Source organism: Echiichthys vipera, assembly GCF_963691815.1.
Source record: "Echiichthys vipera genome assembly, chromosome: 9".
Lineage (NCBI taxonomy): Eukaryota > Metazoa > Chordata > Actinopteri > Perciformes > Trachinidae > Echiichthys > Echiichthys vipera.
This window is the reverse complement of record NC_139834.1, coordinates 18,837,631-18,981,809: the sequence shown is the minus strand read 5'-3', so window position 1 is coordinate 18,981,809 and position 144,179 is coordinate 18,837,631. Positions and strand designations below refer to the sequence as shown.

Sequence of the window (144,179 nt, the reverse complement as noted above, 5' to 3'; positions counted from 1 at the left end):
GCAGCATTTTTATTGAAGCTAAGATATCTTTACACCATTGTGACCGCTGATGTTCAGCAAATATGTGAGACATATTAAAGTAAATCTGTACTGTCTGAGTGCACTTGTATGAGCCACCATGAAGAGCTGTATAGAGCCAGCAGGTGATGGATCTCGCAGCTCAAAAAAACCGATGATGTGTCCCTGTCGACAGCCTGTAATCACTCTGCGTTGCGATGGATGTACTGTTGTATGCCGGCTTTACTTTGGCAGAAGGCCCAATTTGTGTCAGTGCAGTTAGAGCCTGGATATGTGCTGCACAGCTCTGCATACGCTGCAGTTTAGCTCATGGCGGTTTGGTAGACTAAGCTGGGCATTCTGCAAACCACTGTGGGCTACCAGACCCACTTGCTGCGTCCATTTCCGACCAACTTTCTACCACAGCAGGGCATGAGATGAGCAACTTAGGCACTTTAGTTGTCAAGGGATGTTAAAGATTAGGGATGTACTAAGTAAGGGCTAACAGTGCAATTAACAACATTTCTTCCTTGGTTATAAAATGCCATACAGTAATTGATTATCCGTTTATCATTAAGAGTCAGCTAATAAACTAACTTTGAGACTTTCTTTAAAATAAGAAATTGTTAATGTCATACAAATAAAAAAGTACTTCTTCCTTCACTGTTATAGCAATCACTACACATGAATGCTTTAAAAAAGGGTTATAGGTATGAATTTTTTGGTCTTTATGTCTCTTTCACATACCTCCGTTTTCATCAAACACTTCAGCCAGTAATTGTAATGACTATATTAAATTAAGTAATTTTGTGATTATATCCCGAATAACATTTGTAATACAATTGTATGGGTGAATACTTGCTTGTTGAGGCTGCAGTGTGTCTATTCAGTAGGTCAATACCGGACCAGGTGTCCACTATCAAGAATTAATTTACATTTGATGATTCTAGCCTCCTTCCTCGTCCATTAATTCCTGACAATGGACACCTTATCAAGTACGCATTAGCCTACTTATATTCACCATTGATTCAAATTGAGATTTGGATTAGTCAAACATCAATATCCCAGAGCTAAGGCATTCAGAAAGATATATATTTTCCTCATGGTCAGATACATAACCTCCTCCCTCCTGTTTGTGCTGTGGACAGACTAGAAAATGTCACGGACAGAAAGATCACAAACTTAAAGTAATAATCCATAAGAGTTAAAAAAATGGTGATTGATCATTTGACCCACTAATAAAAGCACGTGTATTTGCATCTTTGCCCAGAAATGCATTTGAGTGTCTATGGCGTCATTCTCGCGCAAAATTCAAATGCGGCGCTCTATATTAGTGGCGCTTTTGCGCCTCAGTCGGCAGCGGGTGCTCTGCCCAGGGGGAGCTAGTCACTGAAGCTTGCGCTGTGTTTCATTGTAATCGGAAATTGTGAACTTCCAACTACTAAGTCAGGCTCGCTCTAATGTGCCTTTCATTACTGCTGACTCACTATAGAGGATCAACAGACAGAGAAAGAAGACTGTTCAACTTCCAGTCCAAAGAAAGAAAACAAAAAACGAATCCAAGTGAACAAGGGGCAAATAATCAAGAAGCATAGTGACCGCTAACATGACAAGTTGGAGTGAACAAAAGAGGCTGAGGAAAGTCCCAGAGGCTGGTCCGCAATTACATCTTACCACCAAAGAGGCCGCTAGAAACAGCGTATCTCAATTCTTACGGATTTCTTTAATGTGTTAAATCATGTCAGTATAAACAAAACTTTGTCTTAAAAAGATATTTTCATATGAATCAAAATAAATGAGACAAACAACATGGCCTGTTTAATAAAAGTGGTTATTTTAATTTCCTGCTCCATCATGTTTGTACAGTTCATCACTCTTCAACCAAAGAGCTTCAGTTTCCGTTTCATTGTTATAGTCGGACATTTCCTTCTGATTTTGTTGTCAGTTTTGTGCTGGAAGCTGCTGCAGTTCCAGTGAGAAAACACAGAGGAGAGATTGGTTTAATTAGTGGTCCCAGTTCTCTGTAACGGGATTTATCTACTGGAGTAGTTCAGCAGCACACAACACTGAGAGAGGAGAAAAAAACACACATTTAAACACCAAAACCTACATATAATCTTACTTTACACACACACACACGCACACACACACACACGCACGCACGCACGCACACACACACACACACACACACACACACACACGCACACACACACACACACACACACACACACAATCGCTCTGCAATTTCAATTGAGAACTATCACACACTAACACCAGAAACCAACGGACACTAAAGTAACATTACCTACAGTACAAAAATCAAAAAATATCTCAAAAATATACAATTATTATTTACAGCTCAAGTATACACCCTGTCACTCTTACTATAGATACTCAGTGTGGATTTATCAGAATGTACACCACAGATTAAATACATTGTCTTAAATACTATAAATATAACCTATGGGTTTGGTCACATAAAGATGATTTGCACAGTTAAATAAATACACTATTACTCTATGTTTGTTAATCACAGTCATTCAACTGAGTTAACCTCTAGAAGTTGCTTTGTAGTACCTAATGCAACACAGCCGACACATGGACAAGACGACACCCTGGAGTCTTTGTTTTCCATAATACATATCAAATATCAATTAAAAGCCATTATTTTATTACTGAGCAAAACTGAACCGATATGATGTGCAGAGAGCTTTAAATGTTAGAGGCCAGACCTGCTGTGCCCGGTGTGGAGAAGTGGGGTTTAAACATGACAATGCTGTTTCCAAAAGACTAGATAAACTCATGTGTTTTAACTGTGCTATCTCCTCCACACCAGTATTAGCTCAGGTTTGTCACCTCCTGTGTATTCATTGTGAGGATGGCAGTGCATTTCAGTGTGCAGACTTGTCCTTCAGCAGAGGGTGCAGGAATCAGACCATAACTCACATAATCTACAGGTTTTCTCATCCAGTTCACAGTTAACCTCCTTTGTGCTCACGTTCCTGTGCTTCGATAAATGTGCTTTACGCCAAAGCTGCAGGTGAGTACAGACGAGTGTTGTCACCTGACGTTATGTGCCATTTATATCACAAGCCAACTGACCAAAAACAGCTGCTTTCTCGAATGTTATTGCGGTATTCAGCGACTGAACGGGGTCATAATGTGGCATCTCAAGACTTCAAAAGCATGTTTCCAAGTTCGTTTGTAAGATCTCAACACATTCAGTATTCATTATGATTTTCCTGTGATTTAGGAGGAGACTAGTGTGGAAACATCCCTCCATTTTTCTATTATTCTGTTTTCCCTTTACTCCCTGTGGACGTCATCTACTTTTTCTCTTATTATTACTAAAAAACATGTGACAAGAGAATCTTAACGAACGTACTGATCGATGAAAGGCAGGAGGGAAATCGATGACATAAAGGTGTTTCATGGTGGATTAGTAGAGAATTTTAATACTCTTGTGACTTCTACTAGGCGCTGTAGCCTGAAACAAGAGCAGAGCCATGGACATTAAGAGGTCACATGACTACATATGACATCACCACCAACATCATAGGCATTGGCCAGCACTTACATTAAGTGAAAAAAACGGTGGACCTAGCAGTGCCAGACAATAGCACGAGAGCATCAATCAACACTGGTGTGTTAACAGGGCAAAATCCATCGCACTTTTAATGTCATAGAATCAGATTTAACATTAGAACTTTGCTGAAATGCTCAAATTTAAAGACGTAAAGATCGGCCGCACTAACACGCAAGAAACACGTTTTTGACCAAATGGCTTGTGATGCATTTTGGGTTTTGTGCCTTTCATGGACATACAGCCCTTAATCTCTCTTTATATAAATATTGTCAACCAATACATATTCTGTGACAGCATTCTTGTGATCAATGACAAAGATTTTGCCCAATAACAAACAACTCCAGGGTCTCTACCTAATTAAAGTGCTCAAGTGAATGAGACAAGACATTGGTCCAAACTCTACACCAACGCACTACATAATTGAGAAAACAATCTGACAAAAGCATAAGGCGAACAGACAACAGAGATGCTGTTCAGGCACCAAACATTGAGACTGACTGTGCTTCACACTACATCTGTTCAGTCTCAAGTGTTTGGTGTTGTCTCAGGTACAAGGGCCACAAGACGGAAAGTCATTGGCTCCTCTGCTAGGCGGCAGAGACACCCAGTGGTGAAATCTGTGTATTACCACTTATTCCAAACATTTACATCACTGCACAATTACCACATTATACCCCTAAACATACATTGTCATACAAGATTATACATAAAAAATAGGCTTTAAGTTTTCACATCTCAGTTCACAAAAATACATCAAAGTGTAAATTGTAGTGCTCATGAAAATGATGTCCGCAGTGGTCACAATTTGAGGAATGTACGACAACTAAACCCAAACATCATCTTCTTTGAGGTGGTATATGATTAATCCACATGGTAGTAAACCTCTTACTCAATGCACTGTAACAACATTAGAGATATATTCGTGACAGGACCTCGGCGGTAAAATGTCTCATCTGTGTATTGCTGAACAAACAACCGTGCAGGTGGAGCAGACAAAGCAAGGTGTCCTGCTCTCTTCCTCCTCCACATCAGAAGAGGATCTGTATCCATGGTGCGTTGCCACGGCTTCCCCTGGGCTGGGTAACACGGCTCTATTTTTAAAGAGGCAGGTTCACCAGGAGCTCTCATTCAGCAGCAGATGACACACATGCACGTTTGCACGTACACAAGGAGAAAACTCACATTTCCCAATTACGGCTGCCTCTCTAACACACAGACGAGCATGCTGCTTATCTCTACTTGTGCACTGCCACCTCTGCCCTTGTAAGGCGCTGATTATAATGGAAATGCTTGATTCAAGTGGGAAAGCTTTGTCTCGACGAGCTGCAACTGGAACATCACAGAGATGGCGTGTGCGGTGCAGTTAGAGACGGCTCTGGAGCCTTGTTTGCCGAGGAGAAAGGTTGTTCAAAAGAAATGTGCAGCTCTGTATTAAGGCTCAGAGATGCTCTAAAAATTATAGCAGGCGCCTGTGCTTCGATGCTTATGGAGAAGAAATGAAGAGGCGAACAGTTTCCCCTCTTTTGCACTACTGTGGTGTATATACACAATTTACGGTGACATCTCAGACTATTGCACATCACATTTGTACAGTATTCTACAACAGTGGGGAAAGGAGGGTAAGAAGGAGATCCACAGTTTCATGAGGGCCCTACTTAGACTGGTTATTATTGCTGATGCATGATAGGCACAATAAAGATGTAATGTGTTTTGTAACACTATCAGAATCACTTATTACATACTGTTATGGATGCTTTTGTAATTATTTTATTTTCTAGATGAGGAATCTTCTCATACGGTGATGCAAATCATGACTGAGAGGGTTTTTTCTGAGTCTCCTTCCATCCTAACCCCACAAATAACAATCTTTCTATCACTCTACAATTGAACCAGAATCGGATGACTCCTAGATCTAGGAACATCCAACTGTTGTCAAAAATAACCAATAACCATTCTCCAAACTGGTGAACACTCAGTACAACCTAAACCATATTAGCGCTGCACACACCTTAACCTCGACCAGAGATTATTACACAAACACAAAGCCTGTATCTTAGCTCTTGGTGGACCTTTCTAAGCTTCATTCCTCCCTATTTTCCTGTCTCTGTCCCTCTCTCTCTTCCCCTGTAATACGTTGACAGATGGAAAAGGTTGTCATATCTGGTGGGACTCACTTCCCATGATCTCTTCATTACAGCTGGAATTGACAGGTTGGCAGTACGGATCCTAACGCGGGAAAGAGGAGCGTAGGGGTAGAAAAGGGGAGATAGAGGGACTCTGCTCTGGGGGTTAAGGTGTGATGAACGCTGCAATAACCTGCAGTAGATTTTCTCTGCCTCTTGACATCCTCTGTTCCTCCCTTTCTTACGCTGTCTCCCTCTCTCCGAGCAGGGCTGGTGTTTAATGGATGGGAGGATCTATGAGCTCAGTGGATCATAGCTCAGACTCAGGTGAGCCGATGTTCTGGTAGCCTGTCTTGGTGCTGGTGCCGTAGTTGGTGTTGGTCATCTCCTGGGTGCCGCCGGGGCCCAGATAAGCACGTTGGGGGGGCATTGGGGAAGGAGTTTCACTGGGGTTCTTGTTGAGTATGAAGCGCTGCTCGTCCTGCTCTTCAAGGTTGGAGATGTCCTTCATCATGCCTTTACGGTAGGACACGGACAGTTTGTTGGAGCCGTCTGAGATCAGGTTGAAGTGGCGGACGATGAAGACGAGGGGCAAAGGCAGCATGGCCACCACGATGAGGGAGTAGGCCATGGCTAAAGCCCAGGGAGGGTAGCTGTGGAAACTCTCTGCGCCCTGACAAACAAAAAAATTAGTATGAAGTAAAAAAAGACAAACAGGGGAAAGGGGAGGAGGAAATGTATTGAATAATCGTGCAAGTCCTGTTGTGCTTTCAATCTTTTTTCACCCTTTGCCACTCTCTTTCTTTCTTTGTATAAACACTCATAAACAAGAACAACTGACCTCAGCCTCCACCCAGGCGTTGTATCCTGCAGGACTGACGGACATCTCAATGACTGTTGCGACGATGAGCACCACTAGGATAGCTGGCGACACGTACCTCCACATGTAGTAATAGAAGGAGTACGGCCTGAAACCAAGCATGTCCTCCAGGTCCTGCATGAACCTGCGAGGAAGTCGGGGAAAGAAAGAAAGCGAGGGGAGAATTCTCACTTAAGTGTCCCAGTTGGCCATGCCAATGAGCAAACATGCTCACAATACTAGAGTCCATTAATGGATGGATCTACTGTATATCCGGCTGTTAAGACGTGACATAACACCCTTTCATAATATGATTTCCAGGTCCAATCTGAGTTGTTAAAAAACAACGTAATTGTCATTTTACCTCTTTCTTATTGACAACATCTCCTGGGTTGTTGTCTGTTTTGTTTCAACGGAGCATTTGGACCCGGAAATCGTATTTTGAAAGGGTGGTACGTCAAACTTAACAGCTGGATAGTCAATAGGGAGTGATTCCAGACACAGACTTAGTGTTCATTTAGCTTGCACAGCAGCTGAATTCTTGCACTGAAAGTGAAACAAGGGTGACAACGACACAAGAGGCGACTGCTTGTTCAAATCAACAACGGTGGCTCCTAAAGAGGTCAGCTTAGATGCTGCAATGGAGCACTGAAGGCTTTTCTCGATGGAAAAGGTGTTTTCTCTTTTCTCCTGATTTACTTCGGCTAGTGTTTGATAGACGGATGGTTTATCCAATCACCTGCCAGGTATGTTTGGGAAGCGCAGACCCTTTCCAAAACAGAGTCAAAGCATCTGTAGCCATGCTAACAAATAAAATACTAAAATACTCACAATGACAATGTTGACATTTAGCAGGAAATGTTCACAATCGTTATCATTTTAGTGTAGCGTGTTTGCATGCTAACATTTTCTAATAGCACTAAACACAAAGTGCGGCTGATGCTAATGAGAATGACATTTCGCAGGTGTTATCCCTTGAGCTGCTACCGTGGCCAAAATAATTCAGATTTTGGTGAACTTTCCCTTTGAATGAAGGAGATAAAGGTGATACATACATGGCTAGTTTTGAGACAGCTTAGAGCTTTCTTTTCACAAATTGACACTGCAAATGTCTACGTGCTGCCTTAAAATTAAGTTTATCCAAATATGGCTTGAGTCTTAATCGAGTTACCTCTTTGTGCCGTAGATCCAGGCCACAGAGATGTTCTCCAGGATCACCACCACTGTGAGAGGCAAACCAGCTGAGTAGTCGTCAAACATGGCGACAAAGTAGTTCCCTGAACGCTGCACAAACAGCAGGCCTAACAGAAAAGCTATGACACAGCAAGCCACTGAGGAAGAGAAGAAGAAACATCCAGTAAGAATCACAAACAACGAGTAAGTACAAGTGATCTGAGTTTGATGTAAGTGAGCTCACCACACAGGATCTCTTTGCGGATCTTGAAAGCATCCAGTATAGGTGTGGTGATGCCGGTCATTGTGCCGATCATGCTTCCCAGACCCAAGTTAATCAGCATGAAGAAGAACATGACAGACCAGAAGGGACTGGCTGGGAAATGTGTCATGGCCTCTGTGAAGGCGATGAACGCAAGACCAGTGCCCTGAACCGCCTGGAGGACGGAGAGAAGAAGCTGGAGGTCAATGGGGGCTAATGATGGCTACCGATGGCTAATGATGGTTAATGATGGCTAATGCATTGAATGGAACCGAGTGATCCTATGTGGACAATCACCCACCTAACTTCCTTTTTTCGGTTCATTCATTATAGTGCAGCCATTTATGGTGATGTGCTCATCCAGAGATACATCATGTTAAAAACAAGAAAAGTATGAAAGACGGTGCCTTGACAATACACCTGTGACCTTTACATCTCTGAGAAGTGAATGGATGATGATCAGAGTTTGTGTTCAAGATTACAAAAAACATTGCATATGTGTTAAGTCATCGTCCGTGCAAAAACACTGAATGTGCTGCTAAGGAAAATAACAAACTCGGTAGAGGAAACTTTTCTTAATTTATAAGTTGCTTATTATATAAAATGAATATAGAAAGAGAAATGTGAAACACCGTGGTCCTTATGATTTCTCAGAGTCCAAAGTGATTGTTGCTTGTTTTATTTGACCAAAGACATTTCAACAACAACAACATATGTCCAGTGGTGTTGATGCAGTTCATGAGGTGGGTGTACTCTTAAGTAGATGGGTGGGTATACTCTCCTATATATTCCAATGGCTTTTTGGCTGATAGGTGGTCATACTGTAAACTGCAAGAAAAGTGATGTTTATAGCATCCACTACACCACTATATGTCAAAGAAAAGCATTTTTTGCTTGAAAAATGACCGAAAAAAATTAAATGATTGTTAAATGTATTGATTGATTGGCTAATTGTTGCAGCTCTGGAGGAAACATTACTTTGCTTAGCATCATGGTATTTTTTAACCCCCCCTTTCTCTGGTATTTCTATATATTAGTACAACTTGTCATGTATCAACATTTAAACATGAACTACATAAAACACACTTCTGATTATTTAGAAATACTCAACATTCAAGTTGAGCTTGTGAATTCTCCCCCTCTGACCTTGTTAAGTTCGTCCTCCAGCAAACAGGCGTCCAGGCCCATCTGGTCAAAGGCGTCCTCCTTCACCGTCTTAATGACGCTGTACATCTCTGCGTAGTCCTGGGAGGACAGGTGGGAGAAGTTGATGTGAGGTGGGATTAGCTCTCCGCTCAGCACACCTGTGTTTAGGAAGCCCAGAATCTTCTCTGCATTACTGCACATGGCAAATAGATGTGGAGAAGAAGAAGCGTGTGTTAGTGACTGAAGGTAATAGAGAGGTTGGTCAGGTAGCATTTGTTAAGAGAATGGCACACTCACTCGACAACACACTTCTCGTTCATCACATTCGCCTTGAACCCCAGAACGGCAAACACAACTAAAGTGGCCAGGATGGAGGTGACAAAGTTGATGACGGAGACCAGCGCTGCATCAAAGTGGCAGTTGTTGTCTCGCTTGTTGTAGCTGGAGAAAGCGATGACGCCTCCGAAGCCCAGGCCGAGAGCAAAGAAGACCTGCGTGGCTGCTTCTCTCCACACCTGTGGCTCCAACATCTTTTCCAGCTTGAGAGAAGAATGGGAGGAAAATGTCAGATTAGCAGATTAGTTAGAAATACCCTAACTGATGACTCCATCTATCCACAGCTGGCCCAGTACCGGCTAAATTTAAAAGCTGTTTTGTACATTGATTTATATTTCAACCCCCTGTAATTCATCTTATTTTCTATCCCACCGTAGGCCAAAAGTTAATCTCACAGTTGATTGTAAAAGCACTAAATCCATGGAGCGTCTTTTTGGTGTTTACTACTACACTATATGATCTCATAGCAAAAAAATGTAATTTCAATGTTTTTATGTAATGATTCTATTACTTTTTTTCTATGTAATTGTACATATTCACCACTAGATGGAAGCATCACCCCAACACATGAAACATTGTGGATATTGATGACATTTCTGCATCAGTTTATGTGAATGGCCTTGATGATAAAGCAGCTTCAACCATCAACCACGGCTGAACAGCTTGCAAGCTTCACTTATGTTATATATCTGTTTGGCTAACAGTCAGTGAATGAGAGATCAGGACTGAGACAGCAGCTTGAGACTACATTTCCCCTCCAGCACACCACAATTACACTGTGGACAACCACATTGCTATGTTCCTTGTTTTTTAGTTTTGATTTTCTCTAACCTTAGGGGTGAACATGTGAGCGATGCCATCCACCGCTCCCTTCAGCATCAAACCTCGCACCAGGAAACAGAAAAGCACCACGTATGGGAAGAGAGAGCTGAAGTACATCACCTGAGAGAGAGAGAGAGAGAGAGAGAGAGAGAGAGAGAGAGAGTCTAGTACACAGTGTTGCCATGGACACGCTTTTCTCACACATGGAGGACCACACACACACACACACACACACACACACACACACACACACACACACACACACACACACACACACACACACACACACACACACACACACACACACACACACACACACACACACACACACACACACACACTCACACACTGAATAAATCCCAAACTGCTTTGTCTTTGCTTGCCACTGAATCTGTAAAGTCTTAGCAAATGTGGAGAGGACTCCTTGAGGTTTTGGAGAGATGGGTAAAAAAAATCCTTCCTAGAGCATTTCGGGGAATCGTTGCAGTACTGACAATGATAATTGGATTACTACAATTAGTGTTTAAAACAGCGTGTCGGACCTTGGCGATTGAAAATGTGGGCTGGATGTTGTGCTCTGGCTTATGACTAACCCTTTGGATCGAGATTACAGGATGTTGTTGCAGTTGTTGCCAAATGAAGCATTTTCCATCTGCATCCTGAATGGGTCTTTGCTCGGTTCACTTTAAGCTTATTAATGTTGCATGTGTTTCTCTTCCATAATAAAGATGAAATCCAAAAATAGACTAGTGCTGACGAGAGGCTTTACCTTTGACGGAAAAACATTAACCAAAGTGAATAAAACACTCACTGATAGGGAGGAATCATAGATTAAACATCTTCTCTCGTCTTTATATAGAGTCTGCGGTGTGGTAATCTCTACAGTTTGCATGCTCTGCCCCTGCTGTGAAGCCATGGAGACCCTGTACCTTCCCAGAGGACTGGATGCCCTTGATGACAGCCAGGCAGACCAAGATCCAAGCCACCAGCAGGGACAGGGTCATCTTCCAGTTCAGGCCGCCCGTGTCGTCGATGGTGCTGGTGATGTTGAGAGTCTGGCGGTACCAGAAGTAAGTGGTGGCCGAGCTCTTCTCGCATTCCGGCACCACGACTACAACAACAGCAACAAGGAAGGTGAGAGAAATGAACAGTGGAGTCTACACACACACACACACACACACACACACACACACTACATAATGGAAATCCAGTTACAAGCTTTACAGGAAGTTTGAGATCATTCTTTAATTCTGTCAGATAAATGTTTTTGTTAATCACCAGTGGGGAAAGAGGAATTGTGTATATTTTCCTTAAATAAAAGTAGGAAAACCACAATGTCCTACTTGAAAAGTAAGGTACACATCATGCAGAAAGGTTCCTTTTAAAGTGTATTCATTGGTGTATTGATGCATTCATGTGTAAGCATTATCTTAGGTTTAGCTAATTAAACTATGTGCCCTGTTGTGTGTGCTCAAATTATAATAATGACTCAAACTGCAAACACCTCTGATCTATTATTGAGTCAGGAAAGCCTTACTTTCATTTTTAAATTCAAGAAAAACTTTTCTTGATTCAAAGCAGCATTATTCCTTCTTATCTCAAGATGCCGACACTGATTTATAGAAGAAATTAGTTATATTTGTATTGGAGAAGAGTTGAAATTCTCAGATTTGTTTAACCACTTTTCAGACTTAATAATTGACAAAAATGACTGAATATTTTCTTAAAATAAAAGGGCTCGCAGTCGTCTTCCTCTTCCCTGCCTGTGCCGATTAATTGTTGTGTTTCTTGGCACATTACTGCCACCTACAATTGTTCAGTGGTACAGTTTATTGCTTAGTTGCTGTATTTTCCACCTCTGCACAGCTTATCTGAATCCTGTTGGACGCTCCGCATAATCCCAGCTGCATTCATAATCATAAGCAGAGTCGACATCCTGCCCTCTAATGTTAATGTAAGCTGATGCCTTTTACTCTGCCAGAATCTGCATGTGCTGAAAACTGCACGTTCTGCAGCTTTAAGCACCGCCCTGCATGTCACTGGGCAGTCTGTGTGCATCTGCTATGATACGTTGCTGAATATAGAATTGTCTCGTAAGACTCTGCAGTGTTCATATTTCCTATATGTGGTGTCGAGGACTTTGCCATGAATAGCTCTTATGTATGGGCACTTGTCTTTTGCTGCACTCCTCTGTTATAGTTTCAGCTGAGTTGTGCACTCACTGGCTTGAGTTCCATTTATCTGGATGGGGCATTCAGCCCAAGGCAGTGGATACTGGAAAGACTGGACGAAATAGAAGATGCTCCAACCGATAATCACATTATAGTAGAGGCCCACGAAACCGCAAACCTGATGGGAAATGAGAGAAAACAGCAACACTTGTCACACCTAAAAAGACAAGCACTATCTCAAACATACAAACAAACAATACAGGGAGGGCATGCAGTTTTTTCGAGGTGAACGCCTCTGCTTGAGTCAGGCCACAGACGGTAAGCACACAGCTTAAGTTGGACTGCGGATGAATTATTGAGCTGTTTGCTCTCAGCATCCAAGGCTGGGGTCCTCTATGAGAAGGTATTTATAGCTGCTGAATCTCCCTGTGCCACATCCGGGCTGCCTTACGCCTCACTGCTCCAGGCCAGGCCTCTCCCTCCCCTCTTCGGCACTATATTGATTAAATCACTATCAGAAGGACTGACAAACACAAAGACAGACGTAGTACATCACTGAGTGACGGTTTTAGGCTGATGACACTGATGAGATGGGTCCATTGTAACTCCTGCAGATGATGGGGACAGATTATGACAGTGATCATTGCTGGTCTTTGCATGCCACTTGCCGCTTGCCTTATAAAATCAAGAGGAAATAATACAAGCCGGCATAGGGGAGATCAACAGCACGCTTGTTGCCTCTGCACATCACATGTCCGACTCTGAGTCAAAAAGCTAAAAGTAAAAGCAATACCATTTTAGATACACCAATCCAGTAACATGGATCTTAAATACGTATTACATTTCTTCAAAGCCTGCTGTAATCATGTAATTATAGCGTAACGTAACCATTTTTGGCATCTAACTATAAAGCAAGGACTCTCTGTGTGTGTGTTTGTCTGTCTTTATGCGTGTCCTTTACACATCTCAAGAACCGTTCATCCAATCTACTTCACACTTGGCAGGTGTATTGCTGAGGACCCAAGGGAGTGCAGTGTCCAGTCTGAAGTCGATTGGATGAGCAGTTCACAAGAACTCTGTAAGCAGCACTACCGGGGACCAAGCAATCGCCGGGTCCAGACGGGCACTAGTTTTCTAAAAGGGATCATAAATTCTCATCAGTAGGTTTATTAATGGTTGACCAATCATTTCAAGGCTAATAAAGAAGACAATTTAGGTTGTCATTTGTGAGTCCACAAAAGCCTCTTTGGTTGGCTTGTATCTTCTGAAATTGTAGCTTTATTTATTGTTTTACAGTCTCAATGGCTGACTGGGAAAAACATGTTGTGGGTTTTTCCACTAATAATAACACATCAAATATTAGTAGGGCATTAATAAATCAGAAGGTAGGCACTCACAGTTTAATGGGACAGGTTACTTTAAAGAGGGCAGCTGTGGTCAACTTGAATTCATGTCACTTGTAATATGTTTACATTTTATTACTGACCTGTACAACATAAATACATTATAATTAGCACTTTTACTATAGAGGGCATAACAACGGGACAAACATGTTTTCCAGAAGATTAAGAGAATTAAACAACTTCGGTGAACCTTTAAGTTTTCATGAGTCATGATCAGGTAAAAAAAAATCACTTTTTCCAATACTTTGGTTGATAACCAAATACATCCAAAATGAATGACCTCATCCTCTTCAGCTGAATTTCTTGTGTAATGCTGATTAACAAATGTTGACGTGTTGTTCTATGTTAAGCAACTATGTGGATATTGAAAGAAACCATTTAAATACAAATAAATAATGAAGAAACAGAAACACCATTGTGCAATGTTGTAAAGTGTGACCAGTGTGATGAGTTAATAGGTTAATAGGCTCATGTCTGCACTTACCATCAGACTGGAAACCCCGATTCCCCCCAGTTGTGGGTAGACGTAGTTCCACACCCCGATGCTGCCACGCCTAATCCGCTGTCCCACTGCCAGCTCCAGGAAGAACAGGGGGATGCCGATGAGGAGGAGGAGAATAAAGTAGGGGACAAGGTATGCACCTGAGACAGAGGGGGGGCAGAGGAAGGAGGCATTACTGCAGAGAGTACAGCTAATTTGGCCATTTGAATACTTGAAATCTATGTATCGTGAAGGACTAAAGCTAATGGTAAGCAGGGATCAGGATATATAAACTGCCAGGACCATCCACTGCTGGAGAAGCTTTAGCTGTTTCAGGGCACCCGTTAGGAGAACCAAGAGGTCCATGTCTCCTTCATTCCTTATGCCATTGATTTACTGAATAGCAAATAGCACTTTGTCTGCATTTCTTTAACTTCCCATGTTGACTCTCACATCTGCACATTTTGCACTCTTGTATATTTTTATCAAATATTCTGGATTTCCATTTCCCTGCCCGAGCTCTGTGGTTTAATGTGTTTTTGTGATTTCTGATGTTGTCTTTGACTTTTGCATATATGTGAATTGTGGCTGTGAAACAAATTTCCCCCAGTGGGACAAGAAGACAACCTTGAACCTTGAACCTTGAGCCTTGAACCTTGAACCTTGAAACAGCCGACAGGACCAATTCTCTTTGTCAGGTTCTATTTTTGGAGTATATTCTCTTTGTTGTCCTTCACCACTCTAACTTATGAGCATCTTTGTTTAACAAAAGGGACATTGGAGACAGCAGTGGGCACTCAGAGACAACAAGTCACGTCTGTCCGTCCTGCTTACGTCAGGACACGAAGCGGCACCCTGGTGACTAACCCATCCACAGTCACAGAGGACATGCTCATACTGATGGACAGCCGGGAGGTGCACCCTGTTTCCAGGCTGAAAACAAATGATGTTTGACTTGATCAGAAATACTGATCACGTCGTGAGTGGCTATTAGAGCTGGCAGCAGACAAAGGAAACAAAGACATGGACAGAGTGTTGTGTCACACAGTGGTATTATTATCTGGACCGTTAGAAGTGCCTTCTGTGTTGCTGCCTACCTACGATCTTTGATGTCTATTCTGAGCAACAGACACTCAGAACAGAGGAAATCAAAACGTGCTGGCGAGGAGATCAGGACTAGCTCAGTATGGGATGATTCATGTTCATTTCAACTACCTTGATCTTTCTTCTGGCTCCCTGGATTTCTAAGGTTAAAAACAGATGCCTAATGAAAGTATTTATGACACGTCATGGAGATATCAATACAGAATATATGCGGTTCGTCTCAGACTCAAGGAGATAGATCTTCATCATTGTCACAATGAGGTATATAAATAAAAATGTCTGTGACTACGTCGTAAGATTGTGAACTTTAGAAAATCAAGAAGATAAATATCATTATTAGTTTCTTGTAGCTTTGGTGATAAGAACAACACAGTTAAAGGATACTAACAGATTAATACAAGCCTTGGCAAAACATACACTCTATACCAGAGTATGATTTACATATTGTTTTTTTCTTTATTGTATTATATTTGCCTGTTACTGAGCACACCATGCCGGTGCCCACTTACTGTGTTTCTGTTTCATTGTTTTTTAAGCATAACTGTGTGCTACTTGAGAGGGTCATCATGGAAATAAAAAAAGGATACAATATGGTCAGATTTCAGTGAAAGTATTCATGCTCCTCTGAGGCTGAATCCTTATGTTTTTGGTGATTTCTTGACCTTTTCTGAGCGCATTCAGGACCCTCATAGGAGAGACCCTTTCCTCTTGTGCCTCCTGTTGTAATTCCTTCATCACTTTGCCTTCACAGCTTCATAACTTCTACCACACTGCAGTTTTACTCTGTAATGTTTGTAACAGTGCTGACTCTTTGTTTTGACCTGCCAAGGGACTGCAGATGTGAATTACAATCTGGTAGGGCATTTTATTTTCCTGAAAAAAATTTTTTACTTGATACTTTTTGTCTGTGCTCTGCAGTGAAGACAAATGTTAACGTACAAATACCGCCAGGAGACACAAGTGAGATAGTACAAATTAACGACTTAACTCCTTCACTTAACATTGTCACGTCGCGGTGAGGTTTGTCCTGTCTTTGGGTTTTTGTCTTGTGAATTTCCTGTTTTTATTTTGAAAGATAACTTTCCTCTCGTTTCAGGTCACTTGCCTTTCCTCTTGTGTCACCGGCTTGACTTCATTCCCTGATTCCTGATTGTTTCCACCTGTGGCTCCCCTTCCCTCATGTGTATAAAGTCTGTGTCTTCCCCCTTGTCCTGTGCCAGATTATTTCGTACCTTGTGTCGAATGTATCCAGCGTTTTGTCCCACAGCCTTGTTCATGCTTTTGAGTTCTTTGTTTCCACGTTCAGGTTTTTGTATTCCTTGTTTTGTCGGAGTAACTTTTCCGTTTTTGAATTCTCTTGAGACTTTTGTTTTTTCCTCCTGGTTGGGGCGTCTTTGTTTGATTAATTATTTTGTTCACTTTGTTTTTGGTTATTCCTCGTGGACGGAGCGTTTTTATTTTGTACTTTGTTTTATTACTGGCATCTTTTGTTTTGTTTCTCCTGTGCGGAGTGATTTTTTTGTTTGTGGCTTTTGTTCTGTTCCACGTTTTTGGTCGTCAAGTTATTAAATCCGTGAACCTTCGCATCTGAGTCCTCATTCCTGCCTGGGTCTGACAAACATAAACTTTTGTTAACCATTTGTGTTTCCATGGACTTTTCATTAAGCTTCATGTATAAAACATCATTTTGTTTTGTGATTTATTGTTGTTAGTTTTATTTACGATGATCTTTGTTATGAAAGAAGAAAATAGAAAACCTTCAGGATGTAAAGATGTAATGAACAAGGATGGACAAGACACAGAAACAGTCAGTCCTCCATCTCTGGAACAAGCCCAGGCAATACAATACAGCACCTCCCACTGAGTCCACACTCATTACTGCACACTGATTAAAATGATAAAGCTCTGTTATATCATGCATTTCAAATACCCTCTTTACACACGCACACATCTCCCACACAAGGTTGAACCAACAATGTCTGAAAGCCCAGGATATCAGTATTACTCTTCCACTTCCTCCATCTTAGTCATCGCCACCCTCTCATCGCACCATAAAACCAGTAAATCATAATACTAAAGAGATAAGAATTAGAAACCTGCAAGAACAGTAAATAAAGACTAAACAGGAGGGTCCCACAGCGTTACTGTATACAAGACCCCCGGGGGGGGGGGTCTCCTCTTGCAGCTGCTGACGGCACAAGTCTGAGAGACTGCTCCTCTGACTTAGACAATTATTAGTTGGCTTACTGGTTGACAGGATGCAATTCATCAAAGAGGAGGAGGTGTTGAGATACTGTGGCAGTTTGGACAAGTGCAACATTTTAGTCAGCTGACACTGTCACTACACTGCTTTGTCCTGGGATGAATTGTTTAGATGCTTGCTTGTACGAGTAACAGGGTTAGTGGGTTAGTCAGTAAATAGTGGCCAGGCACCGAACAGTAACCTGGACAAGATTGTGGATGGGGAAAGTACAAATCTCGCACTGAATTATAAGGATAAAATCAAAATTGTGATATGCTATTAAGTTCCAGTTTTGTTAAATTAATTTGTTAATTTGCACTAAGCCTTAAAACTTGGCTAAAACATAACTAGACCTGCCAACATACCTAGTAAATGTCTGCTTGCCCTGTCTGCTCTCATTTGGCTCTTCTGTGATATAATGTGTTTTTCTCATCTCTGTCACACCGTGGTGAGAGGTGTCCTGTCTTGGGTTTTTTGCCTTGTAAAATTAAAATGTATTTTGAAAGATTAATCTTCCTCTCCTTTCAGGTCACTTGCCCTTCCTCCTGTATCACCGGTCTGCTGTGGTCCCTGATTACCTGATTGTGTCCACCTGTGTCACCCTCCCTCATGTGTATATAGTCCCCGTCTTCCCCTGTCTTGTTGCCAGAGTATATCATATGTTTGTGTACGTCCAGCTATTACCACAGCCTTGTCAAGGAATACAGCATGCATTTATGGTATCCTGACTGCATTTGAGTCCTCCTTTGCCCAGGCCTAACAATCTCATTTTTAACTGCCTGTGATGATTGTGCTGATTGTCTCTGCTTAACATTGTTTTGTAATAATTGCATGCCTTTTGCAAGTACTACTTTACACGATGCCTTACTCCTTTAAGCATTTTATCCTTTTCAGAGATCCATGTTTCTTTTAAATGTTTTGTATTTTATTTGTTGCTTTATTTGGCCAATTTCACAACCAGCCCGAGGGACAACAGTTGAAAATTTGCCTGTTTGCTAACACCGGCACGATTGCAGTAATATGTAATTTAATAAAATAGTAATGTGTACTGTCCCTGACACATAAATTCATAAAGAATAACTACATCCATCCGGCCACTTATTTCAATGAGGATTTTACTAAAAAATAGTATTAACATTAAAACACAACATTTCTTTGATAACAATTAATTAGCACCCTGGAGGTATAAATGTTCACCCAATTAGACTTCCAATCCTGTGAAGTGTTTCTAAACTTAAAAATGTTTCTGTGATTCAGACAGACATCGAAGTGTCAACATGCGCCAAAATCATGTCCAGACATCCATCTACCTACCTCCACCATTCTTCTGGCACAGGTAGGGGAACCTCCAAACGTTACCCAGGCCTACAGAGAAGCCCACCTGGGCCAGGATGTACTCCAGCTTGTTGTTCCAGGCGGGTCTGCCGTCTTCTGCGTCTGGATCAGGGGAAGGTATCAGAGCCTTGACTGGAGCAGTAGAGCCGGGACTCAGACCCATACTCATCTGACTGCTCTTATAGTCCATGGGGTGCTCCAGGGACAGCAGGTCAGCCACCGACTCGGTGACTGGCTCATTGCTGTGCTCCCTCTGGGTCACTTTGGTGTTCTTTGGCATGGCAGCAACACCAGAGCTCCTTCAGCTTGAGGTTGATGGAGGCAAGGAGAGCCTGAGGTGACTGACTGGAGGGAGGTCAGGAGGCAGCAGGGAAATAAAGTTTTTTCTTCAATCTGTGAAGAGGAATAGTTGGAGAGTATATGTAAGTGCTAAATTACTATATATTATATTAATATTTTTAACAAGCTTAAGACAACAAAATACATTTGTGACATTCTCTGACATGTGACTTCTTGAAGGTCAGGAATTGATTAACATTTCTCCTTGTTATTGAGGGGTCAGGAGTCTCTGGTGTTTTCTGGACAACTGCTGTCATACGATGAGATAATTGATTTTAGTATGAAGCATTCCTGCTCAACTGAAAATAAAAATAAAACACTAAACACAGCAGGTCGGGCCGAGCTTGGCAACGTCACAGGAAAACGGTTCAGGAGTCAGACATGTTACCACTGACTCACCATTTAGGTTCAGAATCATGTGCACTGCTTTTCTGTTTGCTAATCAGTACATGAGTATTTTAACAGTGTATTAAATCTGCAGCAATTTAGAGCCACAAGTGACGTATCTCAGTAATCCACTTTATTATGTTGAATGAGTCGCAAAGATTGAATTACAATCCATTTCACAGCAGAGCCCATTACACTAGAGTTATGTGAAAAGCATGAATAGCAGTGAATAGTCCCGCTGTCTGACCGCTGCTCTCTGGAGAACACAGTGCAGTAAAACTAAAGCCCCTGATCACAAGTTTCAACTCTTATTAACAGGATTTCTTTCTCATCACACAGCTTCAGTGTCTTGTCTGCGGGTTGTTTTAAGATTTCAGAAGCTGTGATGAAAGAGTCTAACACTTTTTTTCTCATGAAAAGAGAAAAGCTGTCTGGAAAGTTAGTCAGTCCAAGTTCTCTGGTATGTGTCGCCTTTTCAGCGGCCCTTTGCAAATCCAATCCACTAATAATCCTACAATCCTGCGTGGAGTGCCTCCCCAGAGGGAAACTGGTGTAGATAATAACACACTTTAAGAGCTACTGCGGTCTGAAGGTCATATTCTCATACACGAATAAAGATTTTACAGTTATTGTTTTAGCAGAGAAGGTAAGCCACCCAGATCCTGACACATTCGTCTTATTTCTACACCTTAGCTAGTAGATAACAGCCTAAACAACTGACACTCTGGGGTGATGTGCTCATTCTCAGGCTCACTACCATACCACATTAAAATATTGGATCTAATCATGAAAGACTTAAACTTTCCTGTTGTGCACTATGTCAGTAAAGGAATTGTATTATTCTTAAGGCATTTTTCTTTCAATTAGGTCTCTCCAGATTGAAATGCAATAGTGCTCTCTTAAACCTGTAAACACGCTTTGATTAGCAAAATGAGTAGAGGTTACCTTTAAATGTTTAGTATTTGCTGAGTGAAATAGCACCTCTGGTCTTTTACGCTGTTAGCAGCGATGGTCTTTATTGCAGGCCAGGGGGCCCACCTCTGCTATAAAACACTGTGGAAAACCCTGTAAACACTGAACACCTAATCCTGTTCAATTAAAATCTGAAAATTATAGCTGCAAGCATTAAACACTCAAAATGACATGACCATTGACCCTCAAAGAATGCTGTTTGAAAATATCAGGAATACATTTTAAGACATTTAGCATTTATTGCACGTTAACTTATTAACTAATCTTAAGAGATACAGTTTAGACAATTTTGGTTAAATTAAACCAAGATTAAAAAGTACAGGAGCAGAAAAAGACAGATTTCAGGTTCAGCTTAGACAAGGCCTCTAGTCTGAAAACAAATGCAGCCTGAAATCACTTTTATTCACAGTGACTTCTCAAAAACGGTTGCCAGACGGCTGGTCTCTCAGCCTACCCCCAGCCCACACCAGCAGCACGCACATCACATTCCTCAACAGTGGCGCTGAGCCCCTGCAGTCACGACACGCAGCAGCTCCGAGGCTGAGAGCCTGACACAGATCCCAGAACAGTAGTGACTTTATTCCACAGTATTGAGTCACCATCGAACACTCTCTCCAGGTCGAGGTGTGTGGCAACAATGTGCGTGTTTGCAAACATTTCTTTTGGGCCAAGCTGTAGAGCTTTTTTGATTTTAAGGTGTGTTGAGTTGATTTGTCCTACGTTTGAATGGAAGATGTTGGTATAGTTAGTAACAAACTGGCCCACTTACTACATATGGGTTCGGATGATGGTGGCGTCTTATACTCACTCTGATGTTCTAATCACCTGCAGTGAAAGTTTCGGATGTTGATGCAGAAATACATCAGCAACTTTCCGAGTTTCACAGTATGTGCTGACACAGATGGCATATTACTGAGACAGCAGGACTTCAGGCGCAGTGCAAGACAGTGTTACAGATTATGAATCAGATATCAATCTCCATCTGAGGAAACATGGTGGGTGGCGAGAAGTGTGTTTTATTTATTCAGGATCCTTTAGAGACAAAAATGCATGAAATTCAGAGTGTTGAATGCAAAGGACTGGGTGCTGCATAGCTTGGAGGATGAATTTACTTTACAAAGAAATGGGAGTGGTGATCTCAGACCCATGTGACCAACATGTGCAGAAGCCTCCAGGGAGGCAGATGTGAGTGGTAATAACTACATATTTTCTAATTCTCCATAGACAGTAGGGTGTTGATGATATAACAGCACAGGTCCTCTGCTTCTCCCACAAAGATCCGCTCCACTTTTATCTTGTCTGGTTGCTAAGCAATGGCTCTTCCTGTAAAAAAAATTGAAATCCCATCCCTGCAGCATCAGCGGTCGCCCATCTCTCCTCTCGCCATCTCAAAAGGACAGACATGATATCCCCTGTGGGTCGGCTGCAAATAACATGGAGCTGCTTTGAAGGTGAAGGTGATGGTGGTGTGTTTTGGGATCCATTGCAGGGTCAATCAAGCAGCAACCACACACAGAAAATGGTGTCATTGTAAAATAAAAAGGTTTGTACTGATCCCACTCGGAAATGAATATTTAGCCTACTTCTCCCTGATTTGATCCTTAGCAACATGGTGATTCTGACAGGTACAAAACAGCACCTGCATGGCCATGTCCGGACATCCTTCAGACACACAGACCCATAGCCCAGTTTAAGGACGGACTCTGTACGTGGATATAACCTCTGATGCGTTGTCAAGGTCAAATGAATCACATAATTAGCAACTCTAAGATGCAAACGACCCCAATACAAGTCAGCTAGTGACCAGCAGCTCCACTGAATGTGTCACATTCGAGGCAAATGTGATCACCCGCGGCGCGGCGTCGTCTAACACGGAGCGTTAATGAGCGACGCTCACCGTCAATGCTGCGGCGAAATCGCCATCTGTCAGGTGAGGAGGGGAAAGCTGACGTTCTCCTCCATTGAGTAATTTGAAGAGGGTCGCTGTTTAATCGAGCGATTCACGGCAATATTATTCGTCACATGGAAACGCACACGTTATCTAAATTGATCAAATTGACAAAACGGTAACAGGAACGCTATTCTTACCTTATGTGATGTGCAGAACGGCCAGTAACGTCCGAGTCAGCGTGACTGTATGAATCCAAAGTGAGTGCACGGTCTCATTCAGGCACCTTCTTCGTTCTTCATCTCAGCGCAATAGAGATGCGAAACAGTCACACAGGGGCGCGTGGTGCGTAAAGCCTGACGCAGGAGCTCAGCGGCCGTGCCACAAGTTTGGTTTCTATAATTACATTTACTTCAAGGTTCAGGTAAAAAAGCTTATTGCAACTTTCTGTCTCTTTAACGATGTTCTGCAGCTCTGCAAAAAATATACCTGCCCCCCCCACACACATCTGGTTTCCACGTGCTTGTGGCTGGGTTGTGGGATGAATGAGCCCCCCATAGTACAGAGAAATTACTAAGTCACGACGATGTCTGACGCAGGTTTGACTCACCCGCTCGTGCGCACGTCAGCAGTTGATCCACATCTGCAGTGGTCCCAGGATGATAACAAAAGTCAGGTATCAAACTTCAATTCGTTGTGCAAGTGGTGTTTGGTTTGGTCAAAATGCTCAGAAATCCTAATGATTAAATGACAATGTTGATGATGATAATGATGATGATGATGATGATGATGATGATGATGATGATTAGGCTATTGTTATTGTAATTACCCACAGAAGCAGTACAAGAACAGACCTCTCAGTTCATCTTTAAAGCTGCCCTGAGACAGTTTACCTCCATGACTGAGGCAGTGCTCAGTGTTAATAGTGCTCAGAGTGTAAAAAGATGAGCAGATAGAGCTTCCTAATGGACACCTCGCGTGTGTAGATAATATGTGGCACTGTCATTTTTCTCTCTGACACCAGTAATTTATCCTGCCTTTGGCTCAATCTGCCACTGCTCCACACTCCATATATCTTTTATCCCACCTCGCTGGGTGGGTTTTTATTTTAAATAGACAACAGAGAAGCTTGAATGTCCTTTTTGTAGCTATTTTTCAATATAATTGTTCGTTAAAGGTAAATGGCTTTGTCAATTATGTACCTTTCAATTTGAAGTGTCAGGAAGTTATAATCTAATATAAAGGAGTATAATCTTAGACTATTTGGGACATGAACAGTGGTGCAGCCTGGACAGAGGTGTTTCAGCTCATGAAAACATCCTCCTCTACGCCTGAACAAGATTAGAGCATGAAAATGTGTCTGTCAGAAGGTGTGAGTCAAACAAGGACACGGGTACAGTTTGAGGGATTAGAGCATTTAGACATGCAACGTGCTACTAGTGCGTCAGACGCAGAAGGATGTCCTGCAAGAGTGACAGTTTGTTTTCCCACTCTGATAACTTGACTTGACTATAATCCCAGGGAAAGAAAATGACGCGTCAGTGTCAGATTACAGTGAAGCTTTTCAGGGATTGCTTTCAAACGGGGTCCTGTTATTACGTTCTGCTCTGTGACTGTTTGAAAAACAAACACAGTGGACATCCTAACCCCTGCTGTACGTGCTAACCACGGGCTATGCTAGGCCTCCATCACAAGACACCCCTATTCACACACACACACACACACACACACACACACACACACACACACACACACACACACACACACACACACACACACACACACACACACACACACACACACACACACACACACACACACACACACACATACACACACACACACACACACACACACACACACACACACACACACACTAACTGCGTGTGTGTAACTGCATCAACTGACGACATGTATGCACAGTATGCTTCCTGTCTCCTTCAATTCATCCATGTGACTCACACTTTCCAAGGGGCTGACTGCTGGGATCAGTTGCCATGGCAACCACCGATCATATGAGGGTTATTCACCCTGTGAGCGTTTTTTTCTTTGATTCTTTTCTCTTTCCCTTCCTGCACCTACTAGTGTTCTGTAGCATGGCTGTGAATGAGCCACACACACACACACACACACACACACACACACACACACACACACACACACACACACACACACACACACACACACACACACACACAAACACAACATATTACGAGGTTGCTTCTGATGTGTGACTTGACTCAGACAGTTTATCACACCTTTAAGTTATGTGCTGTGCCTCCTGTCTGCTGCAGTATCGCTCACCTTAAAGCTCCATGGATAACCACAGGTTATAATTCTCAGAGCGGTGATGAGCCAGGCCGTGGGGATGAAGGGGAAAAAATCCATATCTGATAAATGCCACAGGAGAAATTTCACTCCCATTGCAACACCAACACAGCTCTCCAGCGTTACACATCTTGACCTTGAGCTGGATGATTTTTTATTTCTATTCATCTCACACGGTAGAGAGGGAGAAAGCGCAGTGAGGCCCTTGGATCCAGCACTAATACTTCACATGTTGTTAAACTGAAGAACAGAATGGAGGGGTAATGAGCCATCAGACTGGTGATTTACTGAGCCTGTTGAACTGCTAAAGACCCAAAAAAGAGGAAAAAAACGAGTGATTTTAATGGATTTTATTTTCAATGTGAAATCTGGCTTTGGAACAGGTGGGAGATAACATGTTTTCCCACCGTACCACTCGATTTATTCTGCAGTTTGAGATTAAATTATGAATGGTGATGGTGTTTGTTCGATAATATGAGAATCCCATTCACCATCAGTGGAGCACCAGGCCTTTTCTCCAACCTCAGCAGAGCCAGGTTGCCAGGTCACAAATTAAACATGCTGACGTACACCAGGCGGGCGAAACTAGATCCGTGTCTCGGGGGGTGTTTCTGTGCGGCTGAGCCTCATTGGCACTCACAATTCAACTTCCTCTCTCTGCTCTCCCTCTTTTCTTTGCTATTAATGGTGTCGGCCCAACTCCGTCAATGCACTAACACCTTTGCCTACTCCCCTCTGAGTGTGACTGGAAAGAGATAGACAAATGAGGATGGGATACATCAGCTAGTCCCCTGACTGACTACCTCGCTGCTTTTCTGCACGTGAGTAAGAAGAAAGAGAAAGTAACTTTGACGACGCTGGCTCAGGTGCAACACCAACAGAGCACGGTGACCTGACACTCTGTCTTCATCATGCAACAGCGCTGAATAGGTGGTGATCTTTTCACATTTGTTCACTCAAGCTTTAAAAATCAGCTCACTGGTGTAAGCAAACTATAATGTTCCAGGACAACGTTTCCTCCCCTGGCCTTTTCCTATTTCCCTTTCATCTCCCACCAAGTAACAAGCTGCCCTAAATAAAGAAACATACACGAAAGTCACGACTGCAAGAGGACAAGCAGGACTATCGACACCTGTGATGAATGCGCAGCGGTAAAATCAATGGAGATCAAACCTTGAGACTGTGTTATAAACACACAATTAAGCTGGTGATACATGATGGGCGTGATGGTTTGACATGAGATGCAATCATGTAGACAACAGTTGAGGTGGAGAATCTGTTGGATGAATAAGTCTGGCCTTCTCTCAGAAGAACAGACAATAAAACAGTTCTGCGGGGAGAGTGGATTTACTACAGTAGCAGCTTTTTATGAGCTCATGGAAGCGCCAGTTGGCCTGTTATCAGCAAAAAATATATAAAAATGAAATAGCCTACTATAAAGTACTGCCACCTGCAATTCATCACTGAAACATCTCAAAAGTCAGAGAATTCTTTCATTTGTATCATCAGTCATCCTAAAGCAATCAACAATGTAGAGATTGTTTCTTACTGGTTGAGTTCTTTAATAATGAATATCACATGATGAGCTTTTCTTCAAATGGAGATAAGCACTGCACTGCAAACCACTAATGGGAAATTTCTCCATTCATCGACGGATGATAAGACAATGGGCCCCTGGGCACAGGGATGCAACCATACACTAAACTTGGGAACGGTATTAAAAATATAGACTAAAATATTCCTCAACCACTTTGAAGACACTGTAGAGATGACGGGGGACTGTTGAGAGATGGAAACTCCTCCAGGAGCAAGACACAGACTTTTTTGTTGTTGTTTCGCTTTGTAGTCATCGTGCATCTTTTTGGTAGTTTTGTGTGTGGTCATTTTGTCTCTTTGTGGTTGTTTTGCCCCTTTTTGTGATTATTCTGTGTCTCTTTGCAGGTGCTTTGCGTCACTTTATAGTCTTTATAGTCTTTGTAATATTTTACGTCCCTTTGTTGTCTTTTTGTGTCTCTTGTGGTCTTTTTGTGTCTTTGCGGTCACTGTGTCTGTTTTTGGTCATTCTGTGTCTGTTTGTTGTATCTTTATGTTTTTTTGTGGTCATTAAGCATCTCTTTGGGGTTGGTATGTGTTTCTTTAGAGTGGCTTTTTGTAGGTGACAGCCAGCGGGCCCCTGGGCTTGGGCCTGGTGGTTCAGTATTTCATCCATGCTCTGTGGCTGTCTATACTGTAGCATGTGTGCGTGGGTGTGTGAGGAGAGGGGGCTGCTGCAAATAGATCAGTCAATTTACCATGTCGGCAGGATTAACACATCACCAATTGTTCTGTCCTCTAAAGAATATGTGATGCAAGTATCGTGCGGTGTATTTGAAAATAATTCTAATATAACATCCTGAAATGACTTTACCAAAAGGCTGAAACTAATCTGAATGTTCATTTCCAAAATCAGTGGGTTGTAAAATGAAACAAATGACACAATTCTTGATTTTAGTTCGCAGTGCTTCCTCCGGTTGCTCTAACATGACATTTAAAGGTTAGTGTAAAGTAAGGCGCAGATGGGGTTAAAATCCTCGCTGCAGATTTTGGTGATGTAGTGTGGACACTGGTCCTCCTGGTGCTGCCCTGCAGCAGATGACTGCTGTTTGAGGCTGCACAGTAAAAGGAATACACAAACAGTAAAGACTTAGCCACTCGACTATAGCTGTGCAGTCATCCTTATCGTGCATAATGAAAACTCACTGGGCCTTGTTGTTCATAATGGGCATGAGCCACTTTGCCCTATTGAAACAACAAAACAATTAAGTGGGAACTGTTGTTTCTCAGGTTTATGCAAATCCTGTAAACTGAGCAGTATGAGTAATTTAACTCACACCATTTAAAGTTATAACTTCAGTTTTTTTTCACAGTGACATGATATACTAAAACCCCAACAGACTCAGTGAGTGACCCGTGAAAAGTCCTCCTGCGACCGTGGGCGCTTCTCTATCTCCTGCCGATGACTAATACGCAGCAACTGATGCCAGGAGGGCACGACATCGCTTAAAGAAGCAGAAACATACATCGTCTTTTATGTAACAGAAATAAAAGACTGCGAACAAAATGCTTGCACCCTGGCTGTTGTTGTGACACTGTCAGCTGCATTCTCGTCAAAAAAAATCTGCACTCCCTCGGGGACCAGGATGTGTTCATGTGTATGTTACCGGTGTATGTGTGTCTGTGCATGAAAGATGCTTTGTACAGTTGTATTAACCAAACTCCCCCTTCTACCGTCGACTGTATATCTCTTAGTTAACCAACCTCGACCACAGCAGATGCTGCAGTGCAATTTAGGATGTAATGAGTCTTTCTTTGTCAGATTTCTGTTAAATCAATTTTACACTGAAAGCAGTTCCATTCATTGGAGTGCAGCCTTACCTGGCCCCACTCCCATACCTATAGAAAGCTTGTGCAGTGAAGCTTATTTATTCAGGGCCAAACACGTAATGGACCTATGAGATTTAAAGGCCACTGCTCACTAACAGTGTGACTCATGCTCCCCTACCTCTAATACATCAGCCAGCACTCTGTAGGGATGTCAGAGCTTTAATTAAGCTGCCCTGAATAATGAAAAGCCAGAACGTCATACTGCACAAAAGTAGATTTTGTCTTTTTTTTAATCCAACATTTTGAAGAGTCTTGTAATACATCAAGCATCACTTCTTCTTTTCAAGTGTTTGCAGTCTAATGGTTGGGAATTTAAAAGTCTCAGTTTCACACTCTCAGCTCCAAGTGTGTTTTTTGCTTTTGTTAGAGTGGTCTTTTCAGAAGTCCACTCATCACACTGCAAGCACATTTAAAACAGATGCAGTTTGTAAGTAACATGACAGAAATGTTATATAATAATCCCCAGATTGTTGCCTGTGCTATATACATATATTTGCACTGCATTGAATTTAATTGACATTTGTTTCTAATACTTTCCCCCTTGTAAATGGGTGTGAGCTAAACATCAAAACAAGCTCATTAACAAACATATAGTTAAATTAACAATCACTGTCAATCAAATCAAATTATTAAAGGTAGTTTATTTGGCCTGGTTGTACTGGATTGCATTACACAGTATTTTAAGAGTGTACCTAATAATGTGGTCACTGGGTGTAATCCTATGATGAAAGTTATGATTCCACAGTGACATTGTTGCTCCCTCTACTGGTTAGAATTGAAGCAACACTGTATAATGTAAATATAAAGCCCAACATGCATAAGAGATCTTTTAAATACAGGCATCTTTTCTGCTGCAGTGTGACAGGAGAAAAGGCGAATTGGTCAAAGAAAACCTGCACACATTAATGTCATGTTATAAAAAGGTGCTTTGTGATGTTGTACTGTTTGTTGTTTTACAAGATCAGTGAATGGCAAATTGTGGTTGATTTTCCAGATATGCACCATCAGTCTCACGTCTCAGAACTAGCACGGTAATCTCCTCTCCTCCCTCTCGCTCCTCTCCGGCTGTCGAGGCAGGCTGCTGAGACCTCTGCTGCGGAGGGAGGGCTTTCGCTGCCATCTGGGCTGCAGCAGGGAGTGGCAACCGAGACACATTATCCACCCTTTATCAGCAAGACACACGGAGGAATATGAGCCTCTTTGACGATGGAGACAAACAAAAATAAATCCATTGAAATAACAAAGATGTAAGTGTGGTCTTAATACAAATCAAAGGCTGTGATGCTTAATACTGTACCCTGTTCCAAACTGCCCAGCTTTGCAGAGTACCTATTTCAAGGTCTGTTGTGAATTATTCTGGGATGACAGCATGCTGCAGGCCAGTGTTTACTTTAGGAACCTCCAGAAGAAAAAAAAGCTTTTCTTCAGAGTGAGTCTGAAAAGCTAAGTAAGGTGGTATTCAGAAAAGCCCAATAAATAAACAGGAGCCAATTATTCTCTTCTCAAAGCGAATACAGTGGTTTGTCCTGTTAAAATCATGGGTTATGAGTCTAATAGCAGGGTGACAGGGAGCATAATGACTTTACATAAACGGGTAAAGTATATATAGAGTACAATGAGACTCAATAAATGTGGATTTTATAATTCTGTTGGTCACTGAATGCCAGGTCTGGGTGCATGCTCTCCATCCTTATTCCTTCTCTGCATTCAGGTTCACGTCTTTATCAGTAACAAGCCGGTGTGATAAATGATGTCGATCAGACACCCTCATACAGAGTCTGCCAGCTCCATCAGCAGACAGCTCTGTCTGTAGACCTCCTCTTCTCTCTCACTCTATCTCCCTCTCTCCCTCTCCTGGAGATAAACGACCTCATTGCTGCCATCGCTCTGTGGCCGCCATCAATTATCACTGCTCGCTGTCTCTTTCTCTCCTTGCCTCGCCCTGCCCTTCTTCCTCACTCTCATTTAATTCCTTGTTTTCTTCACACCCCATTTCATTATTGATTAAGATTTACGGTAACAAGAGCTTGATGTCTCTTTTGCAGTGTGCTCTTATATGGCAGTAAAATACAGCAGTAAAACAGCCTGCAGGCTAAAAGCAAAAACAATAAGCGCAGGACCCATCCACTGTATATTACCATGCTTTTCATAAGCTGTCCGTTTAACAGGAAGGTTCAAATGATTAAGTAATAGTGTCATTCTTGCTGTATAGATGCTTAACTGTGGGGTCAGCAGCATGTTGCCTGAGTTAAAATCAGCCACCGCAGCCATGAAAGCTGGCAACAGTCTGCCATTAAAACCATAAACAACAGAGTAAGGGGTGAAATGACCTGGTCATAAAATCTGGCTAGTCACCGGGTTTGATGTACAGTTCTGGGCTCTATAAAAAACTGCCTTTGCTCTGAGCTCCACGGCCATTAGTGGGAATGATTATTGCCATATATTTCAACCTGTAGTCGCCTACTGAAGTTTTAGGTAATAGCAACTCCAAGGTCTTGCTCGTGACAGTATGGAAAACAAATGATTATTATAAGAGGGTAAAGGTAATTGGCCATAATTCACAAGGCCCACAAAAGAGTTTCTGGCCATAATCAAAGCTGGTTTTCATACACTGAAGGTGCCTGTTTGACAGGCCGTTTGTCTGGCTGCACAACTCCCGGCTCTCCATCTACGTGCCAACTTTAAGAGGAAAATGATTTTGAGTTGCATTATTTTAATGACATCATTTCACCAGACCACAATATCTGAAAGCATATTCCGAATTCAGGACGGTTGACAATTACAAGACCTTGTTTTACACATTGACAGAATATAGAGGTGAAATGCAGGAGGAACACTGAAGTACAGCACAGATTAAATGTACTGGTGTTCAAAGCTGAAAGTCTGATTACATTTTCCATTGACAAATCAGTGCACCTACTGATAAAATACTGCTTTTTACCCATCATATATATGTATATATATACATATATATATACATAAATATGGCCTTAACCATATACTTTTAACGACACAGACCAATGTCAAACATCTGTATTCACTGTTCATAAATCAAAGACAGTGGATACAATTAAATTCTGGTTGATCACCACTAGATTGTATCATGTCACATCACAGGAAGTGACATATTGATGATAACTGGGCAGCTTGAGACTGTAGAAGTCTACATTACAAATGTCACTCTGCTACTCAGGACAAACTGTGAGCTGCATGTTGCACCCTGGGACGTGTTGTACTGGTTCAAGGATGTCATTCACATAATAAACGCGTCAACTTCCTGTAAACTTCAGTGTGAATCTTACTAGAGATGAATGCTCTGTCTTTCTGTGTTTCATTACGTGACAATACACAACTCTGAATACCCATACAAACTGATATCTGATATCAACCATAGTATTCCAGCAGTGAGGATTGAAAACAAACACTTGTTTCTGGCTGATAGCGTGAAATGAATTCAAACAATTGAAGTCATACTACTTGTGTGTGCAGGAGATATATTCTTGCTTCCTCATAAAAAAGGTCAAGAAACTGCTAAAAAAAGAGTAAGTCTTAAAAGTAAGGCAATACAAATGTATAGTGGCTTTAAAAGAAATAACACTTAGTTTGTCTAAACACATGGATACAAACAGACTTCAATAAGCACAGTTGCCTATTTGATACACAAAGGCCGCTGCTCTCTAGTCTTTTTACTCGGGGGTCAGAGGTAAAGCCCTGACCTGGTGAGGCCAACATGCTCTTGTTAATAAAACAATAAACAGCAGTCTTCTCTCATAACCCCCCAGTCAGCACTTTCGCCAGCAGGGTGAGCTTTCTGAAACCCGCACTTTCATCCCCTTACTCTTAACTCAAACTACAACTAGCATATAGTCACGCAAACAGGGGCGTGCACATACAAAAGCATCATTTTATACCTCATTTCAACCACAGAAATGAAAGGATTAAAACCATGATGTATGCCAAATCTTGTTGACACATGAGTGCTAAAGGGGAGTTTAATAAGACTTTATTTACTCTTTGACCATATGTGATGTTCCCAAGTGTTTGAAATCTAAGATCAGTCACAGGGGGAGGGGGTGGGGGGGCCATGGCTCCCAGGACACCTAATACTCTGCGTGCTCCAGGGCCGGTGAGAAGAAAAAGAGCACAATTGGATTAGATACCAAAATAGGGTCAGTGTTTGTTTTAATCAATCTGGTGACACAGGGAGCTCTTGAAAGCACCGGGTAAAGAGAGCCTGGAGAGAGAGAGAGAAGACGAGAGAAAGAGGAAGGGAGAGAGAGTAAAAGAGACAGTGAAAGAGAAGCAGAAAAGGGGAAAAGAGAGACAGAGAGGGCAGCCGGGGTGATTGGTCCCCAGGCTATGGCTGGATAATGGAGACTATAGGAGCTGGAGGGGAGGCTGTCTGGGGGGTGGCTGGCCTTTCAGAGTTCACTGTCAGGTCTCCAAACCGAGGGGACAGTGGTCACTTCCACTAACCCAGCCTCCGTCGAAATGAGCTTTGTCAAACATGCGGCATAGCCCGTTTGTTTTCCACACAACACCAACAAATCATCTGACAAAGAGGGCCTTTGAAGGAACGAGCATCCATGAAATTGATGATTTAGATCAACAACAACCAGTGCTTTGTTGGTTTTGCGTTGACAGAGATTCAAATGATGTTGTTGCAAAATACATTTGAAATCTGATGCTGGGAATGTCAACTGTCTCGTCTCAGCCTGGGGTATCTGATTACCAAACATTTTTTTTTGTAATCAGGCACATGGGATAGTAAGTTTAGAAATTGAGAGTGCTAAAGTTTACGACTGAGGAAGATAGCGTTCACTATCAGGCCCAAGAAAAATCTAGTGTACGTGAAAGGCTTTTGGCTTTTTTTCCACCTAGGTTGTTGGAAGATTACGCTCCCTCGTCAAGTCAGTAAGCTCTTGGGGGAGCGAATAGTGGTCGCAGCTGACTAGACTTTCCATGGCAGGGCTTAAAATCCTAACTGAGATACACCACTGAATTTCAGAAGTCAAAAATGATTTTCCTACATCCTGGGACAAATCGTTGGGGGAACATTTACTATTGTTTCCCGTGGACAGAAACAAAAAGAGCTGTCTTCTTCTTGCCCACAATCTGTGATGTCACATCTCAGCACCCTGAAGACTTAACAGGAAAAGACAGAAAAAGGTTGGTGGATTCTTGATCACATAGATGTATTTTTATGCTTCATTAACAACCTCAAAGTCAGCCTCCAATTTACGGTCAGTGGAGTAGCTCCAGACTGTGGATCTAAGTGGTATTACAGATGGATGTTTTAGCTGTCTGGCCTTGTGAGTTACTTGGTTATTTAATTCTAAAATACCCATTGAGCTCATGACATATATAAATACTTTAAATGAGTGCTATTTCCCTTTCATTACCACCCATGTATAGTCTACTGACCTCAAAGTTTAGTTACGCATACAGTAGGGAAAGTTCAAACACGAGCACCACAACAAAATAGTGGGGGGAAATAAAAACTTTCATCACATTATTCCTGTGCAAAGTTGAACAAAACGAGGGGATGTATTTTGGTATACAGCATGCAGGTTTTCTTAGTTATGAGCATATGTGTTTTTGTGTGCATGTCTCTATAAATATACAGTATATTTGTGTGTCTGAGAGAGGCAAGAGAGCAAGAGCGATGGTGTCCCAACTCCTGCATATCCATCAGCCTCTCCGTGGTGTTTGGTAATGGTATCCCCTGGTCGGAAGTGCAAATCCAGCTGCTGCGAAGTGGCCATAAATTAGATTTTCTGAAACTTGGTGCAGACGTAGTCTCCGGTGTGTCGTTTACTGGAGCGCTCAACCCCACTCGCCAACTGCAGCTTTCATTATCATTCCCTAAATCCCTTAAACTTGCTGATCGATTGTCACATACCTCAAATTATCTCAGTTGTGCATCATTTATCTGTCTCCTTCTGCAGAGCTTCTTCTCTTCAAGTCAACGCAAAAAAGTTAGTTTGAGTTTAACTTGAACCTCCAGCGGTTACGTTTATCTATTTTAAAAAGCGGAGACATGTTGAAAACATTACAACTCGTGCTTTTTGCTCTCTGAGCCGTGAGGTTAGTGTGATGTGCCTGCTGAAAGCTTTTCCAAATCATGCAGAAATCAACTGAGTAAGTTCAGATTTTTGCAGCTGCTTTCTATTCCTCAATGTGCAGAGTAATTCCAAACAGTTTATTTTCTATCCAGCCACTTCAGCCCCCAAGGTCATTTGCTTTTTCTCTTTCTAAACAGGCAGAAATCTCGCATGTCCTTTCTTGGTGGAACTCCACTCAGTCTAATTCGCTATGCTGGTCTGTTCTTCCCCAGCAGACTTTATGACAGCCTCATTCAGATGTGTCAGAGTTCGTTTCATTTACAGACCTCGTCTTTTTGCCTGAGATCTTCTGATAATGAAACTAAAAGGGCCAGTTTCAGCTGCATGAGGCCTTTAACACGTATGCACATTCATTGTATTGGAAAAAAATATGTCGTCAGTGTCTTTTATAATATATTGTATTGAGACTGCACAAACAGTCCTGCAAGATAAAAAGACATTTGAAAGTGGAGGATGAGTCACAGCAGAGACAAAACACTACCCACCATGCACGCTAGCTTCAGTGAGCTGAGGGTGAAGTGGTGCATTATGGACAGTGTCTGGGTGGCTGTTTTGGGGGTCGTGCCCTGTGCCCAGGCCCTCGGGGCACCAGTAGCAGGATGGGCCTGAGCATCCGCTGGGAGGATGACCCCAGCTATCCCTGTGGAGTTCGGCTTGTACAGCTGTATCTGATTGGACAGGAACAAAGAGCTGCGATGCACCAGGGGGTTTGGCATTCAGCAGACATAAGAACTGATCCTCTTAGAATTGAACCTCTCCTCTCTAGTCTCACTAATAGTTCAACGTTGTGTTGGGAATGATGATGGAAAATGTTTTAAGGAACATGGGTTTAAATATGCAAAATGCAAGAAGAATAATAACATTTGACATTTTACCAGCAATAATATCTATCTATCTATCTATCTATCTATCTATCTATCTATCTATCTATCTATCTATCTATCTATCTATCTATCTATCTATCTATCTATCTATCTATCTATCTATCTATCTATCTCTCTCTGTTATATTTATTGGGTTATAAATATGTCGGCCTATATCTTTCACACATTGACTCATTTGTAAAACCTATTAAATATCATAGTTAAACACATCCTTCTGACCGCTGATAGCAGGAGAAAAAAACATGTTAAATTGGTTATAATTTTGGCAACTGTCATCCCTTTCCTCATGAACTCGCAAAAAAACAGACAGATTTATTGTGAGGCGCTCCGGAAAAAAAAAGTCGCGTTGTTCTTTTAGCGGATTTTAGAAGTAACCTATTTATCCAGAATATAGCTGACAGGTTTCTTCCAAAAAATGTGAGAAAACTGGTACGTTGCCGGAGACCTCCTGTGCGTTAGGAGTTTTTTTTTATTTGATGCGCTGGAGACAGAGGCCGCTGCCAAAGCCACAGGTCCTGTCTGGAGCCTCAGGATTACAGACCCGTGTGTGCGTGTGTGTGCGTGTGTGTGTGTGTGTGTGTGCGTGTGTGTGTGTGTGCGTATGTGTGTGTGCGTGTGTGTGTGTGTGTGTGTGTGTGTGTGTGTGTGTGTGTGTGTGTGTGTGTGTGTGTGTGTGTGTCTTTATATAAGACAATTGATCACTAATATCTCAGAAAATATATCCTTCATTTGAAAAGTAGCACACGACTTCCCCACCGAAGATCATGTGTGTAGTTTTCACCCGTCAGCTGTAGCCTACATTTATATTTTTATTATTACAGTTATGGCCTTAAAAAATGTCTATGCCTGGTCTGTAAAATAAAAAAGTGAGGGCATAGGTCGGGCTCATCCTCACAGTTCTAGACAGAGAGTAAGCTGTTAGATGTTGTAGCTTAGGCCTCAAGCTTTTTGTAAAGATCACATAATTATTCGTGTTTTGTATTTCGATAGGGTGCATTTTAATACATTTTAATTCATCTCACTCTAGACAATAACTAGGCCTTTACATTTCGGAGTAAATATCTCCTCTAATCTCTTTGTCCTAAAATAATAAGTCAGCATTAATGGCTTAAAATTTTTTTCTGTGAAAATCACAATTCGGGGAAAATGATTTCTTAAAAAATAGCCCCCAAAATGTTCTTGTATCCTTATCGTTTTGCTCTAATTTATCATTAAGCCCACGACGTAGAAATATCGCTTATTTGGCAGAAAGATGGGAGATGATATGGAAATGTCCAGCTCTGCTGCCTTAAATCAGAAATTAAGCTTATTTCTTTCTTAGAGTATAAGAAAATAAAGCATGCAAAACATAGATCTATAAAGGCCTACTGGAGGAGATGCAGGCTTAGCCTAACAAAATGAAAATTTATACCCCTAAAAACATATGCTTCTAATCAATATTCTGCTTTTGTTATAGAAAGGATGGTAAAATGAATAGGCTGTCAAAGTTTTCTATTAGTGCCAAACTAAAAACAAAAAAACATTTTGGCTGAGTTGTATGCACAGTTTAAACATCCGTTCATTATTCAGTTCATAAGCATATTATATCGTGTTTATAAACCACATTTATAAGCATATTGGTATTTTCACTGCAGTGTCACATTGAACAGCAGGATGTAAGGTTACAACTTGAATGAGTGCAAAGAAAATTGATTGAATTGGTCGGCTGGTTAAATTCTGTTTGCATGACAAAAAGAACCATAAATAAAACGCCAGTTCATTTAAATGTCCCATCCTTATGATTAATTATTTCTTCTATTCTATGTTCGCAGTCATTTCCATTGAAATTAAAGTGGGCACCATTCTTGACTGACGGCTGGGCATCGGATTTTCTTTCAGGGTGAAAACAGATGCTTCAGGTCTTCATCCAGTGGACACTTTAATCTACTCACCGGAAACCCGCGGTGTCTGCAGGACATGAGGAGGAGGAGGACCTGAGGAGGTTTCCTGTCCTCCGGCTCTGAGATAATTCAAATCCCATGATCTGCAGTCCGCGCTGTTTATCACTGCCCGGTCACCTCTATGGGCTAATTCAATCCGATGCCCGGGTCACAGGCAGTGTTGGAGGTTGTTATAAAAACAAGAAAAACAACATCAATGCGATTACGGCTGTTACTTACAGCCCAAAGTGATCCAATAATTTGTCCTGACTTTAACTTGTCGTGTTAGCCCACTTTCCCTGCACTTTCTTCTAATAAAAGCCAGTCAGAAGTAGACTAATTCATTACTACCTGAACCTTAACCTTGGTCAAAAGCGGTAAGGCGCACAAATACAGCCAACTGCATGTCCTTACAGAAATGTGGGCTGTGCTTCCACCTCAGGGAAATACCCTTTATTGGTCATTTCTAATCAAATGTAATTTATTTTAACCTGCACCAATAACTACCATGATTAGCCTAAAGCTATTTGATAGGTTACAATAAACAGGTGAGCTGAAGTGGGATTTTGATAGCTCTCTAATATCAATTAATTTGAACAATAAAACAATTTAATTGAATTAAATTAAATATTTAGCCACATATGCAGACAACTAGGAAAAGCAAAGGCTTGACTACACATTTGTTTTAACGAAAGTTGCGGACTATTTTTCTTAAGTCTCCTCCAGTGCGTCACCGCCCAACAGGGCCTCTTCGCTCTTGGTGCGCAGCCGCTCCGAACACATTTAGGGCTTATTTATTTTTACCTCTGGCGTGTGTCTGCTGTATCGGGGCCTTATGGCGGATACTCCCAGATGTTTTTTGCTAAGGTGCATGTTTACGGATTCCTGCAGATTGTGAGTATGGAGCGAGGCTGTTACGGTACCGGGGCTGTGCTTCATTACGAGTCCAGTCCTGACAGAGAGGCATTTATCACGACAACAGACTTTATAGCCCGGTTTATAACACACACACACACACACACACACACACACACACACACACACACACACACACACACACACACACACACACACACACACACACACACACACACACACACACACACACACACGCACGCGCAGCATCTCTCTCGACTGTAGCTACTGTGCTCTCTGTAACCAATAAACAAAAGGTTAAAAGAAGTGCCCATATTAAAGTGCTAAAATATCAGAGCACCTGTAGGCTATCTGTCAGCGTGTTGCTATGACAACTCCAGTCAAAGCAATGTTGTAGAGTTGCTGTAGAAATTAGTATTTTTTATTTGTATGGTTAAGCATAAAATCTGTATATATGAGAGAATTCTTATGAATCAGCTTAGCTAATTGGGATAACAAACTGCTCAGACTGTCACAGTACAGATACAATAAAGATAGAATATTTGTATATATATATATATATATATATATATATATATATATATACTGTATATATGTAAGTGTGCAACATATATCATCTGTCATGGGCCTTGTTTTGAGCATTTATGGTAGTTCTGTCTTGATACAGTACAAGAAAGCAACACACAACATGTTTTGCATTAGACAGAAATCATTTGTGATAACTCAAACAATGACTTTGTCCAAACGTTAATTAAAGCCTGCAGCATTTGTCATTTCTAGTCTGTCTGCACTGTCAAACATAAAGCTTTTTTGGTTTGAGGATCACCAGGGGCTTAATTGAGTACAGTTTAATATATCACGATCTTTCGAGTAGTGAAGTGAATTGTCAAAGTTTTAATGCTCTGTCAGAAGCGTGTGGAAAATAATATTTTTCTTTTTCTAATTCCTAGCAAAACAAAACCATCTACCATCTATTGTCTTTTTCTCTGACAGCTCATCTCTCATGTGTGTGTGTGTGTGTGTGTGTGTGTGTGTGTGTGTGTGTGTGTGTGTGTGTGTGTGTCTGTGTGTCTGTGTGTGTCTGTGTGTGTCTGTTTGTGTGCCTGCGTGGCTGTGGATCCTGATGCCTTTCTGCTCACGTTCCCTTGGCTCCAGAGTGCTCAATGACGCCTCATACGAGGTCAGACAGAGGACATCAACCCCACTTCCCATTTCCCTTTTAGAAACCTCAACACCCCCATCACTACAGCAGACCATCTTAAGCTTCCCAGAATGCACCTCTCCAGCCTGCTGACCCTGGGTCGGCAGCTGTCAATCACATCCTCAGCTGGCTGTGCAGCTTCTGGACACAGACTGGAGGATGTGAGGGAGGCCTCTGAGAGGAGCCCTGGCTCTGCATATGGGATCATCTCTGTGCATTCATGGTGGGTAATTAAATTAGCTATCCTTCTCCTATTCTAATGCAAACCTCAGGTTGAATCGCCACCCTGTACGTGAGAGGAAAGGCCCCGGGCGCTGATAGCCAGACAAAGACAGCCAGCTTGTATCAAGTACAGAGTTGTACTTCATTCTAGCTGGCTGCTGTGTTGGTGTTCCTCTGGCAGGTCGATCTTAATAACTTCTCCATCTACATGCTGCTGGAGGATCATACAGATTGTCAGTGGAAAATGTCAGATCTTTTCTTACTCTCTACACACATCACTTCTTTCACAATTATTACCTCACTAAATTAAATATAAAACTAGGATTTCATGTGAAACGCTTAGTGCGCAACCACTAAATCTGCTTGCAGTTGTTTTCCAGTTGTGTCTGTGCAAACTGGTGTGTGTGCCGTTAAGTTGTGTGAGTACGAGAGAGGATGTAAGGTGTAACATGGTGTGACAAAGCCCTGCACAATGACAGCCAGGTTGAGAGGATGTAGTGGAGGGAAGGGGCGGTGGAAGGAGCTCTCTGGCCCGTAGGCCCGCAGGGTGCGCAGTGAGAGTGCAGGGTCACCTTTATCCACACTGTCTGTGCCCAGAGCCCGGAGGCAGCTGGGGGAGACCTGGGACTCCCAACAGGCTGAACTGATTTCCTGTGCAGGGTCATGCTCAGGACAGGCGTGGAGGACAAGGGTTTAGGACGATGGGGAGCAGTGAGTGGAGTTGGTCATGGTATGGACAGCGAGTTGATGCTATTTTCTGCCATTTTAAGAACTCTTAACTCGCTCCTTTCCGTTAGTAGGTGCAGTTAACATGCACGCAGATCTACCTGAGGTCACATAATGTGCTTATTTTATAAAGTGACAATGCTCTGCCAAAGTCAGACTTTCCAGTGCATGAATGGATGGACCCCAAGTATAATTAAACAAACCCACAGCACACAGAGGCTTTGATTCCTCAGCAAATGCAACATACCCACAATCCTCTCCATCTTCTGCTCTCTCGATGCAGTATTCATATAAACACTGTTACCTGCGGCTGCTCTGAGATCACAGCACAGACGTTCTTCCTCTTGCCCACATTTCTGGAATGCATTTACTCAGCTGGGTTCGTGCTCTGCTGCCTCGAGGCTACAGAGGACATGCTTGTCACGAGATTTGAGAAACATATCCGTGCCCCCCCCCCCCCCCCCCCCCGACCCCCCCTCTCTACCACCCCGTGTGTGGACATCTTAAAAACGTAAACTCCCCCTCTAACAGAATTATGAGGCTTTTTAATGGTGATCTGACAGACAGTTTGACAAATGCTGGCAACTACACGTAGGTTGAGGTTTAATGAGGATGGATACACTCAGAGTGTGGGAGGGGAAAAGGTGTCATTTTGTCTTTTGATTAACATGAGTGTGGTCTTTTTTTAGCCTCTATACGCTCCACTGACTTAAACATGTTAATCTAAGTCATGTTACCCCATAAATGTCATTAGGCCTTATATCTATGGTCACTAATCATTTTAAAGTGGAAGGAGCTCTTCCTTCCCCTGCAAGCAGCCATGTCTTTGCAATTTATGTCCACATGAAGACTGGAATTTTCATTTTGTTCACAACTACACTTTTACAGGTTTCTTGGTAAAGAGAAGAATGTAGTTTCTGCACTTTGGAATATGAATAAGACTTTGATTAGAACTCAAATTTGCTTTTGTGTTGGTTTTACTCTTTTTTTTATACAACAACAGTTGCTATGTTACTCTGCTTTTTTTCAATTTGTCGTTGAAATTCTGAAGTTAGAAAAATAACGATTGATGCGAGAATTTGAGCTCACTTGGAGCCATCATTCACATGCCATCTTAACTCCATATTTATCATTGCACGGCCTTTTTTTCCCTAAATTTGCATCTGTAACGAGTATACCGTGGACACTTTGATTTTTCAGAGCTCGAGATGGAATCAAATGGAGCTTATGAGGCCTCTCAGCCCAAATGGACTTCATGTTTACACACTTGTCCATCAGCTGAGCAGCATGCGGCCTCAGGTATCCAGAGAGATGGTGAGATGTCCCCAAAACCAACGGTACGGTGTCTGAACCTGGTAAGTGCACTGTGTTTATAAGGTTTGTCTAGATCGGAGATAACTTGTCAGTATCAAAAGCCTTTTATCTTACGGCCGAGTCCAACTCTTTCTGAGGATATTCAGTCAGGTTTGAGCTGTGGTTAAAATGAATAACACATCTTGTGCTCTGTGCCATGCAAAGTATATTTCTCTGCTTATGCTTAGATGTTATTATTTTTTGATATTGATTCTTATCAAAACAGTTGTCAAGAGAGTCAAGTAAAAACCCCACAATGGTTTAGGAATTGTGTTGAATTCATGAAAATTGTATTTCACTGCAAGAAGGGGAATATTATGACCTTCATAACTATTGTTTTACTGTTTCCATCATTTCTAAAAGACATTGAGTATTATTCAGTAAAACCACAAGACTTCAGCACCGTACTTAAGAGCTCACAGGAATGGGCAAAGGGAACTGTAAATGTAAATGCAGACACATCAGTGCGGTAGAAAAATGAGCATTTGTGTTTGATGACTGTAATGACAATATATTTCGGGTCTATACCATTGATTTTCTTTGATGTGTTTTTCTCAAGTTAGTCGATCGAATAATCGTTTTGTTGAACGTTAAATTGATTATTGTCGCTACAGTTTTAGAGGTCTTAGATTTTAATTAATTTTATTGAGATAAAAGCCAAGAAAATGCCTTAGCTTTGCATTTACCAGCATAAATACGGTAAATTCATCGTGTGATGAATAGACGCATTTTCAACGAAAATGACGGTAATTGGGCTTTATGTCTGTTCAAAAACAAAGACAGCGAAAAGAATAGTCCTGTACCCCAGTGAGTGGACAATTAAATACAATATCTCAATAAATATATTGTGTTTATATTTACAAATGTAATTCTTATGTTTGCGTGTGGATTCGTTTCTAAATCAGTTTGACCTTGGTTTGTATGTTTTGCAATAGCTTCTATACTTTTTTCCATTCTTTATTTTTTCCTTTATTCTTTTTTAATGGTCAGAAATGTGTCAGAGTTAGTTTTGTAATTTGTGGCATGTAGGCTGTCGATGTCTTGTCCTTTCTACTTTAGCGGCACAAGGACGCGCGTTTATGGGCGACAAAATAATGCGTCGGTATCTTATGGTATAAATGAATATATGAGATAGGCCTATATACAAGCGTGGGTGCTTAATTGTGCACGAAGAATTGAAATAAATAAATGAAAAGTGAAAAAGTCTGACAAATAATACGAAAAGAAAACATCTAGGCCGACTCGTTATGTCTCATTGTGTAAAAATAAGAATGAAATGCGTTAAAGTAAAATGAAATGAAGAATCTCCATGAAAAAAAGAAAAATAAATGAATAACAGACAGTGTGTGATCGTGGGCTTAAGATTTTATTCGCTCTGCTTTCCGTGCGTAAAATATAGTGTGTGTGTATGTGTGTGTGTGTGTGTGTATGTGTGTGTGTGTGTGTGTGTGTGTGTACGTGTGTGTGTGTGTGTGTGTGTGTGTGTGTGTGTGTGCGTGTGTGTGCGTGCGTGCATCTGCTGTCTGCTTATCCTGTCCTGCTTGATTTAGTGATTAGGCCCATAACAATATATGAAATAGGAATTAAATGGTTAATTGGTGGGACAGAAACCACACGTGATTGAATTTTTGGCGGATTATATCAGACTGCTGGATGCTGTAATAGACCCCCCTCCCCCCTCTCTCTCTCTCTCTCCCTCGCTCTCTCTCTCTTTTACGCACGCACGCACGCACACACTCCTACCCCGGTTTCACGGGTCTTTGTTTCTGATCTGTTAAATCCCACCCACTTGACATGAACACAGAAGAGAGAAAAAAAAAACTCTCTCACTCAGGCGCCCACACTATCAGCGCCCAGTCGCTGTTGTCTACCGTGCCTGCTGGACCTTTAAGATGGAGACAGAGAGATGTTTGCCTTTCTCTTCGCAGAGCAGCAGGAGGACGCCAGAAAACTCTCCGAGACTGGAGCACAGCGTCTCCGGCTCCTTTCTGCACTGCGATGAGCTGCAGAAACCCTCGCATCTTCCTCACCGCCTCAGCCTGCGCGGAGATCTGTACGCCGCCGCCATGGGGAGGTTCGGTGATGCTGCGGACTTTACGCACGGCGCTGCCTCCGCCAACCACCCGCCCGGCTCACCGTCCAAACACAGCAAGTTCTTGGAGAGTATAAGCCAGGATCAAAAGGGGACAGCGATAAGCGTCAAGCCAGTGTTTTATGAGAACAACTCGGAAGGTGAGTAAGAGAGAACTAAAAAGAAAAAGAATAAAACGAATGAGCGATGAGTAAAAGTAAAGGAGCAACACCAAGATCGTTTCAACTAATTACCAAACGATCATCTGTGCTTGTTTTTTACACGTTTGTCTGAACCATGAAAATACAGTAAAGGATATACTGTATAAGCCTAATGGCGTTTTTCTTTTTTCCAACTTTCACATTTCAAAAATTAAAAAATGCACAGCGGGATAGGCGGGTGTAAAAAAAGAAAAGGGAAAGGATAAATGGAGGAATAAAATAGGATAATAGTCTTAATGCTTTGCAGTGCCTTGTTACATTTTGTAAGAAAAGAAATGACACAACTACCACTAATACAGAAGTGCTGGTTGAGTTTTACTGGCTATGCAAATGAAAGCATGTTTGTGATAAAAATGTCAGCAAGTTTTCTTTCACTTGACAGTCATTGATGCAAAGTGAGAGAGGTTAAAGGTCAGCCTGGCAGCAAGTTGGTTGTATCATCAGGCCACATTCAGCTTAATATTTCTGTATTTTAGTCCTTACGCTCGCTTTTTTAATTGCTTCTTATTCTCTTAATATGCACATTTTCAGAATTTAATTTGTATTTTGCAAGCAGGCCGGTATTCAAAGTCTGTCAGACATAGTGTGTAAATGTCCATCTTGGGAAGAAAAGTAACAACTGTATATGCTGAACCAAAGCCTGAGGAAATGATGTGGTCTTTCACTTTATTTATTGGTGTTGATGATTCTGCAAAGCAACAGAGGATATGAGCGCTGATAAGGTCTTTGTGATATCTGTGTCCAGAATAATATACAACCGCTTGATTCATGTCGCTGCCAAAGAGCCAATAGACTTTTTTTTCACAATTAGTAATGACAACAATATCAACTGTCCTGTTTTAAAGTGGACTTTTATAACTTTTCTTTTAGATTGGGTTTAAATAAGAGAAGGAATTTATGGTTTACCCATTCCTCTGTTGCTCGCGCACACACACACACACACACACACACACACACACACACACACACACACACACACACACACACACACACACACACACACACACACACACACACACACACACACACACACACACACACACACACACACACACACACACACAAACACAAACTTGTGCACTGACAATTGTTCAGTGTTGGTTTAAATTTATTTTAAAATGACATATTTCTGTAAGTGAATAGGGCCTGCATGTATGTATGGGCAAAATAGATACCGTGTGTGTACGTGTGTGTGTGTGTGTGTGTGCGTGTGTGTGCGTGTGTGTGTGTGTGTGCGCGTGTCCACTCATACTACTCTTCATTTGCGTGTTTGGGTTCGTTCACCTTCAAAGGCAGACTTGTCTTCCTGTTTTGTCTACAGTGGGAGTAAAGTTTATTGAAGGAGGGACAGGCCAAAACCCTTCAACCATCTTCACGCTTTGAAGTTTTATTTAAGTTTGCAAAGTTATTGTTTGCAATCAGTTCTTGTAATTGTAATACATAATTAGCACATTTTTTTAACGGGTGAGTCAATTTTTCTTCTCTTCTTTTAATAGTGAAAACATTTATGTTTACAACAAAAAGCGCCAAAAAGCTTATTTGGGAGATTGAACGCTTGCATATTTTCAGTAAGATGTTCCATACTTTATTTGCTATGTTGTTAAATTCTGGTCCACATGCGGGGTGCAAACTCCAGGTAAACTCCCCTGAAAACATGATTATTGATAATAATGCTTTTTTTTGCCATGTATTTCTATTTTTTCTTCATCATTATGGATCATGTGTAAAATAATGCACGTATATGATTTTAATGTCGATATCGGCAGGATTACTATTGTCACCATCTCCACTGAAGCGTGTAATAAACCGTGGCTGTAGAATATCAAAAACTTTCACCATTATTCAAACTATCTGTCTTATTTATGCCAATAAACTATAAAATATAGCACAGCCCTCAGCAGAATGTTCTGTGCCCTGCTTTAGTTGGCCGTTTTGTATAAACCATAAAAACTCCACTTCGTACACTGTGTACATGTTTGTTCCCAGTCCGAAATTACTTTTTTGCCTCTATACAAAATACATCTTATTGTTCTATAAAATAGAATAAAATACTTCCTCACTATTTTTTTGTGTGTGAATGCAGCAGAATAAACTCAACCTGAATCCTTTGTTAGAGGCTGAGACTGCTTAATTTCTTTATTTTAATATTATTTTTTATATTCATCTGCTATAATAACATTAAAGTTAATTGCAGTTTATACATATATATATATATATATATATACTCACACACACACACACACATAAAAGAAACAGGATGAAACATGTTTAAAGACTGAAGCACCGTTTTGCACCAATTGTAAAACTTAATTTACAGAGCAAGAGGCCTGGGGAAAAAGCTGCTTAAATTTCTACCACTTCCATTTCAGTCTATTGGACTTGATCCTCATGCTCACAGCGTGATATTCTGACCAATGCATTTTGAATTTATCCTCTATTTGCGTTTTCCTACATTTCACATAGATCTCCTGTTACACTGGAGGCAGAGCGGATGTGGCTGTTTGACAGGGTAAAAGCTATACAACTTCCTGCGGCCCCAGTTAGAAACCTTAACAGAGTATATTTTCAGCATGAACTGCGTTGTGAGGTGGGATCTAATGGACACGAGGAAATTAATGTTGCAATGAAAAGTGCTCTCTGTTGGGTCCAATATTGAATTAGGAGAATAGCAGAGTAATGTCTCCGCTGCCCCCAGTGAGAGTGAGTGCCTGCAGATCGACAGAGAGTGATTTTGTTTTGGAGCTCAGGGTTAAACATAATGAACATGGACAACAACTTCTAAACACTGCAGGAGGGAGCAGCCCTTTCCATGCTCTGTTAACAGGAAGGGAAATAATGCTTTTACATTTCCCCTTACGGCTGAATGTATATTATTTATTCAAATAATCACATGCTTTATCAGATATAAATTTGTCATATAATCCTAGTTTGCTTACTCTTAATGTGAATATTTTGACATGGGCATTGCAATCAGTTTCCCATAGACTAAATTGATATGTCTGTTTGGAAGGTGAACCTATAAACATTTATTTTCTATATTTCTAAATGTAACAAATCAAATCTACTTATAGCCTAATGGGTTTATTTCAAACCAACTCACTGAGAGTTCACTATGAGTTGTCTGAGCTAATTAAATAAAAGCGCTGTTTGGCTGAATTAGTGTCAAGGTTCAGCGTCTTATGGTAGTTTGAATTTAGGAAACAAATTGAGAAGCATAAAAAAACACGCAGGTTACTGGATTTTCAGACAAAATGTTTGCGATGCCGTGTTTAATTTTCATTTAGTAACAATGTGCAGAATTACACGACATTGGTCTTCAAATGAAACCTTCCTGCAGTGAAAATGACAGAGGTTGATCCTTCAGTTGTTTGCACTGGTGCCTCACATGCAGAGAGATTAAACTTCCATCACTGGCCTTTTCTGTACAAACGTGCATTTTTCATGTTTTTCATTGTTTATCTGTGTAACCCTCTGAAAGGCTGCTGACATGTTAGTGATGTTTCTGACGAATTGTTCTGCAACCATACAAAACCCTCATATACGGTAGATATATATAATCTAACTTTTAATTAGCCACAAAATCTTAAGATAGAATTAAATATACTTTTCATATACATTTTTCCAGCTGTGTCCTGGCCAAGATGGGCAGCAACAACAACAGGTTCCAGACAGACAAAGACGCAAGATCAGACTTCAACAGTGCTAAAATCTTTAGTAAAATTTGCACAGTATAAATAACCGAAAGTGGTGCTTTAAAGATAACCTAACAGCAGTCTAAATCAAACTAAATTCTGATGAACTGACAATATAATCCTTTGCATTTAATTCATTTGAAATATTCTGTCTATCTTTCCCTGTGTACCCTCCATGTCTCAGTCAGAGAGAAGGGAGCTCCAAAGACCATGGGCTATCCTGGCATCGGCACAGACTGTTGCGGCAAGATGAAAGAGCCGGGCAGCGGTTTACAGGGGGACTCTATTGCCGACTCCATCGACTTATCGGGCAAGAACAAGAAGCGGCGCAATCGCACCACCTTCAGCACCTTTCAGCTGGAAGAGCTGGAGAAAGTGTTTCAGAAGACGCACTACCCTGACGTATACGCCCGTGAGCAGCTGGCCCTGAGGACTGAGCTCACCGAGGCTCGGGTTCAGGTGTGTGTTAGAGCAACTACCTCATTTGTTACACTTTTTCTTTCATAGCTATAGGCAGAATGACCTGAACAATACCTGTTGTCTTCTGAAATGTCCCCGTTGCACTTTATTCTTGCATTTAAAAGGTTTGGTTCCAGAATCGTCGAGCCAAGTGGAGGAAACGGGAACGCTATGGAAAGATCCAGGAAGTCCGCAATCACTTTGCTGCTACATATGATATCTCTCTTCTCCCTCGCCATGACACATACCAGGTAAAGGCTACCGCAGAGCTCACATGACACACATGTTGCAGTTGAAGCGGTATAAATTACTGATCCTGCTGTGAGAACTTGATTTATTTTTCAAGCTCTGTCTGACTTTTGCAGATATTGTGTTTTGATGTTCACAGCAAAGTATGAATCGTTTCCATGTTCATTTCATCGAAATTCCAAATGTGTCACATCCTAAATCTCTCCCCATGCAGATGCAGGGCAACCTGTGGCCCGGGGCGACTTCAGGAGGAGGCGGCGGTTCAGGAGCTGGCTGTGTCCTAGGAGCAGACTCCATCCCATCGTCCTGCATGAGCCCGTACCCTCACCCCCACAGCAATCTGCAAGGCTTCATGGGCATGCCTGCAAACTCCAGCCATCCCCACCACCACCACCACCCGTCTCACCATCCGGGCATCAACGGCCTCTATTCACTCCACAGCTTCCCAGGAGGCCTCGGGCCCCCTTCCATGGAGGGGCCCGAGACCGAGTACAAGCCGACGAGCCTCGTGGCACTGCGGATGAAAGCCAAAGAGCCAGGCAGCATCCTCTCCTGGCCGACATGACCACGACAGGGCCAGTTCCACATTATGCACTGACTGAGCCAAAGCATATTACATCCCTGACCCATACACAGTCCCTGATGTACACACCCAGCTCAGCATACGACTCAAATACTTAACATTTATGTAATCCAACTTGGAGACTTTTCACAACTCAGAAGATCTTGGAATATGAATTTCATGAACACTGAGGGCAACTTGAAAATATAGCATGAAACCCCCAGTGTATTAATATGAACTTTATTGTTTCCAGTTTTAGTTTGATATCACAATGCTGAGACCAAAGATGAAAAATTATTTAAGCATGTATAAATTGTAATTATCATATTAATCATTGTTTTTTTTGTTGTCTCTTGTGCTTTATAGTGTGACCAGTAATAAAGGCCTCCATCTAAATTTTCTGTCTAAATCACTATTTGGGGAAAAGACATCAAGAAAACAGAACAAAATCAATCTCAGCAGGAATTATTTTAGGCTTGACTTGATTCTTTTAAAAAATGATAACCAAAAAAGAGCCAACCAAAAGTCTGTGTCACATATTGAATGTGGTTGTGAGGCAAAAAAAAAAAAGAAACGCTTCACGGGCTGTGGTTGCCATAAACAAATATTTCTGGTGTTCAGGAAGTAAGAGTCTTTGTATTTGGAAAGTGCACGGAGACCGTATGTGTGCTGCGCACTTGGCCGCACCTCAAGAGGCCTTCAGGTAGCACCTCATGTATCAGAAGCGGGTGGCAGGTTCATTAATGGAAAGCTAACTGAGTGACCACACTCCACTGTTGATAAAGAAAAGAGCCTCCCGCAGAAAGATGGCTTCACATTGAGGCAGTTCTCATTCACATCTGGCTTCGGTGGTAAACCCGACGAACTGGGTAATGACTTACAGTTTAATAGAAGAAGTTGGGGTTACCATGGCTTAGACTGTGTTTTGTTTGGTGATATCCACTGAAGTCTGCTTTCTTTTATTTAAAAAAAAAAAAGTATGTATCGCTGTCTTTTTAAAGAAGAATACGTCACAAAATATATTTCTGTGGCATCTCTCATGTATACTGCATGCATTCCTAATAATTGTTTTCAGGAAATCTCCTTGTTGTGCTTTACCCCAAACAATTTACTTTATTGTCAAGGAAACACTGAATTGCATGGTACCATCCCATCTGGTGTAAATTACCAAATACCAACATATTCATGTCAGATGTGCAAACATTTCAATACTGTGAGAGATTGAGAATGCAACTTGAATTGGGAAAAAAAAGAAAGTTCCACTAGTGGACAAAGCCCTTCCAAGCTCCACTTACTCCCCAAAAATGTACATAGCTCCGGGGCGAATATACTGGCTCTCCTTCCCCTTTACTGGCTTCACCGTGACAGCCACGCTGGGGCGGATCAGCTGCCGTTCCCTCGGTCTGTGCCTGGGTTTTGTGTGAGCCGCTAACATGTGGTTCCAATAGAAGAATGCACAAACCCATCAGAAACACTTTCCACACCCACAGCTTCAAATTCCAGCCAGGCCCTGGGAGACGGCAGCCCTTACTGCAGTTACATAGTCCCCCTGATTAAATCCCAGATTAAGTGGAGAAGATAAGGAGGCCTGTCAGTGGGGATAAGGGATTGAGGAGATGGCCATCTTTAGGAAAGCTGAGGAAATAGCAGATGGTGGATCAGCTCTCAATTTTAATATTTATTTTTAAATAGGGAGCAGGTTAATCAAATGTATCTGTCCTTAAACAAAAGAGGAAACTCAGTGTCTGATATGTTAACTCTCAAAACACGCAGTTGAGTAACAACAGTATGAATGCAGTATGGTTTATTCCACTTAAAAACATTACCAAACTAATCATCTCATCTTACAGTCTTAGGTTTTGATTAAGTTGCCATTAAAGTAAAGGTGGTGTGGTGTAGGCTTTGATCTGTATCACCCCAATATATCAGGCTGCAAAGGCCTTAATACGATTTGTCAGAAATGAAATGAAAAATGTTGAGTTAAGAGTGCATAATGCTGGGGGCCTATAATAACTAAGCATCACTATGTGTGTAAGGGTCATTGGGTGAAGACTGTCACTCGAGTCTGGAAATTACTATACCCCCTAGCCTCATTAATGGACAAAAAATATGATTTAATGCTCATTAAAATCTGTACAGCTGCCTTCTGGCCACTGTTCTTCGCTTTGATCTCTAGAAGATTTATCTTGGCCTTGAAGTGCAGCTATTGTGACACAACAGATCCTTGTATTTGAAGTAAGCGAACAGCATTAATATGACCAAGCTAAACAATATGGCAGCACAGTGTGGCTAACTCACTAACACAGTCAAACAGAGGGAGTTCTTGGCTACTTCCAGACATTTATAAGTAGAGAACTTAATTTATATCATCTACACAGGAAATAACACTGGGATTATTAAAGTATTTCTGATTCTAAAAAAGACACAGTGCCACACTAAGTTGAGTGTTTGCATTTAATTGTGAAGCATGCATAACATGTGCAGTATTTACGCCTATCCAGAGGTGCAAAAAGTGTTTAAACTCAGCTGAGTGTTATTTTATTTTCACATGATTGACCTGGAAATGAGTGGTAAATAACTCCCATAAAGGACAAGAAAAATGCCAAATGAGAGTAGTCTATTTTAAATCTAGTTTTAAACTTATTAATCCAAAAAGGAAACTCATAAGTAACTTATCAAAATGCCTAAAAACTATCCAATTGACCTACAATACCTATAGGCGTATTAATAAGGCCAATAAAAGGCTGTTAAATACATGTTTCATCTTTACAAGACTCCTACAATTATGACCTGAGATTGGCAATTTAGAGGTTATAGAGATATTGCATTAAAACTTGTTGATCATCAGTTTTCCTATCCAAGGTAATTTTTATGGATTAGTGAAAGGTTAAGATGCTACTGTGTCTGACGAGCTACTGTCAGATACTGCCACCTTGTGGTATTAGGTCGACCTACGTAAAAAAGTTTCTGTGATCGTTTTGTTTTCCCTCCTGTGAAATTCTAAAATTGTTTTATAGTCACAAAATGTGGACGTTAAAATATTTAGTGGGTGTGCCGCTCGTAATTTGACTGGGGATGGACAACAGAAAAAAAACCAAGAGCAGCTAAAAAATGATGAGACTTCAAATGACACATTCACAAAGCCTTGCCACAAACTGTACATCTTTAAATATAGACCTATGTATAATATATATCTATATTATACATGTACATATATATATATACATACATATGTGTGTTCGTGTGTGTACACTCGTGAGAAAAAGTATTTTTCAATTAAATGTATGGCTCTACTTCCAAGTATGATCAAAGTCAATTACTTGAACTTGGCATTTTAAATCAATTGCATAAAATGTAATATTGATGAATACATTTTGTTTAATCATTTCTAGCACAGTATTTATTGAACATATATAATAATGTGATTATTGAGTCATGTTAAAGGATTTTGGTGTCTGCAAAAGCAAGTGACAGCACTTCCACCGTTCTTTGTAGAATAAAATTATCTTGTTATCTTTTATATTTAGTGCTGTGACACCGAATATGTTAGTGTTGAATCGCGGTACATGGAAAATGGTTCCAGTTATTTTCTCCACCGCCTTCACTTAGTCACAAAAAGTGAAGAAATGCATAAATACACATTAACATGTAAACGTCTAAGTGGATGATTGACGTGCGCTTTAAAGTTTTCCACCCACTTTTTAACCCAATCAGGCGGAAGGGGGCGGGCCTTCGCGATAATCTTTACAAAATGGCGACTGTTGTTGTTTTGTCGCAGGGTCAGTGAATAAATCGGGTTAACATTTCAATCATTTTCAGCACTAAGTTTGAGATATAACAACGAAAAAAACAGCCCAGGTGTCCCAAGGGTCGGCTCCGTGTGGACTGAAATGAAAGGTAAAGAGCGGTCGCCGATTAAAAAACGCTCCCGGGCCTTGGATGATATACGAGACCGGGGAGGATGCCACCCGACCAGCAAGAAAATGGGGGCTCTGTCCGTCTCCAGTGGGAGTAATAATGGAAACAGCTCCACCAAAAGCGACGGCGGCTCGACGAGAAGAAGTCTGCTCGGTGACAAAAGAGACAGGGACTTCGACAGTCACAGTAGGACTGGAAATAACCACGGTTGTCAGTCTGCAGCCGCCAGCTCCGTGGGTAAAAACCACAGCCTGAGCCTGACGCTGGATTTAGCCTCACCGAGGGTCACCTCGCGGGGGGAGCCGCGTGTGCAGCCGCCCGGCGCCGAGAGTGAGTACAAAACCCTCAAAATAAGCGACCTCGGCACCCAGCTGAGCGACGAAGACATAGAGGACGGACTCTTTCACGAGTTTAAAAAATTTGGAGACGTGAGCGTGAAGATAAGCCGCAGCAACGACGAGCGGATAGCGTTTGTGAATTTCAGGAAGCCGGAGGACGCCCGAGCTGCCAAGCACGCGCGGGGACGGCTGGTGCTGTACGACCGTCCGCTGAAAATTGAGGCGGTGTACATAAACAGGAGGAGAAGCCGCTCCCCAGTGGAGAGGGACTTGTATGGTGCAGCTCAGAGCCACAGACATTTGCAGAGACCTCTCTCGCCCACTGGGCTTGGATACAGAGACTACCGGCTGCAGCAGCTCGCCTTGGGACGGCTCCCCCCTCCCCCACCGCCCCCTTTGCCCAGAGAGCTGGAGCGGGACAGGGAGTTCGCCCTGTTTGAAGCCAGGGCACGCCCAGCTTTCATTGCAGAGCGAGCAGCTTTTCGAGAGGAGGATTTTATATCTCCAGAAGATGACCAAAGAGCCAATAGGACGTTGTTTTTAGGCAATCTGGACATAACTGTGACAGAAGCGGACCTCAGGAGAGCCTTTGACAGGTTTGGGGTCATAACAGAAGTGGACATTAAGAGACCCACACGGGGACAAATCAGCACGTATGGATTTCTGAAGTTTGAGAATCTTGACATGGCTCACCGGGCTAAGCTGAGTATGTCTGGCAAAATTGTTGGCCACAACCCCATAAAAATAGGTTATGGGAAAGCTACTCCCACCACGCGCCTGTGGGTGGGTGGGCTTGGACCCTGGGTTCCTCTGGCGGCCCTGGCAAGAGAGTTTGATCGCTTTGGCACTATAAGGACCATTGACTACAGGAAGGGGGACACTTGGGCCTACATTCAGTATGAAAGTTTGGACGCTGCACAGGCGGCATGCACACACATGAGGGGCTTCCCGCTGGGAGGTCCAGAGAGAAGACTTCGAGTAGACTTTGCTGACACTGAGCATCGTTACCAGCAGCAGTTCCTGCAGCCTCTCCCAATACCACCGTTTGACATGGTGGCTGAATCATTTGTCCACCGTGCCGCGCCTGAACCTCTGAGAGTCAGGGAACGGACTCCACCGGCGCTTCACTTCAGGGAGAGAGAGCTCTTTCCTGGAACAGAGTGGCCCAACCCAGCTATTCGTGATCGGGTGCGTGCCTCACCCTTTGAGCCTCTTGAGCACTTGGAACGTGAACGGCGGGCACGAGAGCCCTGGTCTTTGGAAAGAGAGCTACAAGGGCGAGAACCTGCACGCAAGCGCCGTATAATGGAGGACGGACGCCAAATAGACCACTCCCCTGACAGCACAGAGAGGACAGTAAGGCGAAGGCGTACTTCTCCAGATGGCAGTCCTGGAAGTAGCAGCAGAGATGGACGCTTCAGTGACTCAGAGCGCCCTCTGCGGGGCGAGAGACCCTCCCCACCACGAGAACGCCACAGCAGCCTGGAGAGAGGTGGGGCTGAACGGAGACTCAAAAGCCAGATTCTGTCTGACAAGGGGCCTTCAAGCAGCAGCATTCCAGCAGTCGGAGAGCGTAAACGCAAAGCCGGTGAAGGTGGTAAGGGGCCAGTCAAAAGAGAGCGTTCGGAGAGCAGTTCCAAGGGAGGCCAGCCGTCCAAACCAGATGGAACCAAACTCAGTCTGGCCTGGCATGGCATGCTGCTGCTCAAGAACAGCAACTTCCCAGCCAACATGCACCTGCTGGAGGGCGATCACAACGTAGCCAGCAACCTCCTTGTCGAGGGCACAACGGGGAGGCAGGTCAGCGAGCTAAAGATCACACAGCGCCTCCGTCTGGACCAGCCCAAGCTTGATGAGGTGTCCCGGCGCATCAAGGCGGCGGGTCCTGGTGGCTACGCCATCCTGCTGGCAGTTCCAGGGACCACAGAGGATTCATCTTCATCTGACCCGGCAGCCTCAACTCAACGGCCGCTTCGCAACCTGGTGTCCTACCTCAACCAAAAGCAAGCAGCTGGAGTCATCAGCCTGCCTGTGGGAGGGAGCAGAGATAAAGACAACACAGGGGTCCTTCATGCGTTCCCTCCCTGTGATTTCTCCCAGCAGTTCCTGGATTCCTCTGCCAAAGCTCTGGCTAAAAGTGAAGAGGACTATCTGGTCATGATTGTGGTTCGTGGAGCATCTTAAAAAAAATCCGAACACACTAAGTTCAAGTGGTGTAAAAAAAAAAAATCTGCTGTATGTCAGTAACTATTGCATGCTGTGTGTTCTGCATTAAGGGGTACACTAGTATGTTTCTTGAGTCTTTGTATGTTGCCATGTAATCCACTAAAAGTACAAACAATGCCCTCCTACAAATCTAAAAGGACGTGTGTTTTTGAAATTGATTTAAAGGGTGTTTAAATTGATCACAAAGTCATAGACCTGCAGTAATTCAAAAGTCAGAAGACAGTAAAATATGAGGAGCATTTGTTGAACACATTTCAGTTTGTTCATTTTGGTTTTAAATTTTTGCTAAACAACTCTACGACAAGAATTGAGACATGCATCGAGTAGACACAATAACGCCTCCTCTACAATAAAACTACAAACAATGACCTCACAAGCTGCTTTAGTGTTGAAGCCACACCTTCCTGACACAGTGATAACAGAAGCAGAAAATTAAAAACTCAACAAAGGTCATATTTGTGTCTGGGCTATTATACTGTATTGCCTCAGATTGTATAGGCGTTATTGTGTCTGCCTCCTGATGATACATGACGAGAATGGGAAAACATCCTTTTTGAAAGCTTTGTATTACGGTTCAATAATAGTTTTTACTACAATCACTCTTTAATGGCTGGAGACAAAGATCTGCATGACATTTTTGAATTGAAGGTTTTCAGTAAAGGTGTAGTGAACGATACTGCAGTTACAAAGTTAATCAGGAAAAATAATCCCGGTAACGTTTTAAAGGTCAAAACATGTCGCACAACTCCTCTCCAGCTCACTGCACTCCACAGATATGTTCGGCTACCTTGCCTTCGTCAGGTGTCCACCCTGATGACAACAAGATAGCTTAAAATACCTTGGTGAAGGGAGTGTGGCGTAGTGAAGAAGAGTTTTGCAACGTGTTTTAATTCTGATGGACTCACACTGGCCTTGTTTTTACTCTCAAAGTTGGAAAACATTTTGAAGGGTGCCTGTTAAAACGTGTCTCGATACAGCTCACAAAATTCAGTCACCTTTATTGGAATCCTGTCGGAAAAATGACAAATTACGTCAACAGTTTCATGGTTTGGAAATGAGAGTATCTTATTGGTGTTCCTTAACATTTGGACACCAAATTGCAACATATGATGATAGACAGTGTGTGTCCACTGGTTACACTAAATTGTTATGTCAGCTCCATTAAGGGATGCTGAACACTAAGTGGTGTGAGATTTTTGACCAGGGAACAGCCCGTAACACAACACGCATAGCATAGCAAAGCAGATACTAACATGTTTTTCATATTTTTTACATCATATTTTATTTTGTGCATCCCTACCTTAGAAATGGTTGTGTAATGTGATTTATGAAAAACAACAGTAGTAATGGATAAAAAAAAGCTTAGAGAGTTTGTGTTGTTTCATTTATTGCTCTGAAACCAGTGGGTCCTCCAAAAATAGTAATATTCAGTAGTATGTTGGTACAAAGTAACAAAAACCTGCTATGTCTTCAGTCTGTGTGAGTTTAAAGTTTTAGAAATACTTTCAACAGTTCATGTTTGAATTTAAATTTAGAGGTATTAATTGGACACTATTTTACTCATGCCTGCAACATGTTCACAAGACCTACTTAGCATATTTTCTTTTGCCATTGTATGTTTGTCATGCAATAGGAACCCACCCCGAGTTATAATTTGCTGAGTTTGGTTTAATGTGTATTGAAAACATTAATATGTCAGAAACTGTAAGGTGTGAACGTCACACCCACTTCAACGTTGGACTTTTGAGGAGACGAGTGCAGAGCTGAAAACCTCTGCAGAGAACGTGTTTGTGAGTCCTCACTAATGAGGCAACCTTTAAGTTGTGTATCCCATCTGCACCTGTGATGACTTCTGTTTTAAATGGAAAATTGAGCAATGTACACGTTGATGTCATGGGAAAAGGAAAATCCGTAGAGCCCGTGCGAAGCTGTTCACATACCTGCAAGTGCGTTTGGGCACTTAATGTGACCGATTATCAATAAATTGTTCATTTGAAGGGAAACATGTTTCTTCGATGGAAGTGAATTGAAGAAACACGCTGCCATACCTTATTGTGTTTCCGAGGAGTTGTCACTTGAAATTTTGTTTCTGCACACGAAAAAGGGAGACAATATGCAGTTTGTTTAGCACCAGTGAAGAGAGACCCTCGTATCGTGTGAGGATCGCTTTTCGCTGACAAGCCTGTTCTCAGCTCCTAAGTTGCCCGTCATAAATTATTATGATCCTGTTATACCCTCAACGTTTCCTGTTGGCATGTGAACACCTGACCAGGATCGAGGAGCCTCCAATGCCTCTTCTTTACAGCGAGTTTGCAGTGTGAAGCGGTGGCAGATGCAGACGGTGCAGTTCAAGAGTGGAGGGCGGGAGCAAACAGCGACACCTGCCAGTATCCTGTTGTCTTCCCTGCTCATTACTCTAAAGGTTTTTCGTGTGCATTGTTCCTGGTTCTGAATAGGAGCTGAGGAAATCCCACCACCGGCTGTCACACGCTCTGCTCGAGTGATTGTGGGTGACAACACTCTGAAATTTCCATAGCATCTACAGTTCAAGCTGTCTCACTGCAGAGACCAAGCTGAACCACTGGGCTGATTTGTCCTTATTATACTTTACCCAGTTATGATTTGATTTGACTTAAAGTTTGACTCAGGGAAGAGGATTTGGCCCAAACGGCAGCTAGGAATATTGTTTTCCCTCGTCTTTGTGTTCTCGTCTGATTGAAGAAGTCAAGAAGTGTGTGTATTCCATCGTCATCTGAGGTCCGCTGCAGCATGGAAATGAAACACAAACAGACCAAATTGTTAACTCTTTTCAACACTGCTGGAAGGAATCCACACTGCGGGACCCTCCCCCAAATTCTTCTAGGACACCTGTTTATTTTGCCAGTGCCCTTTTATAAATTTAAGGCCCACTTTACACAGGAAAGAAAGTTTTCCATTTCCTCCTACCATCCATTTTAGTCATAGTAGTATGAAAACAAATGCTGTGTTCTGTGCTGAGAAGGACCCCTTACGTCACTAGTGAAACATTGCCATCTTGAGGACCACGGAGCTGCTGCTTTCCTCTCACAGTCTACCTGACAAATCACACTCATGCACACCAGACAGCCAGGACAGAGCTGGCATCACTGTATGACTGCTGTTTAGAAACGACATGAGGGTGAGTAAGGAGAATAAGCACTGCCTGCCAGGGCTGTATCGGTGGCTTAGGCAGCAGTGGTAAGTATAACTTCAACTTCAAGAACTTTATTGTCATTGTGCAGGCACAAAAAAATGTGCAGGTGCGTACTGAAATGGTGCGTTCTATTTTTCACACTTATTTGCAATGACTAAAACTAAATACGGCATGTATTGGAATTAATAAAATAAAGTACAGAATATAAGCAACCACGAGATATAAGCTATGTGAGGTATAATACAGTAACAATAAAAATACGAATGACGGGTGTTGAAAACATTCGACGCAGTAGCATAAGTGCAGTGTTACACATGGAGGGATGTGTGTTGAGGTGTTGAATGACATGCTAGTACTGCACATAATCAGTTGCTTGGAGTGACATTTAAGTAAATAGTGTCAGCACCACATGTTTTACAATAACAAATGCAAAATGGCACACTAGTTATCAGCCAAAGTCATTACTGAGGTTATTTCCACGTATGGCAGTTGACATAAATCCAATTGTGTAAGATAACCGGACCATTTACCAGGGATGCACCGACCGAATACTGTTATCAAATATTGGGCTGATGCTGACTCAAATACCTGGATGCCTTGGTGACAGTGGGGACAACCTCTTTAATTTAGTTATATTTTTGTATACTATATACAGTATACACACACCCTTGAATTGTAAATCCTGTTAATCTTGACGGTTTATTTTACTAAGATTTATTATATATATTAATAAATAATTCAGTAAATTTATATCTATGCATTTATTTGTTACATTTGTTTTACAAAGTCATGTTAGTTATCTTTGTCAAAGCAATGTTTAAGTCAAGCCTGATTTTGCCTTATACATTAAAAAAGAATATTCCAGTCACTTCCAGATACAGACAAACATACAGACTAAGCAAACACTGGTATCAGGTCTCAATCAGTGATCAGGTATAAAAAATCAGATTGGCGTATGCCTACCATTTACTGCCCTCAATAACCTTGTCTTTAGTACTGCTCCCATCACAAGCTTGAGAATCAACAAAACAAAAATAATTGTTTTAAATAGTAAACATTTTAATACCCCAAAGTATACTATTTTGATAATATACTCATGCAGAAGTGGTTGTTTACATTCATTGCTAAATTGATGTAAAGGGTTGAAATTTAACAGTTACTGCAGCTGTTGAATCCCCTGCCTAGATGGGATAAAATACTGCACATTTAGTTTTCGCGGAGATGTAAAACCAAGTGGGGATTACTGTCATTCATTTAAAGACTCATCATCATGTCCTTCATGAAAAAAATAGACAGAAACTACCAGAAAGGTTAATGTGATCTATTTGTAATATGGTTATTTGATGTGAGAAAACTCAGTTTTAATGCGTAATTGTTTCACATCTTAAAGCTTCTTCATTCTTTTTTAAGTCTCCCATTCATCCATGTTGAACATTGTCAGTAAGCCACTCCTGATCATAGATAATGTTATCGACCCTGCTAAAAGAAACCTGTATTAGACTATTGTTCAAGCCGAAAGTATTCATATTAGTGAGGCAAATGTAATTTAAAGGAAGTATAAGCACATAAAAATGGCTTCTAGCACAAAATTGTCTTTTGTACTAGGAGATGACCCCAGGCCACAAACGATGCCTTCCAGTTAATGAAAATATTAATGTGAGATTTAAAGGAGGCCAAGTCCCGGACTATATGAATTCATCACACTAGTTAGCAATCGAAATGTAGCTTGTGAAAATAAAATGATCAATCTGACAGCCACTGATACCAGTATACTTTTTATTCAAATCCATGTGCTGTTTGTCATACTGCCACAGTGTCACGTAATGTAAGGAGCAACTAAATATTCACTCATCCGCATATCAAGCAGCTATATGATGCATGGAAAGTTCTGGAGCGTTTTAATTCACGGTGTTCAGACGAGGAATTCAAAAATCAAAACAGTGCATGACGTCATACCGCGTCTCCTTAAAGTCTCACCAGATTTTCCAGATTAGGGTTCCTCCCTATAATTCTTTCTAAAACTACCAAATTATAATTTTGTGCCAGTGTTGGTAAGACATGTCAACATTTTGTAAATGAGTCTGATGTCAAATACGGCATCGTACGATCATCACATCTTCACTGTCGTTTGTCGGTTTCATGTGATACCGTTAAAAGATCATCTGATTTTCTTCAAACCGTAATCTACAAAGGTCACAAATGTGTCGACTACAATGCCACACTTGCACTTACTTGGACATTATGTCGATCAGCATTTAAATATCTAAAACAAGCGTTAACTTGCACTAGCAAGCATTTTCAAATCATTGACGCTGTGAATTAAAAAGATAAAAACACGTTTGTATGTTTCTTACACAGAGTTCCACTGGACAGCAGCATCAGTTTGTTTCCAGGCCCAATAAACGCCATCAAGTGTCACCTACTGTAAGTAACCTGTTTGCTTTGACTTACAATCTGAAATTATGTCAATGTAGACTCTTTTTTTTTCTTTAAAGTAAAACAATTACAAGCATTTGTGTGGTCTACTTTTAAACCCAAGATGAAAATAAATGTAATAATATAGATGAATACTTCTGTTTGTCTAAATAACGTGTCAATAAAACATGTGAACGATGTTGCAGCTTGTGGGTGTTTTCCTTGCAGAGAGAGAGAAGTCAGCGTGGTATCAGTGCATTTATTGCTCCGAGTCGTCTGAATCACACGAGAACAGACTTGAGGCACATGTCAGTTTATTAAAGCTGACTGCACACTGTTACAAGGCTAAAAAATGAACTCTAAAGAATTTGAACAGGATATCTATGATTGGTTAAGAATATTGTCTAAACTATCAGTTCACAAATTCAGGCGCCAGAGTCGTGACAAAACAGTGCTTTACCCATAAATGCATTCGCTGCAACAAAAACGTAACATCAAACAGAACACAGGTCATTATCAAGGGACATAAAAATGATTTCAACATATTGCTCAAACATAAAGTTCCTTAAAATATCCACATAACTAACGAGTGAAATAATCCAAAACCCAAATCTACTTTTAAAGCATCAATTACATTTCATAAAAGATTTATTATGGTACAAAATATTCAGTGGCCCTGAATCACAAAAGCATACTTGGTGGTGAATGCAACTCGTGAGCCAAAAGAGCTTTTGTGCATGACTGTCGTTATTGAAACAATACAAAGAGCCTTGCTCAGTATTGTGAAAGTGAGATGAGGGGAAATAATTTGGTACTAATTGAGACAGCATTCTTTGAGCAGAGGCTTTCCTCCGCCACAAGAGGGCAGCGTAACAAAACACATCACTCGATTATGGGCTCAATTAAGACTTAGAAATGACGGAATAATAGATTCAAGTTATATGTCTGTTTCTAATGTGTCTTTGGCTGACATCACAGGAAAGTTAGTAAAGATACAATACAGTACCTTGTAAGGCAAACAGTGGTGAACAACAAGGAATTCACTGAAAACACAAAAACCTCCACTACATAAAATAAAATAAAAAGATTCAACAACCAACACATATATAAACACAATATTAGTTTTAAGTTGCATTGCCATTAGTTGGCTGCCTGCAGGCACTGTAAAAGTTGGGCAACAGTATCCTGTCAGTCCAGTTTATATGGACAAACATCTTTGTAACACAGTTGGTCACAGATCTACAGGCATACACGGTTAAAACCCAACTGTGATCAATATATTTAGGAAACAAACTTAATATCTGGACCACAAAGGCTCCTTCTTTGTTTGCTGCAGTGAAAATGATGTGCAAGTGAACTGGCAAAGAAAGAAAGCTCTCTCCGTGTGCACTTGCATAGAACAGCTCACAGATGCGGAGCTAGACGTGACCGCTTTGTTGTCTGCAGGTGCTGCCAACTAAAACATTATGTGAATGTCAAGTGATTAAAATGAATTATTACCAAACCACAAACCAAGAGATGCAGTTTCTAATGTATTGTTTTTGTAGTTTTTTTTTCTCTCACTTTGTCACTACTGAGGCTTTTGATAAATAAAAAGAAATGTTTTGAAGAAAATGAAGCGTGCTCACACTCAAAAGTAGAGGTGCAAACACTGTAAACAGGTGAAAATGTGATTAAAGGAGTTGAAGTTAAAGCACTGAAAGGAGCTGATGTGTCAGTTAAGCGTTAAAGCCGAAGGCAGTTGATATCAGTTCAAGTCTCATGATTGCTGAAAGCATTTCAGTTTTGAGTCTGTTCCCTGTTGGTAGCTATTTGTAGTGCTGAATGTAGTTAAACTGTGACAATAAAAGATAAGAGCAGCTGAAGTGTAGGAGATGAAAGCAACAGAACTTAGAGGTACTGAAAGCAGCACAAAAATGAAAGTTGAAGTGTGTTTTCCTGTAAACAACTTAAGTGTCAGATGTAGTGTAGTACAGCCGTTTATATGTCAGTTAAAGACTGAAAGTCAGTCAAAGAGAAAGAGATGAAAGCAGTTAGAATATCAAAGATGTGTTTGCTGCTAAAAGATGTGCGAAGGGTCAGTTCTTATGGTTAGTTAATGTGCGTGTGCTGAAAGCAGCTCAGATTTCAGTTCAACTTCCCACTGTCTTTGAATGCTCCATTGCCAGAAGTCTGTGTCTCCGGCACATTCGGCCTAAAGCACATCATTTATGACAAACAGAAATAAAAAGATCAACTTGCAATTCCAGAAAAAAAACATTGAGGTATGAAGAAGCTAAACTGAACTGACTTCATTTTGATGGGGATACATTTTTAAAGATATCAAAGAAACTGAACATTTTTGAAGTTTGAATAGTGTATCTATGTGAAAGTATGTTGTAGTAATTGGCAGACACAGCGTCAAGAAAAGGCTATTAATGAAGATATAAATACGAGAATATGATTTTTCCTCTAAATACTACCACATGCCTTACAAGCTACCCCTTTGCCTACAATAATCTGATTGGGGCGAGAGATTAAACTACTGAAGCAGTTGCTGCTTTTTGGCTTATAAGAGCAAGGTTACACATTGTGTCGTAGAAACAGGCTGCAATTAAGTGTTTGCTCAGTATCTTCATTATCTGGCAGTTAAAGGTCAGAGGAAATGTCATGCAGCATAGTCACAACTTGGCCCAAAGTGCATATTAGTGAGTACAGGTTTATAGATACAGTCAAAGGCTTCCAAAGAAATCGAGTGAGAAGTATCTCTTCACGGATATATGCTGCAATTAATGCCATCTCAGAAACAACAGGAGGATTTCAAGCTCAAATGCATCGCTTAGTTTCCTGCAATATTCTGTGCAGTTAAAAGATGTTTAAAAGCAGTTTTGTTGTTGCATTGGAAAACAGATTTAGGTTGTGTTTTAATAAGTTATTGTTGCAAAGCAGCTAATATTAAAAATGTGCTGCATTATGTATGTAGGGGATTATCTTCAGTTTGGTTGCATGTACCTCTGATAAGAACAAGTATAGGGGGTAAAATATTTTGCACACAGTAACATTTTGGCTCTTTAATAGTTCAACATAATCATCTATTTACCACCGTCCCGTTCTTAGACATGTTACTGTGGTCCTCCTCGGCCCTTGTTAACGCTCCTGCTGAAACTAAAGGTCACTTGGGTCCTGACTTTAAGCACGAGGCCAAGGTCCAAGGTATGCGGGCCCATGGCAAGTTACAAGCATGCTGGTTCAAGATCGAAGGCCTTCCTTGGGTTTCATTCCTACACAGCGCCGTTCTGTAGGCGGTCGGGGGCGAAGCAGCCGTTGGTCTTACAGCTGCTTTCCGCTCTCTTGGTGCGGGTCAGTTTGTTCCTGGCCTTCCAGCGCTGAGCCAGCGGCTCCAAGAACAGGGAGATGGAGGAGAGCAGATAGCAGAGCCCGGCCAGGTAGAAAGAACAGTCGTAGGTCTGGGTGTAGTCATACAGGAAGCCTGAAATCACGAGCAACACAGGAACACTTTAGGATTTTGTCTATTCAATGGTTAATACAAAGCACGTTTCATTTTTAACAGCATAACTTTATTTATATATCATGTAGAGACAAGCGGAGGAAGCCTGTTAAAAGGGCTGACACAGTATTTAATTCATGTCTGTACACGTTACAAACATTTTTTGAAAGAAATCTTGAAACTGGGAATTATCGATGTTAGACTTAGGTTTAGACTTGTCTTTATGGATCCCTTTGGGATGAACTCCCGCAAGGAGATTGAATTTCCAGCAGCTTACAAAAAAAACAAGGGAGTTATAAAACAATACAGTATAGGATAACCAATAAACTCTTAGCTCAATAAGTAGAGAAAGTATATATACAGTAAACAATAAACTCTTAGTCAAATATATATGAGGTAGATGCAAGAATACCGGTAAAATAAAATTCACGGAAAATGAAATCAGATAAATTAAATATAGAGGAATTGTATAAGATAAGACAAAATATGTATGACTGTATAGTATATGACAGAAATGAGCAGTAAGATTAAATTATTGCACTTGACTGGTGGATAAAGTTATTGCACAAAGAAAAGATAAGTGTCCAGGTATGTAAGACTGAGTAAATTATTTATTGCACAGTGAACCAGTGTCAATGGACTTAGTGAAAGAGGCACAACGATGAGTTGGGATACAATGACATAACATGATTAGCTATTATTTGTGTGTATAAAAATATAAACAATAATAACACTGAAGTGTTCTATAATAACATTTTTAACAATTATCAACGCGGTTGTGTACATTTCCCCTTCATTTTGGGTTCTTTGCAGCTTCATACTTCAGACTGTCAAAATGAAAGTCAGATTAGTAGCTGAGTTAAAGACGATGAATGGCAGAGTTACCAAATGTAGTTACTGAATATAACCGGCATTCTCTGTCCGGTGCAACCAGGCTGACGAAACTCAGATCAAACTGTGAAACTAGGCAGCGCCGTATTTCTTGCCTAAAATGTTTCTGGAACACATTTTATTGTACTGTTTGGCTGTAATTTGAGCGTTTGTGACCCGGTGTTACCAGATCGTCTCGGCCTTCCAGATTAGCTCGGGGTCCTGCCTTTGCAGATGATGTAACACATTATGATTGGCTGTACATGGGAAACGTGTTATTTATTTTCCTTCCAAGAGTGTTCTGCCTACTGTTATTGGCCAATGCTACTGTGATTTGATTGGCTAGTACTCATTCCCTCGACTCATCCCTACCAGCAATCTAGCTAGCGAACTGAAACTGACAACAACCAATCAGAGATGAGGAGTTTCTGACACAGTCGGGAGCGGTGGAAACTTGCAGATGCCATTAGGAGCACACAGAGAGGGCTCTGGGAGCGGACAGGAACAGAGGGTTGAGGTAAAGTTACAGGACGTCTCATTGTGCTGTCAAGATATTGTGACAGTTTTAGCAAAAAAAAAATAATTAAAGAAAGTTACTGACTTCTTGTTGTTTTGTCGCAAAATGAGTTTAATTAAAATGCTTCCTCCACACACTCTTGTAAAGCTGTAACAAACTTTCCGACTAACAGCCAGTCATTATATGTTACTTCATCTGTAAACTCAGTAGTTGAGCCCCAGGAGTACCTACGCCCGCCACCATTTTTTTCCCTCTTTAAAACGGATCAAGCACTGCACCGACGTGATTGTGTTGCTCTTGTTTGGTTGTAGGTCTATCGTATTGTGATTTTTGTCTGCAAACGTTGATAACATCCCTTGGAAGTTGCATTAGTCTGACGATATGATTGACATTTATAACTACAGATTAGATGGTGTATTAAGTCAGTCAGAGACCCTGTAAGTATTTATTCATGCACTACGTACATACAGTACACATACATGCATTATTACCAAATTAAAAAGGATAAACATAAACAGAGATTTTTCACAACGCAAATGTTCTTGTTAATAACCTCTGAGTGCTTAAAAGCAGTTTTTTTCTCCATAATGGACATTTGACATTTCCTCAGGTCTACATTCCAGAAGGTGAGAGTTCACATTTTTAACATGTGAGACTTCACTGTAAACTATACTGCAGGCGTCTTGTAAATTCCTGTGTCGTTATTTGGTCTTTCTTTACATGAGCCACGTTGACATTTCACTTCTGAAAACTGACACCGGATCAGATAAGAAGAAAGACCACATGAAATCTGCTGCTGATACAGCTAACAAACAGTTGACACACCTGAAGAGCTTAAAATGACAGCAGTGCGGTGGCTGGAAGGGGATAGTAAACAGAGCTATTCCAGTGCTGCCCTAAAGGGGGTCATTAGTCACATTTCGGAGGCCCAAACCCATAAGCTCCTCTGAGGAGATTGCCCAACACAGTGGGCAGGGACCATGTCAATAGGTTCAAGGGAACCCCCCCCTGGTTTAACTAGGGCATGAAGAGTTTTTTTCCCCTAGAACTAACTCACATATTCACAGAAAAAGAAAGTAGGTGAATAGATGTGTTTATCATGATGTACAAGCTCCATACAAATCTCAGATTGTATATATTAAAACAGGTTTGATTGACACAGCAGTTCATGTGTGGCACAGATGAATGATGCCTTTGGCTGTTTTGTTATTTCTTGGGCTGACCTACAAAAGGCATAGTTCATTAAAAGGAATCTGCCACAACCTGAACAAAAAAAAACGGATTCCAGATTAGAAACAGCTCTCTAACACTAACAAAGGCAATCTGCCATCACTTAAACATAGCGACTCAAACCCAGCCATGGACACAACACTGTTATTCTACTTGACTTGCGTCTAGGCAAGATGAAATTTGACCCAGTAACCCCTGTATGCATTTTTGTCAAAGCAACCGCAAAGTCCCAGTCTGCATTGAGGGCTGCACTAACTATAGGTTGTTTTTCTCCTGTGTGTTTTAGTTTTCACACTCCATAGTGACTGAATGCACATAGGCAGAAAGACACACACTTGGAGGCACTGCAAAGAATTCAGGGCCCTAAAGAAACATGTACCACAACACCCCCCCCCCCCCAAAAAAAAAAAAAAACAGGCTTATCAACCTATTCACTGACTCCCCCATTTACTCCTACACACACACACACACACACACACACACACACACACACACACACACACACACACACACACACACACACACACACACACACACACACACACACACACACACACACACACACACACACACACACACACACACACACACACACACACACACACACACACACACACACACACACACACACACACACACACACACACACACACACACACACACACACACACACACACACACACACACACACACACACACACAACCAGCCCTCTGTCAAATCCCTTTAAAACATTAATGTCATGGCTACAATCCTTCACATATGCAGTGCATATGTGTAGGATTGTTATTATGTACATGTGAAAAGTGGGTTAGCACATGCCAGACTGAAGGTTTTTCCATGACGTTATCCACTCACCTGCCAAAGGAGGTCCTGTGAGGCAACCCAGGCCGACAAAGAACATAGAGAAGCCCATGGAGTTGTTGACTTTCTCGGCCCCGACAAGATCTACCTGCAGAGCAGAGCAACACAGTCAACCTGAAGCTCTTCACACAATGGGTCATCTTCTTCATCTTATTTGCATTTTTAAAATGGAAAGATAAGTGTTTTTCATGTATTTTAGCTCTGTGAAAATCACATATAATTAACATTACTACCATATGATAACAAACATACACCAATCTTATTAAAAAGCTGAATGTTTACAGCTTCCTGGTAGCTATTAATTGATTTTAGTGTAGAAAAAACAACAACATGAAAAGTATGGTACACTTTGGGAACTCGTAGTATAAATTGTCTAAAACATGTAGAAAACCATAGCATTCGAAAGCTTCTTGTTCTGACAACTTACATGGGGAAAACTTTAAGTGAGGAACCCACCAGAACCCTGTTGCCCTACTCTTTGAAATTATCAATTCAAAAGTAATTTAACTTTGACTTTAAACAACAGTGAGTCACCACAACAGAAACTCCGGACAACAACAAAGACCTTTGACGGGAAGAACAGAGACACAACATCAAACTTCTTCAAATAGGACAAAATTGAAGAAGCTAACGCTAACCCGAGCCCTGAGCCCAAGTGATTGAAAGACGAGGACAATAAAACGGGATACTTTGGTAATTATAAACCAGTTCTGTGTCACTGCAATGTGGCCGGTGTGTGCAGATGAACGGTGTGTGGCTTCCCTCCGTGGTGGAGTGGAGGTCTGCTGTGATGTGCCGGATGACGTGTCAGAGCTGGTTTAAAAACAGCAAAGTATTCCCTTTGTAGTAAGCTACTGTCTGAACTCAAAACATTCAGAAGCAATGGGAAATAGAAGCGTGAGTTAAACTTGTAGAGTACAGTAGTTGTAATTCTCTATAACTGGCAAAAACATAATATAAAATAAAAACAACCCATGGCACATAAAACGGAAATTATAGGTTTATGTCATTGCTTTTCAAACATCACCGATATGAGAAACCTTTTGCTGCTCAGATTTAATTGTTGTCAGTGCTGGCTCCTGCTCTGAAATAACCCATCAATCAGTCTGGCAGCCGGTCGACATCTGTGTTTGAGGTGGAATGATACTTTTGTTTGCATTTGAATTATAGCTTTATACTTTTAATACAATGCCAATAAAAGGGCGTCTGAGCGACAACAGTCCTTACTTGCCAAGTCAAACTGGGTAAGATGCCATAATGTTATGGGAGATGAACATTTGACCTGCTTTTCCTTCTGAGGAAACACCTATCAAGAAAATCAGTGATGCATGTCCGCAGGCTTTAATACGAACTTGTTTTGCAACTCTGGGTTTGGCCTTTTTTGAATAATAAAAGTGTTGATGTTTGTTTAAACAATCTGTGTTCGTTAAATACAAAGAGCAGTGCTGACGATACATGATCTAACCCAAAACCAATAGAAATATTTTGTATATAATCCCCTAAAAAGATCTGTGTGCTCAGCTCAAATCTGGTATTTTACCTTTGACTGTCGGGACTGTCCGATGTGTTGCTTGAATGATTTAGAAAATAAGTTCCATCTTGATTTTACTGTTCTTTTATCGTGAACAGTACGGTGCGATGTTCAGTAAGATGAAAACAGATATCGATTTTAATAAATTTGATGCTCAGTGACTGGATTGGCTGATGAAATCTGAAATATATAATGTAAGTTATCCAGTTATCTGGAGGAAACCCTTTACTGAGATAATCTGTAGATTTTCTTTTAAGTGAACAGCTCGTTTGGGATTTTTTTCCCTTTCCATGTACTTTGTATATGTAAACCAGATGAAGTATTTTAAATAGCGGTGTCTTGTAATTTCACATAGGAAGGGCCAAATTTGGGCAGAAGTCAAATATGGATGTAAATGAAAATAATCTTTCAAGAAAACTGGTTTGACTGATGCCTCCATTCATATTCATAAAAAAAAGTGATGACATTTTTGGCCCAGAGGCATGTCCTGACCTTTGTGACCACATCATCGCCAAGTGAAACTACACCCACGTAGGTCCTTGCATTTTTCTCTCAGGTGTGATATGACCTAACGATACTGGATACTCGCTAACTTAATATGTCGTTCCACCCATAAAAGGAGCTGGGAAGCATCTCCAACGGTCTGCTTCAAGGATACATTTCCTTTTCAGTGTGTGACACAATGATCACGGAGCTTCGTTTTCAGGGCACAAAAGTCACCACACACAAATACAATTATTGTGAATTCAGTAGATTAGACAGTGTGATAACCGTGGGGGTCTTGCTTGATTGACGACTACCACATATTCTGCAACAATTAACTGCCTTCACTAATCTTTTTTGATTTTCTAAAAGACATTTTTCAATTGAAATTTTTCCAGAATATCTTTTTCTATCCGCCCTACCATGCCCTGTCATATAATAAAGAAACCATGATGGTATTTCTTTCTGGAGAACAGTTTTATACCAAGTGCCTAAGACCTTTGAGATCTGAATGAAAGTCAGGGTAGTTAGATCTCTCTCTCTCAAAAACTTTTTGTGTAGATTTTTATGATCCCCGGAGGACGAATTGTACTGACTTTGGAGATTACTCTGATTTTCATTTAGCACCACCATCTGTTAATAATTTCAATGTATCCAATTACTTTGTTTTAAGACCAAATGTATTTACATCAGCCTCAGCTGTACTTTGTGTTTAGTGCTCAATAGCAAATAATAACAGGTTAAACTACGCTGTAGGATGTTTAACATGGTACACATCTGCTTAGTGTCAGCAAGGATGAACTAAAGATACCATATTTCAGGCTTCGGAAATGGAATAAAATGGTACACACTTCCATTCTCTTAAATGAAGGTGGCCTTGTTTGAAGGTGTAGTGATCGTTATGAGGATGGATGAAAAGTTAAAATGTATTTTATGTTCGTCTGCTAACATTAGACATTTGCACAGACAACAGCCTTATTTAGGATGACAAGAATTGGTAATCTGAGGCGATCGCGGGCGTTAGTTTAGCTGTGTACCCAGATCTGGTGAGAGTTTCTCAGAGTTTCTCAGACAGAAACAGGTCAAACAAAATGTCCTACTGATCCATCTGTCTGAAAAATGCCATTTCCTTATTTACTTCCGTGGTTATCGGGCTAAGGGATCGGAATCAATACATTCTGGACCTGCCACTAGTCTCCTAAAGAGGCGGGGCTGTGACAGATATACAGGATTTTACTTTGAATTGTATAATCTTGCTTCCAAAAAATCCCGATCTCTTCCTGCAGAGAAATGTGCATTACCAGTTTTTCCGGTATTTTGGGGCCAAGCAAAGAGATGGGAGGAGAAGCACAGACCGTTGGGAGGCTCATTCAAATGAAGCAGCGCAAACTTCATTGTTTTGGTATTTTGTTGGATAATTTGTCTTAGGCTGAGAATAAATGTCTCAACCACGTTAGTTTCTTCCGCAATGTCCATTTTCTGCTAATCTGATCATTTTATCAATGACAGCAAACACAAAACTTGGAGCAAATGCACAGCAATAAAACAACAATGATGAAAAGTAGAGAGTAGTGCACAGCCATGTTTAGATAGGGGGGTCTCCTTACTAGAACAGGCAGCAGCAGAGCCATGTATCCACCACAGAAGATGGCAAAGAAGATAGCGTAAACCATCAGCAGGATGTAGGAGGTTGCCAGTGGGGAGAGCAGGTTGACAACGCCACAGAGGATCAGGTAGGCCTTGTGGTAGTGGTATTTATGGAACAGGTTCCTGTCTGTCATCCAGCCTGAGGCCAGCTGGGCGATGGTCTCTGTGATACCTGCAACAGAGGCAGACAGGTGAGGCTTACAAATGTCAAAGTAAGATGAAGATGAGTCTTGGCGGTGAAAACAAAAAGGTGCAAGAAAAAGAAGGCCAGTAAAAAGGAAAAACTTTCAGCTATTTTTACTGTTGTGTTTCAATGTTTCCTTTAAAAGGTATGTGCCCAAGACTCCTTGGAAAGTATTGTTGATACAGCATGACTTATCCTGCTTAAATAAAGTAAAGGAAACTGTTTCTTTAAGAGAAGAGTAAGAGAAGAGAGGCCGACCGGGGACTGCAGACAATAAAATATTCAGGTAGTAACAGGAGGCTGCTCTTTGGTAGGCTAATGGAGTTTTTGATGTAATCCAAAAACCATGAGCATCGCTGCTCTCTTCACCGTCAGATAAAAATGTTTCCAATATTCAAAAAGCTTCACATTAAATATAGAAAACATATCCAGTCCAGCCAAAGCCACCTGAGAAATTAGCTGAATAAAGCAGACTGAGCATCAGGTACTAGGAATAAATAATATAGTGCTATGACACACATTTTCAGAGACATTTATTTTCTTAAAGTTTGAGGCATTAAAGAATCAGTTCATTCAAATTTAGTAAAAGAAAAAAAGAAAAACTCAAACAAATGTATACATGCAGGTAGTTCAGTCCAGATTGAAATATCTCAACTATTAGAAGCATCAACATGACATTGATCCCCTGGCTTTTCTTCTAGCACCACCATGAGGTTGACATTTCTGCTTTTTGTTGAAATATCTCAACAACTATTGGTTGGTTTACGATGAAGTTCGGTGTACACTTTCATGTCCCTCTCAAGATAGATTGTAACACTGTCACAGAGTGTGGCTGTAGCCCCAGTCACATGTAAATGTTTCCTGAGTGATGACATTGATGTCAAAAAACATTTGTCCTTTGGTTGAGGTAATCCTGGTGGGACAAACACTGCTACAGCAGAGCACACTGGTCAGAGGCTGACATCGTTGTTTGCATTTTGAACTGACGCTTCCACAGAAAGAGTTAAATGTCAAAGTCAGCCACGGAGATGAGCTGTGCAGCTTAGGTAATCCATTAAGGTTTCATGCATGGACTTGTGAGCATTCCTTTAATATGCTTAATAAAAACAGAGTGTGGAGGGGATGTGTGTGTGTGTGTGTGTGTGTGTGTGTGTGTGTGTGTGTGTGTGTGTGTGTGTGTGTGTGTGTGTGTGTGTGTGTGTGTGTGTGTGCGTGTGTGTGTGTGTGTGCGTGTGTTTGCGTGTGTGTGTGTGTGTGTGTGTGTGTGTGTAAAAGTGGGGCAAAGACAGAACATGATGGAACAATGATGCTCTGCAGCAACACAGGTCTGTACTGATAACAAACGTGATGTCTAGATAAGTCTATATACACTCCCAGCTGTTTCTGTCCTTGAGAATGTTTTCACAAACAGTGAGCGGCAACATGTTCAGCTGTTAACATCTGTATTACACTGGCAACACCCAGGCAAACTACTCATTATGCACTCGATCCTACCTGATTGATTGTTTGCTCCAGTCGGGTATGATGACTGGGCAGATATGTGCTGTTCTCTGCTGAGGTCAACTGGAACGTGATAGGCAGTGCAGAAACTGCAGTGGCTTATTGACCGCTGCAGGAATAGCTACAGCAGGCGGCGCTGAGCCATTGATCAATGAAACAAACTGGTTCTATGCAGATCAGAGTTACCCATCCTTTGCTCAGCCTCTGCACCACAACTGCACAGGCTGCAACCACTGACACTCTGAACTCAAAGAGAATATTTTGTTGAGTATGGATGGGTTTGCATACAGAACGTATTACCAACTACTATATGAGATAGATTTATCTTTAGTGTGAATTAAGGTAACTTTACACAATTCCACACGTGGATCATTAATGATGATCAGATACATCTTCACTCTTCAAAGCTTTGAATGAACTTCATATGAATAAACAATGAAATGCCTCATCTGTGAACACCTCTGCTTTCCTTACATAACAGACTCTAGAGCATTTCTCTCCCTCGAGGTTAGAAAGATGACATGAGGCAGCTGTGCTGTGTTTATGTGTCCTCCTCTAGCGACCCAAGAAATGTCCTGGGGTGTCCCCTGCTTGCATACAGACCAGTTGTGAGTTTGTTTGTGTGTTTTAGCCTCAGCAGGTTGGCTCAGGCCTGCAGCTGTTCCTGTTCAAACTCTGAACACTGCAGTTTAAATTTGGCCTCTCCAAGTAGCACCGTACGCCAACTACACCAGTGTCATTATTAGATCTCTCCTGACAGGTATAGAAGGTATATAGTATGTGCATGCCCATGGGCATTAACAGACCATCAGGGGGTTGCAAGGCATGGAGAGGTGCCATTCTCTTTGCTACAAAGAGGGACATTTTGTCACTAGATTAAAGCAAAGGGTTATGAAAGGCATGTTGGTTTTCCCAGCTTCTCTGAGGTGGCAGTTGGCTTGTCCTGCCTGCTTCTTTTCCACATATCGACGCCTCAGTGCTTCTCTGCAAAGTATCAGCCACTTTAGAACTGGACTTGAACAAAATTGGGAGCCCCTCTTGTCACTACGCCAACAACTTTACTCAGTTAGCTGTTGCTTAGCAACTCCAGTTAGCACCAGTGTTGGTGGCTGAGGGTTGACGAACAGGCTGACCCGAACGATAGTGGCCTCCCTCCCTCAGCTGAGTCAATGGGCCTCTATGACAAGCGCTGGGTCGGGGAGAGATGGACAGTGGGACACTGGGATTGTGGCTTTGTGGTGTGGGTGGCACCCCGTCTTTCTCGCTCGGTCTCTCTTTCAGTGCACATGACCAGAGAATGTGACAGAACAAACGTGTCACAGTCAAAAGAATCTGTCAGTCTTGCTGCTCGCTGGCACTGCATCCTGGCGTGAAGCTCAGAAGTAAGCCCAAAGATCATTGGGGAAGATTCAGACATCTATATCCTCTGGTGTTTGTTACAACGCCATAGAAACAAAGTAGAAGTTGGCTTAAGAGCCTATAAACCATATTTGTCAGTTCAGTGCTTCATTTTAGTGTATTCTGGGAGGTATCTCATGGTAAAGTTATGAACTGGTTGACAAAGCTTTGCTGGTTCTTCCCAGCGTCTCCGCTACGCTACGCTCTCGTAAAAGGTCAACGCTATATTCACTAGACTCACATATAGGCTCGGGTACAACGTTAGAAAACCGTTGAGCTTTGCTATGTTTGCTTGTGAGGAAGAACAACATTGCCAGCACGGTTTACAGTCCACCATTAAATCTAAAAACTAAGTTTGAAACAAATTTGGATTCCATACAAAAAGTCGACAAGACAACATGCAAGACAAAGGCATAGATCTTAAAAACTTTTTCCAGCTTCAACTCAAAAAGATCTAAGTTCAATCACTGCATCAAATTAAAATAAAATAAAATAAAATATTTGGGATTTCCTGGTGTTTTATGAAATATATCTATTTGAAGGTAAGCAGCAGTGCCACTTTTATAGAATTTATTATGGAAAATGAATGTCTTTAATAAACAAATGTTGAGAACTATCAGACTGCATCGTACCGCACCAAATTGAATCACACCGTATTGTTATGTATTAAAATGTATTGTTTCCTGAATGGTATAGTGGCCCATGTATGTAGATTTATATCAGATTGTCCTATAAAGGAGAGGTGCACACCCCTAGTATCCTTTGTAATTCTATATTGAAGTGTTATTTAACTCCAATCTTAGTTTCGGCTCAATTCGTAAATGCTTTCATCCCAGCTGTGTTTCTTGTGCAGGCCATAGGGATTTCTTGAGACGTCTTTCTAACATTTTCTCCAGCAGTGGTGGTATCCAGCTAGTGCTGCTGCACACTAATGCTGACATAGGGAAAACTGTATATTCACAGTCCGTCGACATACCGTACATTCAAATAATTTTTGATTTTATCAGGACATCAAAGCCAAAATAAAAGATTAAAAGAATAAAAGAAGTGATGTGAGTAAATAAATGTATGCACTTCTTGTACAACTATGACGACAGCATCTCTTACACTCTTTCCCGTTGTTACTTCCTTAAGTAAGTGATAGCTGATTTAACCTTTTAAAGGAGACACTTTTCATCAAATGCAATACTATCTCTGTCGCTGAGGAATGATTGACTGACGAATGGATAGTTTACAAAACAGAAGCATGTAACTCATAAAAGCACGACCCCATCTGGAGCATTTCAATTATTCACAAAGCCTGAGCAAGCACTCTTAAAGAATTACATGCACATGTGGTCGGTGGTCAAAAATGTTAATGCTGTTTTCTGTTCGTATGGAGTGGCCTCATCAATGGCATACTGCTGAACCCACCCGCCTTGGCCAGTGGACCAAAGTTCAGCTATTATATAAGCACGTTCATTACATAAGACTGCAGAGTCTGAGCAGCTCACAAATAATTAATGCCAAGAAGTTGAATGAGGACTTTTTTTGCATCGTTTCTTGATCTCAGTCTTAAAGAAACCTGGATGCCTGCTGGAAGCCACATTTAAAGACAAACTGCAGCAATTCACCGTCTATTCAATCAGGAGTCTGTCAGATTTATAAAGACCGTCAGGACTTTTCTTTTACTCTGTCTCTCATAAAAACAGACACGCAAAAAGTGAAGCCAAAGGATATCCCGTCCCAGACTTTCCTTCGGAGCAGTATTTGTCATTGTTGACGGTCCGTTTAGCAACTTGAGTCGCAAGAATGGAGTTGAGAGACAGCGTCTCTATTAACAGATATAAATAACTAGCTAAATGGAAAAGCTAATGAAAAGCTAAATCTTTATCAGCTGATAGCAGATGGGTTCTGTGATTGTATGACGGCCAGAGCGTTCCACCTCTTTCGCTCTCCACACCTCTCTCTCCCTCTACCTGCAAGCAACCCAAAGCCTGCTGGTGGGCTGACTGAAGCCTACAGTCTCCTGTGAAGGCACCCACCTGTAAGCGGCCACGCCCTTAATTATGCAGAACTTTAAACCTTAATATAATTTAAATGGGTGAATTATATAAAAATTCCCCTCTCGACAGTTGTCATGAATAGTGAAATTAGCTGTAGAGACCAAAACTGTTTTTGTGCCAGGTTGTAGACATGTTTATTTTCATGTAAAATTGGAAATTCTAACATGGGGGTCTCAGGTGATTGAGAGCCAGCCTCAAGGAGCCATGTTTGAAGAACTGCAGTTTTTGACAGGTACTTGTTGGCTTAATTTTTGACCCCCATAGGTTGTCACTTGGATGTAATGTTTAAATTAGTGACTTTTGGAGTTCCTGGTAGGAGGTCCTTTCTCATTTTGTACTGAGCTAGGCTAGCTAGCTGTTTCCTGCTGTTTTCAGTCTTTATGCTAAGCTAGCTTGCAGCAGCTTACTGTACAGACATAGCAGTGGTATCAATGATATCATCTAACTTTTGTCAAAAAAAGAGAATAATCTCTATTTCAAAATTGTCAAACTTTTTATCTGAAGTGCATCATAAAACCATAGTAGATAACATTGACCAATGTGTGCCTTACCTGCCACAGAGATAATGAAGGAAGCATCCATGGCATCAATGCCCAGGGTTCTGGCTCGAGCAGAGAGGTGGAAATAGGGAATGAAGTAGGCCAGCTGGCTGAAGACCAAGGACCAAGTGTAGATACAAAAGAATGGGTCCTTAAGCAGGGAGAAGTCCAGTACTTTGGCTTTTCTGACAGTAACTTCACTTGGCGTGCTGGCATGTGAGGGAAATCCAACAATAGTGGACCCATTCATGCTGCCATTGAGCTCAGCTGAGTTGTCTGGAGTTGTGGGTTTACACTGACCCAAGTCATGGTGAGGTTCATGGCCATTCACACCATTGAGGACCAGTCTGGTAAGTTCAGGGTTCACTGACTGGTCCTGGCGTCCCTGAGTACATTGGCCCCCCAGGTTCTCAGCATTCCCGTGAGGGGGAGGAGGAGGGGATGGGAATGAGTCTGCTTTGGAAATACCATTGGATAAGTGCGAGGAGCCATTCAAGCAGCTCTTAGTGTATTCCTTCTCTGAGGAGCTCTTGAGGGAAACAGCAGGGCTCTTCTGAATGGGAGAAGAGGTAATGCTTGACACAGGAGGCTTCACATTGATGGGTCGCAGCAGCATCCCAGAGGCCACCAGATTTAGCATGAGACCGCCAAGAATCAGCATTGCGCCTGTAGGAGACAAAGAGAGCTCAGGACCCATAATGTCACCTTGAATGTGCTGTATTTCTTCTTACACAAAAAGAAAATGCATTAGAAAACATGCTCACATACATTACACATTGTGCACAAGTCATTTAAAGATTTTTCCAGCATACCTTGCCAAGCATACTTGTCCAGGAGCAGCTGAGTGAACGGAGCTAGGGCAAAGGTCAAACCCATCCCTGAACGCCCAATCGCATACGCTGTCGCTAACCTCTTTCGGAAGTACAGTGCTGTGACCACTGAGAAGGATTGGTATAGTAGTGCAAAACCACCTCCTAAGAGGACAAAAAAAAAGGTCATTGTTATCAGACACTGCTTCTGTCACAGGAATGTGGGCAGACAAGTAAAAATATGACGTGATGAATGTGAATAATAGAAGACAGATAAGAAGAGTTGTCCTAACTTTGTGGTTGTGAGTCATTAGGGAAAAAGGTTTGGTGTCTTGTCATTGAGGCATTTTGGCAAAATGCCACAAAGTTCTACTCACCCACTATCACTCCCATGCTGATGTAGAGGAAAACCACACTGTTGGCAAAAACACTCATGAGGAAGCCTCCGCTAACCAGCACTGCCCCTGCGATGGAGGTAATTCTGGTTCCTAACTTGGCACACGCCACAGAGGCAATGGGTGCTACGGAGGACACAGGAGAGGAAGCACAAGGACATTAAATCTTTATTTCTGATGTTCAATATCTTACAAATCTATTGGAAAGGACAAAAATGAATGCATCTATAAACTCAACACAGAGCTGCGTAGGGGACGCAGACAGAGTTGACATTTTTCTGATACAAACCTCCAGACAAACGCAGACTCGACATGATGGAACCTATCCAGCTGATGCTCTCTGACGAGCCCCCAAAGTCATCTTGGAATGCCACAAAGAAGATCCCAAAACTCTTCAGTGTTCCCATCACTAGGACGTTTACCTGCACACACACACACACACACACACACACACACACACACACACACACACACACACACACACACACACACACACACACACACACACACACACACACACACACACACACACACACACACACACACACACACACACACACACAACACACACACACACACACACACACACACAGACACACACACACACACACACCAAATAATGGGAAAGAGATCAGTGCTAGCAAAAACTGCATCTTTTGCAGGCTTAATTACTTAATTAGTGTTCCTGTCCCTACTTATGCAAAGGAAACATGAAAAATATAAATCAACAATTGTGCATTGAGAAATATTTTAAATAGTCTTTTCCCAGCCTTTCACCTCCAATTGGAATTGCACACACAATATACGTGCAATCAATCACATGCAGTGTTTGGTGAAACTAGAACCATTCTGCTAGTCGGCAGTTTTGGGTTAAATATTTGCATGGTCTTCTAGATGAGGGATCATAAATAACTGAGGTGAACGTACCAAGAAGCAATGCAGCACCACCATCCAGCCCCAACCTCCATCTGGAGGGTCCTCATACTTGATTTCTTTTTCCTTCTCCTTCTTAGTGGTCATGGCATCCTTCCTGAACAGATTCATAGCTGCCTTGGTTTCACTACACGGGCACAGAAGAAAAACATCAATAACTTCAAAATCTTATAGGATGGCTAATCATGAGCATTCAACACACCATAGTTCATCAATGATCTAGCATAACAGCACGTAGTATATCAAGCAGGGTTTCTCTTCTACTGCAGTGGACAACATGCATTGACGGCATAAGAAGTGACGCAGTAGAACTCAACATAAGTCTGAGAGAACGTTTGAATGTCATGTGTTTTCATATCAATCATTTTCTCTTAGTAAATGTTTTACAAACATTTACAGTATTGAGTCTCACTGAATCCCATCTATACTGTTGAATCATGCAGTTTTTTTAAGTTAAAAGTAAAATAAGAAAAAATATTAATCAGTCATGCATAAATGGCTAAATGTATGTATGTATGTATGTGAGTTATAGTACTTGGGTAGGCATGCGTGTGTGTTCTCTTAGCCTTGCAGGTTGTGAGTGAGCTGGTTCACCTGGGCTGATAACCTCGTAAGCCTCACTCTCTCACAGCTCCTTTAGCATGCATCGTCTTCATACACCATTTCCCCCTCACCCTGGCACCTGCATACACCACTGATGTGACTGCTTTGAGTCTCATTTATTTGTTTCATAAATACATCAAATTATTTTATTATTTTTTTACAACCACCTTCTTTGACACAGTACAAACAAACTGCATTACCTTCACTAGTACATTCATTTGCGCTTAAATAACCTGCCGATTCTGATCTCTGCTGTTACCTGACTTTGTAAACAACATGGGAAGCTCCGCCGTCACTACTGTAGCTTCAAGTCCTCATATACAAAATAATTAAATCCTAAATTTGACTATGGTAACAGTGTGTTCACAGGTTGGTCCAAAGTCGATTCCTAGAGACAGGTGAGAGAGTTTGTGGTTTCTGTAGAGTGATCAATATAACTCAGTATAACTGCTTCCTGGAACAGGCCTCTGGCTTTTCGGGTTTAAAAGTTAAAATTCAAAAGATAAATCAGCATGAAGCAAACTTTAGCCCATCATGACATGAACATGGTGTCAGACGTGCTAAAAGGGCTTCAAGATACACATGATTGAACATTTGCACTTAATGTAAACACAGCTGAGACCAGCAAAAAGGAGGTGGAAAAAAACATGTTTAGCTGTTCTGTAAGCGTCACAGATCAGTGACTAAATATTACCGTCTACTGTCCATATGGCTTACTGGATCATTCTGTACCCCAGAGATAATAGATGAATGGCAATTGTCCTTTTGAATGGTTAAAATGACTTTTTTTCGTTGTTTAAACCCTTTCACCATCTTAAAAAAAAAAAAAAAAACACAAATTGAAAAAACTCAAAGAAATTAAGAAAATGTTCTGAAAAAAATGTAGCATCTTCCACACTCCAACCTGCTACTCTCACCTCAGCAACCTCGGTACCTCAGGAGCAAATGAAGTGGGAGAAAAAATTTAGATATAATTGGTAAGGTTGTAAGAATAACACCCACCTTTAACATTTGGGGATCCTGCAGGTAACATGCGAATAGGGGATGTTTTTGTTCAGAATGAACACCAACATTGAGTTAAAAATACACTTAAAATGTTACTACACCAGTAATAGCTGTCTTCAGGTGTCCGACTAAGTGGCCTGCAGATGGACAAAGCATCCACAATACTTTGCATTCACATCATAATTCTCACAAAACTGGAACTGAAGACATTTTACAAAATTGACAAAACAATTTTTTCTCTGCAAAAGTGCTAAGGCTTACTAGCCACCAAAATGTTCCAAAGTGAGAGTACAATACTACATTATTCCCTTAATAAGAGGTCATATTCGAATCCCAATGTATACCATAGAACACAATGATCCAGTACACACTCACAACAGGCACGACAATGAACAAATGTACCATAAACCTACCAGGGGGAAGAGACTCCAAACAGCCTATTCTACCGCCAAAACAATGACCACAAAAACGTACCAAATTTTTGCATCCAAATAAAGTTTACTTCAACAAAAAGTTAAATCAAACTGCCAAATTAGAACAGGTTTACACAAATAGTATTTGTTTCGTTACCATGAACTAGTGAAGGTCAAAAATGAAATAATTTATTAAAACAAATTGATGAGATGCGAACAATTAGTAATATCAGTGGTGCATGCGAATGCCGGGATGAGTGGAAATAGTGTACAAAGATGTTTGCAAGAAAAGACAACAGAAAGCAATCAAACCATGAGGGAGCTGAGAGCGCTGTGAGAGAGTGAGGTGCACTGAACTGGCCAGCTTGGCAGGCTTAGGAGCTCATCAGGTGAGTCAGTTCACTCACGCCAGTCCACTGCCGGCAAGAGGAGAACACACAAGCCACAGAGCAGACATGCAAGAGGTGTCATCACCTGGCACAAGTCAAAGGTGATAATGGATCACTGAGTGAATTGATAATTAAATGGTTAACATTGCATGAATGGTGAACACAATGTCCTGGTGTCTTTGTGCGTATAGTATCGATAGATGTTTAACTTATGGAGTTAAGTCTTGAGCCGTTAAGACTGCAGCTTTGTGAACTGAACCTGCCCTCCTGTCATGAGATGATTGAGCAGCGACCTGTCCATGCCTGTTTTGAGAGACAACTGTACTGCAGTGACGTGGCACCTTACTTTTCAGCCTTTCTTGTAACATGTTTCCAAAGGACCCTTCTCCAAAAACTTTGACTTGTGTCTGGAGATTTCAGTTTAAGTGTGCTTAAGTGTACGGTATATTTAGAAGATTTTCCCAGCTTTACTTTGCCACAAGACAGCCCATTCAATGGGGACTTGAAGATTTTGAACACACCGTCAAAGCCACCAGGCTCCTTTGACAAAAACAGTAATTTTACCTCGCATGGGAGTAGCCACTTTACCCCTTCCTCGATCGGTTAGTTTGTTTGTGTGTTATTGAGCGAACTAACAAAACTAGCCAACAGGTAAAATTAGTGTTTTTGTCAAAGTAGTCTGGTGGCTTTGAAGAGAGTGATATAGTAGCTTCAGTTCTGCGGTATAAACGCTGTTTAACAGGAAGGTGAAAAGGTGAAAATACTCTGAATACAGTATATTCAAAATGATAATGATTTTTTTTAGGTTTACATTTTGTGAAAATTTAAGTGAAAGGGACAAAAAATACAGTCTGACAAAATATGTGTGTCCTTTGCTAGGAAACAAGTAACTTCTTCCTATTTACCAACTTTACTATTTATGATCTGAAATATGTGCAACATTAAACACGTGATGGTAGGACATCATCTGTGTCTGTTCTGCTTCTGTTCTTCAGATCAAACTGGAGAAATGTAAAACTCTTGCTTTGATGCCAGGTCACTCGCGCAGACTGTCTGGTGCAAGCAAAGCAAAGACATCTTGTAAAAAGTAGAAGGAGAGGGCGTAGTAAACCTGTGTTGTGTGTGTATCACCAGTCTTTGGTAGCCTGCATCACTAACTCAGTCCAACTTAGACATGTATAAGAAGCAGAGACCACATTAGTCAGAGAGCGGATTAAAAGGGGAATGAATTGGGCCAGTGTACTGCGAGGAAAGTATCCCCTCAACCCCTCACCAACCCTCCCCCGCCATGTGCTGTACACACGTTGTCCTCAGAGTGTGCTTGAGTGCATGTGCCGGGGTCTGAGGGTTTGAGCGATGGGGGAGATCAGAGCTTTGTAGTGCGGTATTAACACCATGTTACTGCACAATTCCACCAGGACACTCTCTCTCCAACTTATATGTTGTGTTTCTAGTTCTGTATTACATTTAAGTTAAATTACTTGGTGACTTATGTTCTCCAAAATATGAACCTATATGACCTACAGAAAACACTCTAACAACCAACCAGGCAGACCTTTTCACTTCCACCCTCTCAAAGCCTGATTTATGAGGGCATGGCTGTGTATGAACAGTTCTGAGCAAACTGAAAACAGAAGTTTTAAAGGGGCCCTGTGGACATTTCTTGTAAACAAAAGTTATGTTTACATTCAGTGTTGTTCACCAAAATTGTGTCCTCAAACTCCCTGTCATGTGCTGATAGCATTTCTTTCCTCGTAAAACATTTGCCGAGCTGAGTTTTTTTTTAAATCCTGTATTATTTACATCCATGTCTACGAGCTTGCTGGCGCATTGCTGCATATCTTGGCATGTTATTTTCCAATTGTTAAATTATTAGCAGCAATATGTTCTGCATGAACCGTGTGCATGCGTGTCATGCAGGGACACCGATCAACGGCTCTACTAGAGTTAAAAATAAAACTCCACTTTAACAACAATAACCGCCTTAACAATTGTTTAACAATTTTGGGAAATATGCTTAAGATGGGAATGATGATGAGAAAATCAAAACAACTCTGATATCTGTCTCTACTAAAGTATTAAAACTACCTGATGGCTGACTGGTTGGGGCACATACCACATAGCAGTGACATCCACAAAATGATTCCAGCCAAGACCTGTGTCGCATGTTAAACCATCTCTCTCTCTCCCCCTTATTTCTCTCTGTCTCTAGACCACTCCCTCCAATAAAGGTGAAAATGCTCATTTTGGGGTGGTTGCTGGGGACTACTACTATTTGTTCACAGTAGCCACTATAATTCTAGCCACTGGTTAGGGTGTGGATGACTGCAAGCTGCAACAGTTACGCTGGTATTGTTTTCACCTTGTGTGTGTGTGTGTGTGTGTGTGTGTGTGTGTGTTTGTGTGTACGTGTACGTGTATGTGTATGTGTTTGCGTGTGTGTGTATATGTGTGTGTATATATGTGTGTGTGTTTGTGAGTGTGTGTGTTTGTGTGTGTATATGTGTGTGTGTGTATGTGTGTGTGTATGTGTGTGTGTGTGTGTGTGTGTGTGTGTGTGTGTGTGTGTGTGTGTGTGTGTGTGTGTGTGTGTGTGTGTATATGTGTGTGTGTGTGTGTGTGTGTGTGTGTGTGTGTGTGTGTGTGTGTGTGTATGTGTGTGTGTGTGTGTGTGTGTATGTGTGTGTGTGTGTGTGTGTGTGTGTGTGTGTGTGTGTGTGTGTGTGTGTGTGTGTGTGTGTCTGTGTGTGTGTGTGTGTGTATGTGTGTGTGTGTGTGTGTGTGTTTGGGTGTGGGAGTGAATGTGGGGCAAAAACAGAACATGAGGGAACAATGATGCTCTGCAGTGAAACAGGTCTGCACTGATAACAAACGTGATGCCTAGATAAGTCTATATACACTCCCTTTTGTTTCTGTCCTTGAGAATGTTTTTGTTGAATGGTATTGCTTTCACCTTGTCAGTCTGTGTGTGTGTGTGTGTGTGCGTGTGTGTGTAGTTACAAACCAAAATAACCGTGCAGGAAAAGGAATGACAGATAACCACTGCGGTTAGTTGTTAACCAGAGCAGCGTCAGCATCATTAAGAGCTATTCTATAGCGTGCTGAGTTACCTTTTAATGCTAACTTGGTAGAATACTTGAAGGCTCTGGAGGCGAAGAATAAATTCAGGAGTCCTATTCTCCGAGTGTCATTCTCAGGTTGGTCAAAGGACACTTGTAACTATGTTGCACCAGAATTAGCTTTACACCTGCAACAAGAAGAGGAAAAAGATGAGTGACGTAAAATGGCACAAGAAGATGAGAAAAAGAGATGAAAATTGATGCAGGTGCACGCTCACATCTCTGAAACCTGAAAGACACATTTAGCACTATCCAAACAACAATGTGGATGTGTTGAAATATTTCACAGGCTCACTAAAACTGATCCTCTGGGTAACACAACATGTAGCCTACAAAATGAAATGCAGTCAATGTAAACTGTTGTTGAGATATTTCAAAGTGGTGGATTGACCGGCACATTTCTAGAGCTATGCCGCTACCTTGTTGCAAGAAAATGCCAAAAATAATGTTCCACACACCTGCGTTCAACTTCCACTCATCTGTTACATCTAGGTTTGTAAACATGCGAAAAGTTTGTGTGACTTCCACTTTTTGCATTAATGAAGAAAAGTCAATGAAAAATCAGAATTAGGCATCAGGTGGGTAATTAGCATGGATATATAAAGAACTAGATACAGCCTTCAAGGCGAAGCCCAGTTCATTCCTATGAACGTTTTTGGTGGCTAAGCCTCCATTCAAAGGCTGTGACTGTTGGGCCCATAGAGCGGGCGCACCAGAGACTTCTCCTGACCAATCTGACCACTTCTGGTTTAAGCGCTCCAGCTAACTTGAACGGAGATTAAATAATGTAATTGTGTTGCTCTTCTAAACTTGCTGGAGCTGATCCCAGCTGACATCGGGCATGAGGCGGGGTACACCCTGGAGAGGATGTCAGACTATCGCAGGGCAGAGAAGGTTGTAATGTTCAAAAAAATGTATCCACAGGTTTTCTCTTTCATCATCTACATGGGGCAAAAAGACTTTTTGGGCCCAATGGCATCATGTGACGGACATGGAAGCTGTAACTCCACCGTTTCGCCACTATGTCAAATTGGCTTTAAAGTCCAGCGCACTTCCAGCGGGCCTGGTTATTAGTCATGATTACATGTTCACATAGGCTTTCTTACGGACGGATAAGTACACAGTTATATAGTGCATTATACTGGAATCAAAAACTGTGGTAGAACTACTTACAATTTCTGTGGAAAAAAATATCACAGTAATCACGGCTATTTTGGCTATTTGGGCTCTTTAATCTGAACAATTACAAGGAAACAAGGTTTTGCACAAAGAAGTGATTCCAAATTGTAATAGCCACTTAAAATAGAGCTCAGGGTGCCCATTCACACACACATGCCCAAAACTTTATTAAAAAGGATCTCAAACGTCATCCTTTTTTGGCAAAATGACCAATGAAAGACTTCATACTGAAGACACCTAAGGACCTTTACTCATCCGGCTCTGAGGCAAAATTAAATTCAGCAAATAACAGCAACCTTCAGTTGATGTGCTAATATTTGCTTGCAGTGCAACTCCCTGTAGGCCTGCAGCCGCTTCCAGGCCTGTTCTGTTACTGTGTCGAAAAATTACAATGTTCTGCCCTTGCATGTGTTTGTATTTCACATTTTAAAACAAATTATAGTTTTCGGTCAAGGTTTAGTTTGGACATTTGGACTAATGCAGGATGGAAAGCAATGTATTGATATTGACTACTGATTAAATATTTGAATGTAAAAAGTTGATTGGCTGGGCAAACTTGGCAATATGGAAGCACATCTCTCAAAAAATCACATATTCAAGGAAACCTGGGGGAGCCGCACAGCTGTAAAGGTTTATTTTGACTATTTTGGTTAAAGGCTTTTGTTTCTATTGTTCAGCCGAAAGCTGATTGTATAATATTGTGAGGACTCAACTAATTACCAACAGCAGAACAATTTCTTATTAATGTTAATGTAATAATCACTTATCTTGAGATTCTATAGAAAACACTCTATTTAATTAATATTGTTTGTTAGTATTTAATTCCTATTACATCATACTATCGATACATTATCATTATTATTAATAACATTATTATAAGCAATATGATTAATAATAATAACAATTATTATTATTAAAAATAAGAATTATTATTTATTAATTTCTTATTATATATGGAAGAAGGGTTTAGGGAGAAGGGGTGATATAGAATAAGTTATTCTTCTCACTCCTTTAAGAGCTTGTAAAGAAACTGTTTGGACATTAAAATGTTGCTTTATGATTTTCATTGCTCTGCAAATATTGCCTGTAAAGTCCAATTGCTGGATTATTTCGATTATGTTGTTGTTCTTTATTCTTATTTTATGTCTTTAAAATGTAAGATGTCTACCTATTCTTTGAGCGACAGAGAGAGAGAGAGAGAGAGAGAGAGAGAGAGAGAGAGAGAGAGAGAATTGTGTGAGAGGAGGGAGGACTGTGGTGGGAGCCTTGGGGTTTCAGGTTTACATGCCTCATGGGTCAGTTATGAGGGCCCCTTAGCAGAATTTTGCTTAGGGACCCAGGGAGGTCGGAACCAGCTCTGTTCCCCCCAGTCCCAGCTGTGTATGTCTTAAAAAGCATGAAAGTAAAAATTTAAAACACGAGTCAAGTGTCAGGCCAGATGTCCCTCTGCTGATGACCCTGAGCCCTCGCCACACCCTGGCTAAACAGGCAAACATCCACACCTGCAGAAAGTCGGAGAAGCACAGCTGTTCTTTAAAAAACCTGCCCAACTGCTTTTAGGATCCACACGTTTGCCCTGTTATGACACATTCTTTTAGTTTATTGTACAGCATGAGAGGAGACATTTCAGGACAAACCTGAGCTACAGCTGCACTGACAGACAGCGTGTCAGTTTTACGATAGAAGCCGCCACTTCAAACATCTGCACAGACATGTCTTCAGATGAATTACAGGAATTAATTAGGAGCTTCATGGTAGAGCTGGCAGATGTACAAAAAGTGGGACGAACAAAGATCCTGCTTCCAAAATAGTTATAAATGTCACTGAAAAAACATTCAGTCCTGCATCGCGTAAAAGTGAAAAAGGTCTGAGAATACATCACATGTGCTGACATCACTGTAATATATCCATTATATATAGAGCAATACTTGAATGTAAGATGATAAATCTCCCTCCGCAGCGTTATGGTGCTGAAATGCAGCCTGTGAAAGTTGTTTTTAAACATCCTAACTTGCAGAAAGTTTACTCAGTCAGTGATGACTGAATATGAAAAGTCATGCTCAGACTCTAAGGGTGATGAGTGGGGAACATGTATTTGAATCCTAACGGGACAGGTATGCAAAATTAAAAGGCGCCGCAAAAACACACAAACTTACTTAGAAAGTACAAATATAAGGACTAGCTACAAACCTGCCAAAAAAAAAAAAACGCATTTGTGCAGATTTGCACTGATAGCTGAACTATTTCCCCCTACAAATGACTTTGTCAGCAGAACTACTCTTTTGCAAGATTTTGCATTTTTTATACAGATACAGAGAAGAAGAAAAAGCTGTGCTGCATCAAATTGATTGAAACATTAGACCCAAATTCACAACCTGGAGCCTCCAACTGTGACATGTGAGGAAAGGCACACGTCGGTCCTGAGGAATTGTGAGATTATGTAGTAAATGCAGCAGGGTGTTTATCGGAAAGCCTTTGGCTTAGTCCTCGGAGGCATACACACACAACTGTATTATTGTGGGGAGAAAACAGGGAGGTCTTACCGTGTGTAGCTGTGAGTTAGTTGTTATCTTCACTTCACAGGCCTGTTGCATTGCGGCCGTCGCTCAACTCGACACTGATGGGGAGGCAAGAAAAAAGGGGGGTCGTTGAAGCAGACACACTGACACTTTACCTCATCTGTGACATCTTGAAAAGAGGCTCAAACCTGCACTCCTCACGCGATGTGGCTGAAAAGTTTTACAAACAAAAATAACTTTTCGAGCCTCACAGAGGATAACAGTCTGGAGGGTACCTAACAAAAATATATCATCAAGAAAAAAAAAGAATAACAATCTACCCTAAATACTCTTATGTTCTTCAGTCAACTTAAAGATTGACGAGTTTACTTAAATGTACAAATGAGTCCATACCTGAAATCTCCTTCAGTCCTCGGCGCGCTTCTGCTCCAATTCTTAATTAGTTTAATTTGACGCTTAATTTGGGGATCTCTCGCTCCGGGGTTGTGCGTCCTAGAAAGGCGTGCGCGTCACCGGTGAGGGACTTTTTGGCAAAGAGAAATTGCTGCGGGACCTTTTTCTCCGGGGATGACCGTGCCATAACTTTGCCTCTTATGAGCGAGTCCCTCTGAGTTGCATCTCACATCTCAGCCTCAACATCGCCGCTGGCTCTGCTGAGGAGCTGCAGAAAAGCAAAGCCTTCACTGAGGAGAGCCACGTGACTGAGGCGTAGCAGTGAACCTCATCTTAGGGAGAAGAAAAAAAAAAAAAGCTCTGCGGTCAAAACAGCAGAGCCACCGCAGACTCAGGTCGTGCGCCACCAAGACGCACTGCACTCTCAAGTCTCCATCGCAGCCAGGCGGTGTGCAGCAGGAGGACACGCGTGTTTTCTGACCGGACACCCCTGCAGTTCATTTCTCTTCTCCCAGAGATGAGTCAAATATGTATGAAAGCGAGCGTACACCTGTCACTCTGTGGTGTCTGTCTGTTCCTACTCGAACACTCATCCCAAATGCGCACACAGGACAGCTAAGCCCCTCACTTTCCTTCTGTCTTGGACCAAACATGCGGGCCTTCACATCCCTTTCTTTTGTTGCCGTTCCAGTAACAGATGGCAGTTTGTACAGAACGGGGTAGTCCCATGTGTAAACACTGGCCCTCACTGGCTATTGGATAGGCGTGGTGTAGTTGATTTGTTAGTCTTTTCCTTACACCTATTGTCTCAGACACAGGTATCAGATCACCGACCCCATGACACCATACCTGTTTAAGGAAGCTGCCAAAGTATGAAGCCAAATGAACTCATGTTACCATGTAGGTGTCACTTCCTTGCAAGTTACCATCATTGGCAACAAGAGGCAGACCTGTCCCTACATGCTCCTATAATCAATGTGTGATATCCTTCTGCCAAATATGACTTAAAGTGTAATTCTGGTAAATCACCCCACGGGCTTTTTCGGCACTTACACACATCAAATAAGAGATCGAGACAGTTTTTTTTGTGTAAACTATTAACAGATAAATCCTGTAGAGTCGCTGTTAGACAGACATGGCTAACACTGATTAGCTCGGGGCAAAATGTTGAAGACATCGAAACGTCTTTTTTAACCACTAATACTGCTCAAAATAACACCAAACCTCTGCAGTAGCATGAGAAGAGTCCCTACACATACAACAAAGCACCAATGGCCTCCTTCCTTTTGGATTGACTTTGGTAATTGACTTGAATGGACCCAACTATGAGAGGAGCTGGTACAGGTGCCAGTTGGTAAATCTTTCGAAACACTCTGTGGTGTTATTTTGAGCAGTATAAGTGGTTAAAAAAGCCTTTTTAATGCCTTCACTGTACCGCCCCGAGCTAATCAGTGTTAGCCACGTCCGGCTGTTAGCAACTGTATCAGATTTCTCTGTTAATAGCTGATAGATTGATGATGATTTTATGCTGGAATTACACTTTAAGTGGCTTCACAGCAGTTTTAATTAATGTTTGCAAACTATAAATCTTTTTCCCCCTATTTCATGAATGGGATGAACATTTTTTCAGGTGCCAAAGAAAAAAGAATAATTGCTTATTCACAAAACCTGAGAAAAGGAGGAAATAAAGAAACAGGAAAGAGAGCGACATAAATTCAAGTCAAAGTTTATTATAGGTTGTTTTTTCGGTGCATGACTGCCAAGGATTGGATGTTAACAAAATACACAATATACATGGTTTATATATATAAAAGAATTAAATCTGTTAGATCGGTCCTGGTTTAAATATGAGATCAAAACTCCAGCAACACTTGTAGCATAAAACAACTTTATTGTATGAGGAAGTCTTACACTAAAGCTGTTACACTACAAGTGTCTCTTGAGTTTTGCCCTTTCTTTCCCCTCTCCATGCACCGAGGAGGTAGAGACGTACCAGAAACCCTCGCTCTACTTCATGAATACGGGATCAAACAGAAAAAACAGAAGACAACAGGTTCAGTCAGACCGTGATTACACTTGTGTGCCTGTTTACACGGACACGCCTTTACAATAAAACTCCCCAATGAGTCGTCTTGTCTTCAAGATGCTATTTTGTGAACGGCTACTGTGATGGTCCCGTGACTTCTCATCAGAATGTTTCTACAAAAAAAAGAAACAAACAAACAAAACAATTAACTTAAACAAACAAAACCATTAACAGGGACAAACATTCACCTGATACAAAATAACTGTAAGACAAATAATTGGCAATGTTTGAGAAACAGGTTCTTCTGATTATATCTCTGTAAGGCACATATTTGTTTCTCATTTTTATTTAGTCAGGGAGGCTTCACTGAAAGGAAGCGGTTGAAAAACACCTGGAAGCTGCCCAGTACAACCACAGCCACACCAGCCTGTCACTCACCTCTAATACTGTGTATGATGCAGTTTGACTAGTGACTGTATGACTGATCAATACCACACTCGGTGACCAGATTCCCTCAGCATGCATTATATTTTATTGTTTAATATATTTATATTCATTATTATGTTATTATTGTTGGTGATGTTGTGACCATAAAAATTATTTTTAGTATCAGTATGATCATAATCATCATCATCATCATCATGGGCATCATGCCATTAATAATGTTTTGTTTATAATAATGAATATCTGCAAATATTAAATATTGGCCTTTAAACTCGACTTTAAACCCACAGTGAAATAACATTAAGGATTGACTGCCTGTCATCTAATATCTGTCCTGGTCATAAAGGTATCGATTTACACTTCGTTGAAAAATACTGCAATCCTACCATCCTGAGCACGACAACACAGCAACTATAAGTCACTATAGGGTTTAACATTTATATATACTTAATAATATTAAGTATTGGTGTTAGTCACCAACACCTATGAACCAGAAGATGTTCCGCAAAGTCCAGAAGGTGGCAGCATAGCCATTCAAATGAAAATAAACTCCTGTGCCAAGACTTGTAGCACAGTGTGAGGTACAAAATAACAGATGTTCAATCTTTTGATTTTGGATCTCTTTCAACAGTTTTCCCCCAGATTTACTGATCTGCCCGAGTGTTAATCAAAACCGGGACAGGCAGAGCCCTTAAATTCACTGAGATGGAGAGAAAAGGTCTGTCAAGAAAAAAAAGACAAAAGGTTGTGTCAGCGCTCACCCTGACTCAGACTCCAGGCACACAGTCGGACTGTCTGTTGGGTCTTTGGAGAGAGCTGCAGCCTGTTTGGCCAAAACTGACACGACGCCGCCATGTTCATCAGACAGGGAGCCGCGGCCTGGTGATAGTGAGATACAAAAGAGCGTAACCATTACTGTTACAGAGGTGAAGAAACGTCACCTTCACCTTGAAGGAATAGTTCTCCAGGCCAGACACAGTAACTGTCGAACTCTACTGGTTGCCTGGCAACATCAGATGATGACATGACTCCAGGAAGTCCTCACACACATACAGTAAATCCCTATAGACCTTTTCAACACAACTCCATTGCTAGGCAACAGCCTTGGTCTTTATTAACTTCCTGTCAGCTGATGTCAATTACATTCACTGCAACAGGAAATAAACAAGGACACATTTAGAAGGTTTTCTTTGAAAAGCGCATTGACAGGAAGTTAACAAGGACCACGGCTGTTGCCTAGCAATGCAATTCTATTGTAAAGGTCTATAGAATGTCAGCAAAGAGAGCCGACGGTGACAGACACCCAAATAAATTCACTTTAATTTAAGGAAGAACACCAGACAATTATTCACATTTGAGAAGCTAGATCCTTTTTTTTTGCCATTCACGCTTGAAGACTACTTAAACAATTAATTATCAAAATAACTGCCAAGCTTTTTTTTTTCTGTCGATCGACTCATCAATTAATCGACTTATGGTTCAGCTCTAGTTTAGAGTGAGACAAATGAACTGTTGTGCTGTTCAATGTTAAATGATGTTGTGACTGAACTCAATATTTTGTGAATTCCAACAGTGTATCAGTAAAACCATCAGTGTCAGTCCGCATAATCTAGACTCTGTGTACAAAGCTATTGAGTGTTTTAACTTTTCACCTTCCTGCCAGGTACGGTCATTTAAAGTATAGATCCAGGAATAAGCTTTCTAAAATTGTGTCAATGGCAAGCCAAATAGCTGGCAGACCCCAAAAGCCTTTGACACAACTCAATACAGAAAGGATGAAGAAGAAAGAGAGGAGCACCCGTCTTCTCTCCAGAGTCCCTCTGGGAACTAAAAATATATTTAAAAGTCCTTTATCTCAAGTGCCATGAACATTGTTAACTCAACAATTGACAGGTAGATGTATCTGTTGCTATTGCTGTATGACTCCTCTGTCTTCTATGTGTCTGTTTTTAATGGGGTCAGCCCTTTGTTCCCACATTTTTAAGATTTTTTTTCACTCAACATTTTGAAAGTTAGGCCCTATGCCCTCTGTCTATCTCTGTCCATCTGTTTGTCTTTTCTCTCTTTATCACTTCTTTTCTTCCTCCCCAACCGGTGCAGACAGATGCCCGTCCCCCGTAGAGCTGGGTCTGTCCGACGTTCCTGCCTGTTAAAGGGAAGGTTTTCAACACCACTGTGTACTCATGGGGGAATTGTTGGGTCTTTGTAAATCATAAATAAGTCAGAGAGTGGTCTTTACCTACTCTGTAAAGTGTCCTGAGATAACGTTTGTTATGATTTGGCACCTGTGGGAACATGGCTCGCTCCTGTTTTTAACTAACTCTCTGACTGATTTTTTTATTTAACCTTTATTTATGATGTAATCTTTAATTTAATACAGTTTGTCATTTCTTGACATGACAAACTGTCATTTCAGTTTGTCACGTCTTCAGCCGAAGACAAGTGTCCATCCCGGTGACAATAAAGATCTATTCCAGCGGTTTTCAAACTTTGTACATGACGTACGACCTCAATAAATATCAGGTTCTCTGATATTAAAGTACCACCACTAAGACCAGTTTTAAAATACAGCAGCGTAGGCCGAGAGCTCAAAAGAGGACGGTTTATTCCTAATCAGAAGATAATTTATTGTTGACCGTCTTCAGCCACAGCACAGTTGTGGGAAGCATCAGAACTGACATGTCAGTGTCTTTTACCTCTGCTCCCTCTCTTCCATCACAGTTTAGCTCGTAACTCATGACCGTGACTACATAACAGGTGATATTGGAACGAAAATATGACGGTAAACGCTAAACTTATTTTAAATTACATTTTAAGGATCTTAAAAGTTTAAGTATTTTCTTATTGGTATATTAACGTAATAATCAATGTTTGCTTTTTTTTTTACTTTGGAGATATGGACCACCTGAGAAAGTTTCAGTTCCACCAGTGGTACAAGTACCCCAGTTTGAGAACCAGTGATCTATTATATCCCAAGTAATTAATGCTGGACTCGTGACTGTTTATACAAAGAGACATATGTCGGTGTATTATTTAGGTTGGAGGTGATTACTCGAGTAATGTAGTGAATTTCTGGTTTAAATTAACTTGAGCAACATTTCCATATAAACCTCAGACAGAACAAGTGACTCAGTGTTTGCTCACAGCCCAGGTTGTGTCCTTGTTGATCCGTGCAGAGCACACCGACGACTGCTGGGTTCTTCATGCTGTCAACAACAGACCAACAAACAGCTTTCAGTCGTCTTTAACGAACACAAACTGGGATCCACAGTCTGGGGTTCACTTACGTATCATCGAGATGCTGCTCCAGGGTCGACTCCATTATTAACAGTCCTAAGTAACCGCAAAAGTCAGTTGTGTGTTTGAAGATCTGTTGTTTTGGTTGTATTCTTCCTCAACGCTTCCGGTTTGAGTCAGCTGACCGTCGCGTGCACTACGGGTCCCTGTGAGGGCCAACACACGAAGCGCTTTAAACCAGGCTGACCAGAAAACGCGAAAAGGTACTGTATAATACTATCATTATTTCATGTTTATGATATTTAAATGCTCTAGGGAGATTTCATAGCATATCAGCGTTTGATATATAGCTTAATATACTGTAGATGTATTTATAATTCCTGGCTTCTACATTAAAATCGTTTTCTAAACTGGATTAGTTGTGAAATGAAACCTTTCCTCTCTATATTCATAATTCATATGTTACTCTCTTCACCCAAGCCAGAGTGAGAAATGGATTTGGATATTCAGAATTGCATAAGTATGAAATTAGATTACTTGAGTTATTTTTTCCCCCTGAGTGTCGGATATAATCCAGTTCCCACTTTGTTCTCAAGCATTGCACAGTGGGTCCCAACCGGATGACTCTTACAATTAGCTGAGGTCGCCCAAAAACAGCTCCAGCATCACATGTTCCTGAGTCATAAAAAAAAACAGTAATTTGGTGAAATATATGAAGTTCTCATCACTATAACAATTGAAATCATCTTTAGAAACAAACACCAGGAATCAACACTAACAAAATACTGTGATCTTTACCTTTAACGCCTGAGCTTTACTGAACATAAAATATAGTATTAATATCATGACTCTAAAGCAGGGGACATGTTCATCTTCCTTTTGTCGATGGATTTTTGTGTTTTCTTCCAAAGTTTAGCTGCAGGCCATCGCCTGGGCTCACCTCCCCTGCATGATTTCTGCTGCCTGTCCCAAGACGGCGAGGCTTCAGTGCTCCTGCTGACAGGGCAGAAATGGGTGAATGTAATTATGTGGCCGCTGCATTGGAGGAATCCATCACCTGTTCAGCAGCAGGGTAATGTGCTGCCGACTAACCCATGGGGTATGCTCTCCCTCCTCTCCCCTAATTCTTCTATCTCTTCCTCTCCTCTTTGCTCTCTCATATTTCTCTCCTCACAGCTTAAATCAGAGCCCTGACGCTTCCTCTGTCAGCCTGCTGCTCATCACTGTCCGAGCGCGCACGTAGGCCAACACACGTAGGCCTGGAAGTTTACACATGCAGAATAATTTACAAGGTACACATACACGTGACATCTTCTTCCCCTGTCACACACACATACACATGCATGCGTTTGCGTCAAACACACTCATACAAGTAATTTAAAATCTTGTACGAAGGGGGTTTGGCATCGACACTAGATTCCCTTAGTTGCTACATATGGCGACTTTACAACCACAGTAAATCTCCAAATGAACCCAGAATAAAGACGTGACTCTGAGTCGTATAATTCAGGGATCTCACTATTGTTCAAGTAATTTAGCACAAAATATTTCTCATTATTCATATTGTGTTGTCCATCAAGTGACACTATAGTGTAGTCTTTCCAAATTTGCTCACACTTTTGATTTAATTGTTTTCAAATGAAATAAGTATAGAGAATTAATTAAAACATTATAACAGAGGCATCGTATTAGATCTGCAAAACAAACTGAACCACGTTATTCCTTCTCTAAAAAAAGACCAATTCCGAACAGAAATAAAAAAAAATCTGTCAAAATTGACATTTCTATATAACTGTAGATCAAAATTAGAGAACAAAATTAGAAATACTTGATTTATTGTGGAATACTGTTATTTTTTACTGTTCATAATTTGATAGAATATCTGCTGTGACTATACCACGGCTGTACTAGGATGTTTTTTATTTTAAATAACCAAGGCACTTCAACAAAAACCTTTATTTTATGAAAAAGCAGTGAGCAAAATTAAAGAACAGTAACCATTGTGTCAGAAGAGAAGATTTAAACAATGTTTTCTTTCTTTATGATTCAAAAACAAATAGGAAGTGTAGAGGCTTTGAATGACTTCAGCCCATCTGCGCCCACAGGACATCACTAGTTTCTCTCACTGCTCTGGTTTGATCTTGGTCCATTCTTCTTCAGTCTCTTCCACAGTTCAGTAACTGTAGTGGGTTTATTAGCCATTACTTTGTTGCTGAGGATTTCCAGAGATTCTCTATGGGGTTTATATACCAAACATAATACACAATACTTAAATGACAGGGTTGTGCGTTAAAGCTGTTGTGCTTAAACCTTATAGGCCCCATTCTCTCAGTGTGGATAAACTGCTGATGGGCGGTTAAAGTTGATGGCAGCTGTCACAACACATGGCATCATGGCACTCTAAACTAACTAAAATAAGGCATATCACTTCCCGTCCTTACATGAAGCCCGCTTTATGAGTCAGCCTGTGGTAATATCAGTAAACTGGTTATGCTTTGATGATGATTTGTCTTGTCCTGGCTGCTTCAGACTGACAAATACTCTCGGATTTCATGGCACCTGTGCCCTTTTTAACAAAAGAGGTGTCCGATTCATTTCAGCTCTTATGAATGTCATCACTTGTTGAGTATTTTTCCATATTTTTCGTGTTGGCTCAAAACACTTGAGTCATGGAAACCCTGTCAGCCTCTGCTCTGAGCAGATGTACGGTCAGACCTCATGTTCGAGGCAAAGATGCACAAGTAGAGGGGACCTGTGTGAGCCTTCAGTCAGCCGTCATCTGGATGGGTAAAATGATGAAGCTTCTGAGGAGACAGGCAGAGAGGGCGTGGGGAGATCTCAGACATGGCGAGGGAGGAAGGGTTGGGTGGGGGTCGGAGGTGGATAAAGAGAGGGAGAGAGTGTGGCTCCCCCCTCTGAGGAGTTCTGTGAACCTTGATGAGTGACCGGGGATCCAGTGCGAGGTGCCGGAGAGACCGTTAACAGCTGTTGTCCAGTGTTGAGGGTGTTGAGAGAGTCCAGTTCTCCTGTTGCTGTCATGGGCTTCAGAGCGGTGCTGCTGTCCTTCCTCCTGGTGTCTCTGAGCTGGTCCAGAGGAGCCATTATCACAGGGGTGAGTGAGAGGTTTCTGGCTCTGCTGCACATGCACCGTTAGGTCAGTTTTGTTTTGATATTATATCAGTTTATTAGGTGCATGTTTAAGCAATTTTAGAGTGTATATCTATCACAAATGACTGATTACGTCATATGTTCTATTGAGATTAAAGATTTTTCATTGTGATCTTCTCTTTCTGTGATTGTTTTCTTTCTCTTTGAAAGTGTGTGACACTGTGATCCTACACTGAGAAATATTTTCATTATTGCTTAATCTGTCAGTTACGTTTTTCAATTACTGAGTTTATTGTTTAGTCTCTAGTTTTAAAAAATGACAAAAGTCAATCAAAAGTTTCCTGAGCCTAAGGGGACATCTTCAAGTTTTTGTCTGACAAACAGTCAAAAATATTGAATTTACAGCAATATAAAACAGAAAAAGCCGGTAATCCTCACATTTGGGAGGCAGGAGCCAGCAGATGTCTGGTATATTTGCTTGATAAATGACTTGGCAATTAACTTATTGTCAGAATTGACAGTTGATTTTCTTTTGATGGAGTAATTAGGAATCAAATACTGTAGTTTCAGCACTAATTCTAGCTATGCACTCTAAAGCGCGCTGTACTTGCACTCTAACGGTACCTTGACTTTAGATTTTTGGTTTGATTTTCTAATGTTCAAACTATTAAAAACAGTCTCTATATATGCCAACAGCACAATTCACTTTTCTGGATCATTTTGTAAAATTTGATTACCCATGACTGACAGGAGGAGACCACATCCTCTTCCGCCTCAAGTCCACTGGAAAAACGAGAGGAAATGATCTGTGTCCTCGGATTGATATTCATTTGTAAATGAATTAGGGAGATGACAGGCAATTGGTAAAATGGCTTTCACTGTATGAACATTAGGGAACATCTCTATTACAGTAAATAAAAATGAAATAGATTGAAACATAAAAGGGAATTTCTATTAGCATAAATAGAATTGAGTGACTGTCATCAAAATAACTCTCCTTGTCTGCCTCTTTGTTCGTTCTGTCCTCGTCCACCTCGTCCCGCAGGCCTGTGAGAGAGACGTGCAGTGTGGTCTTGGTCTCTGCTGTGCCGTCAGTCTATGGCTGAGGGGCCTGAGGATGTGCGTCCCGAGGGGCGTGGAGGGGGACGAATGCCACCCCTTTAGCCACAAGGTGGGGATAAATGTGTCACTAATCTTCCTGCATCACACTCTCTGCCCCCCCCACACACACACACACACACACACACACACACAAACACACACACACACACACACACACACACACACACACACACACACACACACACACACACACACACACAATTATTGTTTTCAGTGTTAGTAGAAATTCAGATTATATCAGGCTGCTGTCAGGTTGGCTGAAGCTTTAGAAAAGCTGCTGATAACTGCAGAGGCTATTGATCTTCTCGAGAGCGAACCAGCCAATCAGAGCCATACATCACTTTGATCATCTGGAAACGACAACAATTAGTCCTGCTCACACCACATCCGTCTCTGAATTCAGACTTTTAGAGAGCAGTGGACAGCTCCACTTCTCAACTGATCCCTCCGCCTCTTTTCCCCACTTTCAGGTGCCCTATCCAGGAAAAAGGCACCATCACACGTGCCCCTGTCTGCCCCACTTGGTGTGCACCAGTTACGGTGAAAGCAAGTATAGATGTACTGACGACTTCAAAAACCTGGACTATTAACGCCCAAGCATTCAGATGAAGAAGAGCACAACAGCTTTCAGAGTGAAGACGTGAACAGGCTGTGGATCAGAAACATATTTATTCTTCACTGGCTGTATTCTTCATTTGTGTCCTCTGTGCACTATAACACAATGTTTGGATTCTACCGATCCAGACATCAAGGACAGAAACGTGTAACCTATTAAAAAAGAGCCACAGCAGACGTGAGACACTTTTTACATAACAAAAGCTACTGGTGAACAATTAAAATATTTACTGTTCTGTTTTCATGCACACTTTATGTTAATTTATCAAGAAAATGTCTAAATATTATTGTCAATAAAAGTATTATAACAACCTTGTTGGACACTTGTCTGTGGAGTTGTTCAGTTTATGTAACTTGATTAAACATAATGTGCACTATGGGATGTCAAGTGGTTTTAATCACGGTCTGATAATAATGAAGGTCATCACATAATTTTCTCTATCGCCATGAACAAACTCATAACCTTGATATGAAACAGAACGTTTCCAACAATAGATTTAGATTCTTTTTTCTTTTCTTTGGCCTTTTTTTTTACTGTTTTTTTACTCACAGAGTAAAGCTTAACAAACGCAGTTTTCTAATGTATGGATTGTTTCTTTAAATATTAAATTAAAACTATTTTATGAAAAAAAATAATGAGGTGTATGGTTTACGTATTTTTTTATCATTAATAATAATGATAATAATATTAAATATAACATTATTATAAGTACTAGTAGTAGAAGAATTATTATCACTAAATACTTTATAAGAGATAACAAAATGTTAAAGGGTCAAATGAATTTAATAGATACAAAAAAAAAACACAGTAAATCACAAGAGATATTACAAGTTGTGGTATTCATTAAAGGGACAATGGTGGAATGTGACTAATAACATTTACAATTTTAACAAGTACAATTTTGTGGTGCTTGTACTCAAGTAGTTACTTATAATGCTGCTTTATATGCTTTTTACTTCATTACATTAACAACTGCAGTTACTTTGTAGATCAAGTTATTAAATACAAAAGTCATTTTTCTGCACAAGGACTACTTTTACAACACTACATCACTGATTATGTAGGACTGTTTTGTAATGGAGTGTTTCCATTGTGGTTTTGCTACTTTCACCTAAATAATTAATCTTTGTTTTTTTTCCGACCATTGTTCTTTGATGAGAGTTACTTTCATCAACCATGCAAATATGATAAATTAATGATAATATAATAAAATAGTAATTCACTTTCCAGTCAAAGTCAAATTACAGTATATTAGCTGCATTTTGTGATTGTTTGTTCACACTGCACGCCGTGTCACTGCGTCTCTGTTTTGTGCATTGCTGTTATCAGATAACTCAGTAGCTCAACCTCCGCTCACACCTTTGGAAACTGTGGAAACTTTCAATATCAATGTTACACAGAACAGCTCTGGACATCAAATCCCCTGATCTACATGTCAACACATTAAGTGTGTACTGTATCCATTAAACACTTATCAGTACAATAGTAGAAACGTGGATTACTGAACGGACACAGGCCCGGGGGCCCGAAGTGTCAGAACCCAGATGCGACATGACCACAACAAAACAAAAAACAACATAGATACACAAAGAGACCACAAAAAGCCTCACAACAACTAGGGGCAGAACGATGGAACCACAGAGTAACGTCGACAACGAGGCACAAAACAACACCAAGACGAGGCTAAACAACATTAAAGTGTATCTTACTTCTGTAGAGGTGGCGGGGCCTTTTACATGTCTGTGCCCAGGGGCCCATTGTCTCAACAATCAAACACGTGGCTTTCAATGAGTGGTTGCTGCACAACATCGAGCATCATTTCTCTTAATTGTGATTATTTTAACATACAACAGACATACATAAAATATCAGCTGCACTATATAAAGCACAATTGATTTTACAGTAAACTGAAATGAAATGATTTCTAGAATTCCAGCAGAAGTTTCCATTGTTCATTTGTTTAACGGGATATTTGCTCCTATAGATAAGAGTCACTGTATCGCATAAATCTTATCACCAGCTGATACCTGGTATCAAGTAATGGAAGGGCATTTTGGAGACACAACCTTGATTTGTTGTATTTAAGGGCTGGGCTCTGCAGCTGGAACTTCACTTCACTCGAAGGAGTCCAAAAGTAAAGTGACATGATGAAGTGGCTCGTGGTCCTCTCAGCCCTCGTGGCTTTCTCCGAATGCTTCCATAAGTAAGTCTGACCTGGCTGATTGAAAACCAACCTGTTCTTTTTTTCTTTGACATTTTACACCTGAATAGTCTGAAAGGCAATCTCTCCATCTAGTATTCCTGAGGGAAAGTCTAAAGGCCATCGTGCTTTGAGCAACCACACCTTTTCAAACTTGCACGCAGCTCAAAGTGGAACTTACTTTCTGATTTCTCCAGCTATAAAATGCTGGACATCTGTGCATTTTGCTGATTCTGTATTCACGTTTCTGTGCGTAGGATTCCCCTGATCAAGGGAAAGACTGCCAGGCAAGACCTGCAGGAGAAAGGATTATGGGAGCAGTACAGGAAGGAGCATCCCTACAACCCCATGGTCAAGTTCTACCAGAGCGGTACTGAGCAAATGACCAACGATGCTGATGTAAGTCCAGACCAGAGACATTTATAATGCAGTAGTAGCACAAAGCAGCTATTTTATGTTGAAAGAAATAAAATACTTATATCAACCTCTGTTTCTGCAACACTGCAACAACACAACTTTTTTTTCCATTTGAGTCAAGTCCATAATCTGCAGCTGTCACTGTGTTGTCTTGTTTCCCTCTAGTTGTCCTACTATGGCGTGATCTCCATCGGCAACCCTCCTCAGTCCTTCAGCGTCATCTTTGACACCGGCTCCTCCAACCTGTGGGTCCCTTCAGTCTACTGCAACGACCAGGCCTGCAGTAAGTGTTTCTGAGACTACCAGTCTCAACCCAGGCTGTTAAAAGTCGCCTTCTGTGCTTCATTCATTTGGATAGTGTCTTACACAGTGGTGGAAAGTAACTACTGTATTTAAGTTACTCTTTCATTGAGTATTTCAATTGTATGCTTTAGTCTTCTTTTAACTCTACTATATTTATTTGACAACTTGTTACGCTGCAGAATAACATTTTGCATATGAAACATGCAATTATTTATGCATAGATAAAATATAATACATAGCTTGTTATAGATTTAATTACCCAAATGTGTATAAACTAAAGTAGTAGTAGGTCCACTTTCACCAGCTGCAACAAACGTAGTAATGCATCAGAACTTACAACCCAACCGCATAATTATATTACACTGACAGGAAAAATTCTGCAACATTTGAAACTAAGTAAAACTTTAATTTCAGGGATTTAAATTGTAATGCAGTATTTTTAGTTTGTATTTTACTAGTGGACAATTGAATTAGTTGTTCAACAACTAATATAGATTATCAATTATCAGTGTATGTACAAAACTCTGTGCAGTTACGCAATGACAAGTTTTTTTTTTGTTTTTTTTTGGCATATTCTTAAAATGCACATTTGACCAAGACCCTGTTCATCTGCAGATAACCACAAGAAATTCAACCCACGGCAGTCCTCCACCTTCAAATGGGGCAGCGAGTCTCTGTCCATCCAGTATGGCACCGGCAGCATGACTGGATATCTGGCCAGTGACACTGTTGAGGTAACCAAAACCCCTGGAACAAAATGCTTGGTGTATTTAGACTTCAAACAGGCGTGTCTCTGTGCTCTGTTGAACTGTGACTGACTGCTGTCTTGTGTATCCAGGTGGGCGGCATCTCTGTGGCCAACCAGGTGTTTGGAATTAGTCAAAGTGAGGCTGCCTTCATGGCTCACATGGTGGCTGATGGCATCCTGGGATTGGCCTTCCAGAGCATCGCCTCTGACAACGTCGTGCCTGTCTTCGACAACATGGTCAACCAGGGACTAGTGTCTCAGGCCATGTTCTCCGTCTATCTGAGCCGGTACTGAAACAGGACGGTGGACGGGAAATGTGTCATTTCCTGTGACATTTTATTGATGCAGAACGTTTTTGTTCCCCTCTCAGCAACAGTGAACAGGGCAGTGAGGTGGTCTTCGGTGGTGTTGACAGCAGCCACTACACCGGACAACTCACCTGGATCCCTCTGACCTCTGCCACATACTGGCAGATCAAAATGGACAGGTACAAAGAAAACAGACCAAAAACTAACCACAAACATAAGTTGCACAAAGTGCCCCAGCTTAGCTGTATAACTCACCTTCTGTACCTCCTTACAGTGTTACCATCAATGGACAGACTGTTGCCTGCGCTGGTGGCTGCCAGGCCATCATCGACACTGGCACCTCCCTGATTGTCGGCCCAACCAATGACATCAACAACATGAATTCCTGGGTTGGAGCTTCAACCAACCAGTACGGAGAGGTGAGTCATACCATCCGACCGTACCATTTTCTGAACCCAGAGTAAACAAACATTTAATGCTCTGACGTCAAAACTTTCAAATAAAAATAATTTAGCAGGACTCGGTTACTTGCTCTAGCTGGAAACCTGTAAAATACCAATAAATACGACTTCTGCCGATTCAACTCTGCGTGTGTGTTGTTCTTACAGGCTACGGTGAACTGCCAGAACATCCAGAGCATGCCTGAGGTCACCTTTACTCTCAATGGAAACGCCTTCACTGTCCCTGCATCTGCCTACGTCTCTCAGGTCAGTTAGACCCCTGTCAGCCACTGCAACAGAAAAGTCTTGAACTCTCCTGTAAATAAACGTATTTTCCCTCGTCTCTCCACAGAGCTCCTATGGTTGCAGCACTGGCTTTGGCCAGGGTGGCTCTCAGCAGCTCTGGATCCTGGGAGATGTCTTCATCAGGGAGTACTACGTTGTCTTTGATTCCAAAGACCAATACGTTGGTCTGGCCCACTCTGTCTAATCGAAGGAGACACCTGATGGATAATCTATAAATTTGTATTTCCTTGTAGAGACTTCTGATTGAAAGCAGAAAACAAATATTGTGCAAATGGAGATTTGGAAACATGAACATTTTGTTGTTGCCTTTGCATTAAATGGATTATAGCAAGTAAAAAGCATTCTGTGTAAGTTTTGTGTGTCAGTCTGAATGTGGGGATAACAGAAAAGATCACACATTAAGTGCGGCGACAACGTCCTTAGAAACATCTTTAGCCGCCTTAGTTTCGGGTTACAGCGCTGTACTGAAATGTCACAGGAATAAGAATCTGTTCATCCTGTTCATTCATTCGCTCTTAAGAGAAACTTGACCTTTTACAAACGATACAAAAAGGATTGCCGCCAGCTTTTTTGTGTAAAGGAGGAAGAGGCCCAGAATAGAATATCGAGCGGCTCTCAGAACATGGTCAGAGGGCCAGGTTGTAATCGAGAATATACTGATAAGGACAAACATTGATTTAACAAAAGATAACCTTATGACACGATCTGACAACTCTGCTGCTATTTCAACCTGAAAACAGTGTTGAAAAGACTTAGAGGAAACCACACGGAAGCAAACACAAGTGATGAATCTCATTTTACCAGAAAACGTTCCATTTTGTTTTTAAATGCAGTAGTTCTCAATTGTTTTTCAGCCAATATACAGGGGACCCCCTCATGTAAGGAATAATTTGATGTAGCCTATTTTTCCAACTTCTTAGCTATGTAAAAGAACAACACAAGCAACATGAAATGTGTATTAAACACATTTGCACCATCTCACCACAATAAGCAATGCAACAATAATATTAACTTTATTGATCCCGGAAGGGGAAATTCCATTTTTTCAATTAGCTGCAAGTAACACTGTACTTTAACAAAATATCAATGGCAAATCAAGTGAAAGGGCTGATTAGAAGTGCATTTCAGAACACACACACACACACACACACACACACACACACACACACACACACACACACACACACACACACACACACACACACACCAAGATAGGTGTGAAGTGAACTGTTGCACTCTATACAGTGCATAGGCTAAAAAATACACTGATTCTGGTTATGGTCTTTAAAAATATACACAGTTTGTTAGATTAACACGTGATCTATAAAAAATCTAAAATTCAAATATACGAGTTGAATATGCTGCTACTTGAACTTGGAAACCTTTTGTAAATAACTGTCACGGTAATTTAAATAAATGATTCTGATATCTTGGAGTACACTTTGAGAATCAATGCTTTAATGAACTATCGTATCATTTTGTTTAAAGTAATTTATAATTTTTCACAAAATACATGCAACACACACTTTAAGTTTGGTGCTTTAATATTGCACTTCCATAAAATTGGGGATTCAACAAATGTTAAATAGCTGCTGGTTCCTACCTTCCCCATAATTTGACCAAGTGCATGTTTTTCTTCCTTCCTGCCTAGTGAATGTCTTTGTGGTTCTACCCGTGTCTTGTAAACATTTAAGTGTAAAATCAATGGACTTCCTTGTCACAACAGAATGGAGAAACAAATAAACCATCAAAATCAGAAACTAACTTTCATAGGTATTCACTGGTGGATTGCCAGAGTGGAGTACTCCACCATCCCATCATGCTCTGCGCTCCAGGTCGGGTCAGGGGCTCCTGCTTGCGTTTTGTGCATACCCAGGTTTGCGTACACCTCTTTGTGCTTCTGGTGAGCTCTGAAGTCCACTGTTGTGTAGACGATGCCGCTCATTTCCTGGGGGCGACACACTTTGTCAAGAGACAGTGTTGTGGAGGAAGTTTGAAGCATAAACATGCAATCTGCTTTTTTGGAAACAAGTGACAATGAATCACAGTCGCTGCATGTTCCGTGTTTAGCACTTACCGGGGCCTCTTGTTTCAGTGACTCACACAGAGTTTCTCCAAATTTATCTAGAAAGAAAAACAATATCATGCTGGTTCTATTTACCCCTTTCAAAAAGATTCACAATATATATACATTTTAAGATAATTGCTTACCTGGCTGTTTATGTTTTGCCTTGACTTTGCAGCAAACAACACTAATAACTGAAGTGATAAAAACCGTCACTGTGATGGACACAATGGCAGCTAGTGGAACGCCAAAACTCCAGGGAACTCTGGACAGGAAATATACATGTCTTATCTTCAGTCAGAGAGCACTGTTTGGCCAGTGAGCAACAGATAATGAGTAATCTGCAGAGTGAATACCTGGGACTGTCACTGTGATCCTGTGCCAGAGCAGGCCCAGTGGAGGCTGGTGGTGTTGTGGAGATGTTGGGGGCTTTGATGGTTGTTGTCGGTGAAGGCTGAGGCAGACTGTGGTGACCTGAAACCTCTGCACAGTGCAAGAACATACAGTATATTTATATTTAAGCTTCCAGAGTTTGGGCTGGAATTAACCTTTGCAATTGTTTCAATGCTTTGCCAGGGGGGAAAAATACACTAAAATATTATTATAACATTCATCTTATGAAGCTGTAATAATGCAGTTTTTGTTATTGTACACACTTGAGGCTAGGGCATAATTCACATTTATAACGTCACATTAACAAAGATTATAAGACTGCTTACCAGACACCTCGACATAGTAATCACTGTAGATGCGGTTCTGAGTTCCCAGCACAATACATCTGTAATAGCCTCCGTCCACAAACTGCACATTTGATATTTGAAATTCTATCCAGCCGTCTCTCTCAGTTTTTGTAACTCTTCCTTTCAGTAAATCACAGGTGAATCCTGCACTGTCCAGCAGCTTGTAACATCCTCCCGGATAGAGTTTACAGCAGGACTTGTTGTAACTATTGTAAAATGAAGGGAAGAAGAGCCTCAGCAGAACGTGTTCAGACTCCTCGACCCTCTGCTGCCCTTTAAGATGAGGGATATCTGCAAAAATAAACATTTCTCATTAATGTGTCATTAGTCATGGAGAACAAAACTGTCAAATTTGGCTTTTTATTGTTCAACGTACCCAAAAAAAGACACAAGACAAGGGCAAACTTCATCTTCAGTGTAATGCTCACTGAGGCTCAGCACTTTTAGACACTTTTCCACTCTTTTTAGAGGATGTGAGGCCCCTCCTCGCTGAAGAAAGGAGGAAGTTCATCAGCTGGAAGGCACTGACAGACGTGTCCCTGTCTGTGCAGACTCCTTTAGGCACACTTCTGATATATTTCATTTTTAACATCTTTTTTCAAGTACATCATGAGTCAACTAGATGTAAATGCTCTCCTGATTGGGTGGTACTTTTCGTTTCTTACAAATAGAGTAGAGATAAAGTTAATTCAGCATTTTACTTCGACTTTTTCTAACTCAGGAGCACTCCAGGGGTTGTGTGAGCCCACCCAAATGCTCTTTACACTTCAAACAGACGTCTGTGTTAAACTGATATCCCTAATAGATTTATTTTGAAGTTTTCAGATACTACACAGTTGTATTAGTTCAGTAGCATTCTCTTATAAATATGTAGGTGTCTATATCCTGATTCATCCTGGAGTGCACATATAGATTATATCTGTAGCAAGGTTCACTCATTGACTTTCTTAAGACACTGGGGTCATTTGGAGCAAACAAACATATCCTATTATTATTTTTCCAACCTATTATACAGAATGTTATGCAGTAGGAATCAGTGCATGGTCCAATACATTTTATTTGAAGAACATCTGCTTTTGCCTTCACAGATTTATAATCCCATAGGCTCTAATTTACACGTTAATTTGTTCCTCTGTCTGTCAAATTACTAAATCGACTAAAGTGCGGGTTCTGAGTAATAGGCCTCGCCTCACTTCACCCGGCTCGAACGCTGAATGTAAAAGGGAGCGTTTTTGTCGTGTCTGGTGTGATTTAGGATTGTAGTATGGTTTTGTTGTTGGATAGTGTCCTGCATTTATGTGAAACAGGGTATGTCTTGCAATACACATTTGGGAAATATTCTGATATAAAGTCAAATCAAATCAAAACTACACCTTAAAAACAATAATGGAGATATGCAGAGTGGATACAGGAAAAAGGGTAATATAACTTAATTAACAGTAAAACTGCTGAACTGCTAATGATCACACTGTCAAGAGGACGTTGACTAAATTCTGCTCAATTCTGAGGATGTAATCGCTGTGGTGTTGCTTGTTTCTGGAATTTCCTTACATTGCTCATGTATTCCTGTCGCTGCGTCCTCCACTGTACTATCCTACTGCTGAAATGTTGGCACATGCTGGAAATGCCGTTTGCACATCATAATGCAATACAACACCAAAATCACTATAGAGTTGCATAAACTCATTTCTGACAAAGTGTGTCAACAGCAAATCTTGTTTGTAATGGCTCTGCTTTTATTGACACTTTAAAGCAGATATAGGTACCTTTAAGGGAAAAAAAAGAAAAAAGGCACATTACAGAGTAAACACAAAGGGATTTATTTGGTGTCAGCTTTCAGCTTATTAAACATTTCATATTGACTAAATCAAAATGCGTCATCCATCACAGAACAGAAGACAAATGCAAAAGCTATGTACAAATTAATATTAAGTAAACTTAATGTTGTGATGTTCTAACAATTAACATTATTACAGATCAAAAATAAACACTCCCTTTTCATTTCACTCCATTCGAAAACTAAAATGTTCCACTTGGACGCTTGGTATATTTTCTGAAACATGATATAAGACGTTTTAGCTCCGTTGATAACATTGTCTTGCAAATGGAAGCAGTTGAGGCACGTAAATCAAGTTTAATCATTACGGAACAGACAAACCTTGCTAAATAAACTCTTAAATGCACAACCCCTATGATTAAGTTAGAAGCAATGGGTGCAATAATCTGAATTTACAAAAAAAGTTGTTGATCTTATTAGACAGTGCAACCGCCCCCGAGCAGATGATACTGAGGAGGAGATAATGTTTTAGTTCAAGCCAGCTGAATGCATAAATAAGTTGAGGTCACTGTACTTGTCAGCTCATAGTGGTTTGTAGAGGATTGTTTCAAAAAACAGTCTATTCATCTGTGAAGGTGATGACATCATAGTGGATGCCTTGCTGCTGCAGCTGCTCCAGCTGTTCAGGTGTAGCTTCAGTGTAGACTGTCTGGGTCTGCGCCATGGCTGCGTCTGCTACAGCTACAAGAACACAGATTTTAAGTTTAAGTACGTCATCTAGATGATGTGTGTTAAACATTTTTCAAAGCATCTACATTTCAGGAAGCAATAATGTTTCCATGTTTGAAATTCAACTTTCAAAAGACTCTAGCTGTTGTTGCCTCCCTCATGGTGAGTTCAAGAGAGCACTGACATCAGTTTTGTTTTCTTTTTATTCCAAGAAAGAGACCAATTCACATCAAAACAGCAAATAAACAGAATTTGTTTTGGTATTTGAACATTTTCAAAATGATCCCAACCACATTAGCATCCTATAATAATGCATGTTTGACAAAAAACGAAATGATCAATTCAATGGATTTACCTAAATGAGGAAAAGAATCTCATTAATAGTAAAGTGAGAGGAAGTCAACGGCTGAAAGCTCATTTATAAACCCAGAAAACTTTTGGCATGCTTTCGAAAATGCTACATGCAAAACCCAACCTAACCCTTACCCAATAACACAGGCGTCATATTTGTTGAATTGGTAAATATAAACATATCTATCAGTGTAGTGCAGGACTGTTCCCTAAGAGAGCCAACCTGTGACAGCAGAGTGGGCAGCGGCCTCCAGGTCTTCAGGATTCACCACCTGTTGCTCCGAACTCACGGGCAGATACTGGATCTGGCCGTCATGACTTACAGCAATCTAAACACGTAAAGAACAATGAGCTTTTGTCAAAACCAAAAAGCTCTCACTGTAGAGCATTTCAAGTTACCTGCCTCACTTCGCAACTGCAATCTGTAACTTTAGAGTGATCAACATCTGCCTCACCTGTTGCTCCTGCAGAAAGGTCCCGTCATGCTCGTACTGGATGATCTGTCCATCTGGCATCTGAGGAACACATGAATAGTTAGAACCAGACATTATCACCTTAAAACACTGCATGCATCCATGAGTTATGGCGAGGGAAATACACTGACCTGTATGTGGTTTCCATCAGCTACTACTACATACTCCTGAGGGATCAAGTGCTGCACTCCATCCTGTGAGATGATATACTGAACCTGAAACAAGACAAATTAGTTCAGATGAAAGCTAAATAATAGAATAAGTATACTGTAGTTTAATATATAACACATATACCAGTATATACACTGGAGCTCAAAATATATTAAAAAAATAGTACAGGCGTGGTATAGCCACAACAGATAGTCTATCAAATTCTGAACAATATAAAAGAACAGTATTTCAGAAGTATTTATAATTTGTTCACTAATGTTGATCTCCAGTGTATATTTGATATTCCATTGTCATGGTAGGATTTGCCTCAGTCACCTGGTTCTCTCCTGTCATCAGGTGCTGAACTGTCTGTCCGTCTATGGTGGTTATCTGCTGGATGTATGTGCCCTCCTCCTAATTAATGTACATATTAATGCTTTTAGTTATTAAACAGATTGGCTATAAGCTAAAGAACCTATGTGAGAGACATATGTTAAGTATGTCCAGTACAGCGTGGACGATGGTACCTGGTCTGATAGTGCCTGTTCTTGAGCCACAATGATGTGGTCCTGTCCCAGAGCCTGCAACCGCTCTGGAGTGATCACGGTCTGATGTGCCTGTAGGGCTGTTAGACACACACAGAAGGGAAAATATGATCATTTTCAGGTTTATACTTGTATTTTGGGTTTCTACCAGAACATATTTACATGCTTTAATGTTCAAACTAGAATTTCTGCCAACCAGTGAAGTTGCAGTTTACATCCATGTCAGTCCAGACTTAAAAAATATATGTAGTGAAGACTTTGAAGGAATTAAATAAATTCCGTATTCTTTGGAGAAATGCGGATGATGATTATGACATCACAGTGAAGTTGACCTTTGACCTTTTGGATATAAAATGTCTTCACTTAATTATTTTATCCTATTAGACATTAATGTGAAATGTTGTTATATTTAGTGTTTACATTTTTAAGTTACGGCCATAAATGTGTTTTGCAACATTCCATCCAGGGGTTCCTGAGACATTGTGTTCACAAGAATGGGGCGGACATACAGACGAATGGTCAACCCGAAAACTTAATGCCTACGGCCACGACTATCGCCGTCACGGAGGCACAAAAAACATAGTTTTCTAATGCTGTCTTTCTGAATAAACCAGTATTCCCGGAGCTAACACTTGGTCTGCTCTGATTGGTCGACAGTTTCTGAAAACAGGCTGTGTGCATTTTTCTGTGCAACGAGCGTTTTGATACTTTCACAGCATTTATAAAGCACCTAGACCTTTTGTTTTACACTGTATGTGGCCTCTGTTTATAACCGATAAATGAGTAAATAGAAGCTGATGACACCCTAATACCTGGAATCATTCATTAATTTTCCTTACACTGTAGTGTGGCCAGGGCCTCCTCATCACTGTTCACTATGATGGTTTGCTGCTGATTTGTGGTGGTGCGGTTCTTGCGAGTGGCATGATCCTGATTGTGGAGACGTTCCATGTGAAACTTCAGATGGCCGTTACGGTTAAACCTGAAATATTTTGCAAAAAACACATTAATATTTGTGGTAAGACAAATACAACTTTAGTGATGATACAAATTAGTTACGCTCCCACCTTTGTCCACAAAGTTTGCAAGAGAACGGTTTCTCGTTGGTATGTGTCATCATGTGACGACGCAGGTCTTTCTTGTTCTTGGAGGCAAAGCTACAATTTGGACACTTGTGAGGGCGTAGGTAGGAATGCAGCTCCATGTGAGCCTAAAGAAATTAGGATATCAATCACATTAAGTAAGAATCAAGGTCACATGAGGTGTTCAAGACAGAAATAAGAAAAAATGCCTTTGAAAAGACATTTGAAGGTGGAGAAGCTGCTGTGCTGTATTTCACTCTGCTGAGACTTTATTCGATGAGCTGTCGAATATTCATGTGTCATTACTGCCCCCTATGGAAAATCTTGGGTCAATTTATGGCAGCCCATGACTTTAATTTGTGATTCTTGTCCATGGCTTTTTCAATAAAAGAAAATGTGTTTTCGGTTAGAGTTGAGTACAGAGTGAAACAAGTGCTGCACAATGTTTAGAGACTCACCTTGACCTCCTGCCAGGAGGTGGAGGTGAAATCACAATCAGGACACTTAAAGGTGTTGGGGTCCAAGTGCGACCTCTTGTGGTTCTCCATGTCAGAGCGTCCGTGGAAAGACTCCATGCATATTCGGCATGAAAACCTCTTGGTGCTCAGACTGGGAGAGCCAACTGCAGAGGGAGAGGCTGGAGCTTCGCTGCTCAGCTGACAGAAAAAACAAATGACACAGTCAGAGAGGAGGGATACAAGGTACAGACAGATCTTTACACATGAAAACAACCGATCTCTCGCAGTTACCTCCACCTGTTGCAGAACGCCATCAGGCAGTGCTGACGTAATGTAGTACTTGTCACTTTTCAGGCTCTCTGACCCAGAGATTTCTACAGCCTGAGACGAACTGCTGTCATCGTTACTGCAAAGATAACAGTTTGATGACGTTATAGATTGTTGAGAGATCCTGAAGGTCATCAATAAATTGTGTTTTCAAGTCTCACACCATCTGTTCTAACTCAGCAGAGAAAATCCCGCCGTGTTGTGTATCCATGTTACCTGTATCCAGGGCTGTGAATCTCTTCAGCCGTCTGTTCCACCACGCTGAAGTCCCCCCCGCTCTCGTAGGCTTCGATGGCAATCTGAGTGAGCTCTCCTGTTTCAGAGGTGGCTGCCTCGTAGGCCTCTTGTAGCACCGTCTCACCGCTTTCAGACACATGGAAGGTCACAACCTTTTGTGTCTGGCCCGGTGCTGAGGTCACCGTGCTCCATGTGCCGTTTTCTAAAGCTTTACCTTCGGACTTTAGCACCGCCACCTGAAGAGCACAATTAGTCAGTTTTGACACTATTTTGTAAACGCAAGCAATTTTACTTTTCATATAAATGTTTAATGTAAAGTGGAATATTTTTATGAGCCATAGCGCCAACCTGTAAGGCGTTTCCAACCAATTCCCGGGCGTTGCTCATATTCAGCAGCAGGTCGAGGGCATTCTGGGCGGATTGATCGCTGGTTTCAGCTGAGGAGTACACGGAGAAAAAGTCAGCATTTTGTCCTGAAGGTGACATACATTGATTGATTGAAATGTAAAAGATGTAGTAAAAGATATTTATAATAATTATAATATATTAATAACCACTAATCTTTCCTTTATAACAATATATAAATTAATTGCAATATATTTATCCTACATCCTCTAATTCTTATCTCTTATACCATCTACAACATAATATTATTTTATATTATGATATACCTATAAAATGTAATGTAATACAAATGACATGTAATATATATAATGGCAGAAATACTGAAAATGCCCCTAAATGACAAGAGGACTGACCTTGTTCGTAGATGATGGTGGTGTTTCCTAACGCATCCTGGGACACAGAGGCATTTTCCATACCCTGCAGGGCTTGTAATGTCACAGAATCCACTGCAACCTAAAATGGGTGGTGAAAAAACAGTTATCTCCCAATACCACAAAAAGCAAGTCCAAACTGGACCTGAGGTATTTAACAGAAAACAGACTCACAATAGCTTTCTGTAAATCCTGTGTGTCGTCTTGTTGTTTGAGCTCCTCTATCTGCTGCAGGGTGAAGAAAGGTCTGCGTCGCTTCCTGACAGGCTCTTCAGGGTGAGCCACAGACCACTCATCAAACGTCTCAGGATGGCGACACTGCACATGTAGACGCAAGTTCTTCCTGTGCTTGGTCGTGAAGTGACACATATCACAGGAGAAAGGCTTCTCTCCTGTAGAGGACACAGTGTTCATTGTAAAGGTATTACATTACACATTACATGTGGTGGACATAAAATCATGCTCAGCTTAAATAAACTTTGCGACATCCTTTCTGCAACACTGACCTGTGTGTTTGATGGCCAGATGGGAGACCAGGAACTCCTCTTTAGAAGTGGAGTATTTACAGTAGTCACATTTGAAGGGCCGGTCATTGGTGTGGGACAGCTGATGGTTGAGCAGCAGCTTCTTGTTGTCACAAGTGTAATCGCAAAATTCACACTTGAACCTGGCACATGCACATCCAAGAGTTATTCATTGTGATGATATCAAATAACAAATGCTAATGTTGAGACTTTAAAGCATATTCTAGCCCAAATTGCTGATCAGACTATTCTGTTACATCCATGTTTTTGTCAAAATAAAAGAGATGGAATTAAAGTTTTCAATACTGACTTGCTGTCTCCAAGACTCTGGATGTGGGTCAGTAGATGCATTTTGAATGTGTACCGTTTCTTGAAGGATTTGCCACACTGTAAAGACAGAAAGAAAGGCACTTTTAACAAGCCTCCCAAATCAGCTTCTACCCCAAAGAACCCCATTCGAGAACTGAAGACTGCCAAACGCTGACACCAACTGTCTAGACTGACCAGCATCTGTACTGCAATACTTAAATTACATTTTCACTGCACTTCGCTTTTTCACTACACGTATATATATTTATATATATATCATCACACAGATTGTTAAATTCTACATTCTATGGCGCCAAAGAAAATTCCTTGTACGCATTAATTCCAAAAAACAGGGGTCACAGCAAATATTGATTTCTTTAAAATCTATAACATATTTGTATTTCTATTGCTTATTCTTTCTCTCCGTTTTTTTGTAACTGTAAGCTTGACAGAGCAAATGGAAACCCATTACATTGTCAGCAGGTGATAACATCTCTCCTGTAGTTGTCACTTCTCATATCTCTTATAATAATTATAATATTCTGTGCAATAACCCCCCCCCCATTAATGTTCTAGTGTTTTTAAATTGTACAATCTTTATTATCTGACCTTATCACACATGTGTGGTTTCTCTGAGCTGTGGGTCTTCATGTGCTGGGTCAGTCTCTTTTGCATGGGGTAAACCCTGTGACACACAGGGCAGAGGAACTCTGACACCTTTGGTACCTGCGAGAATGAGTACATACATTGACTTGTTATTTTGCACGAAAGACAGCAACAAGAAGGCAAAACAGAAAGTAACTCTGGTACAACCTCAGGAACCATGAGCATTCTGATTAGCATTTAACCATCATTCAAAAATGTGCCTGAAATATCTTACCAACTCTGTCTTCCTTTTCCTGTAAGATGGGGAGGAGAAAAATCAGTATTAATATTTGAAAACTTGATAAACGGGTTTAATTTATTTCTGCATTGCTGTATTTTGTCTGAGTGACTTACTTATCTCTGTTGTGGACTGCTGAGTGACGAATGACATCTTTCCTGTAGACACTTGAGTAATCACACTCCTCACATTTGAACGGCTTGGTGCCCTCATGATTGAACATGTGTTCCTGCAAAACAGCACACATGGCTTTTAGGACACTGTGCAAACATGCATGTTAACTGAGGTTAACCTGAATGCTGTGACCTGCTTTACTGCTACTGACCTTGAGTGAAGACCAGCGCTTGCACCGATAGTTGCACTGTAGGCACTTGAAGAGCTCTGGGTCATTGCCTTCGTGAGAGTCCACGTGGAAGCGCAGATCTTCTTGAGTGAGGAAGCGTGAGCCACAGATCCAGCAGTTGTGAGGTCTCAGGAGTGGTTTGAGGGATTTATAGTACCGACTGGAAGATAATGAAAAGAAAGACGCGGTTAGCTTGTTGTAATATTATACAATTTGTAGCTAATTTTAATTAAATAATTTGATAGCCCACTTACTTTCGATTTATATACTTCTTATACTTCTTGCGAAGAAAACGCTTAGAGGGTCGCCCGCGTTTCCTCTGGAAGAACTCCTCTGGTTGTGTGTTGGATGAAGGGTCTTTGTTCTCAGAGTCTGATTGGCTTATTGCTGCCTCAGCTGTGTCTCCATTTGTCACCACAGCAGGACCGCTGTTGAGCCCGGAAGAGCTTGCCTCTTCAGGTGCACTAGCGTCCACACTAACCGATGGCTCCTTAGCAATACTCTCTGCTTCTGTAAAAAAACAACGAAAAAGGATTGTGTAGGCTCTCCTGTGCAGTGATAGGCTGTTTTTTTTTTTGCTTTACTCTATCAAAACTTAAAACCAACCTTTGCCATTGTAGCCTTCTTCCAAAAGGCTGTACTTTCTTGGGCGTCCAACTTTCCGTCGAGGACGCCCGTGAGAGGAAGAAGAGATAGGAGGAGCGGCCTTCTTCATAATTGCAGGTGGTCGTCCTTTGATGTCCTCATCTGCAGGGTTGTAGTCACTATCCTCTGGGAATAAACAAAGGAGGAGGGAGAGGGATAAGTGAACATGACTCTTAAGACTAAGTCAGAAAAGTAGGAATGTTTGTCCATGTGGGGGTTTAATGAAGATCCTCACTGACCTTCAGGGTCATCAATAGCGCCAGCATCCACAATATCATCCTCCTCTTCTTCTGTTTGTTGCGGCTTAGCTGTCTTCACCTTTGCTGCTTTCCTCTCTTCAGCTTCCTCCTTCTCTGCCTGACGGCGGGCAAGCGTCTCACTTTTAGGAGGCCGTCCACGTTTGCGTTTCTTTGACATTTCCCCTGAAAACCAGACATTATAACATAATAAAAAAATTTATTCAATTTAAAAAAAAACAACTTAGAACAAAAGAATCTGAACTTTCATTCAAAGTGATATCTTTGATATTTATGATTCTGATCTTTTTGTGATACATAATCAACAATACTACTTTACCTGCAGGTCGGAAGTGTTTGTCTCTCATGTGGTTAATGAGTGTGTCTTTGGAGGCGCTCTTGTATGGACACATCTTACACTTGAACTGCTGTACAATGACGACTTCCATCATCTCCTCTAACTCAGCTAGGTTTGGCGGTCTGTGTCCGGAGCCATCTGCCACTGTTGATGTCTCCATGTTCCTGACCTGCCCAGCTTCATCCTGAGGCCCCTGGGAGCCTTGGGGCTCCTCTTGGCTGGGTGAAAACTGTTGGGCCATCTCAGGCTCTGGATTGGATGTGTACGTCCCGCTGCTGCTGATGTAGGGCCCAGGCTGACTCTCACTGCACTCCAATGCCTCAGGAAGCCCCCCTGAACCTGCTGTGTCTGCCAGAGGTTGGTCCGATGAGGAGCTGTCATCGGCATAGAGAGAGGCCTCTGGGCCATTGCTGCTTTCCATGTAACAGGAGTGCTGGGGCTGCTGTTGGGAATGTTGCGGCTGATCTGGATCCTGGTTCCGCTCGTCGTCTTCATCATCGTCCCTCGCTTGATATCGAGAACAACCTGGTTGCTCAGAGTCCGCAGCTGCAACACACTCCCCCCCGTACTCTGACCCATACTGCCGACTTGTCTGGGTCCGGTGGTCTGCACTGCTGTCAATGTAACTGCGTGAGTGATGTGGTCGCTCTCCATCGTCCACTGCACACTCCAGATACCCAGCGCTGCACTCCACCACATAGTGACCTCGGCTGGTGTTGTTTGAGTCAGCCCCACTGCATTCCACATATCCAGGCAGGTCCTGGTCACTGTTATCTCCACTGTAGTCAGGGAAACCTGACTGGGAGCGTGTCTGGTCAGGTTCCTCTCCTGAACACTCCACATAGGAAGATGAAGACTCCCCCGTCTGGTCTGGACCATCTGCACTGCAGTCCATGTACTGGGAGGGATGGGAGTGCTGGGGCTGGTCAGGCTGACTGCTGCTGCTGTCCTCTGGGTAACCGGAGTGACCAGGCTGATCGTCGGGCTGGTCAGGTTCCAGGTTGCCATGAAGGTCTCCCTGGTCCCGACAGGTGGACGTGGGGCCTTCTGCAAGAGCTTCTATGGCTATACGATCAGAGAGGGCTGAAGATGACATTTGGGCTACCATAGGAGCTCCTATAGCAGACAATACATATAGATGGATTGTACACACTTTATTAAAAAGGATTCACATATTGTGTGTTATCATCTTAAGTAGATTTTAAATTAATTTAATATAAACTCACTTCTAAGAGGACTAGAATAAAGTTGGTTCGTAAAAAAGTTGACATGGGAAGATTAAATAATTTATCCACTCTATAAATAAATGCTGTGTACAATCCCACCAGAGTATTCAATATATTGTAATATATAATATATATACTGTATATGTATATATGTAATATATTATATAATGTGCAGTACATAAACATGGTGATAGTATTGTCATTAACTTTAAAAATGTTTTGAAATGACTTACCGTCATCTGGTCCTTGTAATATCAGATACTGGGTTGTTTCTGCACCTCCATCTTCTGCACTGGTCACAGCTATACAACCTGACAGGAACACAGTAGACAGGATCAGATATCTGCTACTTTATGGTAAACTAATCAAACTGACAGAACCTCAGGGCTGCTCGGCCTATGGGAAAACAGAAAGTATAGTGTGTATAGTGAAAATACCATTCATGATGTCAGGGCCGATGGTGGACTCTATGATCTTGTCAATGGCAGACCCAAGGTCTGACGAGGTAGAAGCAGTGGAGTCAGAGACCATCATAGCTCCTTCAGACGCAGCACTGGAGTGGACCAGCACTTGGGCTGACTCTGACACCAGCACTGACTGTGTCACAGTGGAGACGCTGGACACGCTGGTGGACTGGGCCACTGAGGAGGAGTCTGGGAGGTGGACTGATGAAACTCTGACATCTGTACTGGAGCTGGTTTCTGGGATGAAAACCTTCACAGGGAGCGCAAGAACACAAAATTTTCTTGACACAACTGCTATTTCTGATTTAGTTGTATTAAGCATGTGGCTGTTTTCTCCCACACTTGCTCACAAAATCATGTTTCTTTTTAAATAATAATTTAAAAAAAGCTTACCACATGTCCCTCTGAGCTCTGTCCTACATGGCAGTCAGACTCTGGGGCCTGTGCATGAGAGGCAGCAGCATCACTGCTGTCTGCGGACATGGCCTCTGATGACTCCACACCCATGCCACTTTCAGACGGTTCCTCCATCCCTGAGGGACCTGCATCACTGCTGCTCTCCACCTCATTCTCCTCCGAATCCATGACTATCCCCAAAGAATAAAACATAAACTCAATATCAATTTTGAAGTTTATGTCATCTTTAAAGCAAATCTTGCTTTGTGTTAAGATGAACACAACCCATGTCTAGTTCCTTGGTTCCTTGCCACAGGAAGTTTTGTTTTTCATTTGTGTTTGCACAACTTAGGACATTTTATACTCTCAGCTACTTTGTTACAAGACAAACAGAAAAGTATGGAATGACTTTTAAAACAAATAGGAAGAGCTTCAACACCTGCAGACATCCTGTACGGAAAAACAGTCAGAAGGAATTATAATGTTGGAAAAAGAAACTCAAGTAATTAATTTTCTATAAACAATAACTCCTGTTCTTAAGTTTATTGTACGTTGCCTAGCGTCCATTAACAACCATGGAACCGTGGAAATGAACTAAACTCTTGAGTTTTTACTCTGGGTGTAAAGTCACTTTAAATGTTGTACAGTTTGTACAGGTATGGGTCTTTTTATGGATGGATTGTGAGACCAACTATGGGTTTGATCATTATCTTAGCAAAATACGATATCCATAAAATTATTTAGTTTAACCAACTACTGTCCTTGATGTGTTTAAAGATTCACATTTTAATCATATTTGACCACAATGGAAAACCTAAAACTCAAAAAATTATAAATTGGAAAAAACTATTAGATTATTAGGGCATTAAAAATGAACCCCTAACCCATTACATTTTTTTTTTTTTTACTGTCTTTGTTCAGTTTTACATTGCAGTTTATGTTATTATTGTTTCTACATTTAGAAATATTTTTGTTGTATTGTGTATAACATTGGAACATGTAAGAAAAGAAAAGTTTAGATTGAATCTTCTCAATAGAAAAAAACTTACTAACAGTATGCATGTGCTTTGCTCCTGGGTAATCATGGTTATTTTACCATATTCATTTTATTAAAGGACACCGAGTCCGCCAATTAATTATATGTGTAAATAAAACTATTTCAGAAGACTTAGAATTGACAGGTCTGGTAGTTTTTTATGGAGGACTAAACATGACTAAAGTCTCAATAAATAAATAAATGTATACATAAATAAATACAGGAATAAATAACTACTGAAAAAAAATGAATAAATAAGTGAATGCATGACATTTTTTTTAAATACATGCATGAATAAACAAATGTATAAATAAATAAATGAAAGAATAAATACATTTTTGTTCGCCTACTTTAATTTATTACTGTCCATATGTTAATGAGGTAGGAGGTCCCATGTATTCATGCATTATTTTATGTATTAATTTATTCTTGTATTTTATTTATCCATTTATTTATTGAGACTTGAGTCGGGTTTAGTCCTCCACAGTTCCCTGTATAAATAATGTTGCATTGACCTCAGCTAATACCTTAAGTGTCTGTTGATGCTCAACGCTGGTGTGAATTAAACGTCTTAACGTCATATTCCGGTGGAGCGAACCGTTGACGTTATAGACAGGTAAAGAGTGACGTTACTTAAAAAATGACTGTTAGTGAAGTCATTTAAAAACTTGACACCAACGGAAATCAACGGCAGCTCACGATGAACCAACGGCAGCTAACGTTAGCTTTTTATGTGGCTAACAAGTGTTGTTGTCTTGTTCAGTGAAGCTGCAAACCAGATTAAAGTGTCTCCCGGTGATATATTGAGTGGTTAGATGTGATAGCGCCACTGAATTAAAGAATATGTCACTGTTCTGACTAAGTCGACATTTCGGTAGAGTCAGCGTCCACCAGGACGCGTGATAGCCGTTTAAAACAGGCCCAGCTGCCCTTCACCCTGCCTGCTCCGCGTCGCCATTTTAGCACCAGGCAGCCCCGCTTTACACTCAGGCACTCTGAGAGCTCTACTGGGGACCTCGAGGGCCTGAGCTGCGGCAGACCGCCCTAATGCTCTCCCTGAAGAGAAGTAAAATGTTTTCCCTCTCCGGCACTAGCATCGCCACGCTTTTTTCTTACCGTGGATTTTCGAGTAGAAAGGTATCCTCGGTGTAGACGCGCTAAATACAACCGAAAATAGTAACCGGTAATTGTTGCTTCATTCTAGTCGGGCGCCATGAGACTCTCCTTTGCTTCCTGTCCGTGTAACCGGATCTTGTTTATTGTTTTTTGTGGAAAACTTCCAAAACCAAAACATAGATTTATTTACAAACTGTAACCATTTTGTTTGTACTGGTAGATTGTCCGTTAAATGTTTAAGATACGTGGTGACTTGCATGTGATGTTTATAATCACTTGGTGGACTATTGTGTTTAGAGGAAGCCGTATCACGCAGTCTTGATGCGGAGTAATATGCATCGCATACACTCAGGGTTGTTTTCTTGTTACTCTCAAATTTTACGAACACCGTTAATCTTTGACCCCAGCTATTTAAACATCCATTTATCATAATAAAGGTTGTTACTCGTTAGTATTTATGTCAGGTATTCTGTGTGTATTTGTTGTCTACCTAAATGGCATTGTAGCACCGCAAACACCGTCTTAAACATCTAGAATATTAGATTGATCTAAAACTGGATCAGAGATATTTGTTTGTGTGTTTTAAAGTAGCTATATTATTTGTACGTACTATTGTGTGTTATTTATAAATTATATTTGAAATGAAAGCAATTTCCCTGATACAACAGTAGCATGTATTACATACAGGGTCAATTTGACCTCAGGAAAAACAATTTCAAACATTTCTAAATATTCAAATTGTAAAATAGATATTAATTATATGATTAAATCGTTAAAATAATCATATTGACAAAAAGGAACACGAATGCGACAAGTATGAGTACAGGACAATGAAAAAACATGATCATGCCAATTTTAGGTTTTCCCAGTTGTTCCATAAAATTGGGAAAAGTCATTAAACATGAAGCAAAAAAATGATGTCAACCATGTTTTTAGAGATGTTAAACAACATCAAATTGACCCCAAGGATAACATGGGGGTCAATGAAATTGTAGATATTCGATATAACAGCAAGCAATGAAATTAAATTTTTATACCCCAGGTCATCTCTTAACATGTTTGTTTTTGCTGTCGTGGGAACGTGGATTCAAATGTCAAATAATGTGTTTGTGAGCTATGGAGGACCTCAGAGGACATGCAAATTGAAATAGAGCTTTTCTTTATTGAATATCTAATTTTACATTAAAAACAGGAATTCATAAATTGGTTTTGAAATCCATGAATTGAGCCATTATTTCCAAAAGAAACTTACAAAACAATAAATAAAGGCATTATTTAAAAAAAAATGCATTAATGAATTACTAAGCAAATAAGATCATTTGACATTTTGAAAATGCAGTTGTAGAAACACACTTGGGAAATCTTTTTGTAGTTTCTCTTAATGTACAATTAGATATTAAATAAAGAAAATCTCTTTCAATTTCCATGTGCCTGGAGGGCCAACATGGTGAGCATGGAGGTGAATCCAGTGTTAGTGAACGACTGAGACGCTGACAGTGGGATGTAGTTCTCACAGAATGTTTATTGCATTGAAAGTACAAGCTTTAATACAAAACATACCAGTCTCATAAATAATTTCAGTGAAGGAGACATACATTGTCTTCCAGTGCAAGTAATTGGCTTTTGAAGCCATTTTCAGAAATACATAATTATAAAGAACAAACAAGCTTTAGGACACAAAAATAATATTACGTTTTGCTATAAATATCAAAATAATCTAATACTGTTAAGAATCTGAACCTGTCAGACATAAAGAAATGATTTAGCAAATCTGGAATCCAGATAGCTTTTGAGAATATTTTAGTCGTGGTTATGGGTCTCAAATTTTAGACCAACCAGTTCACAGATTAGGCTATCAGACCGAAGGCAAGGCCATGCCAACGATCGCAATTTGCTTTGCCTTCCTTTAGGCCCTTGAGTTATGTTTAGGCCAATGATGTATGTTACAGAATTAGCCAACATCGATGACGGCTAATTAATTACACTCCAGGAAGCAAACACATCATACAACAGACGCAATACACAAGTAGGTACAGCATCAAATTCTCCCTGACACCTGCACTGGAGAGAAAAGTAGGTGCTACAACATTAAAGACGATTTTCCAGCTCATCCCTGTTTGTTCATCTCCTCAGTAGTAGCGAGTGCCTGAAGCATCTGAACACTTGAGGAGGTCATATTTCACGTAGCCAACACGATCCACCTGTCTGCGGGAGTTCATACGCCAGTAGAAGCGGTCCCGGCAGAAATAGATATGACCTAAGACAGAAGCAGAGGAATTTTAATCGCTAGAATGCAAAATGAGACTCCTAACATGCCACACTATACCGTTAAATGCTACAGTTGTTTATTGAGCTCAGTGGATAAATTACCTTTGTACTGGAACACATCATGAGCATCATTGGGGACGCCTCCAAAGGTGGCATCTGTGTATCTGGGGTATCCTCTGTCGATTTTCTGGGCCTTCACATCAAGTCTGTGTTGAAGAAAATATGAAAACAATCAGTTGTCTCAAATCACAGACTTATGTTTTTTTTAAAAAAAGCTAATTTCAACAGATTATTAATAACCGCCAAAGTAGAGCAGACTGGATTGTATTTGAGCTGAAAATCTACTTTCAAAGAAATTGTACAGAAAGCAATGTAATTACAATTTTATACCCCAGGTCATCTCCTAACATGTTCACTTTTGCTGTCGTGGGAACGTGGATTCAAATGTTGAATAATGTGTTTGTGAGCTATGGAGGACCTCAGAGGACATGCAAATTGAAATAGAGCTTTTCTTTATTGAATATCTAATTTTACATTAAAAACAGGAATTCATAAATTGGTTTTGAAATCCATGAATTGAGCCATTATTTCCAAAAGAAACTTACATGGAGGACCTCAAGGGACATGCAAATTGAAATAGAGCATACTTGTGACAGACTTGTTTTCCATCCTGATTTCAGGCACACTTTGAACTCACCTCCAGTAGTTCTCCCCACTGAAGAGCAGCACTTTTCCTTTTCCCCTCTGCAGCGCTCCCTCCACCTTCTGAACGCTGTCGGGGAGGCCGAGCTTCTCAATGCTGCGGGGACCCAGGACACTCTGCCCTGTGTACACCCAGAATCGTGTTCCTGTAGAAACAAAAGGATTCTCAGAAAAATGCCACTTTTGGCTTAAGTGTTCCTTATAGCCCCTTTCATTGGAAATCCATTGCTAGGCTGTCAGCAGATGACATTCACTGCAACAGTAAATACACTGGTACACTTTGAGGATGTTTCTGTTTACAACTATTGACTGTATGAAGCTTTATTACCTGAGAAGAAGTACAGTTTCCTGCTCAGAATGTTCTCAAAGGCAGAGTCAATGACCGCTGGCAGAGCGGACCACCTCTCAGAAATTGAAAAAGGTCCCTTGAGCCCTCCATCGTTCGCGCTGGACATCTTCCAGTATTGTCTGTTGATCAGCACACGCATTTAACAAACATACACTGCCAGGTTTTTTTTGTGTTTCTCTTTTTGTTGTTGTTGTTGTTGTTTTTAACTTTACAAGGGAGCAGGAGACTTATTTGCTTACCCATCCTTGAAGAAATGTAGCTCTCCCCCGATCACTGTGATGGTGTCGAATTTGGTTAACTTGCAGGCATCTATGGACGGATCCACAGGTCGTGTGGGCGTGGGTTCGGTGGTGGTGGTGGGCTCATCAGGGTCTGTGTAGGGGGTAGTAGTGGTAGTGGTGCGAGGCTGAGGAGGGGTGGGATCAGGGCCTGTTTTGCGCCCTAAAAAAAGAAAGAAAATAGTTATGGTTGAGAGAAAATGCTGAGAAGTTGGAAATGTAAACATTTGGATGTGTGCGTGGTAACGCGGTTTGTCACGACCTTACCATAGAGATATTGAATGCCTTCAACGTCATCTTCATGCAGGGAGAGGTCTTCCACGTAGCTGTACATGGGGTACATGAGAGCCTCTCTTATGTTGGAGTGATCCAGGCCAAGGGCATGGCCAAACTCATGGGCTGCCACCAGGAACAGACTGTAGCCTGGAACACATACAGTTAAGTAACATTAATGAATGGCAAAGGTTTTCATACATCTTTAATAATCTCTAATTCCTTCCGTCTAATGTTCATGTTACTCACCCTGGTCAGGGCAGAGGCCCCATTTTTTGTCATCATCGTAGTTGTCAGTGGTAGCGCACCACAACTTGCCATCTCCTCGTCCCTCACTTGTGCAGGAGTCATACTCTTTACCCAAGAACACAAAGGGGAAGTGGCAGGGCTCTCCCTCAGAATTTCCACCGATCACAGCGGTCTCTGGCAAACAAAGACATCACAACAACAGTGAGAAAACAAGTCATTGTGGCGGCACTCCACAGCCTTTATGCATTGTGGTTCCTGTCACTCACCACGACTGGGACAGAATCCATATTTAATGTCTTTGTCAAAGTTGCTTGTGGTGGCACACCAGCGGTAGCCGTCACTGCGGCCCTCTGTAGTACAGCTGTCATATTCCTCCCCCAGAAAGACAAAGGGGAAGACACATGCTTCTCCATCTGCGTTTCCTCCAAATGTGTACAGAACTGTCGGGATTAGAATTAGTGGCAAGAATGAGCGGGTGAAGAACGCCACAAAAGCAAATGCCCTCGTTTGGCTTGACCTCTGAGCATTGATTTCCCTTTCAAAATAAATTGTCAGGCTTACGTTCACTTGGGCAGAAGCCAAATTTCTTGTCTGTGCTGTAGTCAGCTGTGGTTGAGCACCACGGCAGGTTGTCTGAACGCCCGTCAGTGGTACAGGTGGTGTAGGTTTTGCCCTCAAAAGTGAAGGGGAAGTGGCACATGGCACCATCAGCATTCCCATACCGAGTTTTCACAGCTTAGGTGACAGAAAATAAAATATAGGCATTTAATGCAATGTATAAAGCAAACACTGGGGGGAGACAACCTCATATTAATGGTTAGTGATGGAGGGAATTATATCTTGGTTTGTTTGATTACCTGGCCCTTTTCCCAGGGTCCAGTACTCATCGTCGTCAAAGTGGGCGTCACCCTGCATACCCTCACCAGGGGGGTAAGCGTGGGCCAGAAGACCATCTTTACCATCAAATGGGTATGGGTCTCCGTGGTCTGAATAGAAAATGAAACTATACGTTTAGACTTGTGTTCAGTACAACATTATAATACAAGTGTGATGACATGAATATAAACACCACAGATTAAATGACCACCGCACAAACGCATACCGGTTTTTCCAAATGAAATCATGATGTCAGCAGTCCCATCAAAGAGGCGGGTAAAAGTCAGAGGGGTCACGTCGCTCCACACCTTGAAGGCTCTGGCAAAGGCGTCATCAATCAGGGAGGTCTCCATGTCTGGAGTATAACTAATGATCCTGGGGAGAAAAGCAGAATGACAATCTGCGGTCAGACGTAAGTGAAGATAATATATCTCCATCAGAGATAACTCTGCATGCGGTGTGTTGCATTACAAAGCGCAAGCATTGTAATGTCACCAGGCCCCTCTACTCACCTGTAAGTGACATCGTGATGGTCCCATTTGAGGTCTCCCTCAAATGTTTTGTAGTTGGCCACATCAGGAACCCCACAGCGAGGCCGCTTCATGGCCTCCAGGGTGGACTTATCCAGCTCTCCAGTCTCGTCCAGCCCCATCTGCCTCTGCATCCTCTTCAAAGCCTTGGAAGTGGACACCATAGACTGAAAGCCACTGCGGTGCAGCGTGTCCATGTAGCCAAATTTCTTCAGATAACCCTGCAAGGAGAAACCACACCAATGAGTTCAGGTGGGTGATTAAATCAGAACGGGTTCTTATGAAGTAAACTTTTGGTTTTGGAAAACAAAGAAAGTCTGTCCTTGTGTTTTTGTAACACCTGTTCTTACTGTTACACCCTCACAGAGCTTGAATTCAGAACTAACATTATGATAGAGATCTCTATTCAGGTAATTACTTCCCCGTTCAGCTTGGTTACACACTGTTTTGGGAATTTTGATCTATCAAGACGAAGTGAACCATCTGCTACTCACTTCTGCCAGCTCCGTATCAGTCAGGTTTTTGATGATGTCTCCTGGGAACGTGACAAAGACAGACTTGAGTGGAAGGCTCCATCCATCCTGAATGCTTATCCCCAAAATTAAACACACAGCTAAAGCACAGCACCTCATGATGAGATCTGCTGTAGATTGCTGCAAAATGTAACAAAAAAACAATAGTAGCTTTGAGTGAGTTAGTTCTCAGTTAGACAAAGAGGATTAAAAAGCTTCAGTGCTCAGCAGGTTTCTCCTTCAGAGTTGGCTTCCCTTTTTGTTTTGACTGCTGGCTCTTGTTGTCTCTGCTTTGAGTCCTTGGTTGTGGACCTTGTTTTTATGCAAAGTTACGTCTTAGTCACTTTACCTCGCCCCCGCCTACTACTAACCTCAACCCTCCCACTTACATTTTGACAGACTGTATGTTGAATGGACATGGGGAATTTCCAAAATATCCACATTTAGCCTTACCTAACAGCTGAGTGGTTAGCTAATTGTTTTTTTTATTTAAAAAAAAAAGATATTTCCAGCTGGAGGGGGTGAGCCATGGCCCTTGGGGATAAGATCAATTATGACAAATTATTATAGCTTCATTCTATGTGAAAAAGGTAATGCATGCTCCTGAAAACCCGCACAAAGGATTAACCAAATAACAAATGACTTTGGAAGCTCCTAAAGTTAATTTCATCTTGAGAAACTAGATCATAAAAACTGGTATGAAAACATTCAGGAAATAACTTAAAGAGAGCGTAAGGACAATGTTAAGATGCTCAGGTTGTTCTCATCCTTTTAAATCATGCAAAAAGCTCTTCCAGAAATATGTTAATGTATTTTTACCTGAATACAACACACTCATCATGGGACCCAGCCAGACACTTCTGTTATTTAGATACGTAAAGTAATGAAATAAAAAAAGTTTGTTCCACTTTTTTCTTTCATAAATAGAGAATAATAAATAGATTTGTTTCCTCTTTTTCCAAATATCTGGATACTGTCAAACTAGGTCAAGCTATAGCTAGATTATTACTGTTGTTCTCTTTTCTGAAATCGTTGAGGATTAATTCAGTGTTTTAAATTTTCCATAACAAACGATAGAGGTGATTAAGAAATCACCATGTATTTCAATATGATTTGTATTGTGTTGGCCAGATTTTGGGGAACTACCTGCTTCATCATCATTGCGCACTGTTACTGATGCAACATCTTTACTGGCTTCATCACTACGATGACCCAATTCATTAGCTGTGACTTATATGTCTCATTTGGCAATGAATGCTACATCTAATGTGTATTTTTTTTTACTTCTCTATTTCTCATGGGCATGTGTCCAAAAAATGAACTTCAAAACAATTCTAAAAAACAAGTTCTGCGCCGGCTTATCTCTCGTCTTGATAGTGACTACCTGCAGGGGTGTATGCTGGGTATATGTTGATACTTTGAGGTATGTGATCAAGGTGTTGTGGACAAGGATGTGTCTCAACCAGCATATCATGACTCACTCATGTTCCCACATGAATGGCCAAAGCTGCATATGATGGAATTTTTTTCAGTGAACATACTGCTGACATCCTTTCTTCTCGTACAAACATGTTTACTCAGTTGCTCGGCCGCATTTCCAGATGCAGGAAAAATGAACAACTCTTTTTAACTGATGAGCCAAATCAAAATACTACATGCGAAGTAGAGGGGGAAGTCCCTGTCCAAGCCCATGATGTCGAATGCTTCTCCAAATCATACCAGTGGCTTCTAGCTGCAATTCAGACTTGATTATTATAGCGTTTTGAACAGAATGAACTGCACATCTGCACAGATTCTCTAATGAATTGCTTTTTATGGTCAAAGAAATTTGTATCTATCAATGTCCTCATGAAGAGGAGGTGGGAAGTTTTACACCTCCTCCTTGATGAGGACAGTATTCTTCCTCGTATTGGACTCTATGGTTTCCTGATGTGGTGGATGCTTGACACATTTTCTTACGTGCATCATTCATCCCCCACTTTCTATCTTTTCGTTGACGTGTCTAAGGAATCTTGTCATATCCTCTCCTCATTAAGTACTTCCTCTTTTTTTTAATGTACTGACTGTTGTTTGTTTTCCCACGAAGAGCAGCAGCCTTGGTAAAACATAGATTTTGTATAATTAGAGCAGTATGTCTAAACAGGTGCTATAAAATTAAAATGTATTGTGTATGTTCTAAGTCTTGATGACACACATACGTCTCCAGATTTTAAAGGTCTCATATTGTAAAAGTGAGATTTCCATGTCTTTGTTTTTTATATTATTAAACAGGGCGAGGTGCAATATATAAATAGTGTAAAAGCATCAAAACACTCAATCGACAGAGGAATGCACACAATGCATCTGTATTCAGAAACTGTGCCTTTAAACAAGCCGTCAGGGCTACTGTACGGCTGTGATGTCACAACTATACTCATCGTGTTCTCATTAACACGTTCGTAGCAAATCCTATGTAAAGTTATGCACAGAAATTCATACGTGCTGGCAGACTGCAGAACCAGACCAGAAGTCAAAAGTTGCCAAACCGTAAGTGCAACAACAAACAAAAAAACAACAATTTTAGCCAACGAAAGGTGACGGTTATGGTTAGGCATGAAAAACACTTGGTTAAGATTGGAAAAAAGGCTGCGGATTGGTTTAATACGGACAAAAATTAAACCCCGCTCCACTGTCTTAAAGTCCCGTGTCCAGCCAGCTGCCTGGACCTGCCTCTTTATACCATACAGTGGCTCTGTATGCTTTCACTATAGGGAATATACACAAATTACTGCACATTACTTTGTGTTGTTAAATGTATGAAAACTGCATGAAAACAGCCTGCTTTACTATATATAGGAAGAATGTGTCGCTACAGTGCAGTTACAGTCAATCGTGGTACAAAGACACTGAGATTGTAGATAATGAAGACCAGGAAAAACTGACCAATCAGAGCAGACTGGTCTTTTTTGGGAGGGACTCTTAAAGAGACAGGCGCAAAAACCGAGCGTTTCAGACTGAGGGTGAATACAGGTATATTCAGACAGACAGTATGAGCAAAATGATGTGTTTTTGAACACTAACGCATGTTCTAGTAGATAGTAGAAACAAAAATACGTAAGTATGAGCATTTGCATGTTTGACCTTTAACAATTAAACTGACTGCTCAAAACAAATGTATTTGTGAGAGGAATAAAAAAAAGAGTCTATTTCCTTAGTTTTATTATGCTTGTGTCTCTTAACCATCACTTTATATGCATATAAAGGGCGGCTGTGACTTGGTGTCAGAGTGGGTCGTCCTCTGTTCGAGAGATTGGTGGTTCGATCCCCATCTCCCCCCGGTCCACATGTCGAAGTGTCCTTGGGCAAGACACTGAACCCTGAATTGCTCCCCGTGCTGCGCATGGGTGTGTAAATGTGGTGTGAATGGTTAGATCAGAATAGATGATCTGTAGATGTCCACTGCCGTCAGTGTGAATGTCTGTGTGAATGGGTGAATGTGACAGACACTGTGAAGCGCCTTGAGTAGTCAGATGACTAGAAAGGCGCTATATAAGTACAAGTCCATTTACCATATTATTCACAAATCCAACACACTGGTCCTGGAGAACAGGGAATATATTTCCGTTATTCCGCTAATTTGTTTTCAGTGTATACATATTGTTAACACAAAAACAGAATACCAGCTACAGTATAGTTGTACAGTACATTTTTGGCCACATGTTTTACCTTTTTATTCAGAGTAAAGCAGCTCTATCCAGCTTAAATTGCACAAGCAATCTTTCATTTGATGCCTTTTTTTATGGTCATTCAGACACAATCATAAGGTTATTTCTGTTTATATGTGGCTCCTCAGTGGATCCCCAGGCCTCCTTTGAAAACATCTGCCACTGATTTTGCGTGGCGTCAAAGGCTTAATGAAAATGGCTCCATGCATTTTAACAAATGCCACATTTCATTTGGTTCCACTACTTAGCTTCCAAAAAGACGTCTGGCACAGACCCTCGAAAAATACACATTTTTCTGTGTGGCATACTTCCCAAAATTGCCCTCAATCACAGCACAGCCTGTTGGCACTCACCACCACAACAGTATGAAGCAGCCAACTGCGTCATCACAGAGCTGGATAATATCATAGCAGAGCAGCACGACCCTCACAGCTCATGTGAGAGGGATCTTTATGATTCGGTTAGCCATGTAATATCAAGAAGTCGTCATTTGTGACCTTTCTTTATTTTTTCTGGAACTGCTGAAACATTGAGAGGCACAATACAAAAAAACCCCTCCCTGCATGTACCAGACATGGTCTAAATTTTAAAGAGTTTTTAAGGGGTAGTTTAGAGTTTTTCAAGTGCTGTTGTATAAAAGTACTTATCCAGAGTCACTGTATTACCTACAGTAGGTGGCGGTCGGCACACCTCTGGTTTGGACAAGCAGATAGGAAGCTAAGAAATGTACATGCCTTTGCTCTCATCAAAGCCACCAGATTCCATTGAGTTGCTGGTCTACCGCTGCCTCGATCGATTTGTTTGTTTGTTTTGCTAGTTCCTAACCCTTTAAAACACCAAAATCACACAATAACATAAACACACTAACTGATTGAGGCAGCGGTAGAACAACAACTCCTGTGTTCTTCAAGATAAAATGACTGTTTTTGTCAATGGAGTCTGGTGGCTTTGACGAGAACACATTTCGTGACTTTCCTCCTGTCTTCTTCTCCAAACTGGGGGCATGCCACCTGCCATCTAGGTAAGACACTGACTATGGATAAGTACCTCATACAACCACACTTCAGTATATCCAAACTACAGTATACATTTAATGTCAGCAATAGCTCAGGGTAAAACCTCTGATGAGCACTAGTAAAATACTGCTTCATATTATGTTTTCTTTAGCTGGTGTAGATTCTGCTCAGCAAGTTTTGAAACTTTGTCCCTAATTGTGACATGGTCTGTTTAGTTTCTCCTCTGCCTTGTTAAAGCAAACTGTTTATGTCTTATGGTATGTTTCTAGCAAGCAGTTATAAATACAAAAATCACTTCCTGTCTGCCACAATTGATGTGGTCCCTTAGCCAGCTTCCTCGTTCAGCTGCGTTGTGTTTTACGACGACTGGTTTGTTGACTTTGCGGTGGGACACAGAGACTGTGCAATACACAGGGCTGTGACTGTGTTTGATGTGGGTGGAGCGTTACCCCGTCACCATGTCCAGGTACTTTACCAGCCCTGCTGAGTCTGCTGTGCTTTGCAGTTATTCTCGGAATAGTTTTGTTTTTATACCCCACTAAACTCTCACAACAGTTTATTTTGGCTATCCAAGAAGTTTGCCTCTGTGTTATTTTTGATCATTCATTCATGGTATTCACTTCATTATTGCAATAACAATGAAACTAAAACAGTAATGAACAGCATGTCTAATGTATTGTCTCTGAATAGTTGTAACCCTTTTTAATTAGTCCAGATACTCTACATGCTTGTGGGTGAAAATAGCACACACAGATCCTCAGAGCACAACAAACTAAAGTTATGATACAACCAAAACAAAAACTGATCCAAACAAGTGGAGTGGTAACCATGTTGTGCCCTCTAAGCCCTCAAGTGTCACTCATATAACAGCTTGTCTGTAATGAGTTATAAATCCGCATGATAATAAAGACAGAAATAATCCCATGAACAAACTTTAAACAGTTGCCATAAAGTTGTGTAAGTCTATGAATGTGTGAACTGTGGGAGCACAACAGGCCACAGCTTTGACTCATGTCTCCCTGGAGGGTTACTTCTCCTTCACCAAACACTTCATCAAAATCTAGACTATTAGTCACCTTTGGGAATATGTCTTGCTTACTGTGCCAAAACACAATATTTCAGCATGACAATCAAATAATAAAGATTGTTTGTTTGTTTGTTTATTTGGATCCCCATTAGCTTCAGGGTAGCTAGAAGCTATTCTTCCTGTGGGATAGAAAAGATGGATTCTTGTTCAGAGTTATGCAAATAACATTTTTAGATTAGACTTTCAGCTTCTGAAAGGACATCTATAGTAATATAATAATGATCCACATAGGGATGTGTCATCCATGTCACATCCAGCACAGGATGCTCAATGCAAGAATAAAGTGCGTCACTCCAAGATGACTTTCAGATACTGTGACAAAACAAAATAAACAAAAAAAAAACAACCTTGCATCAGTCTTAACACTTCATCAGGCACACATTTGCAACAACTTTGTGGGGAAAAGAAGTTCCAGCACACTGCCTGGGATCAAAGCACAGTGCCAAGGCAAGTTGATCAAAGCTGTTAAAAACCAAACAAACTGCATGTCGTAGAAACTATAACTGCTTATCACTGTTTTCTTGCCTATTGCTCTGGGTGTTTGGGTGCAACCACAAACCAAAAAATGCACATTTCATCTGCTTCCACTCAGGTAATCTACTGGATTGGGACACTTTTGTTACGGATAAGTGAAACAGGATATGACAGAATGTCCTGGAAGCTTTTATGTTGATGTTTTGCAATGACTTTGGTAACTTGAGGTCCTTTTAATAAGTGATGTAATCCTTATTAACATTGTTACATGTTAATACGGCTATATTTGTGAATCATAGCACCATAAACACCTGTATTGTTAGATTATAAGAAATTCATAAGCACTTATGAGAAATGTATTATTATGCACTTATAACAGTTAAGTATGCTTTTCACATCTAAAACGAGAACAACGCCTTGTTATGGTTTGATATGTTATATCTTTTACAATTTACCTCAACGTTCAAAGATACTGTAATTGTACTAATAATTATACTTTTTTTCAAATGCCTCTTTGATGCTCTGTTTTTATCAAACTCTCACAATGTCCACAAGTAGCTGCCATTTACGTAAAGGGGATTTAAAAAAAGAGGTTTATATAGTTTACATTTTATTTTTTATATAGTTTTACATTATTTAATTTTTTATGAACACGTGCTCATCCAGATAGGGAGCTGCAAAGTACTTACAGTATAATGGCTTTATAATCTAACAATACACAAGTCCCTTATTACCTATTACTTACGCTTATTACAAGGACCTTTATATAAAGCATTTGCCTATGACCTTGTATGGACACATACACAATTACAACATTCTGTGTTGAGGAACCAAACATGTCATCTTAGTTGTGCACATTGTTTACCTGTGTGAGAATGGCAGATGTAACTGAGGGACATATGTGGCAGTCTCTGCTCTATGAGATAGATGACAGTAAATGAGAAGAGCGTGATACAGGGAATGACATGCAACAGAGATCAGGGGATGCGGTTCACGTTTGGCGCCTTAACCCCCTATAGGCCAACAGGCTTCTCCAGGGAGCTATAACTTCGAACCATGCTATTTGTAATGTATAATATCAGAAGAAGCAGCCGGCAGGTTTGGCTGAGAGCCACGCGTAAGGGTAGACTGCGCCTGCCGAGGCGTGGGCTGCTACTGCAGAGTGAGTCCAGGCGGAGTTGTGTTGACTTTATGGACTGCCATCTTTCACCACCACCGTTAAAAGCTAATTACTGCGAGTCATAAGCAGTGGCCTTTATGGGCGTTCCATCCTTTGCCATCCAAAGCACAGCCACAGGGAGGGACAACATGGGCCACGATGGGAGCTCTGATTGCACCAAATATTATTATGACTTGTTTAACTGCACATGGAGCAACGCCTCCACAACTTTTTAAAGAGTTGTTTTCAAAATCTGCCACAACCAAACTGAGGGCCTGTGAAACAAAACAAAAAAGTGCTTTGCTACAGATAGTCATTTTGTGTTTTAATACAGAGTCATGTCCAGGTTTTAAAAACCACTCAGTCTCAGAAAATGGGAAAGGGGATGGGAATTTCCCCTTCCTGATAAAGGACAAGCAGCTGATAGCAGGCGGGAAGTGAGTCAGGCTCAGCACTGCTTTGCCACACTTTGGTTCAGACTTGTCGAGGCAGGCAATTATCCCTGCTTTTGATGTGTGCTTGCTGGGGTTTGAGCTCTCTGTTACCGCGGGGTTGCCGGAGTTTGAACTTGCGTGGCCTAAGATAAATGAAACATTTCCCTCCAGGACAAAAACCAAATTGTTGTGCACACACTGTGTCATTTTCCTGTAATGCAGCAAAACAACTTGAAGCCTGACATTACTGTCAGTGGTTATACATTTGCTGATGACTTGTGTCACTAAAATGGACAGCAATAGATCTAGCATTATCTTAAGCACATAGCATTTTAATCGTGATTAACCTGTTAAAAATGCCCAAGTAACAAACAACAAACTGAATTCACAGTATATTTATCCTGTAGGCAGTGTTAGGATGCTAAAGTACAATTTTGTGGCACTTGTACTTCACACTTTATGATACTGTATACATCTACTGCACTATAACTTGGAGGCAAGAATTGTACTTTTTACTCCGCTGCTTTTATCCAACAGCTTTAGTCACTTTAGAGAATTTGATTATTATTACAAAATATAAATCAACTAATACATTGTCCCTTTTTAGCAGTATATCAAATCATTGAAATGAGCCCCATCTTTAGCAGCAACATTAAAGCGTTCTTTGTAAACACATAGATGCATCACTTATTATAATCCAATAATATAATATGTATTATTTTAAAATGGGCCATTCTGCATAATGAGTACTTTAACTTTGCTTTTATATTTTGATGCTAATGCTTCTGTACTTTTACGTTAGTAGGATTTTGAATGCAGTACTTTTACTCCTGAGTACTTCTTCCACCACTGCCTGTGTGTACACCGTATTGAAGTTCACGAGAAAACATCATTTTGGCAGAATGACAATATGTGGGTGAATCTTATGTGGATGTGAGAACTACATTCCTTTAAGATCTCTGTGAGATGATCGACAACTTCAAACAGCCATTTCATGCTCACAAATCTAGGGTTATAAAAATACAAACGGCTGTTTATGATAAAAATATACGATAAACCTTCTTGCAAAATATGTTATCCCTTACCAAAGGAAGTAGACTACAAGTTCATTTTATTTAGTAAACTTGAGAAAAGTATATTTCCCCAAGTATGCACCTATATCAGTGTACTAGTATACTTATAAGTATATTCATTTAATACTGCCTGGGACTACTTTATAAAAATATACTTTTAAGTATACTTAAATTATTAGAGCAGTAAACTTTGTGAACACAACTAGTTTATTCATTCATCTTCAACCGCTTGTCCCTGTCGGGGTCGCGGGGGGGTGAAGCCGATCCCAGCTGACATCGGGCGTGAGGCGGGATACACCCTGGACACGACGCCAGTCTATCACAGGGCACAATTAGTTAATGTCTAAGTTTTATTTTTTAACTGCAGCTATACTACAAGTGAACTTACTTTTAGCTTACTGGCAAAATACTTCTAGCTCACCTTTTTAGTTTATGGAAGTAAACTTTGGAGATATAAGAAGTTAACTTACAGGTATACTTTTCTTAAATATATCTCAATGAAAAGAATACGTACAAATATAGGCCGAGTTTACTTACACTTTTTTGTATAATTGTCAGTATAAACCAAGAATACTTAAGTATACTTCTATGAAGTTTATATCTGATGAAATACATACAAATTGAACTGAATTGAACCTTCTGTTGAGTTTGAAGGACGCACAGCACACTGGAATAAACTTATTTTTGGTAAATGCTCAATTGTAGCCACTAAGTTCACTTATATCACGTATAGTTGCAGTTAAAAATAAAACTTAAATATAAACTAGTTGTGTTCACAAAGTTTACTACTAGCACATTGATTTATACTGGAATTATACTTGAACTTTTCTCAAGTTTACTAAATAAAATGAACTTGTAGTCTACTTCCTTTGGTAAGGGATAACATATTTTGAGAGAAGGTTTATCGTATATTTTTATCATAAACAGCCGTTTGTATTTTTATAACCCTAGATTTGTGAGCATGAAATGGCTGTTTGAAGTTGTCGATCATCTCACAGAGATCTTAAAGGAATGTAGTTCTCACATCCACATAAGATCACCCACATATTGTCATTCTGCCAAAATGATGTTTTCTCGTGAACTTCAATACGGTGTACACACAGGCAGTGGTGGAAGAAGTATTCAGTATGTTATTTAAGTAAACGTAGAAATACTCTGTCCTGCATTCAAAAATCTTACTTATAAAGGTAAAGTTAAAGCACTCATTATGCAGAATGGCCCATTTTGGAATATAATTAGCGATGCACTCATGTGTTTATTGCTTTAATGTTGCAGCTCGTAAAGATGGGGCTCATTTCAATGATTTTATAACCTCTTATAAGGGATAATTCATAAGTTGATTCATATTTTGTAATAATAATCAAAATGTTGACTATCCACAATTATATAAAACAGTCGGTACAACTTCACAAATGTTTTTGAACGATGTTTATAACGTGGTGCTTAAATCTGCACTCTATTCCATAATCTGCACTCTATCCCTCCTCCACGGGCTAACTCTAGTGTCTTGAGGATATTAATCAGCCAAGCCGGTCTTTAGAGCTGCCATCAGAAGAAGTCTGCTGATGCTGAAGGGGCCATCCCGACATGAGGGAGCAGCTTAATGAAGGGCCCAGATGGGACCTTTGTACCTTCCACAGTAGCGCCAGATCAACAGTGAGCACTCTAACTGCTCAGGTTTAATCACACATAACCAAAAATATTCTTTACCAGCAGGTGGCAGTCTGTCATAAAGACTGTCAATGACGTCAAAAGAGAGAGAGAAACAGAGAGGAGAAATGCAGCATCAAGCTTTAACAGCCAGTACTGGATAAGGAAACCCTGTCTTTTACCACGGGAATTGAACTATGCCATTTAACAAAAGCATACTTACAGCACCTTTGCTCGATCGGCTCCATAAAAACTGATTTTTCAAATGAAACCCTGTGAACTATTTTTGCATCTTCTCTTTAGTCTGGGTTCACCCAATCACACATTTTACCATCTTGCTTCAAGGCTGTTTCTCAAAATACCTCCTGAGGCAGAGATTTGATATTTTTAAGAAAAGGAGATCAATTATTGATGTTGTTCTAATTTTGTAAGCCTTTTTGTTGAATAATTGATTGTAAGGGGGGATGAGTTTGTTTTATTTGCAGAGTCCTAATGGTGTTTTATTGAAGGGTTGCCACATATGCCCTTATTGCTGTTTCTCAGAGGCTCAGCGCGTGGGAGGAAACCCACTGAAGGAGTGCAAAAGACAATTGATCGCACCATATTTCTGTGTCGGCACCTTGAGGTTAAATTCACAGCTAAAGATGAGGACAGTTAATCTGCTCTGTGTAATTGCTTTGCCCTATCACAACTATTTATCTAAAATATGTTTCATATCATTGCATCTTAATAGGCCGTGTTCAGTTAGCTACCGCATGCAAATTTTCCATATGCTGCAAATTTGCATTCACTCATTCACTTTTTTTTTGCAGCTTCTCTTTTTTATGCACATGAGTTTAGATGTAGCCTCTCATTAGCTGTGATGCCAACTAGGAATTGATGTTCCCACATCGCTGTATCATAACACAGATGAGTCCGACAGATGTTTTTATAGCAAAGGTAGAATTGGTGCCATTATTTTCACGGCTGATTGCTCTCCTGTGGAATCGCACGTGCGGAAGACTGCCAACAACGAACTGTATATGACGGTGGATATAGTTTGTGCCTTATAGTATAACGCCCTTTTAATGTAGCACTTCTTGTGTGGGCGTTATCCTTCCTTCATCCTTCAAAGCTCTGCACTGGAGCTGTGTTACAGCTGTTCCCTAAGACAGGACAGTGCTGTGATGGTATATAAAGTGTTCTGACAAGGAGCTTTGTTTCCTGTTTTGCAGCAGCACCGGGGGCACAACACGCTTGGTTATTCATGACGCCTGATCAGAGCCCAGGTAGATCAAACCACTCCTCCATTTTTAATGAATAAAAGCCCATTTCCGGGACACAAATGTCATGTGATGCATTTTCCCCTCAGCCCGCCCTGGAGGTAGTGAGAGTCTTTGGGGGACTGGAAGGTCAGTGCCGGTCTTCATGCTAATGTTAAGAGCTAAACATTGATCTGAAACATAGTTGAAACGCCTGTTCTGAAGAAATATTGATCCAAACAGGTGGATTTCAGGGTACAAGGATAGCTACACTGGATGTCACTTGCTCTCTTGAAATTACAATACTAATATTTGTTAGTTTGCATTTATTTCCAACCACATCTTTACCACAATTCACCTTTCCTGAGAACTCCAATTACAAATGTGCACCAAGCCATTAACTGAATCTAATGTAAATGTAATAGCAAATGTGTCTCACCATTAAATATAAGGTTACTACACCCTGAACCTGGTTTTACTGCAGAATGTGAATATGAACTGGTAGAAAGGCCGGCCCCTCTCCTTCCCTCAGGATCTGCGGTTAGCACCCACATTAGCCTCAAGGACAGCAGGTCGCTGCAGGGAAAGGTCACCTCCACTGGAAATACAAAGCTCAAGTATTTCCTTTCCTTTTATTTGTTGTTCTTATCTGACGTCTCTTTCCACTTGATATTCAGTCCTTTCCTGAAACTCAGCTTCTGTGCTCAGGAAACAAAGCCAACAGGATAAGAATAGCCTCTGAGACTGAATTATAAGTGTTCGACTGCATGTAAAACATTCCTAATATTGAACCAGACTATTGATTTATATAAGCTCAGCACCAAATCACATGAAAGCATGCACGTGTCTAGTTTATTCTCTGCTGTATGGATTCTAGACGTGTTACTGTATATCTGGAAGAGGAGACTGAAGTGAATCTGCTGGCAATTTGAGAGATGGAGTCTCTAAATACAGCAATAGTGCGCACTCTTTGCTAGGATTATGTGGTCTTTCCAAGAACTTTATACATCGGCACATATCAAAGAAACTAATACATTTCATAGAGAGGAGAAATGGGATGTCGGAGCTGTGACAACTCTCGACTGTTATCTAAGAGCCACTCGCTGCTTTATTGCAGTAGTAATGAGAATTCTGACAGAGCTGCCAAGCTGCAGCAAGGTACCAACAGAAAGCTGAGATATCTGGGGCTTAAAGTTTTGATTGCCGTGGAAGAATTACAACTGAGGAAGCGGTGACTCGTCAAGAGGACTGAATTGGTAGAAAATAATATATTTATCATTACTAAATAAAAAAAACAGGCGTGGGTGGGTGTCTTTTCGGAGTGTATCCTCTTTTAGCATACAGGAATAATGGATGGATAACATCTGCTTGCACCTAACTTTACACTCACATTAACCAATTATTTTTGTGGCCTCTTAGGGACAGAGGGACAAGCTGTAAAGACATTAACATATAATCACCTTTTAATATGGAGAACGCAGCAACATTTGCATTCATTCAGAGTCCTGTTTTCAAAGTCCAATATTCACTGTTGCTCAAATTTCATCACCAGCTTGTTTACTTGGTCTGAAATGATAAAGATGAGAGTGGTGAGACTAAAAAACACTTAAGTTGTGGGTTGAAAAACCAAAACAATGAGCTTCAAGACGCGATAAACCTCAATAGAAAAGAGGGAACCTGTAGATTCAGGTGGGTACAACGCCCAGGACATTGGCACCACAGTCTGTTTCCACTCAACAAAACTCCTTCAGTTAAGGATAGGTTTGGTTTTGGTTTAATGTTGATAATCACTTTGTGTCTCAAGCTAGAAGTCACTGCTGACTTTTTCTGTATTAAAGTTGTAATCCATAAGATTTTCATCTATTTAATTGTCATTTAAGATCCTATCCATCAAAGAGTGAGTTAAAACAATGGTGAGTGATCATATGACCCACTAATGAAAGCACATACAGATCGTCACTAACAGTTATGCTGCGTTAACTTGTCATCGGAAATCGGGAACTCCCAACTTCTGGGTCAGGTTTGTAGTAAGGACAGACGTATAATAGAAACATGTGTGTGTGTGTGTGTGTGTGGATTTAAGAGGGTAACATATAGCAAACGGACCGAAGGTAGAGAGGTGAATGTGTTTCCAAAAAGTTTACAAAAGAGCAAAAAATAAAAAAACAAGTTAACACACATAGTGACCCTGAAGGTAACAAGATGGAGGCTCTGAAAGAACAGGCTCGCCTGCAGTTACACCTTACAGCCAAAGGCCGCTAGAAACAACATATCTCAAATCTTATGGAGTACATCTTTAACCGAATAGTTTTATTGACTAAATCTAACAAAATTGCGACTGTTTCACAAAGTTAACCACATGTTTAAAACTGTGACCACTGCGATCAGTTATGGGGACGTGTCGATGTGCTGCCACTGTAAACGTAGGTTGTAAATACAATTACCTGTAGAGAGCACATTATATTATACATTTATTTAACTTCTATTTTCCTTAAGGGTGTGTTATGTACAGTCCAACTGGCCCATACACTGTGGACAAATCAAGATACAGGTGGTGTGGATTGTATTAAGGTTTCTGTCTTCTAGGCAGTCCGAGCATCAAAATGTCTGATGCCTGCTCATTCCCGGGAGATGTTAGTCAAGACTGCAGTACAAAATATCTTAACTTTACATAAGAGATTGTCATCCACTAGGGGAACATAGGTGAACTGGCTTGGCCAGTGATTCAAGTCTTTACAAGAGACCAAACTAAATTACTTTACATTCTCATACAGTGTTTTTATCTCAGTGGCATTGAACATAGCTTAATTACTAATCTACAGATGCCCCAGTTTGGCATTATGCAACATGTTGCGCTTACAGGATAGTTAAGATACTCACAATCGTCAGTTTGTCTTTCGCAGTCCAGTCCATACTAACTAAAATACTGAGTAAGGCCATGGAAGCCACTGTTCCTAGTGGTATGCTGTGATAAGGTCATCATCGGTCCATTTAGCAGAAAAAAGAAAACCCAGCTCCTACCACCAGCTGGCATGGAGGCTGCATGAACACGAACTTTAAGTGCATCTTGTCTTTCTCCCCCATGAGTAGCTGTCATGTTGCCACCACGTGTCTCCTGCACGCAGCTTCTAAAAGGTTAAAACCTCCCATTCCCTCCAGCTGCTTGTTTTCTTATCCCTGTCCATCTCCTCAGTAATGGAGGAGTGCTGCTGGATCCACTGAGGGGACTCAGCTCCAGTGGAGAAGAGTTAAGGGATTACAAAACCCTTCTATCAGCACACACACACCTCTTGGCTGTAAAAATCTCTCCCATAGTACCACTTGCTCTTCCACTGTTGTGCGATTAAGACCCTGTAGAGGCGATGAGCATCCAAAGCTGTGCTACTTTAGTCTCTTATTTACATTATTATTACATTCATATTCTTCAGTCACCGTCAGTTTAAACATACACACAGTCTTACAGTAATAAGATGAACCTGCTCTACTGAACTTTCATTCTATAGCAAGTTATAACGTATGATAATCTGGTACTGACCAAAAAACAATAACTTAGATTGCATGTTGTAATGTTCACACCAACTGTTTGACCATAGTGAAAGAGTTAAAGCTTGACCTCTTCGGTTTGTTACTAAGATACACGGTCACTGTCAAAAAGACTTCTATTATTGCAAGTTAATAGATACTTTTTTTCTCTCTCGCTCTGACCAAGTTTTCAGTAAATCCACTCCTCCTGAGTAAAGATAAATGATCTTCCAGTATTTTGGATTCATGATCTCAGTTGTTACAGCATCGTAGCACTTAATGCTCCTCATAAGACTACATTCAAATGAGGAGGGAACCGATGCTCTTGCACTGAAGATTACTTTCCCATACAGTGATCAGCTCCGTTCCTCGGCTTAGACTGTGTTCTGCTCCAGTAAGGGCGGATGTTCTTTAGGTTGTTGGGGTGGTTCGGCCCTCTGGTCCTGCTGCTGCTCAGGTGGAGGCGACTGCTGTTGGTGTTGTTGCTGTTGTGGAGGATCGGTTTTTGGGATTTCCTTCTGAGGGGCCTGTGGCGGTGATGCCTGTTGTAGCTCTAGATTGGGCATTTCTTTCCTGTCGCTGGGCTGAATCTCCAGAGCTGGTGTATCCTTGCAGCAGAAGTATTGCTGCAAGATTTTCTTGAAGGCTGTGCGGAACTTCTTAATACGGAAAGCGTAGACAATTGGGTTGACAGCCGAGTTGCCATGGGTGAGCAGGATGGCAATGTAGAGGAGGACTATAGGCTTCTTGCACTCAGGACAGAAGAGTGTGATGCAGTTGATGATGTGGAGGGGGAGCCAGCTGATGGCAAAGAGAAAAAGAACCAGAGCAAGAGATTTAGCAAGATTCAGCTCCTTGTCATAGTACTTGTTGGGGTCTGCGTGACTCGTGGTGAACTTCTTATTGTTAAGTTGCTTGTGGATCACATAGAAGATCTCTGCATAGATGACCAGCATGAACAGCAACGGCGGCAGCACCCAGCCGAAAAAGTTGAAATAGACCATGTAGTCCATGCTGATGACGTTTTCGAACTGGCAGGTGATGATGAGGTCAGAGCTGATGGAGCCGTTCTGCTGGAGGCGCTTTAAGTTGTTCCAGCCCAACATGGGGGTAAGTCCCACGATGAAGGCAACCGTCCAGCATATCACCACTGCTAGCCCTGCTCGCCTCGGGGTCACCAGCCGCTTGTACCTGCAAACAACACA

At 41.0% G+C, this 144,179-nt stretch overlaps 10 protein-coding genes across 10 annotated transcripts in view; 4 read left to right on the top strand and 6 right to left on the bottom strand.

Moving 5' to 3' along the window:
- Window positions 1-6,016: 6,016 nt before the first annotated feature.
- Window positions 6,017-19,320, bottom strand: slc6a17 (solute carrier family 6 member 17; the record flags this gene model as incomplete). Its single annotated transcript, XM_083919479.1, has 11 exons — window positions 6,017-6,379; window positions 6,548-6,710; window positions 7,737-7,896; window positions 7,983-8,175; window positions 9,147-9,339; window positions 9,444-9,685; window positions 10,314-10,424; window positions 11,234-11,415; window positions 12,527-12,653; window positions 14,363-14,520; window positions 19,020-19,320. 11 exons carry the CDS (start codon window positions 19,318-19,320, stop codon window positions 6,017-6,019), a joined length of 2,193 nt encoding a protein of 730 aa, XP_083775605.1.
- Window positions 19,321-41,538: 22,218 nt separating this feature from the next.
- On the top strand, window positions 41,539-48,940 carry alx3 (ALX homeobox 3; the record flags this gene model as incomplete). The annotated part of the gene is made up of 5 exons (XM_083919347.1): window positions 41,539-41,685; window positions 43,612-43,915; window positions 47,852-48,126; window positions 48,252-48,377; window positions 48,590-48,940. 5 exons carry the CDS (start codon window positions 41,539-41,541, stop codon window positions 48,938-48,940), a joined length of 1,203 nt encoding a protein of 400 aa, XP_083775473.1.
- A 3,774-nt stretch (window positions 48,941-52,714) lies between these two features.
- On the top strand, window positions 52,715-57,902 carry rbm15 (RNA binding motif protein 15). Its single transcript, XM_083919643.1, has one exon. The coding sequence runs from the start codon at window positions 52,828-52,830 to the stop codon at window positions 55,375-55,377; it is 2,550 nt and encodes an 849-aa protein (XP_083775769.1). The 5' UTR covers window positions 52,715-52,827; the 3' UTR covers window positions 55,378-57,902.
- A 6,364-nt stretch (window positions 57,903-64,266) lies between these two features.
- slc16a4 (solute carrier family 16 member 4) lies at window positions 64,267-89,189 on the bottom strand (the record flags this gene model as incomplete). Its single annotated transcript, XM_083920120.1, has 11 exons — window positions 89,057-89,189; window positions 88,688-88,761; window positions 84,957-85,093; window positions 79,431-79,563; window positions 78,793-78,925; window positions 78,486-78,629; window positions 78,112-78,273; window positions 77,312-77,965; window positions 71,594-71,805; window positions 67,967-68,060; window positions 64,267-64,475 (listed from the first exon to the last, which is right to left on the bottom strand). The coding sequence occupies exons 4-11, from the start codon at window positions 79,545-79,547 to the stop codon at window positions 64,267-64,269; spliced, it is 1,725 nt and encodes a 574-aa protein (XP_083776246.1). The 5' UTR covers window positions 79,548-79,563; window positions 84,957-85,093; window positions 88,688-88,761; window positions 89,057-89,189.
- A 1,605-nt stretch (window positions 89,190-90,794) lies between these two features.
- On the bottom strand, window positions 90,795-94,920 carry lamtor5 (late endosomal/lysosomal adaptor, MAPK and MTOR activator 5). Its single transcript, XM_083920676.1, has 4 exons — window positions 94,814-94,920; window positions 94,671-94,732; window positions 92,288-92,405; window positions 90,795-91,255 (listed from the first exon to the last, which is right to left on the bottom strand). The coding sequence occupies exons 1-4, from the start codon at window positions 94,846-94,848 to the stop codon at window positions 91,195-91,197; spliced, it is 276 nt and encodes a 91-aa protein (XP_083776802.1). The 5' UTR covers window positions 94,849-94,920; the 3' UTR covers window positions 90,795-91,194.
- Window positions 94,921-97,797: 2,877 nt separating this feature from the next.
- On the top strand, window positions 97,798-99,583 carry prok1 (prokineticin 1; the record flags this gene model as incomplete). Its single annotated transcript, XM_083919612.1, has 3 exons — window positions 97,798-97,875; window positions 98,917-99,042; window positions 99,464-99,583. The coding sequence occupies exons 1-3, from the start codon at window positions 97,801-97,803 to the stop codon at window positions 99,581-99,583; spliced, it is 321 nt and encodes a 106-aa protein (XP_083775738.1). The 5' UTR covers window positions 97,798-97,800.
- Window positions 99,584-101,753: 2,170 nt separating this feature from the next.
- Window positions 101,754-104,515, top strand: LOC310952169 (pepsin A-like; the record flags this gene model as incomplete). The annotated part of the gene is made up of 9 exons (XM_083920677.1): window positions 101,754-101,812; window positions 102,067-102,208; window positions 102,392-102,509; window positions 103,145-103,263; window positions 103,368-103,564; window positions 103,648-103,764; window positions 103,860-104,004; window positions 104,194-104,292; window positions 104,378-104,515. 9 exons carry the CDS (start codon window positions 101,754-101,756, stop codon window positions 104,513-104,515), a joined length of 1,134 nt encoding a protein of 377 aa, XP_083776803.1.
- A 4,443-nt stretch (window positions 104,516-108,958) lies between these two features.
- Window positions 108,959-121,675, bottom strand: LOC310952151 (zinc finger protein 335-like). Its single transcript, XM_083920657.1, has 28 exons — window positions 121,578-121,675; window positions 119,423-119,616; window positions 119,003-119,279; window positions 118,799-118,876; window positions 117,322-118,455; window positions 116,985-117,167; window positions 116,707-116,871; window positions 116,355-116,610; window positions 116,083-116,260; window positions 115,874-115,986; window positions 115,755-115,773; window positions 115,484-115,600; window positions 114,876-114,952; window positions 114,548-114,708; window positions 114,216-114,433; window positions 114,024-114,123; window positions 113,614-113,702; window positions 113,245-113,501; window positions 112,993-113,107; window positions 112,702-112,899; window positions 112,229-112,371; window positions 112,001-112,143; window positions 111,144-111,241; window positions 110,953-111,030; window positions 110,598-110,681; window positions 110,449-110,508; window positions 110,217-110,322; window positions 108,959-109,654 (listed from the first exon to the last, which is right to left on the bottom strand). The coding sequence occupies exons 2-28, from the start codon at window positions 119,612-119,614 to the stop codon at window positions 109,533-109,535; spliced, it is 4,761 nt and encodes a 1,586-aa protein (XP_083776783.1). The 5' UTR covers window positions 119,615-119,616; window positions 121,578-121,675; the 3' UTR covers window positions 108,959-109,532.
- Window positions 121,676-123,079: 1,404 nt separating this feature from the next.
- Window positions 123,080-127,892, bottom strand: mmp9 (matrix metallopeptidase 9). The gene is made up of 13 exons (XM_083919273.1): window positions 127,597-127,892; window positions 127,085-127,323; window positions 126,799-126,947; window positions 126,554-126,682; window positions 126,258-126,431; window positions 125,963-126,136; window positions 125,697-125,870; window positions 125,442-125,597; window positions 125,136-125,337; window positions 124,876-125,015; window positions 124,543-124,693; window positions 123,948-124,051; window positions 123,080-123,834 (listed from the first exon to the last, which is right to left on the bottom strand). The coding sequence occupies exons 1-13, from the start codon at window positions 127,732-127,734 to the stop codon at window positions 123,707-123,709; spliced, it is 2,058 nt and encodes a 685-aa protein (XP_083775399.1). The 5' UTR covers window positions 127,735-127,892; the 3' UTR covers window positions 123,080-123,706.
- A 15,456-nt stretch (window positions 127,893-143,348) lies between these two features.
- adora1b (adenosine A1 receptor b) overlaps window positions 143,349-144,179 on the bottom strand; it is a gene marked incomplete at its 3' end in the record, with an annotated part of 2,791 nt that continues 1,960 nt past the window's right edge. The window contains exon 2 of the mRNA XM_083919883.1: window positions 143,349-144,165. Within this exon, the coding sequence (XP_083776009.1) occupies window positions 143,349-144,165 (817 nt within the window). The remainder of the gene's footprint in view (window positions 144,166-144,179) is intronic.

Bases quoted from the DNA above. Each gene is read 5' to 3' on its own strand.
- mmp9 (XM_083919273.1), bottom strand. From the start codon at position 127,734: ATGAGGTGCTGTGCTTTAGCTGTGTGTTTAATTTTGGGGATAAGCATT. The intron at 126,137-126,257 runs GTAAGCCTGACA...TAATCCCGACAG, and splicing joins TGGCTTCTGCCCAAGTGAAC to TTCTGTACACATTTGGAGGA. The intron at 124,694-124,875 runs GTAATAAAGCTT...TTGTTTCTACAG, and splicing joins GAAACTGTACTTCTTCTCAG to GAACACGATTCTGGGTGTAC.
- LOC310952151 (XM_083920657.1), bottom strand. From the start codon at position 119,614: ATGGATTCGGAGGAGAATGAGGTGGAGAGCAGCAGTGATGCAGGTCCC. The intron at 116,261-116,354 runs GTAAGTGGGCTA...ATTATCTTCCAG, and splicing joins AAGAAGTATATAAATCGAAA to TCGGTACTATAAATCCCTCA. The intron at 114,124-114,215 runs GTGAGTCTGTTT...CACCCATTTTAG, and splicing joins AGGATTTACAGAAAGCTATT to GTTGCAGTGGATTCTGTGAC.
- rbm15 (XM_083919643.1), top strand. From the start codon at position 52,828: ATGAAAGGTAAAGAGCGGTCGCCGATTAAAAAACGCTCCCGGGCCTTG.
- lamtor5 (XM_083920676.1), bottom strand. From the start codon at position 94,848: ATGGAGTCGACCCTGGAGCAGCATCTCGATGATAC. The intron at 94,733-94,813 runs GTAAGTGAACCC...TGTTGTTGACAG, and splicing joins GAGCAGCATCTCGATGATAC to CATGAAGAACCCAGCAGTCG. The intron at 92,406-94,670 runs GTGAGCAAACAC...CACTATCACCAG, and splicing joins ACAAGGACACAACCTGGGCT to GCCGCGGCTCCCTGTCTGAT.